This window comes from Cibotium barometz, chromosome 5, assembly GCF_041138505.1.
Source record: "Cibotium barometz isolate CiBa-2024 chromosome 5, ASM4113850v1, whole genome shotgun sequence".
Classification (NCBI taxonomy): domain Eukaryota; kingdom Viridiplantae; phylum Streptophyta; class Polypodiopsida; order Cyatheales; family Cibotiaceae; genus Cibotium; species Cibotium barometz.
Window position 1 is genome coordinate 49927142 of NC_141050.1, and position 144179 is coordinate 50071320.

Sequence of the window (144179 nt, forward strand, 5' to 3'; positions counted from 1 at the left end):
GCTCAATTGGAGCAACTTTTATTCGAGCTCAAGTGTGGACCCCAACTCGAGCAAATCATAGCATGACCACTGAGAAAAAGGTGGACTGCTTGATGGTGGGCATGGCCACTGACCTCCCAAACCAAGCCATCCCTCCCCAACCCCCCTTAGGCCTTCTCGACCTTCAACATTGCACCCTTCAACTCAACCTTCTTCAGCATAACATTTTTCTTGACTAGGAGATCCCCACCACCACTTTCTCCACCATCCTCTCCACCAAGGTCCCTTACACCTCCCACACCACCCTTGTCATGCTCTTCTTCCAAAACTCCATCTCCCTCACTGAGCCCTCTGCCATCTTTTGCTTCCCTCGCCATGTCCTTTGCCTCAACCTACAATCCTAGTGCCTCACCCTCAACTTCTTCGACTACATGGATGAAGGAGATTTCATAGAGCTCTTTGTCCCTCAAGGGTTATGCCCATACCTATGCTCCACCGATATCATCAACCGGGTGCTCCTTGGATGCACACACACGGCTAGCATGCCGTTGATGATGCCTATCACCATCTCATTACCGAAGTAAGCACTGCTACCTCCTCGAAATCCTTGTACTATACCATTGCATCTAGAAGTCTGCAACCAACTGCTGGCTACTAATGTGCACCACCAAATGCCACCTATTCGACATAGTCCATGTGGTGTACTCGCAAGACATCTTTGACGAGGAATCCTGAGAGGCCCTCAAATTCTTTCGATCCATGAAGCCTGCACTTGAGGTACATTAAGCAGGTGGTCCTAGAATCCCTTCCTAGGGCCCTTCACCATCATGCGGCCCCTCTTCCTTTGCACCTACTTCGGGCCCCTCTACCAAAGGCAAAGAGAAGGTACAAGCCTTGGTGGCACCCTTCCCCCTTCTCGACTAACTCTCTACCTCCGCTACACCTCTCCTCACCTTCACTTCACCTTTTTGAAGCAAGAGTTGAAGAAGAATCCAAAACTATAGTTCAACTTTCCATGGATCTCTCTGCCTTGACCACCCCTTGTCCTCACTTTGCACTATCTCAAGTTCATCCAGGATTTCAAAGCTGTGTTGGACCTAGATATGGTGGCCACCATCAGTTTTTCCAATCTCATCATTGTACTTTTGGCATAATTCCTAGAATGGCATGCATTTGATGAAGGTCAACAGGGCATGTCCTTCGACATCAACAAGGGCCCCACACTTCACCAAATACTCAGCTACTACTATAAGCGAGTACAATGGATGCAAGGTCGGCACATGCTCACTTTCGAGAATATGTTTGCGAGAATATGTTTGAGATCGCCTTTTGGACATCCTACAAAGCCTTCCATCGAACCACCCCGTTCATGAAGTCTCACTTTCACTTCTACTAGAACTTCAGTGGCTTACCACCACTAGCCTCCCATAGAACTTCACTTCACCGATTTTGAGGATGGAGCTATTATGATTAGGAAGTGGGTATGCTAACCACATTGGCTACACATTACTCCACATGCGCAACTTTTTCAAGCCATATTTTTATGGGAAATCTCTGAGCTTAGGACTTGTGTAATGCCGAAAGATAGTCAAACACCGAGCTTACGACTTGTGTAATGCCGGTGATGTACATTTAGGCTAGGAAATTAGCCTGATTAGCTTATTGGGCCCTTGAACATTAGGTGGACGGTCGAGAATTATACAAATGAGTATTATATATAAGACATTTTGACTAATGAGAAAACACATAATCCCATTTCCACAATTGAGTTGAGTCTTCTAGCTCTTGTGATTGAGTTGCTTGTATGCTTTTCTCTTCTTCTTATTGTATGCATGCTTAGGGATTGTGCGGGTGAGTGATGGTGTTGTTGTGTGTTCCCTTCTCCCTCTCTCCTTCTTTTACCTACATTATCATGCTTTCACTCACCGTGGCATAGAAGTAGTGATTGAGCCTTCCATAGCTCTCTCTCTCTTTGCCTCCCGCCCATTTGCAAACCTCCCTTGTGGTGACAACAAGGGAGTGAAGGTTGAGGACCCTAGCTCTCCACAAGAGAGAGTTACTTTACCAAGTGTGGCTTGAGATGCAAACCAGTATGACCCTTGCAAACCTCCCTTGTGGTGACAACAAGGGAGTGAAGGTTGAGGACCCTAGCTCTCCACAAGAGAGAGTTACTTTACCAAGTGTGGCTTGAGATGCAAACCAGTATGACCCTTGCAAACCTCCCTTGTGGTGACAACAAGGGAGTGAAGGTTGAGGACCCTAGCTCTCCACAAGAGAGAGTTACTTTACCAAGTGTGGCTTGAGATTCAAACCAGTATGACCCTTGCATTCTCCTCTCCTTCTCTCTATCTTGAGGTGAAAACCAGTATGACCCTTGCATTCTCCTCTCCTTACCAAGTGTGGCTTGAGGTGCAAACCAGTATGACCCTTGCATTCTCCTCTCCTTCTCTCTATCTTGCAAGGCTTGAGTGTTCTCTCCTATGAATAGTATACCTACCCTTGTATAAAACTTCAAGCCCTAAGCTAACATTGTAGTGTATGAGGCAACTTTGATAGATTACTCTAGCAAATGACTAACAAATGACTAAGATTGCAGATTCAATGTATGTATGGTGGTAGGAGTTCATTACTCAAGGGGGAGTGTTGAAAAAAACAAGTGATGTTGGGTGAATGTTAGGAGCAAGGGGGGTGCTATGTGATCCTTAAATGATGTAAGAATCATAGGACTAAGGTTCAAAGGCTTAAAGGAGGCCCCAATGTGAAGGAGTATGTGGAATGTCTAGCCCAAAGGGTGGCAAACAGAAGGCGCCTAAAAGTAGATGAGAATAGACCCAAGTGGATGCTCACTTCAAGGGAGGTGGTCCTGCAAGATTAGGGATAACTTAATCAAGATTATAAACCACAATTAGTGGCTAATGAAGATGTACTCAAGCCTATATAAAGACCCTCTATCTAATGGAATGTCATATGAGCTTTTTGCTAATTCTCTCGTCTTGTCATTATGCCATAGTTTTGTCATCAGCCCTAATTACTTTCTCACATTCTTACTATGTCAAAATGTTGATGTTAATCCATTTCTACACACCCTCTCCCTAGTTATGAAATTCAACTTTCACACTCAATGATGGTAACCCTAACATCATTCTAGTGCTAGCTTTAATCACAAAATGGGCATTTTGAAGTGGTTAGAGCTTTTGTCTCTTTTTGGGTCATGGCCACCATTTGTAGTTGTGTATTGACCTCTTGTGAGTTGGCCAACGCTCGTTCAACTCCTTGAGGTTGGAATCTTTTTGGACGTGTGGACATCTACGACATGGGTTTTCAACAAATCGCACGTTGGCAACTCACTCACACACCTTTTTTCGTTGCCCTCATCTCATTCATGCTTCCCACAAGCACAGTTTGCTGTGTTGTGAAACTTGGCCAAACTTGGCTTTTGTCTCCCTAAAATTTTGGAATAATATGGAGCGAATGGGCTGGCAAGAATTTTCAAGGAATATGCCGATAAAAAATGCTGACGTTGCCCTTTTTGTGGCCACAGTTAAATGGGCCGTGGGAATCTGGCCTGAGACATTTGTGAACCGTGGCCCCCAATATTACCAAGAAAGTATGCAAAGAAGCTAGGAGTTCCCATGGAAAAAGAGAGAGCATCCTCCGGCAGCAGTAGTAGCGGTGGTGATGATTGCTCATCTTCCTCTTCATCATCGTCGTCGTCGTCATCATCATCATCATCATCATCATACTCTTCAAGCAGCAGCAGCAGCAGCAGCAGTGGACGCGATTGCCGCTCCACCAGGGTTAGCAGGCATAATAGACGCCATAGTAGATCGCGAACCGGCAAGACCGGCAGTAGCTACCGAAGGTTGGTCCGCATTTCTTTGTTTGCAAAACATCAAGATAGACTCCTTTATTGCAGCAGCTTAGAAGGTTGCATATCGAAGGTTATCCATCTAGCAGAATACTGTTTGCACCTTGGATTTAGTCTCAGCCCAATCAAACATCATTGCTCCTGCGTGTCTCCTGCACCTTGCACCTGACCTCCAATGCAATCTTTAGCAATCTTGCTGAGGGAACACCTTGGATTTAGACAGCCCTTTCCATTCCGAGAGCCTCAATGGGTTAGGCGCCTGACTCAAGGAGGAGGAGCTAGTAGGGGTTTTATTGAAGAAATTTTATAAATTTTTTCTCATGAATCTTTCCAACATCCATCCAAGTACACGCTGAAATGCTGTTACCCACCATATAGTACCATAGGTGTGACCAAAGTATCAATTGGGTACTGCCAACTTTGGATCTCAGCCTGATTACACGTGTTTTCAAATACATGGTATGCGTTTTTACCGCCCTATAGCCAAGGCATCACATATTGATAATTGAATAGTACTATTCTACTGAGGTTTCACTGGTGAAACGTCTCAGCCTAGGAGGAGAGCATAGTCAAGCACCACAGCTTCGATTCTCAGCCTAGGTGGAGAGGGTATGCTTTCCATATATATATCTATCAGAGCAAAGGCTAAACAATGGATTTTTAAGGACTAATTTTTTCTGTGTCATCATAGAGAACTTTTTGTGTTGTTTGAATGCGTGTATGGTTGAGTTGTGTTTTGAGAAAATTACCACCATGGACATCCACAACCTGACTTCTTTGTATGAGGAGGATGAGACCTCCCCACTACTTGAGGGCGAGGGGACAAGGTGGTCACCACAGGGTTCCTACCCATTGTTTTGATCCTGGTCATGACAGCCTCTCTAATTGCTGGCCTGGCTGAACTTTTGCACATGGTGCCGGCCATGGTGGCTTCGTGAGGAACTGTCTTTGTCTTCGGCCAGAGCCATTCTTGAAGCGGTGCTAAAGGATTTGTTCTTGAACCATCACTTCAGCTTCGTTAACTATATCTGGTTATGCTTCGTCTTTCACTTATGAAGGGACTGGACTTGCATGCGGTTTTAGCCAACTGATATGGAACGCATCATGCATAGTCCAGTTCAGAGGTAGCTTCAACTTCATTGAAACCTTGTTAATCTTTCTTTGGATGGAAAAAGGTCAAAAGCTTCCGAATGATAGCTTTGGGCATCGCTTCCCCACTTGTTTCAGTCTTTGCTTCATGATTTGAAGATAAACCCAATCTCCTTGCGAGAACTTCACATCCCTTCGGTCTTTGTTGGTCTATCGAGTGTAGGCCTTCTTTGCTTTAGCCAACCTGTCTTTCACTGACTCCAAAATTTCCTGGTAAGACTCCGTCATTCTATTCGTTTCAGGTACTGAAGATGAGGTTCTGGTCAATAGTGACTTGAATGGTCTTCCAAACGCTGCTTTATGGAGTCCTGCCAATAGTTGGAGAAAAGAAATCATTCAAAATAGCTTGAACTAAAAGCAAATATGATTCCCACTAACTTTGTTGATCTTAGATTTTTGTCTAGCCATCAGTCAGTGGGTGAAATGCACTGGAAAAATTCAATTTAGTACCAAAGTTATCAAACAATGTCCTCCAAAAATGATTGGTAAACTTGGCATCTTGGTCTGACACTATGGTCCTAGGGATCCCGCCATTCGGGTACCAATGCCGAATGAACAAATGGGCAACATCTTCGGCAGTCACATTGGCCCTGCCAGGGATAAGCATAACAAAATTGGTAAATCTATCAACAATAGTTAAGCACTGAGTATTACGCTTGCCCGAATTGGGAGGCAGGTTCGTGACAAAGTCCATCGATATATCTTGGAAAGGTTCTTCGGGAATTAGTAAAGGCTGTAACAACTCTAGCTTCTTTCGACGAGGAGCTTTCACTTTTTGACAAATGTCACGTTGTTGCACATGTGCAAACACATCTCGTCTCATTCTTGGCCAATAATATTGCCTTTCTAACTTCTCCAGAGTCAAATTCATGCCCTGATGACCATAGTGATGGTGTCATGGCGTCATGGAGAAGAGCTGCCTGAACGACTTCATGACACAAATTCGGCCTTTGTAGAAAAGCCAACCATCGCGTATCAAAAAGTGGCATGGTCTTGTGGCATCCAATGCCTGTTCCCACTGTGTACTGAATTCCTTGAAATTCGCGAATGTGTGCTTCATGTCATCTAGTCCCGTACCAGTGGTCCGAATCAATGTCATAGTTCTCTTCCTGCTCAAAGCATCGACCACTGGGTTGGCCTTTCTTGGAAGGTACTCAATCATACCATCAAATTGGTGGAAGATCTGGCTCCAACGGTGCTGACGGTCGCTCCACTGTGCACTTAGCATTGTCTGAATCCAGTGTAATGCTTGACGGTCAATGAGAACCTCAAATTCACGGCCATAAAGGAAATGTTTCTAATGTTTCAGGGCCTGAATAACTGCGAGGATTTTTCAATCGTAGACCGAGTAATTCTTTTCTGCGGATAGTAACTTACGAGACATGTAAGTTATTGGATGGCCATTCTGTTGTAAAACACCTCCAATTGCGATGTCACTCGCATCGGTGATTACTTGGAACGGCTTGTCCCACGAGGCTGTTAGCACTTTCATCCCCAGTTTTTGTCCTTTATGGTGCCCATTTGGTCCCCTTTTGTATGGCCCTTGCTTGTGGGCTGGCCACCCCTTTTTTTTACTATTTTTCTGGGATTTTTCCCAGCCGTTCTGGCATTTTTCCAGTCGGCCATGTCCAGCAGCTCCAGTCGGCCTGTTTATGAGCTCCAGTCGGCCAGCACTTCCCCACTATAAATAGTGGGTGTTGGCCTCTCATTTCTCATTCAGTCTTGTACATATTTGCTCCCTCACAACACTGTCTCTTGCTTGGGATTGTTTTGGTTCAGTATATTCAGCATAGTTTGCTCCATATCTCTCTCTCTCTTGCACTCTCTGTTCAGCACATTCTAGTGCCACTCTGCTTCCGCTCTGTGCACTCTTTCATGGTATCATCGCGACTTTTCATCACTTCTGTGATTGGAAAGCCGAGGTGGAAAAAGAGACCGGTCACTCGATCAAGGCTCTCAGGACCGATGGAGGGGGTGAGTTCACATCCCAGGAGTTTCAGCAATATTGCAAGACACATGGCATTCGGAGACAGCTTACTATAGCATATACTCCATCACAGAATGGAGTTGCCGAGAGGAAGAACAGGACCATTATGGAGATGGCCCGTGCTGTGCTTGAGCATTCTTCATTACCTCGACGTTTCTGGGCTGAGGCGGCTTCCACTGCTGTCTACATTCAGAATAGGTCTCCTACTGCTGCTCTTTCCGACAAAACTCCATATGAGGCTTTCCATGGTGAGAAGCCCTCCGTTGTTCATTTCCGAATATTTGGATGTACGGCGTATGTTCATGTGCCTAAGGAGCACCGCTCCAAGTTGGACTCGAAGTCTCAGCGCATGACTTTTCTCGGATACGGCACTGTGTCCAAGGCATATCGTCTTTATGATCCTCAAGCCGGTAAAGTTGTTGTGAGCCGTGATGTGGTGTTTAACGAGACTCCTACATCTTCAGAGGGGGGGTGGTGAGCTGCTTCTTCCTGCACCTCCTCCTCCTTCTCCTCCTCCTCCTCCCCCGCTGTTACTGTTACACCTCCAGTTGAGGATTCTCAGTCAGATGATGATGACCCTGCTCCTCCTCCGGCGAGTCGAACAGATCTGTACCTGGTTGGTATTATCAGACAGTTCGTGACTCTGGGTTACGTGAGCTTCCTTTTGCTCCTTCGCCTGGTTCTCTTCGGCGTTCTTCCAGAGTTACAGGGAAACAAATTCATGAGGGCAACATGTTTGTTAATTATGCTCTTATGTCTACAATCATTAATGGTCCTTCTGATCCCACTTCTGTAGATGAGGCTCTTTCACATGAGTCTTGGCGTCATGCTATGCAGACAGAGCTGGATGCTATCGAACGGAATGGCACTTGGATTTTGGTGCCTCGGCCTCTGCAGCGTAAGGTGATTGGTGTGCGTTGGATTTTCAAATCAAAGTTCCCAGCTGATGGCAGCTTGGACAAGCACAAGGTGAGGTTGGTTGCCAAGGGTTATGCTCGGCGCCCTGGTGTCGACTTCGATGAGACCTTCGCTCCGACGGCCCGGATGACTACGATTCGCACCGTTCTTGCACTTGCAGGACATCATAGATGGCCCGTTTTCCAGATGGACGTCAAGTCGGCTTTCTTGAATGGAGAGTTTACACAGGAGGTTTATATTGATCAGCCGCCAGGATTTGTTGTTTCGGGCAAACAGGATCATGTGTACCGGCTGAAGAAGGCTTTATATGGTCTAAAGCAGGCTCCGCGGGCTTGGTTATAGTGGATTGATGAGTTCTTTCAGAAGCTTGGCCTGCGCCGTTCTCATGCAGATTCGAACCTTTATATCCTCCTTGAGAGGGGGTTGATTGTTATCATTGTGGTCTATGTTGATGACCTCATCTTTACAGGTTCTTATTCTGTGCGGATCCGTTCTCTTATGGATGCTTTGGAGACAGAGTTTGAGATGACGGATCTGGGTCTCTTGCATTATTTTCTTGGCTTTGAGATTTGGCAGATCTCTAAGGGCATTTTCTTCTCTCAGTAGAAGTACACTCCGGAGATTCTCGACAGATTTCAGATGACTGGGTGCAAACCAGTATCTTCTCCTTTGGATATTGGTGAGAAGCTTTCTTCACTTGATGCTTCTCCAGGGACTGATCAGGGACAGTATTGGGTTCTCGTCGGTTGTTTGGTATGGTTGACCTACTCCCGATTGGACATATGCTTCGGAGTCAGTTTATTGAGTTCCTTCTCATCCAAACCCCGTCAGCAGCATTGGCGGTGTGCTCTCAGAGTTCTTTGGTACTTGCGTGGCACTCTGGATTTTGGCATCTTTTATGGCCAAGGATGCACTCTTGTTGGATGGTCTGACTCAGACTGGGCTGGAGATCCAGATACACGGCGTTCGACCACTGGTTGTGTTTTTTCACTTGGGTCTGGAGCCATTTCTTGGAGCAGTAAAAAGCAGCCTACTGCGGCGCTTTCCTCTACCGAGGCGGAGTACCGTGTAGTTTGTTATGCTGCATGTGAAGCGATATGGTTGCGGAGATTATTGGAGGAGCTCGGCTGTCCTCCTATCGGATCTACTCTTCTTTGGTGTGACAATCAAAGTTGCATCGCCTTTGCCAAGAACCTTGTGTTTCATGCTCGTACGAAACACATTGAGATTCAGTATCTATGTTCGTGAACGGGTTCTTGCTGGAGATTTGCGTTTGGAGTACTGTCCTTCCGTGGAGAATGCTGCAGATTTGTTCACCAAGCCGGTTTCTCAGGCTTCCTTGGTTCCTCATCTTCGGATTCTCGGAGTTTGTTCAGCATTTGGTGCTGAGAGGGGGTGTTAGCACTTTCATCCCCAGTTTCTGCCCTTTATGGTGCCCATTTGGTCCCCTTTTGTATGGCCCTTGCTTATGGGCTGGCCACCCCTTTTTTACTATTTTTCTGGGTTTTTTCCCAGCCATTCTGGCATTTTTCCAGTCGGCGTTCAACAGCTCCAGTCGGCCTGTTTATGAGCTCCAGTCGGTTAGCACTTCCCCACTATAAATAGTGGGTGCTGGCCTCTCATTTCTCATTCAGTCTTGTACATATTTGCTCCCTCACTTATGAGACTAACACTGTCTCTTGCTTGGTACTGTTTTGGTTCAGTATATTCAGCATAGTTTGCTCCATATCTCTCTCTCTCTCTCTCTCTCTCTCTCTCTCTCTTGCACTCTCTTCAGCACATTCTAGTGCCACTCTGCTTCCGCTCTGTGCACTCTTTCAGAGGCAAGCGCTAGACAAGGCGCTTCTGACAAAGCCACCTTGAGGTTCTTGAATGCCTCCAACGCTCGTGGAGTCATTCGAATCCGCTGTCTTCTAGTCTTAACACTCTTGAGCAGATCGGTGAGATCCGTCGACAGGTCAAAAAACTTGTCTATGTGGGTGGAGTATGCTTAGTATATACCCACAAAGGATTTGATGTCATAAGTAGTCTGTGGTACTTTCCAATTGACAATCTTGACCACCTTGGCCGTGTCAAGTTGGATTCACTCGGCACTGATAATATATCCAAGGTAGTGAACCTCGAACAAATAAAACTCCGACTTCTTCTTATTGATGTAGAGCTCGTTGCTTTCTAGCAACTTCAGGACTTTCTCCACATCAATGTCATGCTGCTCAACAATAGTTGAAAATACCAGTATGTCGTCCAGAAATATGAATGCACACTTTCCTATTAAGTCCCTGAAAACACGCATCATCATGCGGTTGAATGTGGCTGGGACGTTCATCAAGCCAAAAGGCATGACCACAAATTCATAGTGAGCCCGTTCCGTACGGAAGGCTGTCTTGGGGATGTCCCTCTCAACAATCCTCACTTTGTGGTACCTACACTTCAAGTCCAGTTTCGAGAACACTGTCACATGCACTTTGCACTCAGTGTGCATGGTGACAAAATGGCTCATCATCAGCAGTGCAACATTTGTACATTATTAGAACCCAGTAGGATGATATTTGTCGTACGTCGTGACCCCATTGTACATCCTCAGTGCAGGATAAGCCAGGCACGAGCTACGTAGGTCATTCCTCAGCCTTAGCGGGTCAGTCAAGTCAGTCAAGTCCCTTAACCCACTTGGGGAGAATCATTCATGCATGTAGAGTCAGTAGAAGCCTTAGGGTTTGCATCAGAAATTTCTCTGCATCCTGCATAATATGCATTCATATGCCTGTGCATCATTTAGAACATCCCAGAAGCCTTAGGGAATTTACTAGGATTTATTTGGTATTTTTTCCATATTTTATGGTATTTATTTAGCATTTTATGTCATTTATAAATATAAAGTTTATTAAATTATGACCAGCCAACTTGACCAACCCCTATCTAGTATAAATAGGCTTGCATAGGGCTTAGTTCTTCATTCAGTCTTCAGTGAGCTAGGCACCCTTCATCCTCAGCCTTAGGAGCATCCCCGCCTTCAGCCCTAGACTAATCCAACACCATTGGAGCTTCTGCGTTTGCTTCTCCAGCCTTGAGAACCTGCGTTTTGCTTCAATCAGCCGCACAACAGTACTTGTACATCAACGCAGTAGTCCAGCAGCTCAGCAGTCGTTGCAGATCATAGGCGCAGCCATTCAGCACTTCCACAGGTCCCAAAACAGCATATATCTCTGCGTTTTTGCATACATCACAGCCGCCTGCAGTTCAGTTCAGTCCAGCCCTGCGTTTACAGTTCCACAGCAGTCATACAGCCTGCGTTTCAGTCCAGCATCAGTCCTACAACAGTATTCAGCTCTATAGACGTGTGTTTGCAGATTCCCAGTAGTTTCAGCCTTGATTCATCAGTCTACATCAGTATCCAGCATTAAGTGCATCATCCAGGCATACACCAGTCATCTAGTAAAGGTATTCTATCATTCATAAGCATTTACAGCATTCTAACATAGCTTAGAATAGTCCATCGTCTTCTTTTCTCAGCCTCTGGTGTGCAGCCCTTCCTCATGCCCTTGGGAAGAGTGCATAGGCTCGAGATCAGTTCATTGAGGTGTTTCTACAGCCGTGTACAGTTTAGCCAGGCTTTTGATCCTCCGAGATCTTGCGTTTGGCTTATCTACAGTCCACACTCATTCTCTCTAAAGTAATAAAGCAACTACTATCTCATTATCGGGATAGGGGGCCCTTAAGTGGGTAATTCGGGACCCAATCTGGTGTATAGTTCTCATATCTCTCTCTCTCTCATATCTCTTTAAAGTTTGAAGTATTAAAGTGGATTGCTAAACTCACGAAACTCAGGATACAGAAGACGGTGTGAGCATTTGTCTGACAGCTTCCTTCCCATACAAAGACTCCCGCTGCATATCACAAACATGTTGGTCCCATTCAGCCTCTCAAGGATATAATCTATTCGAGGTATCGGGAATTTACTCTTGATAGTTAGCTTATTGAGTGCACGATAATCGACACACAATTGAGAAGACCCATCCTTCTTCTTGACAAACAGGATCGGTGCTGCAAATGACAACACACTAGGCCGTATGAAGCCAGATTGCAACAGTTCTTGGAGTTGGTGGTCCAACTCTCATTCCATTGCCTTGGACAAGCGGTATGGAAACTTGCTCGGGGGATCCGAGCATCGGAGGATGTCACATGCACTTTGCACTGTAGTGCATGGTGACGAACTGACTCATCATCTTCAGTGCAACATTGTATCAGTATTAGTACCTTTCAGGATGATATTTGTCGTACGTCGTGACCCCATTGTAATCCTCAGTCCAGGACAAGCCGGGCACGAGTTACATAGGTCATTTTGAGTCATAGCAAGTCAATTAGTTAGTCTAAGTCCCTTAACCCACTTAAAGAGATGCATTCATGCATATATAGTCAGTAGAAACCTTAGGGTTTGCATCAGAAAGCATTTTGCACACTGCACATCATTCATTCATTGCATCTAGACCATGGCAAACACCCCATATATCATCTAGTATTTATCAAGATATTTACTAGGATTTTTTTGGGTATTTTTTCCATCATTTTCAGCATTTTACACATCATTCAGGCATTTATGGTGGACATGAACAATTGGCCAACTCAGTAGCCAGCCGATTGGCTCATGGTGTCCATATAAATAGAGTACTTCCTAGTGTCCAACTGAATGAGGTCTTATCTGATGACTACTAATCTCAGAATGTGTCAAGGTGAGAGAGGATGCCTCTAGAGAGTACTGGAAGGGTGGAAGTCTGTCTAAGCTGAACCCGTGGAGCTCAAACCAAGATGCTATCTGCGCATACCAACATGAAGTGTCTCCCTCCATGGCTAGCTGATGAGAGGACTCTAAAGCAAGTCGTGCATACCGGTGTCGGGGAAGCTCCCAGGTGCTATGAATGAAGGACACTGATCTGGCAAGAGCCTCGACTACGATCGGTGGTGCTCCCATCTCGGCTCGGATAATCTCATGGGGTACCGAAGCCTTAGCCCGAATCATCCTGGAGATCATGGACACAAGTGGTCTCTCCATCGATCTCCATCCATCGTATGTGCGTCCTGATCGACTGTGACGATCTAGGCTAGGCCCCGAGATCTGTACTCCATATAGCATAGCCGATGTGACCAGCGTGTCAAAAAGCCACAGCTTAGTGCGTGGCTCCTGAAACTATACCTGTGAGCACATCCTCTCTAGACCTCCTAGTGCTGCATATCCTCTAGTCAATCTGGCCTGTGCTGCCCCCCTCATGGAAAATGTGGGCCTAGTGAACACCACTCCAAGATATGTGTATGAGTCAACATACTCCACTGTCTCTTGCCCATATCCTGTGCATAAGCATGTAAAGTATCCAAGTGCCTCTGCATACCCTCTGGTGAGTCTGCTATAAGCACAATATCATCAGTATCTAAGAGCAGACTCCAGAGGTATCCAAGTGCCAGCCAACTCGGCTCCTGCCCTGAGGGTAAAGATATGATCCAAAGTAGAGAATCTCCTCCTGAAACCGGCCTGTCCCTGAGCTCGGACCCCTTGTCCCTCTGCCCATCTGCTCAACTCCTAAGTAGAGAATCTCCTTCTGAAACCGGCTTGTCCCTAAGCTCGGATCCCTTGTCTCTCTGCCCATCTGCTCAACTCCTACTCAAGAATAGAGGCATATAGCTTGGCCAGCGAGTGACCAATCATAATGGTGCGGTAGTTAGTCGGCAGGCTCGGATCTCCAGACTTGAGTACCGGCACAATCATGGAAGTACTCCAAGTCTCAGGAAACCCCACACATGGCTCTATTAAACATGAGAGCTAGCAAGTCTACAATCATATCTCTAGCATGTATGAAATGCTCGGCTACAATGCCCTCATGATCTTGTGCCCTCCCTGTATGCAATCTGTTGATGGCCCTCCTCACCATCTCTGCTGTGAAGAAGGTAGAAGTGGGTGGACAAGGCTCTGGAGGGTTCGGTAGTGGTGGCTGCTCTGGTACTGTGTAGAGGGAGGCTGCATACTGGCCCCATGTATTTGGAGAGGTAATGGCCGGAGGCGGGGGGTGCTCTCTAAGCGATCTCCAGGCCTCCCCAGAATCCTGACTCAAAAACAACTGATAGATTTCTCTCTCCAGCCGAGCTAAGAATGCTCTCTTCTTCCGCCGAATGAGGGATCGGAAGATGTTGCGTGACTGTCTATATGTAGTAACACCTGTGGCCACCTCTCTCTGTAGTCGGGCTCTGAGCTCCCTACAGTCATCATCATAGCAACTATTTTGGCGCTTGCTCCCAGGACGTGGTCGTACTGTGGGCTGCGTGTGTGGGAAGGCCGTCGTTGCAGCTGTATGTAAAGCCTCTGTCAGGATCTGTGTGAGCTCTACTAATGGCCTCTGTGGATCCTCTGCACTCAACAAGCTGTAGATCTCTGCGGTGTATACTCCTGTTGGAGATAAGTGCACACTAGGTGTACTATTTCCCTAGTCTACATTTGTCTAGTCTGAGTTGAGTCTTTGTGTCTTGAGTGTGTGCCATGTGGCACCTCTATAATTATCCCATAAGCACTCTTGCTCTATGTCTTGTACTTTGGCCCATATATTCATGGGTCACATCATTGCAATCTATCTAGCTTGTGTCTTGTCTACACTCATCTCAAGGTAACTCTTTGTCTTTCAGTCTTGTTTTATTTCACTTCTAGTTTTCAGTTTCTAGCTCTTGCTTCTATATTTTAACATGGTATAAGAGCAGGCTGCTCCTGCCCTGTGTTGCCCGCCATAGCTTCAGGCCACCATCTCCCTAGCTGCGCTCAGCTTTTAGGACCAGCCTATTCACATTCTAAACAGGCCCACCGGCCTGAACTTTCTGTCCGCCCACTTTCTTGCTGTCCGCCCTGTTCCGGCCTGTTTTCCAGTAGCTGCTGCTGCCCGTCATATTGGAACTGCTACAGCCCGCTGTACTGTTGCAGCTCTCCTTTGGCTGCCTTCTTCATCGACTCAAGGGTGCGCATCATCTAGAGGCAGCTGCAGATCGACTTTCCTCCTGTTAACGAGCTATTTGCTGCATTCAGTTCTGCCATCGCTTCCTCTTGAAGAGTCTACAAGGTACTGTGCATTGTCTCCTTCAGTTTGCTGGTCAGTCCTTTTCTTATCCTCATATCTGCAAACTGCTAGTTCCTCATGCTTCGTGGGCTGTCACATGCTATGGCCTTCACAAGTGGTGAGAGAGCCGGCTTCTAAAAACAGTTTGGATCTCTTCTTTCATTCATTTCTGCAATCTTGTAAGGGAATAGACACTGCCCTTGCATTTTAGCAAGAGGTAAGACCTTCCCACATGGCCTCTTCTACTCATTCTCTCATGTCTATCGACAAATTCAATGGGTCCAACTTTCATACTTGGCAAATCAAAATCAAGTGCCATCTTATGAAAGAAAGTCTTTGGGACGTTGTTCACCATGCTGCTCCCGAAGATTCCGACATTGAGCAAGTTATTACTTATGCTCCCACTGCCAAGAATGACAAAGCCTATGCTATCATCTTGCTCGGTCTTGGAGATGATTACATTCATCACATCTCCGACATACAGTCTGCTTCTCGAGCATGGATCACTTTGGATACCCTTTTTGGACCCCGCTCTAAAAACTCTAAGATTGCACTTATGATCTCATTCTTTGATCTACATATGCAGGAGGGAGCTACTATAGCCTCTCATGTCAATTATTTTCGCAGTCTTATGGTTCAGCTTGCATCAGTGAAGTCCCCCATCTTCGAAGATATTGCTATTGCTGTGCTTCTCAAAAGCTTACCTGACACCTATGCTACTCTTGTCACTACCTTCAAGTATCACAATAATCCTACTCTTGAAGGTATCATCAATGCTCTCCAAGAAGAGGAAAGAACTCAACAACAAAAGGTAACTGACACTGCATTTTTAGCAAAGAAAGGAAGTTCTAAGGTAAGAAAGCCTTGCATCCATTGTGGAAAAACTAATCATATGGAGAAGGAATGCTTCAAGGCTCATCCATGCACTATTTGTGGCCGTGATAATCACCGGGAGAAGGACTGTTACTCTAAAACCTCTACATCAGCCCCTGCATCTATCTCAGCCCATGTTGCTGCAGCATCTCCATCAGCAAATCTTATTGTTCATTCCTCATATGATGAGGAGTGGGCTTTCTGATTACTTCATCTTTCTTGTCTACCACTTTGACCACCGATGATGTAGGTCAAGGGGTTCTATGTCTTACTCATTCTGCTTTAGGACCTCTCTCTTGTCCCTACCCGAGAGGCAGAGATTGCCCTTGAGGAGGGGATGTCTTCAAGGTCCATCTGTTTGTCTACAGTCAGTCTTCTGTCTATCTAGTCTTGTCTGTCTGTCTATTTGTCTATCAATCTGACTGTGTCTTGTTTTAGATCCATCTTGTCCCTATCCTTGTGGACCCATATGAGGATATCACTTGAGGAGGGGTGTCTCAGGATCTTTGTCTGTCATGTCTTCTGTCTTGTCTCTCAGTCTATCGGTCTTTATGTCTGTCTTCTAGTCTTGTCTTTCTGTCTTTCTCCTAGTGTCCACTTAAGGAGGGTGTTGGAGATAAGTGCACACTAGGTGTACTATTTCCCTAGTCTACATTTGTCTAGTCTCAGTTGAGTCTTTGTGTCTTGAGTGTGTGCCATGTGGCACCTCTATAATTATCCCATAAGCACTCTTGCTCTATGTCTTGTACTTTGGTCCATATATTCATGGGTCACATCATTGCAATCTATCTAGCTTGTGTCTTGTCTACACTCATCTCAAGGTAACTCTTTGTCTTTCAGTCTTGTTTTATTTCACTTCTAGTTTTCAGTTTCTAGCTCTTGCTTCTATATTTTAACAACTCCATCAGTCTCTCTACAGAAGGTATTATCTCTGGTGATAGGAGGACTTCCCAACCTGGCGGGTACTGTAGTGGAAATCCATCGTAAAGGAGAGAAGTGCATGATCCACCGTAACTCCGATGGGCCTGGGGCCAATCGCAAAATCCTGGATACTCGGGATGAAGGTTGGCGAGGCTAAAACATAATCCACTGTGCTGGCCCCATGTCTGTGTGGAAAGCAAGTAAAGCCACTGGCACGTGGATACCTCTCTAGGCCATTTAAAATGGCCAGCCCATGTGCAGTCTCCATCTCCAAGAGGTATCTCCCATACTCAGTACTCTCCACCTCATCCTGTGATCTCCGGGTCAAACACGTCTCCTCCACATCTAGCCCTCTCAACATCTCTCCGAAGTGTCAAAGAAGGAGGTCTGGTACTGAGCCGTTCGAGCATTAAAGTCCCCAAGTATGATAATATCTCCCTCCCTCGAGAACTCCCATATGTCCTCATCTAGAATCATATATGGAGATTGCCCCCTGACTCTGACCCACATGTACCTCGTGCTCTCATCACGGCGCATAACATGGATGAGTGGCTGAAGCTCCTCTCTAAAAAGAACTGCAACTCCTCTAGATCCGCGACCACCATGCTTCGAACGGGCCTCCTGTCTACAAGTCGTCTCCCATCTGTATCCCGCCACTCTCGGTAATGTGTTGCCTGGGGCTTGATGTGTCTCCGAGTAGAAGATGATGTCCCTATCTCTGAAGCTGTCCTCAAAGGCAACCACATCCAGTCTCAATGCTCCGTTGCAGTTCCATACTTCAAGTCTCAGACTGGTCCCATAGGTCTCGCACCATCGGGTGGTGCGTCTCTCTAGTATCACCACTCTGCCTCCTCTGTAAAATGCTAGCTTCCCTTTTTCTCTGGCTGCCTTAATCTCTGGCATGCACTCCCTCATATGTGCTAGCTGTGCCAAGGTAAGGTTATCTCCTAAAAAGATGCCCATTTTCTTAAGGGCGGAGCGCTTGACCAAGAAATCCTTCTTGGCCTCCAAGGTGGGAAAGCGTAAAATGAGAGCTTTGTCCTTCGAGCTCTCTCCTCCATTCTTGTCTTTCTTGCCCACTCTCCAAGCCCCTGTGTGTGTAGGCCTCGAAATGCCCATGCGTGTGTATAAATCTTTGGCTTCCTCCTCTACATTGTCACCGTCCTTAAGACCCGTGATCCGCACATGAAGTTCCCTTGTCTTTCTTCTTTGTTCCTCCTCAATGGTTAGGTTGATAATCTTTGAGGTAGATGTGCTTTCGACCTCCTTGTTCTTACCTTTCTTGACCACTTCTATCCATTTCTCCGTTTCATCTACTTGCTTTTGCGTCTTCGTGAGGTCTCCCGGGCCTTCTTTTCTTCTCCCTCTTGAAGTGTTCTCACTTGGGCCTTGATGGTGTTCAGCTCCTCCATCATGACGGGCTGAATTTCACCTTCCTCGAGCTTATGTTGAGCACGTGCTTCTGCTATCTCCTTCTTGAGATTTGCGATCTCTGCATCTTGGGCTGCTATCCGCGCTTCAAGCTTCTTGACTTTGTCAAGAAGGCTCCGTTTGACCATATTAATTGCATTGTCCGTCTCTTTCTTGTGTTGTTGGATGGCTGCCTTGATCAGGTCTTCAATGTCGATCCTCTCCATCTTGTCTTGGGCTGAAAAAGGCTGGTTTTGGTTAAAAATTAATTAACCCTTGGCCATAGGAAGAGCTCTGTGCGTGTCTGCAGCGCTTCCCAGAGAGAGAGAGAGGCCAGAGGGGGCTGTTGCGAAGAGAGAGAAAGATAGGCAGTAGGCGGGGGAGAGAGAGAGAGAGAGAGAGAGAGAGTGGCGGGAGGGGGCTACGAGGAGAGAGAGAGATGGCTGAGTCCTTTTGGGGCGAGCAGAGAGAAGCGAAGAGCATGTGGGGGCGGAGTTAGAGGAGCGAAGCGAACAGAGAGAAGCGGGCGAACAGAGAGAAGCGAAGAGAGATGGCTGAGTCCTTTTGGGGCGAGCAGAGAGAAGCGAAGAGCATGTGGGGGGGGAGTGAGAGGAGCGAAGCGGGCGAACAGAGAGAAGAGAGAGAGAGATGGAGAGGACACAGTATTGGGTCCCAAATACCCTCTGTAGGGCCCCCACCACGGATGGTGTATTTGCTTTATTAGAATGATGTAAATCTGAAAGAAAATACAAAAATCCTTGACCTTTCTTGCCACTTGGCTAGAAAATACCAATGTTACACGCGGAAGCTCTGGGAGTCTTCTTTCAGCCCTAAACACTCCTGGAAACATGCTGATGCAAAACGCAGATATGGAGAGAGAGTAGAGAGAGAGAGAGAGTTGGAAAATCAGTATATTAATATAGTACAAAAAGGTACTCTTCTACAGCCCTAGGCTGTCTTCATAAAAAGGGTAATAAACACCAAAATTCTCGTCCCTACTTGGACCCTGAGATCCAATCCCTAAAGGACTGAATGACTCACTCTATGAGCACACTTTGCCTTTTATAGGGTTCTTGGAGACTTGTATACTAGCCGACTGCTGGGCGGCCAATCATAAATGCCTTAAATGTTCCTCAGCGCTGCCCCGACTGGATCTCTTCCTTGATCATGATGCGCCTGCTGCCGCCCTATCCTCTAGTTCAGTCGACCAGCTCTGTGAGCAGCCGACAGCCTGTCTTTGCTTCTAACGCATTGTCAGGACACCCTCTTCATACCCTCCAGCCTTGCTCTGAGTCCACACTTGTCCTCTTCTGTATCTTGTGCTCAAAATCCTAACTCTATCTGGTTCATACTCTTTATTTGGCTGCCTCTTCTAGACCAGCACCTGAGAATGTCCATGGCATCTTTACAGAGCATTTGTGTGACAGGATCCTCCAATACGAATACTTCTGCTGCATGTTACATTGGTATCAGATTCAGCCTGTCCATACACACCGTATCCTAGCGTGAGGGCATCCTTGGATGGTCAAATTGCGTTCCGGCACGACCACCGACTTCAGCATCATGTCTACAGAGGAGAGTACCCATCAGTCGGAAGAAGTTGCTAGAAGTCATCTCCTGGCCTTTGTTGTGGGTGTGCCCACCCTTTGTAGGTGTTTTCTCATTTTTCCTCACTCCCCATATTTTTTCCCCATTTTTCCCTATTTTACCAGGTGTGGGAGGCAGTTTTCTGCACCCCGGCTGATCCAGATGCTGGTCGACTACCCCTTCTGGTCCCCGACCTCTCCTGCTTGCTGGCCGACTGTGCGCAGCTGGCCGATTGTTGGATTAGGCTGGTCGTGGACATGTAGGCCCAATCGGCTGCCTCTCCACAGGCCGACTGCATGTATGGGGCCATATAAAATGGCTCCATTGCCCCCACATCATTGTATCTTGTTTTCGTATTCGAGATCTTGTGTATAGAGAAGAGTTACACGCCTGTCTCTCTCCTTCTCTTGTGCTATCTATTTTCTGCACTCTACTTGCTCTTGTGGTCTCAGATTTGGTTATCATCTCCGTTGCGTATTTTGACATGGTATCAGAGCCCTAGGCTCTTGAAAGATCTTGGGAGTTTTCTGAGCAAGAGGGGGATTGTTGCGTTGCTGATTGGTGGACTGTTAGGGACTGTTCGAGAAGAGAAGAAGCAAGAGGAAGGCGGGCTGAGTTGCTGGACAGCCACTTGCAGGTTTAAAGTTTTTTCGTTATCGGGGTTCCATGGCCGGAAGTAGAGAAGGGGAGTTACTGTCAACAACGAGGAAGGACCGCGAGGCACAGGCACAGATGTGGGATTGTGTCAATGCCAGGGTCCGGTCATTTATCTTCCTCAACTGCACACTGCAAGTAATCAATCACGTAAAGCATATGACGCTGGCCAGAGGCATATGGCAGCACTTGGCTTCTCTTTATAACAAGGTATCGCCCATGAAGAGGATTTCCTTGGAAGTACAGATGCGGGTTATGAACCCTGTAAAGTCGTCGACGATGCGGGAGCACATTAACAAGCTACAGGCCCTTCAGCAAGAAGTCCTCCAGGCTGGGAAGGAGATATCATCAGAAGATATGGCCACTACTTTGCTGTCCCACTTGCCTGCTCAATATTCCGCTTTCTACTCCTCTTTGATTACTAGTGGCAGGCTCAGCACCATTACCTGAGAGGAGCTTGTGCCCATGGTCTTGGACTAGGAGGAACGATTCACGAACCTTCCTCACAGCGGAGGTTCGGAGGCCTTAACTGGCCAATGGCCGAACGGCCAGAATAACAACATGGGCAAAGGGAAGGCTTCACCGGAGAAGTCTTCTGAGAAGAAGCCTGACACAGAACGAGAAACTGAAGGCCGAACGGTCCTGCAATGATTGTGGCCAGAAAGGCCACTATTGGAGGAAGTGTCCTAAGCGGACTGGGAAGAGTTCTGATTCTTCAGCCTCAGTTGCAAAGACTCCTGCATTTGTGCACTTAGAGATGATGGACTGCGATGCTTCAACGTCTTTGAGCGAGGAGGCAGTTGGCTTCACCGCAAAGGATACCCGGGAATGGATTCTTGACAGTGGTGCTTCCAGGCACATGACTCTGGAGTCCGTCCTGTGACTTCTTTTTGGATCTGAAACGGCAGTCAGGTCGCATTTTCATTGGCGACAACTCCACCATTCCGATACACAGTGAGGGCCGGATGGAGATTATTCCCGATGGCGAGGGCGGCAAGCATGCCTCCCGTGTTCTTTACGTCCTTGCTCTTGGTTGCAATTCTTGCATACGTGGTAAGCAGCACAGGGAATCCTTTCCGAAGCAGGCTTCTAGGTGGCTTCAAAACCATTGGTGTTGATTCACACTGACTTGTGTGGACCTCAGCAGACACCATCATTGGGAGGATCTCTCTATTTTATGTTGCTTGTTGATGACTGTACCAGATTCACGTGGGTCTACTTTCTTTCACAGAAGGACCAAGCTTTTGCACGGTTCAAGGATTGGCACGTGATGGTGGAAAAAGAGTCTGGATTGCAGGTAAAGACTCTCAAGGCTGACAAAGGGGGTGAATTCTCCTCGAATGTATTTCTCAGATTTTGTGCAGATCATGGCATCAAGAGGGAAGTGGCCAATACAGGATCGCCTTCAGAGAATGGAGTTGTAGAACGCAAAAACAGGACTGTGGTGGAGATGGCGAGGACCATGCTGGAGCATCGTGATCTTCCTCGTCCACTTTGGGGAGAGGCTGTGGCAACGACTGTCCATACCCTCAACTGGTCTCCAACGACTTCAGTACCTAATATGACTCCGTTTGAGGCATACTTTGGCAGGAAACCTGATGTCTCCCACTCCCGTGTTTTTGGGAGTGATGCGTATGTACATATTCCGAAGAAGCAGAGGGGGAAGCTTGACTCCAAATCCCGCAAGCTTATATTTGTGGGGTATAATTCTCTTTCCAAGAGATATAGATTGTATGATCCAGAGAGGAATGAGATTGTTGTCAGTCGGGATGTGGTCTTTGATGAGCATGTTCCAGTATCCACTCTCGAGGAGCCGCCACTTCTTGGAGATCCAGAAGAGTCTGATGATGATTCCTTGACAATTGTTCCAGTTGATCGACCTCAGTCAGTACAGGAGGTTGAACCCGCAACAGCTGGAGTAGAGCCCCTGCAACGGCAGGAGGCTCCACGATCTGTTCGAGTACCCAAGTGGTTGATTGACACCCTTCGGGAGTGGGGTGTCACGGAGCTACCCTCTGAGTGGACCACAGAGGACGGCCCTTGAAGATCGCACAAAGTCCGCGACAAAAGCAATACAGTGGAGCTTCTTCAAGTAAACTATGCTTTGATGTCTCGTATTATGCGGGACAAGGAGCCCACTTCCATTGAGGAAGCCCTTTCACAGGATACTTGGAGGAAAGCCATGCAGGTGGAACTTGATGCCATCGAGAAGAACAACACATGGGAGTTGGTACCGAGGCCGTCGAAACGGTCAGTCATTGGTGTCAAATGGATCTTCAAGAGAATATGCGACAGATGGGTCGCTGGACAAACACAAAGCGAGACTTGTGGCTAAAGGTTATGCTCAGCGGCCAGGCATCGACTACGAGGATACCTTTGCACCGACAGCACGGATGACCACGATTCAGACCGTTCTTGCCCTTGCTTCTTCTCAGAGATGGCCCGTGTATCAAATGGATGTAAAATCTGCGTTCCTTAATGGTGACTTGCAGGAGGAGGTGTATGTTGAGCAGCCTCCAGGCTTTGTTGTTCCAGGATCCGAAGGGATGGTTTACAGGTTACGTAAGGCCTTGTATGGTCTTAAGTAGGCTCCCAGGGCTTGGAATCAAAAGATTGATTCCTTCTTTGTTCGGACTGGTTTTCAGAGATCGGTTGCAGATCCCAACCTGTATCTCTTTCGGGAACGCGGCATGGTTACGATTATCATCCTTTATGTGGATGATCTGATTCTCACCGACGGTCATGTGGAGCACATTGGCGTGACGAAGGCTGCCTTGTCAAAGGAGTTTGAGATGACCGACCTAGGCTTACTCCACTTCTTTTTGGGATTGGAGATCTGGCAGACCCAGAGAGGGTTTTTTGTCTCTCTGCTGCAGCGGTATGTTCATGAGTTGCTTGAGGCCTTTGGGATGGAGAACTGCAAGCCTATTACTTCGCCGATGGACCCAAATACAAAGTTAACTGTTAATGATCCTTGTGAGCCAGTTGATGCCTCGCAGTATCAGAAGTTGGTTGGTTCATTGATCTGGTTGCGGTTGCTGAAGACCAGATTGGACTTGAGCTTCTCCGTGTTTGGTGCTTGCCTTTTTAGGGTTTGGGATCATATGTTTTGGGTATCTTTGCTTGATCAAGAGAACATTAGGGTTTGGGAAAGTTAGTTTTGGGTATCTTGAATCTTCATTGATCCACAATTCTAAGCTGTGTTCATTAGGGACACAAAAATGTTGATGGTTGCTTTTGATTACCTACTAGATGAGCGGATGGAGCTCATGGAAACCCACATGGACATGTTTTGGTAGGAATTGCAAACTCTTTGTCCACTAGCCACACTGGACTCTGGAGTGGCCAGTTGACTACATTGCAATCTTGAAAAAGGTGGCCAGACAAGATCACGGGACGTACACAAATTGCAATGCATGGAGAGAGGAGCTAGCTGTATGAACAGAAAAGAGGACTTTGTGTCATGTCAAAGCTTGTCTGCAAACGAAGCGTGTGTCAGCAGAGAGAATACTCTTGAGCTCTTTTATGCAGATGCCATTGAAGTCTCATTGAGACGCATGATTGCGGATCTTGCAGTATCTGCAGAGTACGAAGGATCTAGGGGTCTTTTACACAGGAGGGGATGCAGTCAGACTCCAAGGCCGGAGTGACCCAGATTGGGGAGGAGATCCAGACACGAGGAGATCTACTTCAGGATACAGTTTTACCCTCGGCTCAGGAGCAGTAAGAGGCAGCCAACTATTGTCCTATCTTCGACAGAAGCAGAGTACCGGGCTGCTTGTGGTGCTGCTTGCGAGGTTGCTAGGCTGTGGAGGTTGCTAGGCAAGATTGGGTTTCCACAGAAGGAGCCCACAGTCATCCAGTGTGATAACCAGAGTTGTATAGCTATTGCTCGGAACCCGGTCTTCCATGCCCGGTGTCACGTGCATCCCGCACTTGGATGCCACGTAGACATATCTGTACAGAAGGTGCAGGACTTGGGATGGTGAACTGGTCCCATGTGAGCCCAGTCCGGGACGAGTCAGCGAGGGATCCATCTCAGTTGTCCGAGGTCAGGTGTGCATTGTCCTGCACAGAAGTCTAAGGTCAGCTGTGCACTCTCCTGCACATGAAACAGTGCCAGTCCATGCTGTGAGTCTCCCTCTGGAATGATGTCAGTGATTTTGTGTATCTGGTATGGTACCGAATGCCAGATCACTGAGTAGTTAGTTAGGGTTTGCATTTAGAACAAGGGGCCAGCCCATAGGGTTACCCCGGGTCTTTGTGTGGGCATGGGGATGGTGTGGAACCACCCCCATGAGGGCCAGGAAGGCCCTGGCTGAACCCACCAGCCATGGAGGGGCTGTAGGACAGCCCTAGGGGCAGGCTAAAGGCAGATTTCAGGAGATGCAGCCTTTGCATGGCTGTAGGGCAGGTATGGGGCAGCCCAGCCCTCAAGATATTTGCAAAAGCATTGTCCAGCCATCCAGAGTCAGGCGCATGATGCCCAGCCAGTTAGGGAAAAAAACGCAGCATTTTATGTGATTTATTTCAGCATTAAATGCTGGAAATTCAGTCGTGGGAACATTTTATGTTGGTCGCCTGGTTTAGAACTGGCCGACTGCTATTGTTGGAGTAGTATAAAAGGGTGAGCCGACAATCCCATTATCTCATCTGCAGGTCAAGGGCAGGGATTTTCCAGCCAAGAAAGGTCAAGGATTTCTGTTTTTTTTTTTCAGATTTACATCATTCTAATAAAGCAAATACACCATCCGTGGTGGGGGCCCTACAGAGGGTATTTGGGACCCAATACTGTGTCCTCTCCATCTCCCTCTCTCGAAAGCACATCTACCTAGAAGATTATCAACCTAACCATTGAGGGGGAACAAAGAAGAAAGACAAGGGAACTTCATGTGCGGATCACGGGGCTTAAGGACGGTGACAATTTAGAGGAGGAAGCCAAAGATTTATACACACGCATGGGCATTTCGAGGCCTACACACACGGGGGCTTGGAGAGTGGGCAAGAAAGACAAGAATGGAGGAGAGAGCTCTCATTTTACACTTTTCCACCTTGGAGGCCAAGAAGGATTTCTTGGCCAAGCGCTCCGCCCCTAAGAAAACGGGCATGTTTTTAGGAGATGACCTCACCTCGGCACAGCTAGCACATATGAGGGAGTGCATGCCGGAGATTAGGGCAGCCAGAGAAAAAGGGAAGCTAGCATTTTACAGAGGAGGCAAAGTGGTGATACTAGAGAGACGCACCACCTGACGGTGCGAGACCCATGGGACCAGTGTGAGACTTGCAGTATGGAACTGCAATGGAGCATTGAGACTGGATGTGGGGGCCTTTGAGGACAGCTTCAGAGATAGGGACATCATCTTCTACTCGGAGACACATCAGGCCCCAGGCAACACATTACCGAGAGTGGCGGGGTACAGATGGGAGACGACTTGTAGACAGGAGGCCCGTTCGAAGCATGGTGGTTGTGGATCTGGAGGAGTTGCAGTTCTTTTTAGAGAGGAGCTTCAGCCACTCATCCTTGCGCCGTGATGAGAGCGCGAGGTACATGTGGGCCAGAGTGAGGGCAGATGAGGATAGACCCCTATACATTGCTATATGTTACTTTCCACCGAGCACATCTCATTATGCAGCGCCCAAGGGTCAATCTCCATATATGATTCTAGATGAGGACATATGGGAGTTCTCCAGGGAGGGAGATGTTATCATACTTGGGGACTTTAATGCTCGAACGGCTCAGTACTAGCCCTCCTTCTTTGACATTTCGGAGGAGATGTTGAGAGAGAGAGATGTGGAGGAGATGTGTCTGACCCGGAGATCAGAGGATGAGGTGGAGTGTACTGAGCATGGGAGATACCTCTTGGAGATGGGGACTGCACATGGGCTGGCCATTTTAAATGGCCTATAGAGGTATCCACTTGCTAGTGGCTTTACTTGCTTTCCACACAGACATGGGGCCAGCACAGTGGATTATGTTTTAGCCTCGCCAACCTTCATCCCGAGTATCCAGGATTTTGCGATTGGCCCCAGGCCCATCGGAGTTACGGTGGATCATGCACTTCTCTCCTTTACGATGGATTTCCACTACAGTACCCGCCAGGTTGGGCAGTCCTCCTATCACCAGAGATATACCTTCTGTAGAGAGATTGATGGAGTATACACCGCAGAGATCTACAGCTTGTTGAGTGCAGAGGATCCACAGAGGCCATTAGTAGAGCTCACACAGATCCTGACAGGGGCTTTACATACAGCTGCAACGACGGCCTTCCCACACACGCAGCCCACAGTACGACCACGTCCTGGGAGCAAGCGCCAAAATAGTTGCTATGATGATGACTGTAGGGAGCTCAGAGCCCGACTACAGAGAGAGGTGGCCACAGGTGTTACTACATATAGACAGTCACGCAACATCTTCCGATCCCTCATTCGGCGGAAGAAGAGAGCATTCTTAGCTTGGCTGGAGAGAGAAATCTATCAGTTGTTTTTGAGTCAGGATTCTGGGGAGGCCTGGAGATCGCTTAGAGAGCACCCCCCGCCTCCGGCCATTACCTCTCTAGATACATGGGGCGAGTATGCAGCCTCCCTCTACACAGTACCAGAGCAGCCACCACTACCGAACCCTCCAGAGCCTTGTCCACCCACTTCTACCTTCTTCACAGCAGAGATGGTGAGGAGGATGATCAACAGATTGCATACAGGGAGGGCACAGGATCATGAGGGCATTGTAGCCGAGCATTTCATACATGCTAGAGATATGATTGCAGACTTGCTAGCTCTCATGTTTAATAGAGCCATGTGTGAGGGGTTTCCTGGGACTTGGAGTACTTCCACGATTGTGCCGGTACTCAAGTCTGGAGATCCGAGCCTGTCGACTAACTACCGCACCATTATGATTGGTCACTCGCTGGCGAAGCTATATACCTCTACTCTTGAGTTGAGCAGATGGGTAGAGAGACAAGAGGTCCGAGCTTAGGGACAGGCCAGTTTCAGGAGGAGATTCTCTACTTTGGATCATATCTTTACCCTCAAGGCTATCATTGAGGAGGGCAGAGCACATGGAAGGAGGATCTACTGTGGCTTTGTGGATTTCCGCAATGCCTGTGACTCAGTGGCCAGAGCTAGACTGATGCGCAGGCTGCAAGACTTGGGGGTTCCATGTGAGCTCATTTGGGATATTATGGCATTTTATGAGACAGTAGTTGGGCAAGTGCGGACTTCAGAGGGTCTCTCCCAGCCAGTACACTCCACTATAGGGGTGAAACAGGGCTGCCCGCTCTCTCCGACTCTATTTGGACTATACATTGATGAGATCTCTGATTATATTGGGACACGAGGGGACAGAGGAGCCCAGTTGGCTGGCACTTGGATACCTCTGCTCTTATATGCTGATGATATTGTGCTTATAGCAGACTCACCAGAGGGTATGCAAAGGCACTTGGATACTTTACATGCTTATGCACAGGACAGCGGGCTCTCAGTTAACCTTGGTAAGACCAAGGTTATGGTGCTTAACACTGCAGCTCAGTGGGTCTGGAGATCAGCGCCTATTTTCATATATGGGCAGGAGACAGTGGAGTATGTTGACTCATACACATATCTTGGAGTGGTGTTCACTGGGCCCACATTTTCCATGAGGGGGGCAGCAGAGGCCAGAATGACTAGAGGATATGCAGCACTAGGAGGTCTAGAGAGGATGTGCTCACAGGTACAGTTTCAGGAGTCATGCACTAAGTTGTGGCTTTTTGACACGTTGGTCACATCGGCTATGCTATATGGAGTACAGATCTCGGGGCCTAGCCTAGATTGTCACAGTCGATTAGGACGCACATACGATCGATGGAGATCGATGGAGAGACCACTTGTGTCCATGATCTCCACGATGATTCGGGCTAAGGCCTTGGTATCCCATGAGATTATCCGAGCGGAGATGAGAGCACCACCGATCGTAGTCGAGGCTCTTGCCAGATCAGTGTCCTTCATTCATAGCACCTGGGAGCTTCCCCGACACCAGTATGCACGACTTGCTTTAGAGTCCTCTCATCAGCTAGCCATGGAGGGAGACACTTCATGTTGGTATGCGCAGATAGCATCCTGGTTTGAGCTCCACGGGTTCAGCTTAGACAGACTTCCACCCTTACAGTACTCTCTAGAGGCACCCTCTCTCACCTTGACACATTCTGAGATTAGTAGAGTCATCAGATAGGACCTCATTCAGTTGGACACTAGGAGGACATGGCTAGAGCCCTCACAGGAGTTAGGGACGAAGATGGCTTCCTATAGAGACCATCTTCTCCGCACCACTGAGGATGGCTTTATACTTAGACCGAGCTACATGGATACCCGTTTGTCTCATGGATTGAGGTGCGCCATTGGGCAGATCCGCACCTCTTCACATCAGTTAGAGATAGAGACAGGCAGATTTAGAGGCATACCTCCAGGGGACAGGATATATCAGATTTGTTGGATAGAGCCAGAGACGGAGGAGCACTACATCTGTCGCTCCATAGCATATTATGAGATTCGAGGGCGCTACCATTGCCTTTTCAGAGAGGGATTTGGACCACTGTCTAGAGTCATGGACTATTGGGATCAGCGATGCTTGGGTTTTTATCTCCTGGAGATCCGTAGGCTCAGAGAGTTCATTATGAGGAGCAGACGCCCGACTGGCAGGGAGTCTACACAGAGGCAGATTACTGACGAGACAGATTAGTGACTTCTTTAGAGGGACTACCCGGAAGGACACACAGCCGACAGCCCAATAGTGGGCACCCCGTGGGACTCTAGTTGAGAGAGCTATCCAGTTCGGTAGATCCAGACGCCCGAGGGTTCGTGGATCCTTACATCAGAGACGGTGCCTACACCGGAGGATTCAGAGCATCATTGCGAGGCATCGGGCTGGTCCGACCAGGCATCTCACTATGGCAGATATCCAGGCCATCCGGCAGAGACCCATGCTAGAGCTCCTAGGATGATTACCACTCCAGCCATATACTGTTGTACTCACTGTCACTTTTGTACTCCCCCATATTCATGTATTCATGTATCCATGTACTCATGTACCCCATTTTGACTAGTAGCATTAGCTTCCCACTCTCCCTAGTTGCTGCTTCCGGATGCTCCCTACTGATGTATTGTAGGGCTAGATACTTACCTTCAGTCCTTTCTTTTCTTTTCCAGATAGTGTATCAGATGTCCTATGGTTGTAACTTTGGTCTCATAGGTCACTTTGGCCTTTTGAAGACGTTAATATAACATTTCATTTCATTTCTCTCTCTCTCTCTCTCTCTCTCTCTCTCTCTCTCTCTCTCTTGCACATCTTCATTCAGTTTGTGCGTTAATTCCGTCGCGAAAAGAGTGCTGATTTCTGAGCATTGAAGTTATCGATTCTTCTCGGAAGCTTCCACATGTTACAGTGGTATCAGAGTCAACTTCAAGTGCAAAGATTCAGCAAAGAAACCATAATTTTTTGTGACTCGTGTGGTTGGTTTTCAGATGCAGGTGGACTACCCCTTTTGGAGTGACTCCTGTCCCTCGAAGGATGGTTGGTTTTCAGTCTCCGGAAGCCTCTGGACGTCTTCCACACAAATAGTGGATGGTTAGATTGCGTTCCGGAAAGGAAGTGCATTTTCCTGCTATGGCGAGCTTCGATGACGAGAGAGACCAAGAACCATGGGACCTGAGTGCACCAGGCAGCTCAGCTAGGGCACTAGGCTTGAGTGTTACAGACATGTTCCAGCAGATGATGCGAGCAATCGCAGAACAGACAACCAAGTTGGACGAGTAGAAGGCGCAGATCTTTGCTCTGGAAGAGCGTACCCGTTCTCCAGCGTCGCGTTTTTCCATCTCCTCCTCTCTCTCCTTCTGTATCCTAGATTACAGATCCTCGACACAGGGACCCTCTCGCGGGGTCACAGCCGCAGCCAAGCTCTTTGCTTGAGTTGCAGATGCGTGCATTGGAGATCCGACAACGAGAAGACGAAGCCATGCGACGTGTGGAACACGAGCGTTACCTCAGAGCTTTGGACGCCAGATTGACACCGGCGGCACCCTCCAATCATTTTCCTGAGAAAATGAACTTCGGTAAACTTGATCCCACAACTCTTTATTTATGGTTGCATCAGTTTGAAGCTTACTTTGCCGCGGTTAGAAAGACAGATACTGACAGAGTGATCTTAGCCAGTTGGTACTTGGAAGGTGAGGCTATTCCTTGGTGGACTCAGTGGGCTTATGCCCACACCAGAGTAGGTATGGCAGCTTATGTGGGGGACGAGTTTGTCCGCGATCTTAAGCAGCGGTTTCTACCGCCCCACTACCTTGAGCGACTCGAAGACGAGTTCAGAGGAGCGCGTCAGAACGCGCAACCAGTCCTTCAGTTTGCCAATAGAATTTTGACTTTATGTCTGCAATTAGGCTTATCTGATACGGACAAGAAAGGGCAGTTTTTGTATGGCCTTGACACGCAAATCCAATGGGAAGTGCGTATGTTTAGGCCAGCCACCTTTGAAGACGCACTCTCGCTTGCATATAGTGTAGAAATGAAACATAATGGTGGCAAGCCCAAGACTTCCCAGCTGGCTTCTCCCAGGTCTACCGCCTCGGGGGGCAAAGGCTAGAACCAGACGGGGTATTCCCTAGGATAGAGCCCGGGAGCCTCTGGCTCCAAGAACTCAAACAATGTGTCTAAGCTTACTCCAGACCAGAAAGCGGAGGCAGGCAAGACATGTGGCAAGTTGAGTGCTGAGGAGCTTTCTCAATACAAGGAGGGTAGATGTTTCTTTTGTCATACAAAAGGACATACTTCTCGGGATTGTCCGAAGAAGCCTCTAAAGCCCGCCGCCGCCGCCGCCGCCGCCGCAGCTTCCGTGGTGAGCTCAGCTCCAACACAGACCCTAGTGGCTACCCCTAGTTCTTCAAACCCCAGTGCTTCAGTCGGAGCAATTATTAGCCGGGAGCTTTTGGATAAGCAAAAGGGCGCCCATGACCAGGAGTATGAGCGCAACGAATTGCTCAAGTTCTTTGGCTACATAGGTGGCCAGAGAGTCGTCGTCTTGTTTGACAACGACAGCACGGAGGATGTGGTTACGGAACAGGCCGCTAGGCGTGCCCGTTTCGATCTGAGTTCGGTGGACAAACAGGTTGAGGGTTTTAGCACAGGCATGACAACGAGCATCAAGTATGAAGCTCTATGTGCTAAGTTAGTTATTCAGGGCATCGAATTTGTGCGTGATTTTATGGTTGCCTCTCTTGTAGGAGCAGATATAATTTTGGGTATTCAGTGGTTTCACAAGTTTCTTCCAGATGTCAAGTGGGACAAGCACACGTTCCAGATCAATCGGAATGTGTCAAACGCCCCAGTGACCATGAAGTGTGAGCCAGGAATTCCGAACTTAGTGACATCCCGCACTTGGATGCCATGTAGACATATCTGTACAGAAGGTGCAGGACCTGGGATGGTGAACTGGTCCCATGTGAGCCCAGTCCGGGACGAGTCAACTAGGGATCCATCTCAGTTGTCTGAGGTCAGGTGTGCATTGTCCTGCATAGGAGTCTAAGGTTAGGTGTGCACTGTCCTGCACATGAAACAGTGCCAGTCCGCGTTGTGAGTCTCCCTCTGGAATGATGTGAGTGATTTTGTGTATCTGGTATGGTACCGAATGCCATATCATTGAGTAGTTAGTTAGGGTTTGCGTTTAGAACAAGGGGCCAGCCCATAGGGCTACCCCGGGTCTTTGTGTGGGCATGGGGATAGTGTGGAACCACCCCCAGTAGGGCCAGGAAGGCCCTGGCTGAACCCACCAGCCATGGAGGGGCTGTAGGACAGCCCTAGGGGCAGGCTAAAGGCAGATTTCAGGAGATGCAGCCTTTGCATGGCTGTAGGGCAGGTATGGGGCAGCCCAGCCCTCAAGATATTATTTGCAAAAGCATTGTCCAGCTATTCAGAGTCAGGCGCATGATGCCCAGCCAGTTAGGGAAAAAAGCGCAACATTTTATGTGATTTATTTCAGCATTAAATGCTGGAAATTCAGTCGTGGGAACATTTTATGTTGGCCGCCTGGTTTAGAACTGGCCGACTGCTATTGTTGGAGTAGTATAAAAGGGTGAGCCGACAATCCCATTATCTCATCTCATTTCTCACCAAGAGCTCAAGCATAAAGAGGCTAGACAAGCCAAGAAGGTGCTAAGCAAAGGGGTGAAGGACTGGAGGTCAAGGGCAGGGATTTTCCAGCCAAGAAAGGTCAAGGATTTCTGTATTTTCTTTCAGATTTACATCATTCTAATAAAGCAAATACACCATCCGTGGTGGGGGCCCTACAGAGGGTATTTGGGACCCAATACTGTGTCCTCTCCATCTCCCTCCCTCCTCTCTCTCTCTCTCTCTCTCTCTCTCTCTCTCTCTCTCTCTCTCTGCCCGCTTGCTTGCCTGCGCCCCCCCCTCCCGCTGCGCCCACCCCCCCCCCCCCCCCGCTTCGTTGCCCGCTTGCACCCCTCCTGATTCGCTCTGCACCCACCCCTCCCGCTGCTAGCCTGCGCCCCCCCCCCCCTTCCTGCTTCACTGCCCGCTGCTTGCCTGCGCCCCCCCCCTCCCGCTGCGCCCACCCCTCCCGCTTCGCTGCTCGCTTGCACCCCTCCTGCTGCTTGCCTGCGCCCACCCCTCCCGCTGCCTGCCTGCGCCTCTCTGTCACTGTTTGCCTGCATTCGCCCCCCTTTGTGTGCAGCCCGTCTCTTTCGTCAGGCCTCTCTGTCACTTTTCGCCTGCAGTCGCCCCCTCTCAGCCCGTTTCTTTCGCTAGGCCTCTCTGTCACTGTTCGCCTGCATCTGTCTGCGCCCTTTTCCCACCCACCCTTGCTCAGGCCCCCAAGGCAGCAACATAATGGGGACTTGAATTTCATCCATTTCTTCTCTCTCTCTCACATATTTACCTGCTCCTTTCAAACATTCCCTCCCTCTACAATGGGAGGGTCTGTAGATGACAAAATCAGCTAGCTTGATCATATCCTTAGGGATCTTATTAAGGACCAGAAGAAGACACTGGACAGCACCATCACCGCCATCAAGGACTTATTGACGCGCATGGGGAAGCTGGAGGCCGAAGCCGAAATATGGAAGGAAGAGAAGCTTACCATGCGAGAGGAGTGGGAGAAGGAAAAGCTCGCCATGCAGGAGGAAATCAACCTTTTGAAGGGCGAAGTGGCATCCTTACGCGATCGTTCACAGGAGGAAGGAGAGACTCTTGAGGTGGACAAAGAGGCACTCAAAGAAGAGATCACCAAAACCCTCACCCACACAATCGAGGGGAAAATGGAGGCGGCCCGCGAAGGATGGGTAGAAGTGATGAAGAAGAACATCAAAAAGGAGGTGCAAGAAGATGTACAAGTGATGAAGAAGAATATCAAGAAGGAGGTACAAGAAGATGTACACATGATGCAGTCCACTCTTGATGAAGAGAAGATGCGACGGATCCGGCGCCTCAACATCCGAGTCACAGGGATACTAGAGAGCACTACCTCCACGCCCGAGATTGACAGGCGGAACCTATGTACCAAGGTAGGACTAAAGGAGGATGAGCCGCTCCCATTCACTAGAGTATGGAGGACAACCCCAAAGGACTCCACCAAAGGCAAGGCCTTAGTGCTACAGTTCCCGGAAGAGGAGAGTAGGATGAGCTTTATGAGAAGACGGGCTATCTTGAGGAGCTTGCCAGGGGACCCCATCTACTTCGATGATGACCTCACATGGATGCAACTGGAGCACAGAAGATTATGCATGCCGAAGATCAAGGTGGCACGCAAAGAAGGGAAGAAGGCACATTATAGGGATGGTCACATCTACATTGATGGGAAGAGGGTTGAATAGCGCCATCTGGCCTATGAGACACGGAGGAAACAACATGAAGACAAAGAGATACACATAGCAATCTGGAACTGTAATGGAGTCCTATGGACACATCCAGGGAGACTTGAGGAGGTGATGGAGGGCCGGGATATCATCTTGATGACAGAGACACATGAGAGCCCGGAGAGGGGCTTACCACGGGTTGAGGGTTATCAGTGGGAGTCAGCTCACCGACAGGGGATGAGACAGGCCACCTCTCGAGGTTCAGGAGGTATTGCAGTGCTTTTCAGGCATGGGTTACATGAGCATGTTCGAGTCGTAGCACGAGACTCAGAGGCAAGATACATGTGGATTAGCTTACGCCTCTCGGAGACCAGATGGATTTATATCGCCCTTTGCTACTTTCCTCCGAAGGGGTCACGGTTTGCCACCACCGAGGAGCCGAGTGGAGGAGAGGCTAGTGAGTCTCCATACTCTGTCTTATCTGAGGAGATCTTACACTATTCGACACTGGGAGAAGTCTTCTTGATGGGGGACTTCAATGCACGGACTCAGGCAGACAGTGCGAGATCTATGACTTTGAGGATCCCCTGAGACTAGAGCCGCTAGCTACAGAGGATACAGGGACCACTCGGATCTCCGCTGATGGAGGAGCTGACAGCACTGGATATGGGCAACATTTGCTGGAGCTTGGGGCCCGACACCATCTCGTTATTTATAACGGGATGACTCAGTGGCCAGATTCAGCTGGGTTGACTTGCTTTCCAGTGGGAGGCGATAGTAGTACAGTGGATTATGTGATGGGATCCCGGGAGGCAGCAGATATGGTGTCTCACTTCACCGTACCACCATGCCCCATTGGGGCGGATCATACATACCTATCCCTCACTTTCAGGAGCTTACTGGAGACCCACCCACCCATCATACAGCCACCACGCACTATTTTTCACTTCACTCAGGACCTAGCCGAGGTGTACGACTATCATGTTCATGATCAGCTATTTGCATTAGATCCATCGGCACCCATGGCCATGCTCACCTCCCAGCTTTTGTTTGTATATGGGCTCCACCAATCCATGATGATTCACAGTTGTATCCAGACACATGCACACTTTTTCTTTTGTTTCTTTTCTTCCAATGACCGGAAGAACACAGTTGTATTATTTTTTGTCTCATAGGCCGACTTTGGCCTCTCGTAGACGTTAATATATCTTTCTTTCTTTCTTTCTTTTTTTCTCTCTCTATTTTCTGCACATCTTCATTCAGTTTGTGTTAATTCCGTCGCGAAAAGAGTGCTGATTTCTGAGCATTGAAGTTATCGATTCTTCGGCGAAGCTTCCGTATGTTACACCCGGACCAAGCACATAGAGATACAGTATCACTTTGTACGTGAGAAGATCTTGGCTGGTGACATCTTGCTACTTTATTGTTCGACGGAGGACAATGTGGCGGACCTCTTCACGAAGTCTCTACTTCAGGCTACGCTCAGGCGGCACTCCAGCTCCCTAGGGTTGATTTCACAGCCAGGAGCTGAGAGGGGGTGTTAGAAGTCATCTCTTTGTGCCTGCCTGTTGTAGGTGTTTTCTCATTTTTCCTCACTCCCCGTATTTTTTTCCCATTTTTTCCTATTTTACCAGGTGTGGGAGGCAGTATTCTGTACCCCGGCTGATCCAGATGCTGGCCGACTGCTGGTTAGAGGATCTGGATGCTGGCCGACTACCCCTTCTGGTCCTCGACCTCTCTTGCTTGCTGGCCGACTGCTGCCAAAGGGAAAAGTAGGCCATTGATCTTAAATACCAGCACCTCTCTTCAGCATCCCCCGCCTCAGGTGGCACCAGCCAGCAGTCTGTAGCATCAACTACCGTCATTCGTAGTCAGCCAAACTTCAGTAATAAGTATGATGGTAAGTGTGATCATTTAGCAGTTAATCAGTTCATTCATCGAACAGGCCGCCAAAGCAACTTCTGCCACAATTGCCATAGCATCCCCAGCTCCTCCAACCCCGTCTACTACCACCAATGCGGTTGAACTTTTACCTTCTATGCATTCTATGCCATATGTGGTATTTGATGCTAAGCAGGAGGGTGAGAGCGATGCTACACAGAAAAGCCTCATCCGAGCTTATGGCTCTGCCAAGGGCCGACAATTTGTAGTTCTTTTCGATATGGGCAGTTCTGAAGACGCCATCTATCCCCAGTTGGCTAACAAAATGAGCTGCGCATTAGTCCCGTATCATCTGGATGTGGACGGGTTTACACCTGGTCTCTGCACCCACATTTCTCAAAAGGCACAGCAATTTGCCTTTGATGTTCAGAAGGTCTCATTCCAACGAGATTTCATTGTCTCGCCTCTATTGGGGTGTGACATGATCTTAGGAAATCAGTGGTTTCGTTAGTATGAGCCTATTTCCCATTGGGGGCAGGACACTTTTACTATCTGTAAAGGTTTTCTTGAGCCTGTCATGATTCGTGGGGATAGAAGCATTCTTGGTATCCCATTGATTTTGCATCTCGAGGCCCAACGAGCTATCCGCAAGGGAGCAGAAGGAGCACTACTTTATGTTCGTGCTCAAACAGCCTCTACCTCAGCGGTAGCATCTATCTCATCCTCAGTCCCTCAGTTAGCAGACCTCCTGTCTAGGACATTATATTTATTTGGTCCTTGTATCGGATCCTCCTAGCAAGTTTCCCTATTGTCTTTCCAAGACTTTAGAGGGCGAGTTAGCAAAACAGTTATCTGAGCTCCTCTAAGCCGGATTCATTCGGCCTTCTTCCTCACCATTTGCTGCACCCATTCTATTTGTCCAAAAGGACGAGTCTGCACGCCTTTGTGTAGACTACAGGGCATTAAATAAACTCACCATTAAGAATAAGTTTTCTATGCCAAGGATTGAGTACATTTTGGAGCGTTTAGACGGTGCTAAATTTTTTTACTAAGATCGACCTCAAAAGTGGTTACCATCAGGTCCACATTTTTGAAGCTGACATTCCAAAAACAACTTTCCAGACAGAGCATGGTCACTACGAGTTCGTAGTCATGCCTTTTGGGCTTACAAATGCACCCACAACCTTCAATAAAATGATGCCTAGGATTTTCGCAGTCCACATTGGAAAGTGTGTTTTCATATTCCTTGATGACATACTAGTCTTCTCAGCCACTGTGGAGCAACATGAGAAAGATGTGGAGAAAGTCTTGCAACTTTTGCGAGATAATGAGCTCTACATAAACGCCAAAAAGTCTGTCTTTGGTGTTAAAGAAGTTCAATATTTGGGCTATATCATCGCTTCCGATGGGATTAGCCTAGACCCATCAAAGGTTCAAGAAATCTTAGATTGGGACATTTCTAAGACCGCCCAAGAAATCCACTCATTTGTAGGTCTTTGTCAGGTCTATAGTACCCATGTGCACCAGTTTTCCAACCGTGCAGCACCTCTTACCGACTTGCTTAAGGGGGTGAAGACTCGCAAGCAAAAAGTCTCAGTTTATAGGCAAGGCGCTTGATGCATCTCGTGCACCCCAGGAAGCCGCCTCAAAAGCGCCTGTATTAAAGTTAGCATCTTGGGATGAACCTTTCGAGGTCATTATCGATGCAAGCAATGTAGCCATAAGTGCAGTTCTCCAGCAGGACAATAGACCCGTGGCATACTACAGTAGAAAGTTGGATGTCGCTGAAAAGAATTATTCGCTATATGACAAAGAGCTTTTGGGTGTGATCACAGCGCTCAAACATTGGAAGCCTTTTCTTTATGGACAGGTTTTCACAGTCAAAACAGACCACCAAGCACTCAAGTGGCTTCAAACCATGCCAAGTGTCCAGTGGAATGATCGACAGGCCAGGTGGAGTCAACTCTTCCAACCGTTTGGAGGAATGATTGAATACATCCCTGGTAAGCATAACCCAGTAGCAGATGCTCTTAGTCGAAAGGCCAGCATCTAGGCAGTCCAAGAATCTACCATTCTCGAAATTGCGGGGAAGGACTTAGATAGCATGAAAGACCAATATGTCGACTCCCCTGAGTTTCGTACTCAACCCAGTCTGGCCCTCAATTATGAGCCTGGCCATTATTTAGTTCATAGACAGGCAAGTAAGTTTAGTCGAGATATCCACTTCAAGAAAGGGGATAAGGTCTATTCGCGTATCATGAAACAAAGATTGAAACAAGTGGGCAAACGTTGTCCCAAGCTTTCAATCCGTAGTTTTGGAGCTTTTCCAATAGTTAAAAAGTTAAGTGATGTCTCCATGAAGTTAAAGTTGCCTAATAGTTGGACGATGCATGATGTTTTCCATGTTTCTTGGCTAAAACCATATGTTGGACTAGAAGTTTTTGATGTTTCAGATGAACAGTAGCCAGACGTGGTAGACGAAGCCGAAGTCATCGAGCCCGGGTGGATCCTTCTATACAAAGCATGGTTCCGGTCGATGGATACGTCAGTTCTATACGAAGTTCCGAGATCGAGGTACCCACGAAGCCATATGGCTAGACGAGGAATTCTTTCAAGAGTACCCCCAGTTGTTGGCGGACTACTTAGAAGCCATGAACCTGCCGCCAAGCTAAGCAGAAGGGAATGTCACATGCACTCTGCACTGTAGTGCATGGTGACAAACTGGCTCATCATCATCAATGCAACATTGTATCAGTATTAGTACCTTTCAGGATGATATTTGTTGTACGCCGTGACCCCATTGTAATCCTCAGTCCAGGATAAGTCAGGCACGAGCTACGTAGGTCATTCTCAGCCATAGCAAGTTAGTCAGTCAGTTTAAGTCCCTTAACCCACTTAAAGAGACGCATTCATGCATATATATAGTCAGTAGAAACCTTAGGGTTTGCATCAGAAAGCATTCTGCACATTGCACATCATTTATCCATTGCATCTAGACCATGGCAAACACCCCATATATCATCTAGTATTTATCACTAGGATTTTTTTGGTATTTTTTCCATCATTTTCAGCATTTTACACATCATTTAGGCATTTATGGTGGACATGAATAGTCGGCCAGCTTAGTAGCCAGCCGATTGGCTCGTGGTGTCCATATAAATAGAGTACTTGCATATTCAGCCATTCATTCATCATATTCAGCAAAGGAGCATTCAAGCGCTTGTCATCCTCAGCACTAGGAGCATAAGTGATTGCAGTTTCAGCCATCTTCTCTCAGCGTTTTCCTCCTACAGCAATAGGCGCATCAACGCATAAGCATTCAGCCATCTTGCATCAGCAAAACGCATCAGTTCAACATTCAGCCTACAGTCCACCTTGCGTTTTCTGCATCCATACAGTTTTCAGCATTCATCTATTCATCGTTTTGCTCGAGCCACTTGGTGAAGGTAAAACACAGCATTCATAAGCATTTACAGCATTCATATTCAGTCTAGGACAGTCCCAAACAGCCCCTCTCTCATCCTCAGCTTTGCATCCCCTTCTCATTCCATTGGGAAGAGTGCATAAGCTCGAGATTGGACATCTTTGGTGCTTCTACAGTAGTGTACAGTTCAGTCCAACACTTGGTCTTCAGAGGTCTTGCGTTTGGTTTATCATCAGTCACACCGTCAGTCTCTTTAAAGATAATAAAGGAAATACTATCTCGGTAACGGGATAGGAGACCCTTCAGCGGGTAATTCGGGATCCCATACGGTGTACATTTCTCATCTCTCTCTCTCTCTCTCTCAAATCTCTTAAAAGTTTGAAGTCGTAAAGTGGATTGCTAAACTCGCGAAACTCAGGATATAGAAGACGGTGTGAGCATTTGTGTGACAGGATCCTCCAATACGAATACTTCTACTGCATGTTATAGAGGAGGTCTATTCTGTGGTCCTCCGGTCTAGAACCGCGGGGGAGGGAGGGGGGGCGGGCGCTGGGAAGGGAGATTGTCTCGAAGAAAAATCTTCTGGAACTTGTCATGGAGAGCCTAGTACTCCTCGGAAGCACTGGCCACCGTTTAGGCAGTGATGTATATCATTGCACAATGTGCGCCTTTCCTGATTTCTCGTTTAGCCTGTAAACTGGCTTATGAGAGAAAAGTTCTGGATTCTTGGCTCACACTTAATGGTCACTGGGGCTTTGGACACATTCTGGCTAATCTCGAAAGTGTGCTTGTTCCAATTGATATTTGGCTAGAACTTGTGAAACCATTGAATTTCCAAACAAGACAACGACTCTCTAGCCACCTATGTAGCCAAAGGTCTCGAGCAATTTGTTGCGTTCATACTCCTGGGCATGTGTGTCCTTCTGCTTATCTTCGAGCTCTCGGCTAATGATTGCACCAACCGAAGAACTAGGGACAACCGTTGGGGTTTGTGTGGGAGCTGGGCTCACCACGGAAGCCATGGATGTTGGGGTGGTTGTCTGTGGAGTGGTAGTCTTCTTAGGGCACTCCCTAGAAGTGTGTACTTTTGTATGACAAAAGAAACACCTACCCTCCTCCTTGTACTGAGCTGTCTCCTCAGCACTCAATTTGCCATGGCCCATTGGTCTTGCTTGCCTGAGCTTTTTGGTTTGGAGTAAGCTTGGGTGCATTGGTCGAGTTCTTGGAGCCAGAGGCTCCCGTGCTCTGTCCTTGGGAAGACCTCATTTGGTTTTGGCCTTTTCCTCCCGAGGCAGTTTCCTTGGGAGTGGTAGGCTGGGAAGTCTTGGGCTTTCGGCCATTGTGCTTCATTTTGGCACCCTGCGTAAGTGAGAGTGCATCTTCAAAGGTGGCTGGCCTAAACATGCTGACCTTCCAGTGGATTTGTGTGTCAAGGCCATAAAGGAACCGCCCTTTCTTGTCCTTGTCAGATAAGCCCAACTGCAAACATAAGATTGGCAAACTGAAGGACTGGTTGCGTGTTTTGACGCGCTTCCCTATACTTGTCTTCGAGTCGCTCAAGGTAATGGGGCGGTAGAAACCGTCGCTTAAGGTTGAGGACAAACTCGTCCCAAACATAAGCTACCATTGTCACGTGCACCCTGCAGTGGGTTACACAATGACACACTGGCATGATTATCAGTGTAGCATTTGTATAGAAAGAGCACCTTTTTTAGGAATATTTGTCGTACGCCGTGACCCCATTGTGAGCCCTCAGTCCAGGGACAGTTAGGCACGAGTTACGTAGGTCAGTCTCTGAGCCTTAGAGGTCAGTCAAGTGTCAATCCTCTTAACCCACTTGGAGGATTCATCATACAGGTGCATGTAGTTGTCTGCCATATCCATAGATGCATGAGTAGGCACTTTAGGATCATTGCATTTAGAAGGGGCCAGCCCCAAGGCTGCCCAATGTGGGCTAGCCTTGCAATAGGTAGCAAAACCCTAGCCATACAAGAAGGCCAATCGGCAGCCCCTTTGTTGGGCTTGGCACCAGTCGGCTAGCAGCCGACCAGCCCTACAGCAGCCGACTGGGCATTTACAGCAGCCGACCGGGACATAACAGCAGCCAGCAGTGATTCCAGCAGGCCGACTGTGCATTTAATGCAGTTGTGGGAAAATTCAGTAGGCGGACAGCCTTCTCAGGCAGCTGACCAGCAGTAGGAGGCCATACAAATACATGGGCCTCGGTTCCACACAATTCATTCAGGTAATTCAGAAAAGTGCAGAAGCATACAGCATCCAGTCGACTCTAGGCATCAAGGGAGCTCCTCTTCACATTCAGCCAGCATATGTGCAGTCCTATAGCTATCTAGACTTGCATCAGTGGCCAGAAGAGCCTTCAATAGAGCCTCGGATTAGGTGGATACTTAGCCGACGTACGGTCTTCCTCGTCCTTGCGTTGGGCATTCATATCGCTTGTTTACTCAAGCATTGTACATCATTCTCCAAAGAATAATATAAGCAAATACTCGTGCTTGCATGGGGGCCATTCAGTGGGTATTTGGGACCCAATATTGTGTCGTCTTCTAGTATGATGGTAAGTGTGATCATGCTGTTGTTACTCAATTTATTCGTCAATTTGAAAAGCACATTTTCCTGCAGCTAAAATTACAGATCCACAAGACAAAGTCCATGTAGTAGCATCCCAACTGACTGGGGAAGCTGTGACTTGGTGGCATCATTGGTCACAGCTTCACATAGACCCCATCACAGGCCAATTTCGTTTTCATTGGAACACCTTCGTGGTTGACCTTAAAACCCGTTTTCTTCCACCATTGCACATGACCAATCTTGAGGATGAGTTTTACAAACTCACTCAGGGTACAAGGTCATTACAATGGGCATATCGGAAGACGATAAGCTCAAGCAGTTCATTCGAGGTTTAGACACCACCATTAGGTACCTAGTGAGGAATTTGAGCTACATGGGCATTGACCCTCGCTCAGAATCATAATCTGATGCTGAACGGAGGTAAGCCTAAGTAGGTATAGTCTTTCCCAAAGTCCCAACAGCAGTCATCTACCTAGCAGCCATCTATCTAGGGTAAGGGGCTCAGAACAACAAAGACCAAAAGGACCAAAAGACAAATTCTCTGGGTCAATTGGGCAATAGAAAAGATTCTACGCCCAAGAAGACCCGTGAGGAAAATGCTAAGGAGGGCATCACTGGAGGCTATCTCCAGCCAGATGAATAGACACGGTACAAGATAGAGAACCGTTGTTCCTTTTGTCACATTGTGGGACACGGGAAGAAAGATTGCACTAAGTTCCAGGCTGAAAAGTTTGCTAAGGCATCCACTTCCATAGTAGCAACAGTAGCATCCTCATCCACACCTCTACCATCATCCTCGAATGCCGTTCAGCTTTTACTCTCTTTGAATTCAGTGCCACGAGTGGTATTTGATGATAAGTAGGAGGGTGAGGCTGAGGGAAAGACAAAGGCTCTCATCCGTGCCTATGGCACTGCAAAGAGAGATCAATTCATTGTCCTCTTTGACATGGGTAGTTCTGAGGATGCCATCTCTCCGCAGTTGGCCACCAAGATGAGCTGTACCTTGCTTCCTGAATCCTTATCATCTAGATGTGGATGGGTTTACCCCTGGTCTATGTACGCACATCACTCAAAAAGCTCAGCAATAGCACCCGCAGGGAAGCAACGGCGGATGGCTGTTCTTTTGTCTCAATACAGCAACATCATGCTGCGAGACGGTCTCCCATCCAATCTCCCACCCAGTAGACATGAGGACCATTGCATAGAGTTGGTTCCTCGCTCTCCAACCGCCTTTCTAAGGCAATGGAGAGCGAGCTGGAGCAGCAATTAGCTCAACTACTTTGGTCCGGATTTCTCTGACCATCTTTCTCACCTTTTGCCACTCCCATTCTGTTTGTCCAAAAGAAAGATAAGTCCGCACGCCTATGTATGGATTATAGGGCACTCAATAAGCTAACAGTGAAGAATAGATTCCCCATGCCCAGAATAGAGTATATCCTAGAACGACTCAATGGTGCATTTTTTTCTAAGATAGATCTTAAGAGTGGCTACCATCAGGTTCGGATCTTCGAGGCCGACTTTTCAAAAATTGCCTTTAGGACCGAGCGTGGCCACTACGAATTTGTGGTGATGTCCTTTGGCCTCACCAGCGCACCAACGACGTTCAACAAAATGATGTCTCGGGTTTTTCGGGATCTCATTGGCAAATGCTCTTCATCTTCTTAGATGACATTCTTATCTTCTCAGGGACTGTAGAGCACATGATCGAGATGTGGCACATGTTTTGCAACTCTTGCAGGACAATGAGTTGTTTATCAATGCCAAGAAGAGTGATTTTGGAGTACAGGAAATCCATTACCTAGGTTACATCATCAGTTTATTAGGTATTAGCCTCCACTCTGAAAAGGTACAGGCCATTCTTAGTGGGGATGTTCCCACTACAACTCAAGAAATCCGCTCATTTGTGGGTCTTTGTCAAGCCTACAACACCCACATGGACAAGTTTTCTGACCTTGCAACACCTTTTATTGACTTGCTCCAGGGCATGAAGACTCGTCGTCAAAAAGTGTCCGTTACGGGCAAGGCCCTAGAAGCATTCCAGGCAATGAAGAAAGTTGCCTCTGAGTCACCATTTTTGAAGTTGGCATCATGGAATGATTCTCTCGAGGTGATTACGATGCCAGAATCCTTGCCATTGGAGCTGTTTTACAACAAGATGGTAGGCGAGTAGCTTACTATAGTTGCAAATTGAATAACGCTGAAAAGAATTATTCGGTGTATGACAAAGAGCTTGTGGGGGTGATGACCGCCCTTAAGCATTGGAAGCACTTTCTTTACGGGAGAGACTTCACAGTTAAGACAGATCACTAGGCACTAAATGGTTGCAAACCATGCCTAGTGCCCAATGGAGTGAGAGGCAGTCTAGGTGGAGTCAATTGTTCCAATAATTTGGGGAAATGATTGAATATGTCTCGGGCAACCCCGTTGCCATTGCTCTTAGTCGAAAGGACACTATTCAAACATTGCAGGAGTCCACTGTGCTAGAAATTCAGGGCAAAGACTTAGATAGTATGAAGGCGCAGTATCCGGGTTCGGAAGAGTTCGGGACTCAATATCAGTTGGTCCTCCAATCAGAACCAGGCCATTACAGTATACAAGATGGTTGGTTGTTTTTCAAGAATCATCTGTGTACTCAAAGAAAAGTGCCAAGTCCTTCTCTACGATGCCCATGATTCTCTTGTTGGGGGTCATAGGGGTATCAACAGTACCTTGGAGAAGTTAGAGAGGTCATTCTATTGAACTAAGATGTGATGGGATGTCTACCAACATGTCCAATCATGCCAGATATGTGTAGTTCCTCATACCAAACAGGCAAGGTTACTTCAGCCTTTGCCTATTCATGAGGGACCCTTTCATGATATCAGTATGGATTTCGTATGCCCGCTTCTCGCCTCGGTTGGATCTAGAAACACATAGTGTATGACAATTGTTGACAGATTCAGTAAGTTTTGCATGCTCATTCCATGCAAGCAGATAGCCACAGGTGAGGACATAGCTCTCTTGTTCATTCGGTTTTGGTACCCCATTAGTGGTTTGCCACGGACTATCACATCGGATAGAGATCCAAAATTTACGTCCCATTTTTGGAGAGCATTGTTTGACAATTTTGAGACTAAGTTGCAGTTGTCCAGCGCATTTCATCCTCAAACAGATGGCCAAATAGAAATATACAATCAATTGGTCTTTAATGTTATCAAATCATACTGCCATGACCAGCAGTCGAAATGGGAACAACATTTTCCTTTGGTACAGGCAATCCTCAACGATACACACTCATCGAGTATTGGCTAGATGTTGTATGAGGCAACATTTGGTTGCCGGTTCTCATCTCTTTTGATGAGATAGGTATCACCATCTCTTGAGGCCAATAAAACCACCGATACATTCTTGGAAATCATGGAGTCAGTTACGGAGCGCCTTGCCAAAGCTCAAGAAGCATATACCAGGCAAGCCAACAAATCCAGGCGAGATGTCAACTTTAAGAAAGGGTATTGGGTATATCTCCGCATCATGAAACAACGGTTAAAGCAAGTGGGCAAGCGTTGTCCCAAACTATCATTCTGAAGTTTCTGCCCATTTCCAGTCATTCAAAAGTTAAGTGATGTCTCTTTAAAGTTAAAGTTGCTGGAAAGTTGGACTATGCACAATGTCTTTCATGTTTCTTGGTTGAAGCCATACGTAGGTCTAGCATTGGAGGATATATCCGAAGAGGAACAACCAGATATGATAGACGAAGCTGAAGTCTTAGAGCCAAAGCAAATTCTCCTCCACAGATGGAAGCATGGATCTGGTCGAAGAATACGACAGTTTTACATGAAGTTTAAAGACCATGGAACCCATGAAGCAGTTTGGCTGGATGAAGAGTTCTTTTAGGAGTATCCCCAATTGTTGGTGGACTACTTGGAAGCCCTGAACTTGCCGCCAAGTTAAGTAGCAGGGAATGTCACGTGCACCCTGCACTGGGGTACACAATGACACACTGGCATGATCATCAATGCAGCATTGTACAGAAGTAGCACCATTTTTAGGAATGTTTGTTGTATGCCGTGACCCCATTGTGAGCCCCCAGTCCAGGGACAGTCAGGTACGAGCTACATAGGTGAGTCTTTGAGCCTTAGAGGTTAGTCAAGTGCCAGTCCTCTTAACCCACTTGGAGAATTCATCATACAGGTGCATGTAGTTGTCTGGCATAGCCATAGATGCGTGAGAGTGCATTTTAGGATCATTGCATTTAGAAGGGGCCAGCCCCAAGGCTGCCCAATGTAGGCTAGCCTTGCAATGGGTAGCAAAACCCTAGCCATACAAGAAGGCTAGTCGGCAGCCCCTTTGGTGGGCTTGGCACCAGTCGACTAGCAGCCGACCAGCCCTTTAACAGCCGACTGGGCATTTATGCCAGTCGTGGGCATTTACAGCAGTCGACTGGGAAATAATAGCGGCCGATAGTGATTCCAGCAGGCCGACTGTGCATTTAATGCAGTCATGGGAAAATTTAGTAGGCCGACAACCTTCTCAGGCAGTCGACCAGCAGCAGTAGGAGGCCATATGAATACATGGGCCTTAGTTCCACACAATTCATTCAGGTAATTCAGAAAAGTTCAGAAGCATACAGCATCCAGTTGACTCGAGGAAGCCGCTTGTGTCATTCTTGCGTCTAAAGCCGCAAGGTATCTTTCATGTTCCATGCGTCACCTAGCATCTTCTTGTGCAGCAACATGGGATGTTGCCGCACGGTCTTCCAGCTGTCGAATCTCCATTGCTTGCATCTGCAACTTGAGGAAATCGGCTACGGGCGTACCCCTTCAAAAGGGTCGTGTTGTAGATGATTTGGAAACTGGGAAATGGATGGAGAGGGAGGAGGGGACGAAAAAAGAGGGCCTGGAGAACGGATGCGCTCTTCCAGGGCCAAGATCTAGGCCTTTTGCTCTTCCAATTGTTAGAAGTCATCTACTGTCTATACATATACACCAGGGCCTCTGTTGTGGGTGTGCCCGCCCTTATTAGGTGTTTTCTCATTTTTTCCCACTCTTCATATTTTTTTCCCATTTTTCTCTATTTTTCCATGGCTTGGGTAGTCGGCTGCCCTGTGATGGTAGGATGTCCCAGTAGCTGGCCGACTGCATGTGTTCACATTCTGGAGCAGGCCGACTGTTGTGATCTGATTGTGGACCTCTCAGATTTTGGCCGACTCTTTTTCTGCTGGCCGACTGATGACATATGCTGGTCGTGGGCTTTTGTGTCCTGTCGGCTGTCCCTGATGCAGGCCGAGTGTTCTCTTGGGGCCATATAAAATGGCCCCATAGCCCCCATGCCATTGTATCATGTTTTCGGGATTTTCCTTGTGTATCTAGAGCAGAGTTAAACGCCTCTCTCTCTCTCTCTCTCCATTGTTGTATTTTTTCTGCACTTGCTCTCGTGTTCTCAGATTTTGTCTTCATCTCTGTTGCATATTCTGACACCAATTTGGTACCGTGTTCTGCGATTGCTCGCATCATTTGTTGGAACATCTGCTGTACACTCATGTTTGCTGCCCTCGAGGGACTGCCTGGTGCACTTTGTTCCCAAGGTTGTCGTTCTCTCTTTTTGTCGTGGCTCGCTATAGCAGGAAAATGCACTATACGTGTGGGAGACTTCCGGAGGCTGAAAACCCCTCGTCTTTCAAGGGATAGGAGTCACACCGAAAGGGGTGGTCCACCGGAGTCTAGAAACCAACCACATAAGCAAGACAAATTTTATCTTTTTTTTTTGGGTTTTTCTGTTTGAATCTTCACACTTGACGAAGGCTCTGATACCAATGTAACATGCGGAAGCTTCGTGGTTGAATCAGTAACTTCAATGCTCAGAATTCAGCAATCTTTCACGACAAATATAATGCACAAAACTGAAGTAGATGTGCAGAAGAGAGAGAGAGAGAGAGAGAGAGAGAGAGAGAGGGGAGAAGAGGACACAATATTGGGTCCCAAATACCATCTGTAGGGACCCCACCACGGATGGTGTATTTGCTTTATTAGAATGATGTAAATGAGAAAATAAAGACGGAATCTTGACTTGCACTTTTCACCTTGGTTGAAGCTTTCCCCTTGGCTGTCGTGGCCCTTGGAACGCAGCAACCCGTCGTGAATTATGAGATAACAAATCTGAAATCTGGCTGGGCTTTTTATACCCTCTCATGCTTCAAGTCAGTCAGCTTATAGAAGTTGGCCTGCTGATTAAATCCTCACGACTTGCAAAAATAGCATTAAATGCTAGTTAAACTAGTCGTTTCACACCTATGCAAGGGCTGGCCACCCTAGCACACATGTTGGGCTGTTAGGCAGCCCATGTGCTGGTTGTGTGGGCTGCCCCACACCTGGCTGACAGGCTGTCCAGAGCTTGGGGCCCTCTTGGCTTTTTGTCCAGAGCCCCTAGGGCTGGCCGACAGCCCTCCCAGCCCAAGCCATGGGTGGTGAGCACAGCTGGGGGCCCTCCTGGCCCCTTGGGGGTGGTTCTACACCCCCCCCATGCCCACAACAAGAGCCTTAGGCTTTGCTCTGGGGTAGCCCTATGGGCTGGCCCCTTCTCTACATGCAACCCTACATGCATCTTCAGATGTCCGGCACCTGGTCACAGACCAGATACTCAGATTACCTGACATCATTCCAGAGGGAGACTCACAGTATAGACTGGCGCTGCTTCATGTGCAGGACAATGCACACTTGACCTCGGACGCATAGAGTGGAACCCTAGTTTACTTGTCCCGGGCTGGGCTCACACGGGACCAGTTTCCACTCCAGGTCCTGCACTTTCTTTTTCAGATATGTCTACGTGGCATCCAAGTGCGGGATGCACGTGACACTTGGTTAGGTGTTACATGTGGAAGCTTTGGGAGTCTTCTTTCAGCCCCAAACACATCGTGGAACATGCTGATGCGAAAATGCAAGCAGAAGAGAGAGAAGAGATAGCTGAGAATTCAGTATATCATATAGTACAAAAAGGAGGTACAAATCCCACAGCCATAGGTTGCCTTGAAAATCCACATTATTTAATCCACATCCATTTCATATGTATTCTCATTCTCATCTAATCACATCATTTTCATCTTTCCTGGTGTGCCCCAAGTGGCACCCGACTCACAGGATTGCCATCCCCTTGGGCTTTGTGGAACACCACCAACCAACCTCTTGGGAGTTCTTCCCTGTCTTGTGTTCCTTGCCTTGGGCCTCTTACTTGTGCACTTTCCTAGGCCTTGGGACTTGTGCACCTTCATTTGGGGCTGAATCAGTGTTTAGCCTTGCTCAGCTTGATGCTTTGACACCAATGTTACATGAGGAATCTCTAGGAGTCTTTTTTCAGCCCTAAACACATCGTGGAACATGCTGATGCAAAAATGCAAGCAGAAGAGAGAGAGAGAGAGAGATAGCTGAGAATTCAGTATATCGTATAGTACAAAAAGGAGGTGCAAATCCCACAGCCATAGGCTGCCTTGAAAAGGTAGTAAATTACCTAATCTAATCCTAGTTCTAGGACCCAGCCCCAAGCTAGGGCTGAATGGTCTAAATCAATGAGCATAGATGCTCTTTATAGGCTGGAAATACCGTGATGGACTGGACGACTGCTGGTCGGCCAGGTCCTGGACACTTTTCCCCCCTTGTGCTGCAGTCAACAGGGTTCTTCTTCATGCATAACTGGTGGACAGCAACCCTAGGAAAACTCCATCAAATATCCCCTGCCAATTCAGCATCACATGCTCCAAATCTATGGTTCTGATCTGTTTTTATCATGTTGCCTCTTCAAGATTAGATTTGGGATTAGCTAGTGCATGTCTTGCTCATGACATGAGGTGTGCATTGTCCTGCACATGAAGCAGTGCCAGTCCGTACTGTTAGTCTCCCTCTCGAATGATCTCAAGTGTTCTGAGTGGTTGGTTTGCAACCAGATGCTAGGCATCTGTCTAGAAGCATGTAGTTGCATGTAGAAGGGGGGCAGCCCTTAGGGCTACCCCAGAAAGGGAGTGGAATCCCTTGAACATGGGCATGCAGTAGGCCTTAGGCCACCCACGGGGGCCACGATGGCCCATGGCCTTTGCCCTCTAGCCAGGAAGGCTAGGGCATGTGTTGGCCAGCCTTAGGAGGCTGTGGCCCAGTTGGCCAGCCCAAGGATGGGCTTTGGCAAGCTGTCGGCCAGCCCATGGGGCTTGGCCAGCCAGTCGACCTGCCTTAGAGGCTAGCCCAGCTTGGCGATCAAGGCATACGGGCTGCCCAGCAGCGAGTGCAGGCCATAGTGGCTGCCTTCAACCAGTCAGGGCAGCGCACAGGGTGGCCAGAAGGGCATGGTGTGAAAGCGCCTATTAAAAAGGGGCTAATACTCAAAAGGTGGTAATCTATTTATTTGGATCCCTCTAGAGGAGAGCCGCATACTCGTCTACTAGTTTTATAGAGAGCAAGCATTGTAGGACAAAAGTAATATAGGAGTTATGTTTTTAAATGGTCAATTGTGGTACAAAAGCCTGTTCTATGCAAATTGCTGAACACTTAAGTACCTCAAATCACTTCACAGTAACACTACACATCCTACAACTTTGGTGCTCCTGAGAGAATCCCCAAATTCCTTTACACAACTTCATGCAAATTTGTCTGGAATTAATGTGTTTGGCATGATCTCTGGAATGGCTCTGCGTAGCTCTTTCTATGTAGCGGAAGCTTTCTTTACTTTTCTGGGTGATAAATTTCTTTTTTGTGTTCAGAGAGTTGGTGAGAAAGCATTCCAAGAATGGGCATTCTAGTAGCAGAAGTGATAGGTCAAGCAAGAAGAGGAGGAAGCTTCGGTCTGATACAGAGGCATGTGCAAAATCTGACCAAGGAAGGTCTAGGAAAAGTTCAAAAAAGAGGAAGGCAGGAAAGCAGTTTGAAGGTGTGGAAAGACGGTCTTCCGTTAAAAAGAAAGAGACTTCCAAATTGCCTGACTCTGGTGGTGATTCACATTCAAAAGAGAGGGCCAACAGCTCTCTTCAGGTATTTGATTTATCTAAAGGGATTCCATATTACCCTAGCTAGCTGATGCATAAGATGTTTGTGATGCATTGGGTCTTTTTTTTTCCTCTCCTACCCCCCTACCCCCCCCTACCCCCCCCCCCTCTTTTCCCCTCTTCTTCTCATATACTCGGATAGAAATATGTTACAGTTGGATTATATATATTTGGAAATAGGAAATAATAACACAGAAGGAAGTACATTTGCTCTGAGAAACAGCATTAAATGCTACCAATATGGCCAAGCAACCCAAGATACATGACTACTCATGACAAGTTGCCATCAAATGAAGAGGCGTAGAGCTGGAGTAGGAAGCAAACTCCGGTGTGAGGAGGGCACATGGACCAAGTTTCAGCTTAGATTAAAGATTAAATTGAAAAGACCAATCAGAATCCAAGACCTGTCTTAATGAGCAGCGCATTGTCCATTATATAGATTTAGGGATTGGTAGTTTCTAGAAACTTCTAGTTGATCTCAGGCAAACATGCTTGGGAATTCTTAAGTTATTAATAACTCAAGAGAGGCCCACCTTCAATAAATTGAATGGTAATAAGCTCTTAAGCAGTTAATACTCTTCTACATTCATAGCTTACTCTCTGTAGACCTGGATGACATGTATGAGTGATGAATTTTTGATTAATTGATGTCATTTTGGGGCTTGGACCATGGATTATGGGACATCATCATTCATATCTGGACACCTTTTTATTATTATTTGATATATATATATATATTTTTTGGCCTAGTGTCTTCATTGAAGTTTTATTGTGTTTTTGCTTCAAGCTTGCATAAATGGTCATTGAACTTTGATTCCTAATGGCGGTTACAGCTAGTTCACTAAACTGTTCAAATATAAATGATTGTATTAAAGATCTCCCCGTTTCCCAAAATGTTACAGGTGGCAATGAATGTTCAAGAACAGCAGAAGGCTATGATACGCCGCAATGCAGAGATAGCCAAGGTATGTTTTACTGGTCTCTACCCTTATTCCAAGATTATGATAGTGAAATTGTTTGCTATGCCACAATACAGTAAAACCTTAGTCCAACTTGTCGGTAACTATGGGAGGATCTTGAGCCAAAGGTCAGTTGGGAAGGGGAGGGGGGGAAGGGGGGGGGAGGACTGTCACGTATGGATCCGTACAGTATGGTACAGTACCATACTGTACACTAAATCGTACCTTATAATAAGGTACGTACGTACTGATGCAACCTTGCATCAAACAACTTCTTAGTATCACCATTGCTAGAAACAGAAGAAATGGTACCTGAACCCATGGCTGGGCATTTGGTGTCATTCTGGACCGCTACTATGAAGTACTCACCCACAGGCTTGAGGGAGGTATACTAGCCCTTTTGGCTAGTCATATGCTCCATTGTCGATGATCCATGAACCATCGGATGCTGAGGAATGTTTTGCTTTTGCACATATTTCTTCTATTGCCACAAACAGCTCCAATTCTGCTTCAGCACTATTTTCGGACTCCTTCCAAGGCTTCAAAGTGCCATTCTTCTCATCTGCTTCATTCACTCTACATGCTTTGACCACGTGACCATGCTTGTCGTAGTAGAAAAACTTTGCCTTAGACCAGAGCCCTCCCCTTGCCTTTCTTTGCATTTGTGGTGAATGCTGCGTCGCTACCATCTCTGGCTTGTGTCATTTAAGCCCTAGATCACACACAATCAAGTGCTAGTTTACACAACCACCTAGCACCTTTTTATGTACTAACACATTACACATTTTCACTACTGTGAATGTGAATATTCCCAACAACGCATGCATGGAGCCCAATCTCATCTCAGATCTAAACCATTTGGCCTTGGCAAGCCACCATGGGGTGTTCAAACTTCATATAGGTTGTCTTGGTTTGTTCATATTTTTATTGAATGCTTGTTCATGTTTTGTTTTAAACCCCTTGTAAGACCTTTCCTGTAGCCCTGTATTTTCAGCATTGGAAAACTAGAGTTCATGCTTTTGTAGGGAAGGGTACAACAAAGATTTTGCACTGGAAAACCCTAAAGAATGTTGCATGGGTAGAACAAGAGAATCTTGAGTTATACTAGTTTGTGTAGGATTCTGGCTATTTTTGTGTATCGATTCTTGAAGCAAATATGCAGGCAGTTTTTAAAAGCACTGCTGGCTTTTGACAGGCCAGGCTGGCAAGTGGAGAGCTTCAAAGGGCACGGGATGAACAAGCCAAGATGCATCAGCTTTATGGCACTGTTGATTGGAGGTTTAGCCTTTTTCTCAAGCTCAACCTGCATGTAAATTTTAGCTAGAAATGCTAGAAGGGTATGTCTTATCCTTACATGACACATAAGTTAACAGTGCAAGGTTTGCTGGTTTGCCTTTCTTTTCTAATGGAAAGTTCAAATTTTAGCAGCAGCGTGACATCAAATTGTGCTAAATACAAATTGTAGACAGTTGGGTGGAGGGGAAGGCAATATATGTGGTCTGTCTCAATCTCACCAACAGCACGTGATAACCTGACCATGACCTTCCTTTCATGAACTAATCTTTGGGTCCTGCTAAGAGTCTAGTTTTGAGATCCCCACCTCGTGGAAATTGGAAGGATAGAAAGCAGATTTCTTTTTCTCTTTGTGTAAGAGAGGCATAACCCCTCGCTAGTTGGTTAGTGGCAGTGGTGGTCATGCGACTGGGGACCTCTGAAAGTGACTCCAAGGTATACATACTTCTGCACAATCTCCACTGAGGCCTGTCTACATATGTTTCCCGAGAGTCCATTGGGTGTCTGTTGCACATACTCGGCCAAGTACTGCCTCATATAGTGCCATGACACCCCATATCATATCATGTGAGAATTGGAGGTCCTGCAAGCGTTCTATGAAACGGGATCAGGGCTATGCCCATAAAGTAAAGATATGGTCCAAAGTAGAGAAGTTTCTCTTGAAGCATGCCTGGTCTAATGCTCTGTTTCCCATCCTCTCCGCCATAGAGCTCATCATGTCCTCTAGTACTGCTCCATAGATCTTTGCCATTGTGTGGCCAATCATGATCTTGTAGTTACTTGGGTCCATGGGGTCTCCTGCTTTGTGGATGGGGACGATGGCGTTGGTCATCCAAGAGGGGGGGAAGCCTTCACACAGTGCTCTGTTAAAAAGATTTGCAAGAATGGTAGTCAATACGTGGAGCCCATGGGCAAAGTGTTTCGCCCGTAGATCCTCATGATCTTTTGCTCGAGTGACATTGAGAGAATCAAAGAGGTAAGATGATGTAGGGAGAGGGATGTGTGACATCTATGGTATAGATTGGTTTGGCACATCATACAATTGTCGTGCATAGGCTTCCCAGAGACGAGGGTTTGTGATAGGTTTGGGCGTTCTTTTTCCCTCAAGAATGCGCCAAGCTTTTGAGTTATCCTCGCTCAAAAAGAGTTAGTACAACTCCTATTCTCTGATGGCGAGAAATGCACGCTTCTTTCAACGAGTGAGTACACAAAAGATGCGTTGCATCTCACGTGCTGAAATCAGCCCATGTTCTCTCTCACATAAGAGGTGAAGTCTGATGGTTTTGCACTCTTCATCATACTACCCATTTTGGGTTTGGGAGCCGACTGGCAAACTTACCGAGGAGCATGTGGTATATGGGAAGCTGGTGTGGGTGGGGTCGTGGATGATAAAGGAGAGTTTGGATGTAATGGTGGAGATAGGGAGAGATAAGTGTAGGGTTGAAATGTGGCGGGAGAGGTGGTCCTCATAGACGTGGTCAAGATTGCGATAGAAATGGATGTGGGTGAAGGTGTTGGCAAGGGGTGTGGGTGTGGGCGGTAAAGTGGGGCATGAGATCATGAAAGAAAGGTGTGTGGTCGGTTGGTATGGGTGGAGGAAGGATGGTGAAGTTCAAGATGTGTGGTATGAGAGTAGGAATTGTCTACCATATGCTGTTGCATTCTCCATATCTTGGTTGGCCCTCTGGAGGCCCATCTCAATCAAGTCGATCTCTGACAACTAGCTTGCATGAAAAGTTTCCGGTTCGGAAACATTAAACCCCAAGAAACAGGAGGAAACGCCGAAACGGCAAACTCAACTTCAAGGAAACGTCGGGGGTAGGCTGACATAATACTTGAAAAAATACAAATTCATATGCACACCAAAGTAGATTGAGGCAAAACATGAGAGGTTTTCATTAATCAATCATTGATCATAATACAAAACAGTTACATGGTTGATACGTCTTCGTCATCAATCACATCCTCCCTCCACTCTTCTAAAGCATCCTCCTTAATAACATCCCACTGCTGGCATGGCCCTGAGATGTAGGAAGGCTCTTTCCTAGAAATCAACCGGAGATTACTATGCACATACACTAAGTCCTTAGTCTTCTTGTGCCCTAGGCGGTTGCGGTTGATAGAGTGAATGAATCCATATGTAGACCAATTGCGCTCACATGCTGAGGCACTGAACACCTGTGACAAGAGCCTGATGGCTAGCCTCTGCAACTCGAGAGTACTTGTATAATAGTTCTCCCAGCATGCAACAGGAGAGAGATTAAGCATGTCATCCGCCACACCATCCTCGCCAAAATCCCCCTTTTGTCCAATGTAATCCGAGAGTTGTGCCTTGTACTTTGTCTTCTCTGCACCATCTTTGGCTACTCGGTCCAATGTTTGCCTCTACCCCTTCATCACATCCATGCCCTTATGTGCGTTCTTTGAAAACAATCTAGGGTTAAGAAGAAAAGCTGTGGCGTGAAGCATTTCCCACCTTGCCTGTGCAAGTCCATCTATCTCCTCGTACATCGTATCCCCTTCGACTTTTGCTGACAAGATCTCTTTGACCTTCTCTAGCATTTGATCAATGCCTTCATAGACAACACCCATGCACGGCTCATCTTTGTCAACCATGCGCAACGTTGCCTTCATAGACAACACCCATGCACGGCTCATCTTTGTCAACCATGCGCAACGTTGCCATGATTGGCCACAAGACCTTGACATACCTAGTGTCATCCCAAAATGCAGCAGACAAGATTCTCTCCTCAATCTCCTTTGTTGAGCCATTGTGTACCTTCCATTGATCCCACTCTTCACTCGTGACAAGATGCTTCAATGGAGTCTTTACCTTTGCTAAACGATGGAGCATAAGGAAGTTGGAAGTGAAGTGAGTGTCCCTCGGCTTGATAAGCTTTAGCTTGGAGTGCTTGCTGAACATAGCCCTCGTGGCGTCATGGTTTGGAATGAACTGTTGCAACTCTTTGCCTTTGGCGATTGCCCTATCCATCCATGCTATCGAAGCCAAATCTTTAAACAAAAGATTCAAGTAATGAGTTGCGCATGGTGTCCAAAATATGTGCTTGTACTCCAGTTCCACTAGCTGATCTGCAAGCTTGCAGTTTGCTGCATTGTCTGTGCATACTTGGACCGCATTATGAACTCCAACTTCCGTGATTATCTCCTTGATAGCCTCTACAATAAATTGCCCCGTCTTCTGGCTGCCGCTGGTGTCTATTGACTTCTTGAAGACCACACCTTGAGGACATGATACCATGAAATTAATCAATGGTCTCTTCGCGGTATCTGTCCATCCATTAGGCACTATGGAGCATCCATAGTGAGACCATGTCGACTCAATCACAGTGAGACGACTACATATTCTGCTTGTGCCCCTGTCAAGAAGTGTGGTTTGTAACTTCTCATAGTTGGGCGGTTTGTATCCCTTGCCAAAAGAGGCAATTGCTGCTACCATAGCATGAAAATAAGGGGAGCGAGCCAATGAGAAGGCCACACCACATGCATAAAAAAAATCTACCAACTGCATCATCGACCTCATCCTTGCTTGCATTCTTGAACATACTTGCCACTGAGGGTTGAGCCTTCTGCTTTTGAAAATCATTGGTCTTCTGCTTCTTATTGGAACTCTCATTATCTTTGCACATCATGTTGCCTTTGTTTTCTGGAGTCACTTTGCAGCAAAGTTGAACACCTTGGTTCCTGATACCAAGCAAGTGGCCCCGGACTCGAGGATATGAGCATGAGAACTCCAAGCTGCAGAAAGAGCACCTCCATTTCTTGCTGCTCCCACTACCAAATGCGCCAATTGCAGTAACATACTTCCAAAGAGGCTCAGGGGCAACCGGTGGTTTGGGCTTGAAAGGGTTGATTAAGGGGTTACCGAATCTGAAGGAGAAGAAAACATGATTGAATTTATCTAAATACTGGGCCTTTTTTTGTTTGAGGCGGGCAGTTTTGCTCGGATTGAAGAGTCTTTGAGCAAAGCCACTGAGGAGTCAACACAAAGTGAATGCATTTGCACCTAAGATCTCATTCTCTGATAGCATGGGCTAGTGTGAGAGAGTTTTTGAGATTAAGAGGGCAAGTACAAGGCTCAAAAATCATAGAGCGAGGGACACAGTTGAAGCAAAAGCAAGGCGGCTGGTTATTTTCTCCCTCTTCTTGCATGAAAAAAACTGATGTGCAGAGAGGTATGCAGGCGAGGTTACTGAGGTGAGTCTCTGTGTGGGATGTGTGCAGGTGTATGAAGTGAGTCTCTGTGTGTGTGTTCACAGAGAAGGGCGTTGATTAATGTATTTGTTAAACTACGTTATCTTCAAACGTCCCTTTTTCTTTAAAAAAAAAAAACGGGACCCAAGTTTACGTTGCCCACTTATCGCTTATTAAAATGGGACCCAACTTTATAATAAAAAATGCTGCCCAGCTTGTAAAAAGGGGCACGACCAGTTGTAAGGTTCACGAAAATAAAGGTTTACGCTGCCCAGCTTTGGAAACCTCCCCTCACGTTTCCAAGGTGGGAAACGTGCACACCAACCAAGAAACAGGGAAACGGCGTTTCCCCGCCTCCAACGCACGTTTCCTGCAACCCAGTCTGACAACATAATGGCATCTCCGGGAAGTATAATGTCCATACCTGCTCCCGTGTTGTTCATGCATTAAAGTTTCCCAACAAGATGTTTTCACCTTGTTGGGAGAACTCTGCAGTATTTGCAAATAATGACACATATGGTGTTTCCCCTTATCTGTCACGTTATGTGCAAATTCTGATTTCTCTGGTGTGAAGTTACTGCAATATGCATTAATGTCAAGCCAGGCCTAGCTAGTAACGACTCACATTCACATAAAGCGGGCCTTCTCATCCCATCTGACCACTGTGAGCAACAACTAAACAACTAACTGAAATTGAAACAACAACTATGAGGAAAAGTAAGGTACTAGGAGCTCCTAATGGATAACATCTAGGAAGGAAACTCCAGCAACAAAGGTAAGCATCATATACATCACTATCCAAAGATGTCTCTCATCGGTCGATGGCGGATAGTGATGTATATGATGTATAGAGACGGGGAGAGAGAGAGAGCAAAGAGACGGAGAGAGAGAGAGAGAGAGAGAGAGAGAGAGAGAGAGAGAGAGAGAGAGAGAGAGAGAGTTGTATTAATGTCTTCAAAAGGCTAAAATGACCTATGAGACCAAAAGGTTACATAATCTCCATGAAATACATCATCCTGAGTACTAAAAATAAAAATCAAAGAAAGTAATAAGAGTTGAAATATGAGATCTAATCCCAAAACATAAAGTGTGCAGCTCTCATATCACCCTAAAATATCCCACATAGGATGTTGCAACATGGGCGCAGGTCTAGGCCGCAAAAGGGACTCCTTGTGTTTGTGAAGCTCCAAGAGGAAAGGTCCCAAGCATCTCTGGTCTGGGAAATCCATGATCATGGAAAGTGGTCCAAATCCATCTCGGAAGAGGCAGTGCAACCTCCCCCTAATCTCATAGTATACTGGGCATCTGCATACATAGTGGGCCTCTATCTCAGCCTCTCTGTGACAAAGCTGACATATCCTGTCCTGTGGTGCAGTTGCCTTCGGCCCATATCTGGCTGTCTCCACTCTCAACTGATGGGATGAGGTGCAGATCTGTCCAATCGCAGATCGCACCCCAAATGACAGATGTGTGTCCATTTAGTGCGGGCGTGTGATGAAGCTGTCTTCTGTCATGCAAAGAAAAAGGTCCCTGTAAAGTCCATCTTCGTCCCAAGGGGCTAGACGGTGGGTGCCAAGTCCTCTGAGTATCTAGTCTCACGATGCCCTTCCTGATGACCCTATTGAGCTCTGTGCGGCTGAGAGCAAAGGAGGGCACCTCTATGCTATACTAGAACGGAGGGAGTGCCTCCATCTGCATGCCATGCATACCAAACAAAGTGCTCACCTGGGCATACCAACACCAGCTATCTCGAGGACTCTAGGGCGAGCCTGGGGTATCTGTCTAGTGGGAGCTCCTATAATCTGTGCCAGTATGTCACTGTTTGGAAAATAGCCTCTGTCTCACAATCGGTGCAGCCCCTATCTCCGCCCGCACAATCTCGTGTGGCACTGATGGCTTACTTCTAATCATGCGTGAGATCATAATCACTAGTGGCCTCTCCATCAGCTTCCACCCATCATACACATCCTTCATGTCTGTCTCAACTGGCTCCTCCCTCAGTCTCCTCCTGTGGTATAAACTTGGACCCCAGATGGGAGCTCCATATAGTAGTGCGGGTGTGACTAGTGTGTCAAATAGCCAAAGCTTCGTCCTCAGCTCCTGAAACTGTATTTGTGAGCATTGCCTCTCAAGTGAGCCCAAGGCTGCATAGCTGCGCATCAATCTGATTTTGGCTGCCATCCACATAGAGAAACACGGTCCAGTAAAAGTGATCCCAAGGAATGCATAAGAGGTCACATGCTCCACTGGCTCCCCACTATATGTAAACTGTTGTGTGTAGATCTACGTGTCCACTATGAGGAGGTGTTAAAGATCATAACCTTGGTCTTCCCAAGGTTTACTTTTTGAGAGAGAGAGAGAGAGAGAGAGAGAGAGAGAGAGAGAGAGATTAATTGATTGTTTTTTACTTTGTTTTTTAGAGCAAAAAAGAAACTTCGAACTGAGAAGAAGGTAAAATTTGAAACTTACAATGCTCCACATGTGTTTAGTCTTGTCTTTTTGTTGTGATTGGGTGTGAAGCAACATGTTTATCTATGACATGCCACATATGTATTGCTGGATGAATAGCATTGCAAATTTTTATGTGTTGAACTATGGACTATAGCCTTTGGATCATAGAAATGTTGAAATGAATTCTTGCCCTCCAGCTCCTCACACTACCATGTGGCAATGTATTATCCCACATAGTGGGTTGGGGTCAACTTGACCCCTCTATATGTAGGGCTAAATGCCCATTGGTCTCCCCTTCTCCCCCACCTTTATGGTGGTTCACGGGCACCGAGCTGTAGCCGCCGCTGACACCTCCATGGCTATGAGATCTTGCACGCTCTGTAGTAGCCACATACCACTATGTGGCTCTTTGGTCTCGTGTCTAATAAGTGACCCCAAGGTTACTTATATAGTAATAACCCCGCTATAAGTGGCATGGTTTTATTTATAAAGCTTTTTTGCTTTATTCCTAAGCTTTTAGCCATAAATAGCTCCTAGTTATTACTATTATTTACAAGTCCATAGCCAATCAAGCTCTCTTCTTGCTAGCGCCCTTAGTGGCTAGCCTACGTGGGAACCCTCCAAGTCCCCACACCCTTTGCTAAGCCTTAACCCTAATCATGGGTTAACCCTAACCTTGATCTTGGGTTAGCACACACGTCCCTAGCCTTGACACTTGGCCGGTCGAGACGTAACATTCTTTCTTTGTTAATTTAATTCGTGTCCTCGCAAATGCATAAGGAGAACACCCATAAGCACAAACTTGGATTTGGACATCTGTCTATAGCATATACTCAAGTCCACTGGCATATACTTTTGCCAAAGCAAGAATTCAGCTTTACAAAGATCTACCTTGCTTAATGACAGTTCTAGTACTCCATAAGGAACATTCAATTGCAAGCAAATAGTTTCACCAGAACAACCCAAGCACAGACCCATAGCTCAAGACGTTTGTCATACGAAATGGATCTTGCAATGGTTATTGATAAACACTGATCTGCATAACCAATTTCCACACTTGTTTCGAGTATGCACACATTCTCCCCTAATCCAATCCATGACTAGGACTGAATGGAGATAGTGTTTTCACACATAACTAGTAGATACTCACGTCTACTTTAGGGCAAGCATAAAACTCTGCATTAACTTTTGTGTACGTCCCATGTCCCCTTGAATAGTCCGAAGACAGCATACGGCTATCGGCCAATTTCACCCTGCCAAACTGGGATGAACCAAAAGTCCACGTAATCACATTAACAATGATCCTGAAGACGAAGGTTATAGCATATTCCACCTCTAACATGTCTGGGTTACACCCCATTGAACAAGTGGAAATCCACATGACTCCCAAGTCTTGGAATCAAAATAACCTTGTGGAACCACGTCCACCTTGGAGTATCAAATAGTCCAACCGTCATTTGGTGTTAGTCTAAGACCAAGAAGCATAACTTCTCATCTCTCATGTACAATTTCAATGCATCAATTTTATTTGGCCATCACGAGAGGGCGTGTGAGGAATCACCCTACGGGTAACATGCCATGCTCACAGAACCAAGAAAGTTGGCTTGGTTGGCCCATAATGCACAAGTCCCATGATAGATCACACCAGGCTTTACCATGAACCCTTGGTGTTATTTGGATAGCCGCTGGGTGGCAAACAACACGGGCAATCATGTTGGGTGTTGACTTAACCCAAGACAGGATTGCAAGTTAGGCAATCTTGTGGTGATGATCACTCTAGGATGCCTGGGCTGAGGTTTCCGGATGGATACAGACCTTTGATAAGTATTAATAGTGATTAATGTAAGAATAAGTAAGTGCGAGTTGGTTGTGGAAACTAGCATTGTATGTAGGCTTTAAATAAAGCGGTTCCAATGTGTGTGAATGACCGCTAGTGTGTATGAGTCTTTGTGTGGGAACAACCTCTTAGAAGGATATTATTTAAAGTAGTGGTGTGGCAAAGTGACACCTATTAGGGACACTTGGCATCATATTTGGCATAAGGCATATGTGGTGGCAGCAGATTCTTTAGAATATGTAAAGGGGTTCTCTGACCTATGTCTATAATGAATTTATGCTTTCCACTGCTCTTGTACTCCCTCAATCCCTTTCGCCCTTGTGCTGATTATCTTGTTGGTCATCATCTCTCTCTCTTCTCCCCACTAGCTGTGATCTTGCTCTCTGCACTAGGCAAACCTCACCCCATCTTGCATACAATTGGCACCAAAGCTGTTGGCTCTCCTTGCCAAGCTGCAATCTGTGGAGCGCCACTATTTAGAGCCCGCCGCAGCCAGCCACAGGGTGGACGTTAGTGCCCAGCCAACCACCGCCGCTGGTCGGCGCTACTGCAACGTGCACCACCTCAACCAGTGGCAGTTCTACTCCGCCTCTGCGGGCGCCTGCGTCCACTTTCTGCCACCTCAGTTGGCCTGCACCCATTGTCCCCCGTCTCACCCGACTCTAAGACCAACACCACCCACTGTCGTCCTCTGAGATCATCACCGTTGCCACTACCTCGCCCACATCTATTCCTCCAGCTTTAGCTCAGCTCATAGCTGAACCTCAGTTGAGTCCACAGCCTTGTTGTGTGTTTTCTTTTGAGAGAAAGAGAGAAGAAGAACAACTCACACCATCTTGTTCACAGAGGTACATATATTTTGGGGTTTTCCTTTTCATACACATTTTATTGACAAATTCAAAGCCTTTGTGCTACATATTTGGAGATTCTTATTCATAAGGGGAAGATTTGTGAAGTGGAAGCATCCATAGACACACTTGTACTTGTGCATATCATCTAGGCACAGTCATGTTCCTGTGCAACACTCATGGAGTCTTGTGTTAACTCTTCAGGTATACACCCTGTTTTTGGTATATGTCGATGACGATCGCACCTTCAATCCCGACATATCCCAGTGCCTTGTGTGCACAATCCCGTACCTCTCTCTTTCTCTTACTTTTGTAAGAGCTTAGTCTCCTAATAACCAGGGGGCTATGGGAGATTATCACGGGGCAAGAGCGTCGTCTTGTAGCACCAACTCTTGGCACCTCCCCGGGAACTCAAACTGTGGCACAAGTTGTGTCAGGCATTTCAGCATTGCCTCCTAGACTCATTGAAGATCAGAGACGGTGGGATGCCCGTGATCCTCAAGCAATGGCCATGATTGCTCTGTCAGTCCATACTATGCATAATGGAGTTGATAGTTATATAGTCTTGTGGGTTGACTACCATGAATATGCAATGGCCATGATTGCTCTTTCAGTCGAGCGATGCATTAATGGAGTTGATAGTTATATAGTCTGGTGGGTTGACTACCATGAGTATATAACATGCACGTTCCTAAAAGGTGAATTTGGGCATGTTCCTAGATTCATCTAGGTATAGCTCTTTCAGCCGAGCGATAAATTGTTCCTCACATCTGATCGTGCAAGTTTACAAGGGTTGCATGGGTGGCCCTTGAGACCATGTTCAAGTCTCGTAATGAAGCATGAGTCATGTACCTGACGTGGAAACTGAACAACTTGACCATGAACGAGGGTGATTCCATCGCAAATCATCTTTTGTTTTTCTTTTTTCTTTTTCCAACTGGCCTTAGGCCCAAGATCCTCCCGTAGTTACTGATTTTTCACCGCCCGTATAGGCGATGTTGTCGAGGAAGCACCAAGGGGGGTTTTGAACCTAGGACCTCTTGGTCCTAGGCAAACACCTTCACCACTTGAGCTATCAGCTCATTGGCTCCATCGCATATCATCTTACTAAGGTTACAGACAAGGAACAACTGTTGAATATAGATGAGGTAGTTGATAACATAAAGTTGGTCTCCACTATTCTTAACTCCTTACTTGAGTTCTATCAGAGTTTCCATACTTCTCTAAATCTCTCTATGAGAGGAGGAGGCAATCCTATATCCTTTGAGGAGTTGGTTGGATTACTTCTCCATGAGGAGCAGACAAGGAAAAACAGATCTAGGGGTCATGAGGAGACCAGGCCTACTTCTCTAGGAACAAAGGCAAAGTGGATTCGTCATACCAAGAAGAAGAAAGGAAAGTGTCATTACTACCACAAGCTAGGACACTACATCGGAAGAGGCTTGAAAGCTGATGAAGACTCTGCAAACTCCGCTTCTTCTACCTCCGACGACAAGAAGCAACATCGAAAAGAAAAAGTAAACCTAGTCGAGGATGACTGGGCTTTCCAGCCACATTATGACTATGGGGGGGGGAATGTTGAATATTAATAGTGATTAATGTGGGAATAAAGAAGTGCTAGGTGGTTTTGTAAACTAGCACTGTATGTAGGCTTTAAATAAAGCGGTGCCAATGTGTGTAAACAACCGCTAGTGTGTATAAGTCTTTTGTGTGGAAACAACCTCTTAGAAGGATATTATGTAAAGTAGTGATGTGTGGCAAAGTGACACCTATTGGGGATACTTGGCATCATATTTGGCATAAGACATAAGTGGTGGCAGCATATGCTTTAGAATATGTAAAGGGGTTCTCTCCTATAAAAAGGACCGTCTATAATGAATTTATGCTTTCCACCACTATTGTACTCCCTCAATCCCTTTTGCCCTTGTGCTGATTATCTTGTTGGTCATCATCTCTCTCTCTCTCTTCTCCCCACCAGCTGTGATCTTACTCTCTTGCACTAGGCAAACCTCACCCCATCTTGCATATAACAGCGAGTGGAGCTGTCTGCAGGAGCTAGGGACATGGATTGGAGTGTGAACATGGTGGTATCTTCGATTCTTGACTTTGCATTGGATTGATCCTCTTAGGTTTGACCTTGGTGTTCAGAGGAAAATTTGGTTGCACGATAAAGGGGGGAAAGTTGGCCATTTCACCTATGATCAAATGCTTAACGGATGTTTTATGTGGGGTGTGCTCTGATGGTATGGGATGCCACAGAGTATTCTCTTGAGGCTTCGTGGGTTTCTTGTTTGGGACACTGGATGCTTTGGCATAGTGAACCTATGGTAAACTGTGAGGAATCACCCTACGGCTAACATGCCATGCTCACACAACCAAGAAAGTTCTTGATCTTGTTGTCCCTCACAAACCGACACTGCTCCTCACAGTTACCATAGGTTAACTATGCCAAAGCATAGAGTGTCCCAGTCAAGAAACCCATGAAGCCTCGAGAGATTCCACATGAGAATACACTCTGGCGTCCCATACCATCAAAGTATGTTAAGCATTTGATCATAGATGGATTGGCCCACTTTCCTCCCTATATCGTAGCCTTAAAGCAACCACATTTCTTCTTGAAGACCAAGGTCAAACCTTAGGTCAACTTAGAGGATCAATCCAATCTATGCAAAATCAAGGATCAAAGATACCACCATGTACACACTCCAATCCGTGTCCCTGGCTCCTGCAATCGGTTCCATTGGCTATCTATAATCCATTTTAAAACCTTGGCCTAGGCATCCTAGAGTATGACCATCACCACAAGACTGCCTGACTCCCATCCTGTCTTGGGTTAAGTCACCATCCAACATGATTGTCCAGGCCATCTGCCACTCAGTGGCTTTTCGGATGACACCAAGGATTTATGGTAAAGCCTTGCGCGATCTCTTCACTACTTTAAAAAGAACTATCCACTTCTGTGGAAAAGTAAGAGCATGCAACAAATTAGATTCCATCACTTTTTGGCAAAGACATCGATTTTTTTAAAAAAATGACGTAATTAGGGGTTTTACATGAGTCATGACATTGATGATCGATCATTGCATGTATCAATTTGCATAGCAAAGAGAGTTGCAATCGCATACCTGTCCCTCAACAAAGCTTTACATGTCATCATGGATTGCCTAAGGCGCTGCATGTAGTGGTACAATAAGCTCATGGTGCATCCCTTATGATCAAAGAATCGTAAGATGAAAAAGAGGGGTGCAACGACTTGCTTAGTAGCCTTAGCCTCATCCCAAAAGTCCATGCTCAAGATGTATTCTACAATGAGATGAGCATCAAGCTTCCGACTATCAGCCCACATTCCCCACTCCTCGCTACAAACAAGTCGATGTAGGGAGTCTTAGGTTTGCACCATCTTGAAGTGGATTATGTGAGAGGCTAGAGTGATAAATTACAAATTCAAATTCATATCAAGAGTCTAGTAGAGAGAAAGAGAACGTTCATGAATCATGATTTAAATTGTAAATTTCATACCTTTGAAGTACAAGAAAGAGATAGACGAAGCAAGTCTTTGCTGGCCTCACAAGATCATAATGGAAAATCCCTCTAAAAAGTGTCAAAAGCTTGTGTCTTGCGAGTGATAAACCTTATGATCTGCAAAGCTGTCTCCAAGATGGGCTCTACACAACTAATCGAAGCCATATCCTCCATCATCAAATCTAGAGAATGAGAAGCACATGGAGTCCACACAATGATTGAATAATCCCTTTCCACAAACTCCCATCTTTGTGCAATTTGAACCATTGTCTGTGAAGACTTGGACCACATGCTATGGTCCAATCTCCTCAATAGCTTGCCTAATGTTCTCATAAATCCACTCTCCAGTAATGCACTAGCCGGGCGTGGAGGCATCAATGATACACAATAATGTTGTGCCAGCACAACAAGACACCAAGATGTTGATTATGTGTTGTTGCCTCTAGAAATTTCATACCATAAAAAGAAACAAGTCATAAGAGTCAAGAGTCAAGACACTCACAAGTCAATGAGTTATAACTTATGAGTTTTCAAGTCTCAAGCGTCAACATTCAAGTCATTGCAATGTAACTTGTTACTTGTAAGATAATAAAATAGGGAAAAGGAGTCACTGACCATGTCACTCCATCCATCAGAGACAATGGAGCATCCATACCGATGCCAACATGCTTTCAATCCCGTCAACTCACTCTGGATTTGATTGACTTGACTTGTCAAGTGTGTGGTTCTCAAAGACTCAGAATTGATAGGATGCAAGCCGCTAGCTCCTGCTGCGACTGCGGCTACGAATGCATAGTAGAACTTATGATAGGCGGGAACGCGATCAATGTTATTGGGCAATCTCTTAATGTGCATGCCAATCTCTAGGACCATTCTCTACTCCCTTATGTCAACTGACCCCTCTTTTTTCTATAGACTTTGAAGGGCTGATTACTTGAAGGCATGGAAACATGTGGTTCATCCATGGGTAAATCTGACAATGTCTCACCCATGAGAGGAGATTCTACCGTAGCCGGACATAATGGTGCTCCACCAATAGCTGTAGAGAGTGAAGCCGAAGGACCACCAACTCCCACGTGTGATGTTGTATGACTACCACCGCCAGATGCATGAGTACCCTCTTTTGATATGCTTCACGGTTGTGAGACCAGTGCTTCCTCTCCCAAACGATTTTTTGAAGCCTCAAGTTGCCTTGCCTATTCAGTCATCTCTTCAATTTTCTCTCGGGGTAATGAAGTGTGCGAAAGTGGCCACACTTCATTAAACTTTTGCTCCGAGCCACCATCTGAATAAAATATCCCCTCATTCACACAATAGCAACCATGTGAACCTTACTTTCCTTCCCATGTGAAATGAGCCCTCACCCACGTGCTACTAGCTCGCAAGGTATCACCACAATACTTGCAAACAACACACTTGGTACCGGAAGTCCCGTACCTATGTACTGGAAGTCCTATACGTATGAAGGAAAATGGTGTCTTCCCATACATCGGAGGTGTCATCCTTCGTGTTTCGGCGAGGCATTATGTGCAAATCACTTGATTAGATGCCAAATTAGCTTTGATTAAGGATGAATTTTGCAAAATTGAAGAAAAGAAAGGAGAAATTGGGCAAGAATCAAGACATTGGAGAATGAGGAAAGAAGCTAAAGAGAGAAGAAAAGAGGAGAATAAGAGAAGAGCAAGGAGAGAAGAAGAGAAGGAGAGAAGAAGAGGAGAGAAGGGGAGAACGAGAGAAGAAGAGTGGGAGACGGGGAGACTCGAGAAGAAGACGAGAGAAGAAAAGGAGAAGAGGAGAGAAGAGAGAAGGAGAGAAGAAGAAGAAGAGGAGAAAGGGAGAAGAAGGGAGAGCAAGGTGGCGGGCTGTGGGAAAGGGAGGCGTGGGCGGTGGGCGGTGGGCCACATAGGCTGCTCCGCACACGTCAACGAAGGGCGGGAGAAAAAAACGCACAGATCTGGCCGACGGGTGAAAATGTGCAAAGAAAAGTGAGGAAAAAAATCTCTGAATTTGGGCGGAACACCACATTTGTAGAGGTTTGGAATTTGTTTCGAAAGGTTTTGGGGTAGAAACGTTTCACATGTTTCGTTTCTTTGAAACATGTTTTTTTGTGACTATGATCCAGACATCTGTACACCCCATCAAATTGGAATGAACTTAAAGTTACCAAAGGTCATCACAATCTCATTAACAAAGTTCTGGAATCAAAATAACCTTGTGGAACTCAGTCCACCCTCAAGTATGTGTGACCATTGTGGCCCGCATAGTAGTCAGGAGGTTGTTTGAAACGTGTTTCCTGAATGTTTCAAACGCGTTTCAAACAGGCTTGTAAAATCAGGCCAAAGTTTCCCACAAGTTTCCTACCTACAAGTTTTTTTCATGTAAATGTTTAAAATATGTAAAAAGATAAGTGATTAAAAAAAAAGCCTACATAATTCATGAAAACATCAATTTAGAATGTAACTAGTTACTCTTGCTCGGGCGCTACCTGCCTACATGTAACATAGTACACAATGATACACTTGTCATCACTAACATGTAGTAATTCGATGTTGATACTGAAGAAGAGCCACGAACGAAAACATGGAAATGCTTATCAAAAAGCGTGCACATATTTCATTCATTGAAATTCGTGACAAAGATATGATTTTTAAAATAAGCTTTGAAAGAAACGTGTTTCTGAAATGTTTCTTTCATGAAAGAAACACGTTTCAGTGCTACTATGGATGTGGGATCCAACCACATTGTGAAGCTCCCATAAGATCACTTGATACACAAGCTAAACACACAAGGTTAGAACACATAGAAGAATGCAGGGAAACACGCCTCCCAACCGTAGATTCCATTAGGAATCTCCCCTAAGCCATGGGCTAAGGTTCCACTCGCCATAGGCCAAGCGAGTCACCCCGGGTGTCCCATACCACCAGAGCCTATCCTAAGGGACCCTTGGCAAGACCGCCTGTGAAGCGCCATGTCCATGGCAAGAGTAAGACTACTCATTGTCAAGTGAGATAGTCTAAAAACTACTCACTATCAAGTGAGACAGTCTATCAACACAATAACCCATAAGTCACTTATATAGTGACTATTGCCGTTGTAAATAACCATCTAGTCATAAATAGCATGTAACCATGGACTATCAATAATAATGAACCCCAACCATCTGTAACTTGCCTACAGCCTTTCCCCTAATCTCAGGGTTCCCCAACCCTAGAGGGTGAGACTGCAAAATCACCCTTAAGACAAATCAAAAGACCCTCCATATCGAAGAACAAAGTATGACTCTTCTAGTCGACATGAACATCATGGCTAAAAAACCATTCCTGTCCTAGAATAATATCAACTCAATCTAGATTCATAATCAAAAAATCCAGGGGCTCTATGTAATCTTGGATAGAGATTAGCAAATTGAGAAACTTGCTAGTCCCAAATTTGTCCATGCCCTGCCGCCAAGTTTACAGGTAAACATGATCACCTGGCTGAGCCTCACTTTCAACTTGTGCACAAGTTTGGTATTAACGAAGTTGTGAGTACTACCAGAGTCAAAAAGAATGTGCAGAGTCGTCCCCATTACTGATCCATACATCCGTATAAGATCATTGGGATCGAAGACCGACATGTTGAAGTTACATACCATGCAAGCACTATAATCTAGAACTGTAGTATCAATGGAGGAGATTTTAGGGCTACCTTTTACTTGAGTCACATGAGCTACCTTGGGCAGTTTCTTTGCTGGTGGACTTTTTTGGCCACAAATGAAACACTCCCCATCTTAGAAAGTTCGGAGACCTTGGTGGGTTTTCTTGTGAGGACTTCTTAGTCTATTAGTATTTTATAAGACATGATTAGAGACATAACACTAAAAGTAAAGATGCTTAGAGGGGAGAGTTGTGTTGTTTGCATTGAGACACAAGGCCTTATTAAATAGGGCTTGAAGAGGTACAAGTGAAGAGTCATATCCCGAATGTAGGGGTGTGGCTCTTGATCAAAGAGTTATGTCTTTAGACGAATAGTAGTGTCTTTAGGGCAAAGAGTCATATCCTTTGGATAGGACATGTCTCTTCATAATAACCCTTGCGATGGGACACAACCCTTGAACTTACTAAAAATCAAGATTAGGTTGTAATTAGCGAGATTAAGAGAGATTAGTCAGAAATCGTGACATTCCCTCCCACTTAAAATAAGATCTAGGGTTATATAAGTGATTGATGTTGACGAAAGAACTCTTGAAGTAATTCTGAGCACTATTGTAGATATTCATCACTTTGCGAAGTCAAATCTAAATCATCCAAATCGTACACAATCCGAGGCACGGGCTAGTACTAGTGTGACACGAGTAGATCATGAGGATGAGGCATTTGAGGAGAACTTAACCAGTGGTAGTGAGAGTGAGGATGAGCGTGATGGAGAGGATGATGAGGATGATGGGCAAGAGGATGAGGATGATTGGCAAGAGGATGAGTCTTGAAGTCTCGTGAGCCTTGAGTCATTTATGTATGTACTTTTTTGAATTTGGTGGGTCATTGTGTGATTGTCATGACTCTTGGCAGTCATCATGATTTATCTTTATTAAGATGGTTTTTATCTTTGTGTTAAGTACCAGACTCTTGGCTGCCCAGTATCGTGTATGGAATGTGGATTCTAGAGAGATGAATATGGAATGTGGATTCTAGAGAGATGAATATGGGTGTTTTCTACAGTTGAATCACTGATTACATTGAATAATAATGTGTTTTCTCATGAGTCATGTTTTTCAAGTATTCTGCTTACAGAAATAGGCTAAGGCCTAAACACTTATTTCTTGTACTATTGTACATTCTATATTCTTTTATATATATATATATATATATATATTGCATTTTTGTCTGAAACTTTTTTTTTTGTCTTTTCAAAAAATACGAAACTTCTGAAATGTATCTGAAACCCGTTTCAAATGAGGCGTTTCTGAAATTCCTGGTAACTACGGGTCAAAGGAATACCCATCTTGTTAGTGAGGCTTCTGGAAAGATTGCGGCTGAGAATGGGGTCGAGGTTGAGAACCGCCAAAGGATGGTTTTGGGGCCATCACAAACTGATTTCTTACCAGTACTAGAGTTCGAAGATCTTGGGCACCCTTGTGACGAAGATTTGCGAGGTGTGAATGTGACATCAGCTATGTGTTCAGCATAGCGAATTGCAGCTGACAAATTGACTAGATCATATTTGTGAAGATCCGTGCACAACATGGGTGTAAGTCCCTCGACAAAAGCATGTAACTTGTCTTCTAGGGACAATGTAAGAATATCCAATACCAGGTTGGTAAACTGCGAGCATCTGTGAACTCATTTAATATCTCTTAATGCATGAGATTCATTTGACTCTATGATGTTATCATCCATGTAACAAAACATGTCACATTTATAAGAGCCCACCCCCGTGAATCCGGAATCACTTAAAGAGATATTACACTTAAATAGACTTAAATGACACATATATACATCATACTGAGAAGATGTTAATTGTTCATTCATATCAATAGCTGATATTGGTAGAATTGCTTCAAGGTTCAGGATTAGAAGTTGATGTACATGTATATCTACACATGTCACATACACTTGTATGCTCTTGTAGTTAGCACATTTGTTATTACTCAAGAAACATGGATGGCCATGTCATTATTTTAGTATAAGTGATAAGTGACCAATTAGAATGTGAGATGATTTATAGCACATCAAGGAAAGGAAAACTTGCCTGATAAAGAAGAATGTACAGCACAACTAAGGCTACTTAGAGACAGTAACATGGTGAGATCGAAAGGCTAGGATAGTGCTGAAATCTTTTCATGAATCATGTGGGAAGCATGGGAGTCCTATGCGTTTGTTCGCATCCATTGTTTATTGTGTGGTTCATTAGGCTGTGCATTCTAGTTCAAAAGCCAAGAGTTTAAAGCCTCAAGATTGGCATGGATTAGGGCATCATTTCAAAATCTTTTGGCAAGCCACAATGTGCCACAATGTAATCTGCTTTGTCCAAGTGTGAAAGCCTTAGTGTTTATTCTGGCTGGGATAATGTAATTGGATTTAACCTCCACATTGATGCACATTTCTTAAGGATTTTAGTAAAATGTTCCATTTAACTATGTGTTCTATGACCACCCCATTTATCCATAGTCACAGGGGACGGAAGGGACGGACAGTTGGAACGGAGGGACGTTGGGTCGGGACGGTTCAGCAACGGGGACGGCAGGGGACGGTCGGATGCCCCCCTGGAGGCGTCCCTCACAAGGGACGGTGAAGGGGACGGCAGTAGGAACGGGGACGGCTGCCGTTGCGCGCAGTCAGACTGGGTTTTTTTGGCCGTTTCTAGCCGTTTGCCTTGGCCGTTTCTAGCCGTTTGGCAAGGTCTTGAGCCTTTGAGGCTTGGGCCTTGAGGCTTGGGCCTTGGGCCTTGGGCCTTGGCCCTTAGGCTTGAGCCTTGGGGCCTTGAGGCTTGGCCTTTAGGCTTGAGCCTTGGGGCCTTGAGGCTTGGCCCTTGCCTCTCTCTCTCTCGAGTCTTGCCCTTGCTCTCTCTTTCCTATCTAATATCTATATAAGAACAAGGCTACAAGGCTACAAGCACACACACACCCACACACACACCCCTTCAAGTTTTCAAAGTTCAAGCAACTCTCTCTCTCTCAACTTTCAAGCCTCAAGCCTCAAGCTACACTCTATGAGTGTATCTACTCTCTCTAGTCTCTCTCCCTCAAGCTTCTTCTAACTTAGTAACTTCCAACTTCCAAGCCTCTCACACAAGGCTCTACTCTCTACTATCTAGACTCTCTCTCTCTCTCTCTCTCTCTCTCTCAATGAGAGGAACAGAGTGATGAATACAGGAGACATGGACAGCACCAGAGAGCCCACTACCACCGAAGATGCTGTATTACAGAGACCACTTTATGAGCATCTCAGGGGATGGGTTTATACATCGACCGCGGTACATGGATGTATACATGCCACACAGCTCTCGCGTTGCTATTGGACAGCTACGAGTCTCATCACATGAGCTAGAGATAGAGGCTGGGAGAGTGGCACGAGTTCCCAGAGCTGAGCGGATATGCAGATTGTGCCGCGAGGAGGTGGAGACTGAGGATCACTTTGTATGTAGATGTAGAGCCCACCAGGGGGTCAGAGATAGATATGCAGGATTGTTTGAGGAGCACTCTTCACTACATCAGTTGATGGAGGCCTCGGACCAGCGACAGCTTGGCAGACTACTACTAGAGCTTCATAGTTCTCGAGAGAGACTCCTCCAGACACCCGCTCCCACTAGGGCTGGGAGACAGTCCTAGCTCACAGATTTCTTCCAGAGAGCTATGCCAGTGCCAGCTGATGTACCACGTGGGGTGACCGCACAGAGAGCAGAGGAATTGAGAGCCAGGAGGAGACCTAGACAGACCGGACATAGAGCACCCCGACTCCGTCACCGAGAGATAGCAGCTATCCGAATGAGACACCAGATGGAGACACAGGAGAGGCTAGCTCGCTTTCATTCAGACTCAGGGTACATGTTCATGCCATTCACAGCCTCAGCATCGGCGATGTATGATATCTTATATCCCTCTTATGGCACTGGATGGAGTTAGACATAGATCTGCATAGCATGCTTGTACTACCCCTTCAGCATATAGAGATGCATCTTGCCTTAGCACTCCATCCACATCCCCACCCCCTTATATTGTTTGTATATGGGCTCCACCGATCCATGATGATTCACAGTTGTATCCAGACACATGCACACTTTTTCTTTTGTTTCTTTTCTTCCGATGACTGGAAGAACATAGTTGTATTATTTTTTGTCTCATAGGCCGACTTTGGCCTCTCGTAGACGTTAATATATCTTTCTTTCTTTCTTTCTTTCTCTCTCTCTCTCTCTCTCTCTCATTGCTCAAGGCTCAAGCCATCTTCAACCATAGCATCCTCCTCAACCGTCAATGCCTTCACTCTTTGATTGGCGTATTTTGTTAATATGACTCAAAAGCTTACCATTTTAGTGTAAATTTGTGCTCATTTTGATGTGCTTCCAAAGTAGAATAAGTGTGGAGTAGAAAAACTTTTTTAAAAAAGTATTTTTTGAGTGCCGTTCCCTCCCCTGTCCCTGTTCCCTACTTATGGCCGTCCCCCGTCCCGTCCCCGTCCCCCGTCCCTTGTGACTATGCATTTATCTCTTTGTTACCTCTTGGTATCATGTGTTTGCCTTTTAGACATGTTTGCCTTATAAACATCTAGTATTAGTTTTGAGAAAGAGGGTGGCTATTTTGGTAAATATAGTCAAATTTAAACATGTGAGATGCTTTTAAAAGATGCACGCCTGTTTGGAAGTGCCCAATGAGTTTGTTTTAGACTGTCAGCTTTTGAAACCGCAAATGACTGTAGAATCCGTGTCTCGACAAGTTTTGAGTTTTTTATTAAATATTTTTTTTATCTTAGCAGATACTGGAAAGGACTGTCGCTGCGGGAAAGAAGCTTGCATCTTTGGAAGAACGGGAGCATGCTCGGATGGATGCGTTTCGTGTGGCTGTACTGAATCTTAGCCATCGGTTATTCCATTTTTTATGAATTCTTTGTCTTTCATGTGCTATTTCTCTTTGAAATAATGTATATGTACCACTCGTGAAGGTAATGACCTTACGTTGTATTTGTCTACAATTAACAAGACCTTTATGTAGGTGTACCATCTCTGTCCATAACTAATAGGTCTAAAAACAAAGATGTACATTAACATAAATTGAAAGCGTATTTACACCTCAAAAAAGTGTTAAAATAACACACATCTCCTTGCTAATATGGAAAGAAGAGTGCATGTTTGTTTGTTTGTTTTTGTGTATGTGTGTGTGTGTGTGTGTGTCCAGCATTACCTTACTTGGCTCGGTCACTTGGTAAAGTGGTATGTCCGCCCCTCTTATGGCAATGTCCATAAATTGTGCATTTTATCGGACACGGTAGACCTACTCCAGAATGTGTGGCTTTGGATATTCATATGGAAGGGATGCCAACCCAAGAGGGTTTTTTCCATCTTAAATGGGGCAAGTTTACTGGCTCATGTTTTACATGAATTTGGACATATGCAATCTGAGTGTCCCTCAGTTTTATACCAAATCCGTATGGCAGCTATGCCTTCGCAATCACCTCAACCAGCTATGAATGCACAATAGAACCAAAGGGGAAAACTATAGTCGAGCAACATACTGCTTTAGCTAAATAAGTGTATCTTATATACAATGTCTTTTGTCTTTTCTTTACAATGAGAGAGAGAAAGAGAGATATACCTACACGTTATCATGAAGCTCACCCTTCTAAGAAGGCCCCTATTTTTTCTCTAATTTCAAAAATTGAAATGACATGAGATGAGAAAATTCAAATTTGAGAAAGGGGCTCCCCCTTTCCTCCTTGGCTTGAGTTATTTTTTTTTCAGTTTTATGCCTCTTTGGCATTGATACCCAGAGTGGAATGTAAATGGATGTACCTGATCTGTCCCATAGGTCGGATTCGGCCTCCCGTGGACGTTAATATAACTTTCTTTCTTTCTTTCTTTCTCCCTCCTCTCCTTTGACCACGTGGAAGGGGAGATGGCTAGAGAGAGTGACATGTGGTAAGGGGAGAAGCTTGTGCTTAATAGAATAGATTGTTGTCATCACCCAAAGGATAGACATTTGAAAAAAATCTTCGTAACCCTAGTCTCCCCCAACCCTCATGAATACGATGATAATAGTAACCACAAACCGCATATGCTTGTTTTTGAAATACGTCAATGGCATGCTACACTTCAATATATGGGAGCATGTGATTTGTGGAAACACTTAATGCCTACCACGCAAGGGTATACTCTCCATCATAATGCTATTACTAAATATTGGGCTCGTCTAGACAGATGGTACATGTTGAATGCAAATCAATACATGCAAAATGTCCATAGACTACTCGATGTGTCTTTCAGATCATTACCCATTGCGGATGATGTTGTATGTCAATAATGGATGTTCCACTCCCACAAAAGAGGCTATTGCTACTATCTTAAACATCAACTTTTTGTTGATTTGGTGGCTCATGCAATGCAGCCCTTGAAGATGCATATGTTTGTTGACATTGACATGGCTTGGCACAGGTTCGCCCCTTGCATGCAGAGTCTTATTTTTGATTATGGTAAATGGTTCTTGGGAGAAGAAAGAGGTAGAGTGAAGGATGCAAAACTCATGGCTTAACGACTCACTAAATGTAGTTATCAAAGAAGTCTTGATGATTCAAAGTAAGAGGCATTGATACAAGCAAGCATTTGTCTTAAGAGACACGATGAAAGAAAGCTACAAAATTGGTGGTTTAGGTCGAGACAAAAACCACTAAAAGACAGGTTGCTCGTCTAAAGGATTTTTCAAGGGCTTAATGCTTCGAGGACTTTGTAATGCATTCATAGAGTTAAGAATTAGGATGGTTGTTGGATTAACAGTAGGCAACAATTAGAAAGGGAAGTTTATGGCTACTTCAGTGACCTTTTTGCAGTCCCGAACGAACCTACTTAGAGAATTATTGATGCATGGCACCTGCTGTGTCACAATGTTAATAGAATTGTGTCCCAGTAGCAGCAGCAGCAAGCATTTGATTTGGAGGTTGAATTCACCATGGAAGAACTACAACATGCACTACACAATTTGGGTAAATGGAAATCCCTTGGCTGGGATGGCCTGATGGTAGAATTTTTCTGGCATTCTGGAATATGCTGAAATCTAAGCTTCTTTTTATGATTACTTGTTGTTGGCATTCGGGGCTACTCCCTTCTTCTTGGAAAGAGGGATTGGTTCATTTATTTTCCAAAAAACATCTTTGTGAAAAGCTATCGGATTTGAGACCAATAACTCTCATGTCTATGTTTTACAAACTGGTTGCAAAAATGCTGGTAACCATTTGAAGAACATCTTATATGAGGGTCTACACCGTGCACAATATGGTTTTGTGTCTAGAAGGCAAATAATGGATAACATTGCCAATGCTTATATTGGCATTGAAATATTCTCAGCAAGATGTACTCATAATGCAGACACACAGAAAAAGCATTTGATACAATACAATGGGAGTTTATTGCCAGTGTCATGGAAAATATGGAGTTTGGGCCTAAGATGAGAAATATTATTTATTGGCTTTATGAAGGAGGCAGCACTTCATGTATATTACATAAGAGTCTTTCAGATATTTAGTCTCTAGGCAAATTAGTGCACAAGGAATGCATTACTCTATGCAATAGCCACTCATCCCATGCTCTTATTAATGGACAAAACACTCGTAGAGAACAAGCTACATGGCATACAGAGTTCGGATGTAAATCACTCTATTAGCCAAGCTTGCGGATGACTCATTTTTCTTTTCAAGGAATACTCAAGATGATGTTAAAATAATCATGGTTGCTCTGGCTTGAAAATTAATTTTGCTAAGTCCAAGGTTCTACCACTTAAGCATTGTGATTTGGTAGATAATATCATGAGAACATATGGTCAGACATCTTGGGTATCCTCTAGGTTGGAATGTCTCTCTGGAGTCTGAAGTGAGAATGACAGTGGGTGTTGGACAAGCTGAATTTCAAACTTCAATATTGGAAATTATCTACCTGGCCGTTGCATGTTAGATTGAGAATAGTGCAATCCGTTAACAAGCCTTCTGGCTAGAGGAGGGTACCTCTCTCGAAGATCTGGAAGAGTAAATTACCCCTTAAACAGAAAGTCTTCTTTTGGAGATGCCTCATTGGTGCTTTACCGGTTGGCAGTTTTTTGGCCGAAAGACGTGTTGCTCCCGCATCTTGTAGAAGGTGTTCACATCCACGTGAAACAGTCTTATATCTTTTATGATCTTGCTCCTATTCCCATGCTCTTCTAGACAAATTGTCAAGACATCTTCGTGTGAGATTTGTGGGCAGATCTTTTGGCAATTGTTTTAGGCTATTTGGCAGCGTTTCCCCTACTTTGCTAGAATTTAATACTTTCATTGCATGGACTTTCTTCAAGAGATCCCTTTTTTTTTATCTCTTCAGGATTCTTTTGACCTTGGAGATCTTCCCTCGCACCAAGCTTGTAAGATACGTCATGTTTTCTGAATTTTGATTGTGGGTTTTCTCCTCCACTTGGACATTTCCCACTAGTAATATAATGTATTACAAAAAAAAAGTGTGTACGCGTGCGTGTACGTGCTCTAAAGTGCTAGCCATCATGGCTGAGTTTGTCCTTGACGTCCATAGAAGTGATAGAAACTCAGTTCCATGGTTTATCTATGAAGGTTGGTTTATCAAGGTGGTGTATCTTTATGCATGAATGTGCACCCACTCTTGGGATTTGAAGATGTGAGTGGGGATGTCATAGCATGTGGTCTTTGCTATGCATGATGAAGTTGGTGATTTAAAGCTTTGTGAGCAAACACTCGTGAACGCAGGATGCACTGGTTCTTTTTAAAACCAAAACTTTCCATTGGTATATCGATTGGATAGAAAAACTGTGGATGACAAATACTATGTAGTTAAAGTAAATCTCATATATATGTGTACGAGTTACTTCTCAAAACCAGGTGAATGATGGCTCTTATAGGTTGTGAAGTTAGAATGGAGATGTCTTGTTCTTTTCTTAGTGTTTTTGCTTACAAGACATTAAAACAAATTGAAATAGTTGATGTCATCCCAAGGTCATCGTGAAACTGCTGAAACGATTTATTTTGGAATGAAATGTTTCAACGCTAGTAGGTGGACAAATGAAACAATAGAGCGAAACGATTATATACATAAAATCTGAAGGCTTGGGGGCCAAATTTGAAATTTCACATTTGGACCTTCAATTGGAGAAGGAAAGTGCAAATTTTCCTCAAATTTAGAATATCTATGCACCTAACGTGAGAGGTGAAAGGGTGGCCTTTTGGGACACCATTACAAATGTTATTCCCCAGGTTGATCATTGGATAGTGGGAGGAGATTTTAATATGGTTGAGCAACCTTCTGACAAGAAGGGTGGACGCGAAGGGGGTTTACACCCTTTGGAGCGAGCCTCATGGGAGGTTCACGCTTTCCTTTTTTGGCAGGGATTGTTGGACTGAGGATGACTTCCAGAGAAGGCCAAATTCCTTATCTTTCTCTTGGCATAACCGCAGGAGCGGGGATGAGAGCATCTTTGCACATCTGGACAGGTTTTATGTGGATGATTGGTCCTTGGACAGAAGAGGCACCATTGCTATTATGCGTGGCACCACCAAATCCGATCATTGCCCCGTCGTTTTGTGTCTCAGGGAGCCTGGGACTTGCTCGACCTCTCCCCGTATCCGTATCCCTGACTCTCTTTATCTAGATGCTGACATTTCCCTTGAGATCAGAGAGATGGAGATCTTGTGACGGTCCTAATCCTCGTCATAATATTGCGCTAGCTCTTGAGAGGACCAGCCATCATTATCATAGCATTGCCTTGTCTAAGAAGCAGGAGGCTCTGGACAAGGAGAGAGCTATTAGGTGTAGGATTGCTTCTCTTCAGAGGGAACATGAAAAGTATCCACATGCGACTTGGGTTACAGACCTCTTGACCACAGTTAGAGCAGAGCTGCAATTGGCCATGGACAGGAGGGCTGAGTTTGCCTTTCATGCGAATGAGGCCTTTTGGACAAATGCAACAAAGAGTTTTTTTCAGCACACTGGCCTTCCCATAGCAGGGACTCTGTGAGGTACTTGCAGGATTCACAGGGTGAGGTTCAGATTGAGCCTGATAAGGTGAGGGATATTGCTTCAGAATTTTATCGGTCTTTGTTGACTGCAGAGGTGCCCTCCCCTCAGAGAGATGTGGTAGGGCAGAAAGTTTGGGAGTGCATGCCCAGGCTCATTACAGATGCTGTGTGTGCTTCCCTGGATGCCCCTTTCTCGAAGGATGAATTCCTTCACGCTCTGCATGCTCTTTCGAGTGGCTCATGCCCCGGGGATGATGGTCTTTCTCCTGCCTTCTTTATTCTTTTTTGGGATCATATTGGAGATGCTATCACTGTTGCCCTTCAAGAAATGTGGGTGTCGGGTATGATGCCTCCATACCTCACGCAGGGGCTGATTCACCTTATCCCCAAGAGTGGGGACAAGATTGACATCAAGCAATGGAGGCCCATCACCTTCCTTTGATCTGCATATAAAATCTTAGCTAAAGCCTTGAGTATAAGGTTGCATCCGATTCTCCAAAGGACTATCCATGATACCCAGAATGGGTTCCTCCAAGGAAGGAGTATATTTGATAACATCTTTTCTTTCTGGGAAGCTGTCGAGTGGGCAAAGGTTGCCCCTTGCCATTCTTTTGCTTGATTTTGAAAAAGCTTGACAGAGTGAATTGGGATTTTTTGGAGGGCACTATGTCACACATGGTTTTTTCCCAAAACTGGATCAGAGGTGTGTCTTGCCTATACAGGGAGGCTCATAGCACTGTTTGAGCCTGTGGGGGGCATGGTAAGCGTTTTCAGATTTCCCGTTCAGTGAGGCAGGGCTATCCCCTCGCCCCTTTACTGTACCTCATTGTAGCTGAGGCTATGAGCAGGTTTCTTCGGGCTGCCCGTGGTGTTGTGGATCTCAGGCTGCCTTTATGTACGGAGGAAGAGTTATTGGACTCTGAGTTAGCAGATGACACGGCGTTGTTCCTTGAGGCTTCACATGCTTGTTTATGTGCTTTCCGGACAGCCTTGGAGGCCTTTTGTTTGGCAGCAGGAGCTGCTATCAATTGGCATAAGTCAGTTGGTTTTTGGATCAGTGATTCTCCTCTTGCAGATTGGGGTACAGATGTTGGTTTTACTTGGATTGAGAGAGGATGCTTTGCTAGATACCTTGGTTGTCTGGTGGGTGTTGACATCTCCCCTGCACAATAGTTTGCTCTAGTGCTCTTAAGCATTAAAAGCAAACTTCATCACTAGAGTAGGAGGAAGCTCGACTTGGCCTCTAGAGCTTTGGTGGTTAACCAAGTTTTGCTAGCCACGACTTGGTTTATCGCTTTGTGTTGGATCTTTTATAAGGGCTGCATTGGACAGCTTTGTCGCCTTATTCGGAACTTTCTTTGGTCAGGGCTTGATGGAAATGCACACACCAGGGCTAGAGTTGCTTGGGAAACCATTATTAGGCCCAAGCAAGAAGGGGGATTGAATATCATTGACCATGAGGTGCAATGTAAGGCTTTGCTGTGTAAGCTCGTTGTTAGGGGCTTTCTTCCAGGCTCTGAGCTGTGGAAGGACTTTCTCATGCAGCAGATCATGAAGTGTGTCCCTGTTCGCGGAGGTGACTGGACTCTCAGCTCACGCTTTATTGTTTCAGATGCAGTTCACCGCTCCCCTTCATCCCCCCTGGTTAGGTCCCTCCTACGGCCTGCCTGAGGAGTTTTTTTGTACACATCCCCCCGCGTTCAGCGGAGGAAGTTAACCGGCAGCCCATTCTGTGGAATGATTTGATCTTAGATGTGCATGGTAGGCCTCTTTGGGCAGCTATGCATATTCTTTGGGCTGGCTGGGAGACGCTTTGCCCCACAGTGTTGGCTTGGAAGAGGTTTCAGAGCCTCATCGAGATACAGAGATTCGATCTCACATAGCATTTGAGAGGCTGTAGTCGGAGGATTGCACAGATTGACGCAGCCATTCCCAAACCACTGGATTACTGAATCTTTCTTGGAAGACCGTCATCATTCTTGGTTTGGGGTTTTTTCTGGGAGAGAGGTTCCTCTTCAGGTTATGGGTCTCCCCAGGATGATGTACCGGTCTTTTTTTCTATACAGGATGGATGGCAGTTGGAGAGATGTGACGTGCAGGACCTTATTGAGGGCCCCCAGATTTGTCCTGTCAGAGTTGTTGGTAAGTTAGGGAAGCACGTCTTTGTTGACCCTCTCCCGGGATGATCACAGAGAGTGTTAGCCTTTGGTTGTATGGTGGCTGCCCTATCAGACATTTGCATTGGGACCCCGGTGAGTGGGTGTGGAAGGATGCTTGTAATCCCTTGAAGAGCATGCCTTTTTTCAGTTATACGGTACGGAATGCCAGACATCTTATCTTGGGACACATTCAGAATGTCCCTACTCTTAGACCCCATTGGGAATCTTACAGCATTTCGACTGACATTCAGAGGGTTTTTTGGCAGAGATTGTGGAATTCTTATAGGAAGCCACAGATTTCCTCCTTTATCTGGGTTTCTCTTCATGGTGGTCTGGCCATCAATCAGTGGAGGTCAGTTACTGGTGCTTGCCCAGCATGCCCTAGATGTGTAGGAGTTTCAGAGTCAGTTTACCATTGTTTATGGGGATGCAGGGAAGCACAGAGGGTTTGGTCTGCGATTGCACACCTCTTTGGTAGGATTAAGAGGGATGCTATCATTTCTTTTGGTTCTATCATTTGGTTGACACAGTCTGGGCCACAGCTGAGATTCGAGAGGACTAACAGGAGCTTGGCCATTATGGTTAGGCAAGGAGTTGCTCGGCAGTGTTGTCTTCAGGATTTGCCACTTTCACACACTGTCCTTCTGGCACAGAGGTTAGACAGTTCTTGGTAGATTATTGCTAGCATCTCAGCTTGGAATATCTGGAAGGTTAGATGCACCGAGGCTATTGAGGGCACTCCCGTTCTTGTTTCTCAGTGTCTTTGCAGGATTTGGAGTGATATTATTCACACCATCATGGCTACCTGGGCCCGAATCCAGGGATCTTGGAGGGCTGCGGAGAGGAAGCGTGGCCAGTTTATGAGAGAGTGGGACATTGGTATCTTTTTCACGTCCTCTCATTCGGGACCCTTTGGCAGCACAGGGCTCCTGATTGGTTGAGATCTCCACCTTTCTTGGTGTGAAATCTCCATTTTGTAAAAATTTTTCATACTTAATAGAAGTCTCCTTTCTGAAAAAAAAAAGAAAAAGCCCTAATGGGTGGGGCTGGGATGGTGCACTTATGGATGTGTTGGCACAGGGAAGGAGACCCCATTAGATAATCAAGTGTGCTCGAGCCGCCACCATGTGGGAAGCAGGTCAGGCTGTCCGATGATCAACGGGTCATCCATGGTCCCCAACTCTAGGAAGCTCCGTCCATAGCTAGTGGATGCGACGTGTCTGTTGAGGCCCTTTGTATCCCTCACATTGTTGGATCCAACTTTGGAAGCATCACTGGTCTGCATGAAAGTCATAGATGTGTACCTGTGTCCCGGCTGTCAGCACATTAAATTCATTCAGTAGGAGGATGTCTCCTTGCTGGTCAAACTCTAGAATATCTGCAAATAGAGAAGCATATGGTGACCGTTTATCCAGCAGTAAGCTCTGTGCAAAAGCTGGGGTCTCCAATGGGAAGTAACACACCGCAATGTGTAAAATCTGAAACCCTGGCCAGGCTTGGCGTATCTACATGAATCAGGCATCCTCATCCCGTGTGACCACCACTGTGAGCATCTTATGTAAATGAGACATAAACAAGATTGTCACACCTCGTGAATGCTGTTCTCTCCCACAAGTGTCTGCTACATGCGGACTCCCATGTACATCCTGACACTTTGGGCTAGCCTTCCTTCAGGGCTTTGATGTGTGTCTGTAAAACACATCGTGTCTTCCTGTGTATGTTTCTGTACACAGCCTCCCGGGTCCAACCATATCGTTCCATTATAGTTGTGGCCATGCTCATGCATTTGTGGTCCTGTAGACCCCGTATCCTTATCTAGGGTAGTTGTCTATGATGATGATCTTGCCATCATGATAGACAGCCCATTTTTCTGCATTGCTGGCCTCATGTTCCTTCACTATGGCAATCTTCCTTTGCTCTACTTGCAAAGGTGTGAGATTATCTCCCACGTAGATTTTAGTGTCCTGTAGTGCCTCTCTTTTGCCCAGGAAAGCGTGGCGGGAGGGAGCATCTCTGAACTTGAGAAGGAGAGACCTCTCCTTCATCATGTCTTTTCCGGTGATCCATGCATCAAGGAGATGGGTGTCATTTATTCCCATTTTCCTGAATAGTTTCATAACATCCTCCCTCAGGGCTGTTGCTGAATGGGAGACATGTCACCCTGTCATTTAGAGGCCCGGCTTGTCTATGCTTATCTTCTTCAAGTGTGGCTACCATGATTTCATTTGATGAATGTGTGTTTCTGTTTCTTTACCACTCCTATCCATTTAGAGGCTTCATCCACCTCATGTTCTTTGGCAATAGTGTAAGGTCTTTCCGCATCACAGCTTTATAGCCATTTATATGGTAGTGATGTGTGGACGTAGGCTAATGATGGACCGGGGCACTTTTTTCCTCCTTAGGACCCCCCCCCCCCCCCCCCCTTCCCCTCCTCGAGCGTGTACGCACGCTTATGAGTGATTGTGTAAGTGACCTTATCATGTCACTTCACTTTTACTTCACTCATTCTCATCAATCTACTTTGAGTGTTGTGCTTCTTTGTATCTCTCCTTGCTTGCTCCATGTGTGTGTGTGTGTGTGTTGCGGCCTTCGTCTCCACTCCAACAATTGGTATTAGAGTTCCTCGAGCGTGTGTACACACTCTTATGAGTGATTGTGTAAGTGACCTTCACATATTCTCATCAATCTACTTTGAGTGTTGTGCTTGTTTGTATCTCTATTTGCTTGCTCTATATGTGTGTGTTGCAACCTTTGTCTCCACTCCATTAATTGGTATCAAAGTAGGTTCTCTTGGCTCTCGCCTCCGTCGTTTTCTCTCGTCATCACCTCTTGGAGGCTAGTGCTGCTCTTTCAATTGTCTCAGATTGAGCTATCCTTTTAGATAGAGAAGGTATACCCGCTTCGCATAAGTGATCTGGTGGCAGCCATCTTGGTTGTGTTTAGTGGACATCAAGAGTTACTTGTAGGTCGTTGGGATATTTGCATTTTTGTGTATTTGCAAGTTGAAATGGCAAGCAATGATGCATTTAGGATGCTTTCCACTATGGATAAGCTTGACCGAACCAACTACATGTTGTGGTCCTATGTGATGTGTCATGTATTGGTTGCCAAAGGTCTTTGAAATGTTGTTATTGGCATTGAGGCACACCGTGTCTCACCAATGCATGATAGTATAGGTACTTCAGATAGTGCTGCTGATCTAGACGTAACTATGGCATCCATCTCCGCACCCTTCATAGCGAAACAAGCTAGGTGGGATGCACATGCACTTGTTTTGGTGGTGCTTTCTATGAAAAGGAGCATTGTGCCTCATATACGCTCATGAAAAACTGCGATGTAGGCTTGGGATGATGCTCTTGATGTGCTTTACAAGGTGTGTAACGAGACACGTGTGGCCTACTTGCACAAGTAGGTAGATTCTGAGCATATGAATGAGGGAGACTCAATAGATGAGTCTCTCACAAAGATCTCAGAGAGCAGCTTGCATATATTGATGAGGCCTATGCATACGGACAGTTTATCGGCGCCTACTATTTTCATAGCTTTGCCGAATTCATACCAAGGGTTTGCATCCACACTTCAGCTTATGATGAAGGGTAAACCCAATGCCTTTACATTTGATGAGTTGGTTACAATGCTCTTGTAGGAAGAGCAATCTTGGCAAAACCGAACTATATGTGTGTGGGAGAACAAATATTCGCTGCCAGTCAAAAAGGTAAAAGCAAAGCCTTCTCTCATGGCAGCTATAAGCCAAAGGCAGAATCAATTGAGTCTTCTGGTAAGGATGCCGAGAAGGGGAGTGAGAAGTCAAAGAAGAAAGGCAAATGCAACTATTGTCGGAAGCCAAGCCATTATATCAATGAATGCAGAAAAAGGCTCGAGAAGGAGATGATGCATCAGCACAACGTGTTAAAAAGGAGTTGTCAATAAACTATGGCATATGCATATGATGATTGGGTATTCATTGTGCACTATAGTCATGACTGTTCTATCCATGATATATGCATGTCAATGACAGATCAATATATATAATATTTTGATCATGGTGCTAACAAGCATATTACTTCTTAGCGTGGTTTGTTTTTCTCCCTTGAGTCTGCTCCTCAAGGAGGTAGAGTCACATGTGTAAACAACTCCATATATCCTATAAAAGAAGTTGGCAAGGTTATGCTCACTGCTATAAATGGCGGGACAATTACTCTGTCAGATGTCTTGTTTGTACCTAGCATCAAAAAGAACTTACTATCAGTTTTTGCTATTGCTAGAGTAGACCTAGTGGTCAGTTTTGTTGATGATAGGTGTACAATTCATAACCGGAGTGATGGAGACATCACTACAATATCCGGTACTATTAGCCATGGACTTTACAAGTTGGACATGTTTGAGAGATTGGCAAATAATGCTTGCCACATGTGCTACGAGTGATGCGGAGCTATATCATACTCGTTTCGGTTACTTGAATTTTGGCAATTTGTTGCACTTTAAAAGGAAAATGATGGTGTTAGAGTTGCCATAGCTTAAGGCTCTTGTCAAACATGTATATAAGGGGTGCATTTTGGGCTAGATGCAGCGGACATCATTTCCGAAAGATGGATCAATAAGGACTGTCTGGAAATACACCTTATATATAGTGATGTATGTGGTCTTATGAGAACACCATCAATCGAGAGATTTCTCTACTTTGTGACTTTTATTGATGACTACTCCAGGCACTCCTGGGTGTATCTATTGAAAGCAAAGTCGGAGGTTTTTACATGCTTTAGACACTTTGTTTCTATGGTTGAAAATGTGTCTACATGTGAATCAGCACTCTTCATATAGATCAAGGAGGGGAGTATATGTCAAAGGAGTTTTATGCATATATGGTTGAAAAAGGCATAAAACATCAAATGCATACTTAGTTGCAAATGGTTTTTTCAACCATCCAATTGAGAGTACCGTATTTGTAAAGAGGAGTAAGAATTATTTATTGGTGGTCATGGTTTTATATGTTGATGACTCGTTGCATTATTATTTGAGTATACAATTTATGCAGCATGATGATGGTCCTGTGATTTTGCAGTCAAAGTACATACAGAGACTGCTTACACGGTTTAGTCTTAACGACTGTAAGCTTGTTGCTACACTAGTAGAGAGAGATGCTAGGCTTAGCCTCCAGGATATAAGAACCATTTGATGCATCACTTTATTAGTAGCTTGTTGGGTACCTCTCTATGCAATACGAGGCCAATCATTCAGTTTGGGGTCGCTCAATTGAGGAGGATTATGTACATTCCTAGAAGTAAGCATTGGCAGATTGCTAAGCGAGTATTTCGAAATAGGGCATTTAGTCCCTTAGGCTTTTCTATGCTAAGGGAGGAGATATTCAGCTGTGATTAGGCTAGATATTATGACATGCGAGTATCCACTAGTGGCTTTTTCTTTCGTCTTGGTGATTCATGCCTATCATGGCTTAGTAAGAAGTAATCGGCGGTGTGCTCACTTTGAGTTGTGAAGCTGAGTATAGGGTAGCTTTTACGAGGACTGTGGATTGTGTATGGCTTAGATGCCATAGTTGTCAGGTACAAAATAAAGGTACGAAACGTAGGTATGAAAAAAAACGGTACTGGTACGGAACTTTTAATTTTCAAAAAATAAGTTCGATTGAGGTACGGTCCACTTTAAAACACACTTGAAAAATAGATATTTTTATACATTTAGAGATGCAAAGTCTAGAGAAGTTGTCATAAACTGGAAACAAGTTAAAACACTAGTACAAAGAGTCATGAATGGTGAACATATGCGTGCGGCATGCCATAAATAAGAGCCATGGTCCACACCCTGCAATAGTAAATACAAAAAAGTATGTAGTGACTAGTCACAACACAAAGTATAAAAATGTCTAGACTCTAGTCTTTCTGAGAGAAATCACTAGGGGAAGAAATACCCTCGCTAAAGGTACTCCCACCATCAGAGGCCAACTTAAAACTGTTCTCGCTAAGGACATTGCTCTCATCATCGTACTCGGGCTTTCTAATGTCTACAATAGGAGCATCCTTTTCTTCGGCAACAGTTGCTAAAGAGCTCCTCGAAGTTGAGCCACACCTCACATATGTAGCCATCGGGCTGGTCGAAGTAGAGGGCCGAACAGTGCATTTGTAAGGCCATAGAGACCATGAGGGGTGCACATATAGACCATGAGGGAAAAACCTATACGTAAGAATATGCAATAGAGTCCATATGTAAGTCTATGCAATGGACTCTATGCATAATACTATGCAAAAGACTCTCATGCATAAGGGTTATCGCATAACTAGAGCTTGAGAGAGAGCATGAGAGAGGGAGAGAGCTTGAGAGGCGTTATATAAGAGAGCCAAGGCCCACGCTCAAACGGCTAGAAAAAATAGTCCAAAAAATGGACCAAAAAAAACTCTCAGTTTTTTTTCAACAAAAACGCTTCAAAAATGTACGGTACCATGCGGTATGAAATGTCTGTACCGCATACCATTTCATACGGTGGTGCGAAACGACCTTGAAAAAAGAAAAAAAACGTTTGGGTCTCGTCTCGTGCTCCTCATTTCGCTTTGTGTCGTTTGTTACGTGCTTGTGGTGTGGTATGCATCCCACAGACAAATATGTTAGATGCCTTTTGGTAGATCTTGGTGTTGAATAGCAGTCCCTTCCGCCCTCAGGCACAGCAGATCTGGCTGCGGATGCTGCGTATTCTAGCCCCCCTCTCTCCAGAGGGTATGTTTACGTGGGGTGCCGCTGCTTGGTCGACTTCGTCAGGGCCTGCTATGGGCTATGAGATGGAGCAGGGCAGTCAGGCCATCAGATTTATTAGGGGCCAGCCTCGCCTGGTTCCGGCACCGGATTTCTCGTCCGACAGCTGGACACAGGAGAGGGATTTACGATGGGAGCTCCTCAGCAGCCTCACCATCTGGTTCACCTGGAGGGCCCGGTGCTTCACGGCCTTTGAGGGGAGATTAGAGCCACCAGCAGAGACTGTTCGGGGGATTTGGCAGGAGTTGATCCACACCCTGCGAGGACAGTACGACCGCATCCGGGGAGACTCGGATGAGGCGATTTTACAGCGCCAGGCCTTTCATACCACTTGGCGCTGCGGCCCGTTCTACACCCTACACACGGGATCCCCCCGTTGGCACTACAGGCCACCTGTTTGGCTCTTCCCCCCCCCCCCATTGTATGATTTAGCCGCTCAGTCCTTTAGACTGATGCTTGTATTTTGCAGCACCTAGGGAGAGTCTCCCGGGCTGTCATGATGTATTCACTGCTCTTCTCTCTGTTAGGAGCAGGAGAGATCTCTTTTGTAGCCCTACGGGCGTTTTTTACATAACTAATGAAAGGATCTTTTCTCGGAAAAAAAAAAAATAGCAGTCCCTTCCTCCATCTTCACTCATAGTGTTGGATAGAGTGAAGTATGCGAGAAACCCATTGTTTCATGCTTGCACAAAGCACATTGAGGTGCATCAGCATTATGTTAGGGACCTGGGAGAGGCTCATTGTAGAAGATATTAGCCTGGCTAATGTTTTTACACACGACAATGTGGCAGATATGTTCAAGAAGGCTCTCTCACAAGAGAAGTTCGAAGCTTTTTGCAAAGCTTTGGACTTATTGCCATTTGGGGAATGATAAGCCACATGATTCTTGTACATATTCACATCATCACTACAAAGATGATTTGTAGCCATTTATATGGTAGTAATGTGTGAACGTAGGCTAATAATGGGCCGGGGCACTTTTTTCCGCCTTGGGAGGTTTTTGCCCTGAGCATGTGTATGGTATTGATGTGTGAACGTATGCTAATAATGGGACCAGTTTCCCTCCTTGGAATGTTTTTTCCCCCGAGTGTGTACACTCTTATGAGTGAGTGTGTAAGTGAGTGACCTTATCATGTCACTTCACTTGTACTTCATGCATTCTCATCAATCTACTTTGAGTGTTGTGCTTCTTTGTATCTCTGCTTGCTTGCTGCATCTTTGTGTGTTGCTATATTTGTCTCCACTCCAACAAGCTTTGGCCTCCTTGGTTTCTCTTTGAGCTTTTCCAATTCTTGCTCCATTGTGGTCTCTTCTTTTGTTTTTGCTTGTGTGGTGAACTTGAGCTTTGTTCTGTGTGTGTTGCTACATTTGTCTCCACTCCAACAAGCTTTGGCCTCCTTGGTTTCTCTTTTAGCTTTTCCAATTCTAGCTGCATTGTGGTCTCTTCCTTCATTTTTGATTGTGGTGTGGACTTGAGCTGTGTTATCTCCTTAAAACAGGATGCCAAACATTTCAGATGTGTACTTGATGAAATGCTAATTTTTATTAATGTGCTCTGGAAATTGTCAATTTCTTGAAGCATGCTCGTCAAACTTCTCTTTCTCCAAAGCAGCCGGTTAATTCTGGCTAGGCTAAAAGAATATTGATTTTGTCTCGGGGATTCAAGTATTAAACCTTAATTTCCTGCATTTCAAAACTGTTGAGTAGCTTCATCATAGTTGGAACAGGATTCAAAAATTAATGTGTGCTCTGAGTAGACGTACGCTTTTGATAGACAGCATGGTAAGCTGGCAAAGTTTTTTAACTGTTCCTTCCCTTGTCTTTCTAGCTGGGATTACCAACAGCAGAGGCACAGCGACAGGCAGAATGGAGGGCAGAAGCAACCCAGGCACTACTCGAATTAGAGACTGGCTCTAAACACGCCGCCCCTGCTGGGAATAACAGAGTAAAAGGCTCGAAACATGGACTCATTGGACCAACTTTGCCTCCTTGAACAGGTCAAATCTGGGTCTTCATAAATGGTCTCTTGTGTTTTTATAGCCTTCAATAAAGAGGAAAATTTAATGAAGTAAAGGTGAAGTCATAAAAAGGCCCACTACAATTCTGGCCAGGCAATGAGGTTGGGCAAATTGGGTGTGAGTGAACTTTGGGTGGCAGCAACTGCATGAAAGCATTTCAATTTTGAACTTGTTTTCTACTGATCGTTTTTAACATGCTTTTCCTGGAGAGGATAGGCAATGCGCAGCTAATCCATGGTCTTGTCTGAATTTCATGGCTTTCACCACCACCACCACCACCACCACCACCATCACAGGGTGTCATGGTGGAGCTTAGGTCCTGTGAGAGCTGCATTACACATTCAAGATATCTCCAAGGATAGCATCAGTATACAGATTTCAAGGTAATCGTCTCAATAATTATTCTTTTTTATATCCTAGCATGACTGGATCCACCAGTAAAATAGGTTTTTTTTGTCATGAAAATGGAGAGTTCCGACCAATGTAAATACTCTTACTGCCAGTATACGAGATGATATTGACTGGACTTGGTGAGCCCTCCTTGTTGCTTTCTTATTGTTATGCGAACGGACGGTATGCTGTTTCTGAGGTGATAATAATGTCAAATCTTTAAAGGATATGATAGAGGTGGACATTCAATGGGGTGCAAATACACAGCTCTAAACTTTGCCCAGTGCGTTATCTATGTAATGATAAGGATGTTGGGATGGATAGGTTCAGTTGTCATCATATCACTTGTGATTTAGTAACAGATTTTCTCACGTTACCTCCAGTCATTTCACTTGATGCGTTTATACAATGAGTAATGTACCAAAAGCAGTCGGAGTCCAAAAAGTTCTTTTCTGATGAAGTTGATTGATTAAAACTATAAGAAGTTCGATGTTTGCAACATCTAGATGTTTTTATTGATATTTGAAGTAACACCGTCTGCAGATTCATAAAGATGATGGATAAACAAAAGCTCCGATGCTATGCTAATTATGGTCCTCTAGGTACTTTGTTTGGCCACCATGATTGCCACATGGACACACTCTTAATTCTTCACAATGGCACATCACCTACCAATCAAGAAAGATACTAGTAACTTGAAATTACAAGTTGAAATGAGTAGTTTTTTTCTTTCCCCCAATATGAAAAGGCATTGAATTAGCAAGCATTGCCCTCTTACTGAAAATAAATTGACAAAAAGAGACTGGACAAAACCATGTGTTCCTATTGGAGGCCTTTCTTTCATGTTAGTAACTTCAAAGCTCAATAGGCTATTGTTGGTCACCCTTAACATTGAAATATTGCCAATGACTCGTGTTGACATTGTATAGAGTATGGTAATTTCTTCAATCAAACATTGAAATTGATTATAAAAGACATGTTCATTTGAGTGGTTCTATGATACCTTGGTTCATTGAGGGTTGTGTGGAATAAAAGAATGAAATGTGACTAGAAGCCTCATGGAGCACCAATAACAATGGCCCATGGAGAGTTAATGTTATAACATAATCCTATGAACTATATATAATTCAAAAGCAATTACTTGGCATTGAACACTCATTTCTACGGAAATTCAATGAGGCAAGTCTAACTTGTGATGACATGTGGAGATGAAAAGTGGGGAGCAGACTCTCTAGTAATAAATAGGCTTGAATCACCCTAAGGTGGATTTAGTAATGCTTGGGAGCAAGCGAAAGATGAGGGGTACTTGTGTAGCGTTTTGAGGAAACCTTGTGTTGATTGTTGCTTGCATTAGTAGCTTGAAGGGTGGATTGCATTGGTCGATATGTGCCTTGTTCATTTGAGTGGTCAAGTTGTACTAGTTGGAGAGGAGGTGGGTTACTGTTTTGAGAAACTTGCACTAGGCATTAAAGAAGCCTAGGTTTCAAGATCAATAGTTGGAGCAATTAGGCACAAGGAGTTTGAATGGTAGTACATAGATTTGCTTCAACTTGCAAAACATCGGGAGCTACATAGGGTAGGAGAACCAATAGGTTGAGTTAGTCGATAGGTCGAGTTGGAGTTGGCAAATTGAGTTGGAGTCACACAAGTGTTGAGGGAGACTACAAGAGTTGGTATTTCTTGGAAACTGCTAGGAAACATGTTGGGTCTTGGCAATTAAACCCATTACTAATTACCATAATGATTGGGCTTGAAGATTATCTTTAATCAATAATAATGGACCTATGCCACATTGTTCTCACATTGGGAATCATCTTTCTTCTCTTCTTTACATGGAGAGAGAGAGAGAGAGAGAGAGAGAGAGAGATTCTTAAAAAGACCTAATGGGCTTACGAGACACAAGTAGTACAAGCCCATGGATAATGAACCATGGTGTTAACCACTATGCTGGTTAACATAGATTCTCTTGCCCATGCAAGCTAAAGGCACTTTTGCCATCTTACTTGCTCAAGCATGCACTTAACATGCAAAATATCACAAGCTACGTAGGGTTGGATATTTAGTAGATTGAGTTGGAATCACGCGAGTGTTGAGGGAGGCTACATGAGTTGGTATTTCTTGGAAACTAGTAAGAAACATGTTGGGTCTTGGCAATTAAACCCACTACTAATTAATATAATGATTGGGCTTGAAGATAATCTTTAATCAGCAATGGACATATGCCACATTATTCTCACATTAAGAAACATCTTCCTTCTCTCTTCTCTACATGGAGAGAGAGAGAGAGAGAGAGAGAGAGAGAGAGATTAACCTCTTCAAAAGACCCAATGGGTTTACGAGACAAAAGTTATACAAGTCCATGGTAATGAACCATGATGTTAACCGCTATGTTGGTTAGCATGGTTTCGCTCTCCCAACTGAATATGAGACGCTTTGGCATCTTACTCGCTCAAATGTGCACTTAACTTTTATAAGACGACGACGGAACATATAAAGTGGCCTTACCTTGCAATTAATGTCAACTTACTGTACATAGTTGCTTATGACTAGTATAGAGAACATACCATTTTTAAAGTTTGCCCTGTCTAGTGTGAAAACTAGTCATTTGTATATAAATCATTTTCGACAATAAGCAAGACAATCATTTCCTTGCAATAGTTTTCATGTGAGCTCTCCTCCTTCCCTCTTCTTGCTTTCTTGCATGCTATTGAATCTTGCTTCCTGGATGCATGTTAGATAGGTTTGATTGTAGGTTTTCTTCTTACATTAGCTTCTTCTTCTTCCCTCGCCTTTTGTGAGAAACAATGACTACGAAGAGGAAATTCTTCTTGCCTCCATCAAGTCATAGAGAGCTCTCCCTTACCCCTTTGGTAAGGAGCATTCCAATGTGATAACGGAGTGAGGACGGAACGAACAAGATAGTGCACCCACAATGGGAAGTTACATTTGTAGCTTGAAGGCAAGAGCCAACGACATTTCGGTAATGCTAAGGTAAGATCTTGACTAGCCTAGGGCTTAGCTCCATTTTTTCATCCATTCCAAGTTATTGGGATTATCCAATATTACCCAGTGTTGATTAGGAGGTCATGCTTCTTTCTAAAAACATGCGGTTTTGGAGCCTTGGTTGTGTTTGTTTATTGCTTTTGATTCTTCTTTGAAGCTCGTTTACAGTAAAACATTATATTTTCATCTATTGGTAGAAAAAAAACCTTGATTCTTTGGTGATTTGCATGCAATTAAAGCTTAACAAGCTTAGATTTCATTGCTTTGAGCTAAGGATTAGCTTAGCAATTGTGATTAAGAGCAGAATCCACTTCAAAAACATGAACATTGAGCTCCATTAGATTGAATTAGAGTGGGATGGCCAATTTTTATTCATGCATTTCATATTTTTTTATAATTAGTAGATTAGAAGCATGCTAAATCACCAAAAAATAATTAAAATAATTTAATTAGTTACATAAAAACCATTAATTAATATTATGACTATTAATCATATGCCATCAAGTTTAAAAGAAACTTAAAAACTATTAAAAATCAAGCCAAATCAACTCTCAAGTACAAGGACATGCGCGTAAAAAGACGTGAGCCTGGGAGCCTAGCCACGTGACTTATGAGTCTAGACACGTGAGCCGTGAGTCTGGATACGTGAACTTGAGTCTAAAGGTAAGTATATCAAATATAGTATAGACCAAGTATTACTGTCATAAAGACTCAAAGAGACACCTACCCATGTCCTTGGAAGATTTTCTTGTCATACAATCTATCCTTCGTAATTATTGAAAAATTAAGTACACTTATTACCCACCAACCTTGTCATAGACCTAGTTCCTACGCATTTCATAAGAAAGTATGTGAGCCAAGTTCATACAAAGAAAGGCGTAAGCTTGTGGACGCAAGTCTAGAGGCATGAACCTAAATATGTGAATGAGCCTAGAGATGTAGTACAGAGACGTGAACTTGGACACGCGAGCCATGAGACGCGAGTGTAGATGAGCCTCTAGGATTTATATTTGTGGCAACCTCTCTTTCCATTTCAAACTCCATCCTCATTATGTCTTCCATATATTTCCCTGGTCTAGTAGAACGCAAGGAGGTGGTTGTGTGAAACCCTATAATTCAGGATACATGATCTCTTGCCCTATGGGATTGGCTTATACGGTTTTCAATGGAACTTGTTCTTGCATGAAGCCCTCTGTTTCAGGATATGAGATCTCTTGCCCTATGGGTTGGGTTATGTGGTTTCCAATGACCCTTGTCCTTTGTCGACATGGCTTTGAGGCTGCTAGCTCACTCTACAACTGAGAACACATTACAAGATTTCTCTCATAAATCCCTTTGTGATGAGGTACATTGGCTTCTTACCCCTCCCTCGTGTTCCTTGTTCCTCATCCAAACGGAGAATAAATGAAACCATGTTCTATGGTAAAGACGCTTTTATAGTAGGCTCTTGTGGAGAGCGTAATAAAACAAAGCTAATCCACATCTGAAGGATGATGACCAAATTTGATGGAATTGGAGATCCTATTTAGTATCTAGAGAAGTTTGATGAAATTTGCGAGGCGATTGGACGAATTGATGACCCCACCAAGATCTGCTCATTTGGAATTTGCCTTGAAGTCAATAGCAATGAGTCTAGTAGAGGATTAAGCTAAGAAACACAAGATTTGACCAAATAATGAAAGCTTAATCTCTGTTTTACCAAAGTCACCTGCAGATTTGATGAAGAGCTTTGATCTCAATGTAGACTTGATGAAACTGAATTCTGTCTTCACCAGCTTGTAGAGCATGCTTGATTACCCCTTGGGCTAGGAGGAATTGAAGCAATTTGACTGGAGCAAGGAGTAATGTCAAAAATAGCTCAGAAAAACGACGCCCAGCAAAACAGCGATTTCTCCCTCTTCGCTTGACGGTTTACGCTTTTGTTTGGATAGGATTGAAGAGCTTTGAAGTGGCTACCATATGCTAGAAGGACTTGCCCTAATTTGATGTGTGCAAGGTGCTAGAGACCCTCCACTGGCTGGGGTTGAAGGGGAAGATGAAAAACTCACTAAAAACCTGATTTTTTGCTAATTATCTTACTAATCCTCATTAATTAACTAATGGGCTCATAAATCTGGTTGATTCTAGGCATGGCTCTGATACCATGTTAAAATTTGAGCATAATGATGAGCTAGGGTGGATCATACACTAGAATCAACATGATTAACAAAGTGATTAAGAAATGATTAAGATGTAATTAGTGAATAATTAGCAGGTAGATTAATGTAGGCATGGATACTCAAAAACCAGCAAATTCTCATTAGGGCTATGCCTCAATTTATAGAGTTTACATCAAGCATCAAATCCCTTTGATTTCTCCATGATTCACTCCCTGAATATCTCCACCTCTTGCCTGATTCTCTCCACCTCTTCTCTTTTCCCTGAATATCTCCCAGAATAACTCCACACTCCTGAATTCCCTCATGCTACCCATTATTCTCTCCCAGTAGATTCTCCTAACCTTTTCACAGGTTTTTTCACAATTACATCTCCTCTTTTACAGCCTCTATCCAAGAGCTTGTTCCCACACACACCCTATTCACTTGTATATTTCAACAAAGTTGGCAGAGAATCTGCCTAGCCGTTTTAGGCCTAGCAGGCGGGGATAGTCCTAGCCAGCATGTCAAGTAGGACATCTATTCCCACGAAGCACAAAAAAGGAGTGTCCAATGTTGTGGCCCAGACTACAACAATTTTGTGAGTGTGCGAAATTACACCTCTCAAAGGATCCACACGCATGGAAACACTTAATGGTGTGAAGATGAAAAGATTTTAAACTTAGATTCCTCAACACTAAATAACCATTCTCCCAGCAAAGAAGTGCCAGAGCCAATCAAGTCCCCAAAACAGGAACCCATACTTCGACCATGCCACTCAAAAAGAGGCTTACCCTTTATTTGGTCATAGGGGAAAGTAACTAAGTTCCATCAAAAGCCTTGCCCATGCCATATCAACCCTTGCCATCAAGTGCCCTCCTGGCACAACTAGCCTCTCCAACAACTAACCAAACTAACACCCATACTGCTAACATTTCTAACCATGCAAAATCAGAACCGTAGACGCCTAAGCCCACCAGTTCTCAGCACTAAGTTTCCTTAATGGGGGTGACAAATGGTGGGTGCCAAAAGGAATACTCAAGGCACAAGGTTACTATGAAGAGTAAAAGAAAATCTGGATGCTTAAAAGAAAGGTCCATACTACGCATGCTACAAAAAGGACCATAATGCGCAAGGTAGCGAAATCCAACCCTAAACCAAAAACATGAATCATCTGGAAGGAGTTGTTAGAATCCCAAAGATATTATGCAGGTCACACATAACTCTAGACCCAAGGCAACCGTAATTAAAACCAATCCATCATACAAGGCAACCCCAAGGAGTGCTACCAAAAGATGGTGGGTTCATGATGCTCTTCGAGTGGCCCAAGGCTATTATGAAGGTAAAAAAAGCATTTGGGTACCTAAAGTCACACCAACATTACCCCCAACTTCTTGAGCTACCCACATAAGGTACCAAGGCAAGGTGGCAATGGAAACCCAAAGCTACCAACAATACTAGAACCCCATGCTCATACCTAGCAAAGGGTAAGGGAAATAATGAAGAGTTCATGGAGCCCCATGACCATTGCCAAACACACCATGAACATGATGTTCCTTCCCCATCGACCTTAGAAGCCTATGCTATAGCTAAAAGATAGGAAACATGAATTCCCCTACTATACTTGGCATTAATCTCAAGCCTAGCTAAATGGGCCAAACACAAGTACCTCACTCTTATCAAAGAAGAAGGCTTACAAAATGAAAAACTGATTAAAAAATGTCAAAGAATGTAGTAAAAAGAGTCGAGAAAAGCAAAAGTGAAGGAGACTTTTGAAGGAGAGTCCCCAAGAAACCAATACTAATTATGTAAGTGGTTCTCTAATCACTAGCTCTCTAATCACTAGCTTTCTGGGTACATCTTAGGATGGGGGGCCATGGCGGGTGCAAACTTGGTCCATGGTATGGCCCATCATTGGGATCACTAGTGACCATAATACCACTAATTAAGGCACCCACACACGCATGGCCCAACACTAGACCTGTATATTCACTAAGGGACTTTTTGAATGCAAAATCTCTAAAAACATTGCATGTATACGCTATGCATGTGCGTTCTCATCTACACATGCACGTTCCCTGCATATTCACTAAGGGACTTTTTGAATGCAAAATCTCTTAAAACATTGCATGTATAAGCTATGCATGTGCGTTCTCATCTACACATGCACGTTCCTTGTGCATGCACGTTCCTTGTGCATGCACATTCCTTGTGCATGCACATTCCCATCTGTGCACACACATTTCCACGTTTCATCCGCACATGCACGTTCCCATCTATGCATGCACATTCTCTTCAATGCATGCATGCACATTCAGGGTTATGAATGCACGTATGCCACTCTGCGTACGCATGTTCCCAAGAATAATGAATTGTGAACATACGTACTAACGTACGTTCCTAGGCAAAAGCTATATAAGCTGGACCCTCTCCTCGTGCACATACGCATGTTCCCAAGAATAATGGATTGTGAACATACGTACTAATGTACGTTCCTAGGTAAAAGCTATATAAGTTGGATCCTCTCCTCATTTTACAATATTCACACTATAGCTAGCTAGACTCTTGTAAATTTTATATAGAAATCCTTCACAACCTCACACAGAGGAACGTGGCAAATCACACCGACCAGCTGTAAGTGTAGGCTCTCGAGGTCAACTCCAACATCCATTGCCTATAGGGAGAGCTTGATGTTATTCACATAGAGGTGGAGGGAGCTCAAGTAGCATGGGCACAAACTCAAGAGGAGCTTACACAAGCTACCATTGCACTGTAAAGGGCCAAGACAATGGCACAAAATAGGCAAAATCTCGTGGGATAAAGTCCGCAACAACATGTCTAAGCAAAAATAAGGGCTTTAGGAGGGCCATAGAAGCAAAAGATAAAACAATTTCTTAGCTGGAACAACAAATTACAGATATGAAAGCTAGGCCATAACAGAAGCAAGCCGTACCTGACACAAAGAAGAAGTTTGACATCCTAATGGATGCAGTCACCAACCTTCTAAACCTCACCATCCCTCCCCAACCTCCCTCTAGCCTACTTGAGTTGCAACACCACAGACTCCAACTCAACCTACTTCAGCATAACATCTACATCGACGAGGACATTCCCACATCTACTTTCTCAACCATTCTCTCTAAGGTACCATGGGCCTCCCAACCCATCTTAACCATGTTGTCCTTTTAGAATACCATCTCCTTTATAGAGCCTTCCACCATCTTCCAAGTCGCCACTGTGTCCTCTGCCTCAACTTCCAGTCTTAGTGCTGAATCCTCACCTTCTCTGACCAGCTAGAAGAGGGCGTTTTTATTGAACTATTCATTCTCAATTACGTAGGTGTTCGCTTCTTATTAACTTGCTTGGTAAGTAGTTCTTGAGCTCATGTGTGCACCCACGGCTTTGGCAAGAGGCCGATGATATACATAGGTACCTCACATCACAGGGCAACAAATGTTACATGCCAATTAGCATCTTGGTGTTGTATCATAGGATCTGGAAGCAGCTCATGGAGACTAGACCACACCATCTCTTTGACACGTCCATGTGGCCTACCCCCAAGAAGTTTGATGATGAATACGGGGAGGCCCATGAATTCTATAGATCCATGAAACCAACACACACGATGAAAGAAGAGGAGGAGGACACCAGTGACATTGCCAAGGATAAGGATGATAATGATGTGTCATGCAGCAATACAGATTGGTTAGGGGAGGACAACCCAATAGGATCAGATGTTGGTGGCCCAAGTGAGGCTCCTCCCATGGCCCTTCCCCATTTGGCCCCTCTTTAGGTGTATCCACTCTAGATGCTTCCGCCAAAGAGCAACCCTCAGCATGAGCTTCCCTTCTTGTCGCCTCCACCTTGCCACTTGCTCTGGCACTCCCCCCAGGATTATGCCCCTTGCCTCTCTAATGCTACTATCCCCCCTTTTGTCTCCCAAACCACCCCCACCACTTACACCTTTACGGGACGTCCTAAATGGACTCACCAAGGTCTCAACTTTACCCCACAGAGCCCACATCCAACAGCCTTATCTCTGGGAGTCTTAGAAAAAGGTGAAATCCTGGCACCACCCCATCGATGGTAGTAACAAATGTTCCCTCCAACCACCCATTCAACTGGCAAGATCCACTCGACATGACTTTGACATTGACAGAGCCATCAAGATTCTCAAATAGGGGCAACACTCTAACCCCACACCAGATATCAACATGATCATTGATCGAGCTGGACACATCAACCTAATCAAAGTCTTCAGTTAGTGGTTAATAGCACATTGCAAGAGGGATCGAGGGGGATACAAGCGACCACAAGCCAGTGCTGCACACGAACTCATGGGTAAATAATGTATGGTGATGACCTTACCTTCTCCAGGCCAAGTATGGAAAGAGTACTGCTATGCTCCTAGGTACTTTAGAGTCAGCCCAAAATCTATTTTCCAATAGAACGAAGATGGGCTTGGAACCTCTTTGCGCGCAAAGAACCTGAAATTGTAGTTCAATTTTCCCTAGATACCTCCATCTTGACCACCCCTCCTGCTCCACGAAGATCGGATGATTTGCACAATGCGCAAGTTCATCCAAGATTATGATGATGTGCCTGATCATGGTCATCACTATTCGTTTTTTTTGGTTCATCATTGTCTTGCTAGTGGAGTTTGTATATTGGCATGCTTTTGATGTAGGTCTCTAGGGCATGGTCATTGACATCAACAAAGGCTCTCCTTTACAACAAAGGCTCTCCTTTACAACATTTACTCAGCTACTATAAGTGAGTACAAGGCTTGAGGATGCTCATATTCAAAAATATGTTTGAAACCACCTTTTGGACATCCTACGAGCCCTTTCACTGTACCACCTAGTATACGAAAGTCCTATTTCGACTTCTACTAGAACTTCTGCAGATTTTACCATTGACTCCCACGAAGCTTCACTACTACTGATTTCAAGGACATAACTATGATTAGGGAGGGATGTATGTTAACCACATTGACTAACATTACTCCGAAAGCACGATAGCATTTTTGAGCCCTATTTTTTGTACTGTGCAATGCATGCTTCATGTAAATGATTATGGATGGAAAATCTCCGAGTTTATGATTTTTGTAATGTCAGAAGATAGTCAAAATCAAGCTTACGACTTGTGTAATGTCGATAGTGTATACATAGACGAGGAAATTAGCCTAGACTAGCTTTTGGAGGCCTCCGACCATTACTTAGGTGGCTGGGTATTGTACTTATGAGAGTCTTGTATATAAGACATTTTGACTAGTTAGAAAAGACATAATTACACTCACAATTGAGTTTGAGTCTCTTGCTCTTGTGATTGAAGCTTGCCTATATGCTTCCTTTCCTTTGTTACATACATGTATGCTTGAAGGTTGTGTGAGTGTGTGATGGAATGTCGTTGCACGTTCTTTTCTCCCTCTCTCTTTCTTTTCTTTTCTCTCCCATGCTCTCATGCATAGGGGCATTGAAGTTGAGATTGAGCTTTTCATTTTAAAGCTCCTTTGAGTGGCTAGAGGTGCAAACTAGTAAGACCCTTACATTCTTCCTCTTCTTCTCTCTATCTTGCAAGGCTCAAGTGTTCTAAAATGGATGTGACACCCACCCCAACTACCAATTGATTCAAACTCCAAAACACCCACCTACCCCAACTACCAATTGATTCAAACTCCAAACAAAATTAAACTATGAAGACTAGCCATATCACAAAGGAATGCGATAAGATGTGCACTTTACAAAACCCCATCTAACTCAATATTGATATATAAAAAGACAAAATAACTTGGCCCTAGAAAGATTACAAGGAAATGTAGCATTTCACCTTGAAACACAATCTTAGAAGATTGAAATTATTCGTTGGCCTCTCTTAAAGTAATTTACATTTACATTTTCCTCTTTCTTTTCGTACTTGACTTACCCAATTTGTCAATAAATTGTGACTCCTTGATATAGTTTTGCAGGTAGGGCCCTTTAACCTAGTGGTTAAGCCATTTAGCTTGCAATTTCTTTCATTAAACATTAAAATAGGTGCCCACACTTAACCCAACCTCTAAGCAAGCATTGCTTATGCACGATTGTTTCCAAGCACTTCACATAGCGAGCAAAAACACCTAACCTCGACGCCGACTAGCATCACCACGGCGCGGTAGAGGCTGTGCAAGATTCATTCAATGAGAGAGTGCAGCGCAGCTGAAAAAGTAAATGAGGCCTAGGAAGTGAAAAGGCCTTAGAATCAAGCTTTCTCATTTTTGTTTAAGATAGAAGATTAGGGGGTTCTTAATGGTTACATATGCAAGGTTCCCAATCAATAGAATGTACGGCAGTTAACGTGGGCTCTCATGGTAGAACCGACCAACAATTACACTATCGGGAGATTTCAACTGTTAAAAATGAAACACGTGACCATTATTTGGCTGTCGTGGTTTAAAAAATTTTATTTTTTTTTAAAAAGCAAGAGTGTGATTTCGATGGATGGCCAGGCCGTTTTGGCTTATATGCCGTGTAAAAAAGCAAGAGTGATTTCGATGGATGGCCGTTTTGGCTTATATGCCGATGTGAGTGAAAAAACAATTAAAAAAATGTGTAGCGCGCGTTAAAAACCCTCTAATGATCTTCTAATCATGTGCACCAACGACCAGATTTGCTGTGCAATCTCCAAGCATTACCCCGCTAATCATGGCTCATCCTCTAATTGGATCGTTCGTTATTGACTACTCAAGTCCATGGAAACAATCACACGGATTTTTTATTTTTTATTTTGATTTTCAAGCAGGTTGGTTCATTTATCCCCTGTGCAATTCTTCTGCGCAAAAAGGTGGTGGAATAACTGTGTCTCCATAGTGAGGTAACGTGTAGCACACATAGTATACTAACGGTGATTTGCTTTTATCTCTTATAAACTTTTAGCCTAAAATGTGTTAAAATCCTGGTTGTATACAAGCGGACAACATCGAATTGCACCTCAGTATGTTGGCATTGCCCGCCATCGAGAGTAACGAAAAACACACACGCACACACACACACACACACACACACAACAAGAGACCTCAATGTCCATCACCTCAGAGTTTGCAAGCAAATTGAAACACAGCGCCGAAGGAAATTTGCAGCCAAAAGAGGGAACAAGCTCTGGCCCCATGGCCCATCAGAGTGTACCAATAAACGTTGGAACTTGGTATTATTAAAATCAGCCTCCCATTATCCCATAGTTGAATAAAAAATTGCTCAGAGCTCTGGCTTTAAAGTTAAAAAAAGGTCACATGCCCCCAAGTAGGCTACTAGGCCTCGCGAGAGACGCTCCACCACTGCTCCACAGCCCCATCACAATCAAGCCACACCCCTTCACAAAAACACACATCCGCAGTTGGGAATTCTGGTTATGGCCATCGTTTACAACATGACCGTTGTTATAACGGCTTGCAGAGCAAAAATTCCAATTAAATTTGGAGGACGAACTCCCAATTCGAAAAAGAAGTGGGCATCACTTCCCTTGATTTGATTAAAAGAATGAACTTTTAGGCTATGAATGAACTTTAGGCTAAGGGGTCAAGATCTGAATGAAGACTTGTAGGTCCACCATGTCACGGAGCCCATCTTGTAAACCTGTCATAGCAATAGATAGATGATCATTAATGCACTAAGGTTAGCGTAAAGTTGGGCTTAACTGAGCTTAATCAGCTGTAGTAATTAAGGTCAAGGAGTATAAACAAGTGTAATTCATCTGAGGTTTAGAGTGAGATTAAGCTTAGTGTAATTCAACTGAAACATTAAGATTTGTAAGTTCAAAAAAGCTTGCGGAATTGAGATTCGTTTAATTCACCTGTGAGAGTTGAGCTGCTAAGATTTGTAAGTTCAAAAAAGCTTGCGGAATTGAGATTCGTTTAATTCACCTGTGAGAGTTGAGCTGCTAAGATTTTGAGGAGGTAAGCGAGGCGGCTAGACAGCGGATGACTCCGAGGAGGTAGTCTGCCTGCCTTGCTCTGGCTTGTTTAGCGATTCTTCTAGCTGGCGAGCAACTTCCTCCATGGCAGGGCGGCTGCCAGCAGAGGGTGTAACACAGTTCATGGCTAGTTGAAGCGTGTTGATCAGCTCGTCTTCTGAAGGGGCAGCCCCTTTCATGAGCTCCAAGTCGAAGATCTCATTTGTCCACTCTTCCTTCACGATGGAAGCCACCCATTCCGGCAGATCCATGCCGGCCGTTTGATCCGCCGACGCCGTCTCTCCGGGCGACTTTCCGGTAAGAAGCTCGAGGAGGACAATGCCGAAACTGTACACGTCGGATTTGGTGGTGGCCTTGCGGAGCTTGGTGAGCTCGGGCGCACGGTAGCCGAGAGCACTGGCAGTGGCGATAACGTTGGCGTTGGCCGCTGTGGTCATGAGGCGGGAGAGGCCGAAGTCAGAAAGCTTGGCATTCATGCGGGTGTCTAATAGGATGTTGCTGGAGGTGAGGTTGCCATGGATGATACGTTCGGTGTTGTGGATGTGGGCGAGGCCACGAGCAGCGCCGGCGGCGATGTTGAGGCGGGTATGCCAATTGAGAGGCGTTTCAGGCCCCCTAGCTGCACAGGGACAACAAAGCATGAGAGCAGGACGGCAGCCATTGCATAAACGCGAAGCGAAGCGTTGGGCCGCAACACATACCGTGCAGGAACGCCGCTAGACTCCCTCCAGCCATGAAGTCGTAGATGAGCAGCTTCTCGTCCTTGGGCCCCCAGTAGTACCCCCTCAGGGCAAGCAGATTCGGATGCCTAATCTTCCCCAGCATGTTCACCTCCGTCTCGAAGTCCCTCTGGCTCTTAACTATCCCCTCCCTCAGCCGCTTCACTGCAACCTGATTGCCATCCTCAAACGTAGCTTTGTACACGGTCCCATACGTGCTCTTGCCCAGAACTTCTGCTGTCGCACACAGTAACCCGTCCGCCGTGAAAGTAAACGCCCCATCGAAATGCACTAGCTTCCCTCCTCCCACCTCCGCCCCGTCTTTGCCACCACCACCTGATGACTGGCTGCTCGACTTTTCTACAGAGGCCGCGCCGCTCGCTTTCCCCTCATCTGGCTTCCCCCTGCAGACGATGCAGAGCAGAGCCAAAACAAGGCAGAGCAAAAGAATGCCTGCCACCACGCTGCCTATGACTATGATGAGGAATGTCGCCGTGCTGAAGCGGTGCTTCCTTCCTCCACCAGCCAGATTAGGAATGCTGCTAGGCGAGCTTGGAACTACCTGGCTTGGAGGTGGAGATGGAAACGCGCACGCCACAGATGCGTTGTACCCACACAGCCCTGCATTGCCTTCGAAAGAGCTCGCATTGAATTTGTGGACGAACTCCGGGACGGCGCCGGTTAGCCTGTTGAAAGAGCAGTTGAAAGAAGTGAGGTTCCTCAAGCGTGCTAGAGAAGAAGGCAGGCTGCCATTGAAACCGTTCTCCGAGAGGTCCAGGGTTTGGAGGCCACTGATGTTGCCGAGCTGAGGGGGGATGATAGAGGAGAAACGATTGTTGCTCAGATCCAAGAGCTTTAGCTGGGTGAGGTTGCCTATTTGAGGGGGAAGGGGTCCTGTGAGCTGGTTGAAGGAGAAGTCAAGGGAGGAGATATTAGAGGAGGAGGGGCTGGCGAGCTGTAGCGGAAAGCTACTGTTGAGCTGATTGTGAGAAAGGTCAAGGCGGTTAAGGGAAGGGAGCTGGCCGAACTGAGCAGGGATGGGACCTTGGAGAGAGTTATGGCTGAGGTGAAGCTCACGAAGAGCGGTGAGAGAGGAGAAAGAGGAGGCAGGGATGGGCATAGAGAGGTTGTTGTAGCTAAGGTCGATGAAGTAGAGCTTGGAGAGGAAAGGAGAGGTGGAAGTATCTGTGAGAGGTGGTATGGAGCCAGAGAGCTGGTTATGGCTGAGGTCTAGCGATTGCAAAAGGCGAGAGTTGGCGAGGCCGGGCGGAATAGATCCCGAGAAGCTGTTGCGGTTGAGATACAAGCCCCTTAGAGTCGAAAGAGTGGAGAGAGAAGAGGGTATGGCGCCCTGTATGCTGTTGGAGTGGAGGTTGAGCTTGCGAAGAGCGACGAGCTGCCCCACCTGTGCCGCCAGGCCGCCACCCAACCCCTTCCCCACGAGCTGCAGCACTATGACTTGCCCTTGCGCGCATTTCACACCTTCCCACCTGCCCAGGCAGGCGCCCAGGCTAGAGTTCCAACTGCTGAGAGCGCCGTTGGGGTCCTGGAGCGCCTGTTTGATGGCAACCAGCGCTTGGAGGTCCGCCTCTGTTATAATCAAGTCGTCCGCCACAACGCGGGCGACTGGCCAAGACAAAACCACAGCAGCCACCACCACAACCGCCATTAAAGTGTGCCAACCCATAAGCAGAGGAGATGGAGGAAACGAGCTCGCACTCATCTGGAACAGAAACAGGTAGGGGCGGAGACGAGCAAGCTAATCATCTAGCAGGACACAATGAAGGCGCTAGCTGAAGGCGCCTGTGAAAGCAGCAGATAGGAAAGTAGCAGTGAGAGCGATGAGTAGAGCTAGCGACAACAAATTTCAGAAGCTCTCGAAGGCTGCTACAGCAAACAAAGCGGAAGAAAAGAAGAGGACGAAATGAGTGACGGTTGACCCACCCAGAGTGTGCAGAGAGAGGCGAGTGGGTGGTGTGAGTGGTGAGCTGTGGACTGTAGCTGAGCTGGTGTCGAAGTTGGAAGTGAAGAGGGTAGTGCAGGACCGCGCAGAAGACGTTGAATGCGCCTTTGAATGCTCTCCGGTGATTAATGGGGTGAATCGACCAACCTCGGTGAAAACCCGATCTCTAGGCCACGTCCGCTTCGCCCTGCCTGCGCTCTTGGAAAGGCACGACGTGATTAGAAAAAGCTACCTCCTCCTCCTTGGCCAGCCCACCGCCCCATGCTGCCTCTCTCAAACGGCTCTCATCTCTTCCGCCCAGCCCCACGTACAAACGGTCAACAATGCCCTTTTTTGTATTATCTTTTATGACGACCTTTTTGTCAACCTTCACCTCATCACATGACTTGTACCCAAGTTTCGTTACTCCTCCTCTTACAGCAGGGGGGGGCTTCAATGTTCAAATGCAGACATTGCCTACTTGCAGTAACTCCCCTGCCCTCCCTCCCAAGTCCCAAGCTCCCAACCACATGTCCACAAGAGCTCAATCCCTAGCACATGATTGGACACCTCTCTCTTCACTTTCTTATGCTGAATTTGATGAGTCAATTCTTTGGGGGACCCACTAGCCATACCTTCTTATGCGTCTCTGAGGGGTTGGTTGTGCCTACCACCAAGAGGGGTAGGATTTCTTGTCTAAAGCTAGCATGTGAGTTGTGGACCCAAAGGATATCGATGTGTCAAATGTAATTAGCATCCGTTCAGTGTGGAAAAAACCATACTTCAGTGTAATTTCCATGACTCAAACTGAGAAAAACTGGTTGTCTCAAGAATCTAACAATTCAACTTATTGAAATTTCAGTTATAAATCCGGTTAACCTCTGCATTTGTTCAATAGAAACCGGTTGAGCATGAAGGTTATCCTTCTTTTCACTAGTTATGCTCTACCTCTACCTTGGCTCAGGCCCAAAACCACACACACTCTATGGTGCTCTCTGATCGTCCCTCGTAGGGTCTCACAAATGGAGATGCATGGAGGACACATATTCCAACATCCCCTCTCATCTACATACTTTAAGGGAAAGTACTCTCCTACCATAACTTACAAAGGTCGGTCTACAGTGTGAACTTGATTATATGAGTTGGCACTATAACTATGCCATGCACTCCAAAGTGGCTGTCACACAACCTGTCATCCACTAGCAGCATATCAACCAACCATAAGCTCACCAATCGTGCCAGTGACATAAGTGCGGATGCTATCACACCGATGTACTAGTTGAGCTCGATATCTCAACACTCCTCCTTGAGCTCAACTCTACACATTGTACTCCAAGTAAGCTCCTAAACTTGCGAATTACCTTCATAAAGATGTTAGCAAAACCACATGTTCCTCTGTGTTGACATATATCAAATCTACATCACCCGCTATAACCTTCTTTCTCACAAAGTGATAATGCACCTCAATGTTCTTCATCCTGACATGGTATACTAGGATACTGGCCAACTGCATACTACTCATGTTATCACAATAACTGACAACTAACCTATCCATGGGCTCACCCATATCACCAAGGAGCTTCTGAAACCAAGCTATGTCACAAGTTGCCACCATAGCAGCGCCCCTATACTCTACCTCTATACTTAACAAGACAATTGTCAGGGATGTTTCCTGTTGCTCCAACTCACATTAGCAGCATCACTATATACTTAACAAGGCAATTGTCGAGGATGTTTCCTGTTGCTCCAACTCACATCACATCATCACTCTTAAAAGAAAACATAAAGTCCCTAGTAGATCTCCTATCTACGACACTACCAACCTAATCAGTATTTGTGTACCCATGTAGTTGTATGTATGTGCTAGCCTAATAGAAAAGTCCATAATCAACTAAAGACTTTATGTACCTGAGAATCCGTCTAGCCACATCCAAGTGTGGCTTCCTGGGGAGGCTTAAAAATTGACTCATTAGTCCAACAACATAACTTAAGTCTGGCCTAGTAATGGTCATGTAGATCAAGCTACCCACCATGTGCTTGTACATACTGGGGTCCTCCAATATCTGTTGGAAAGCTTTGTGTTCTACTCTAATGGCATTGAAATAGGCTAACAACCTGTCATACCATACTTGGACAACATGTCCAAGTCACACTGTCTCTATAATAACAAAATGCTATGAGGTGATCTCACCACCTCTATATACCTAAGAAATACCACAGCTCACCCAAATCTTTCATCTCAAACTTCTGCTTCAAAAGCATTCTAATATCATGTATGTCAGCATCACTATGACTAGTGATAATCAAGTCATCCACATACATGACTAATCTCTGTCTGTCTTTTTTACATAAAAATAAAAAATATGCATTGGATATCTGAAATCTAATATAACAAGATACTCCTTGATCTTATTTGACCATGCTCTAGATGCCTGCTTCAAGCCATGTAAGGCTTTGTGTAACTTGCATACAAAATCTAGGTATGTATCACTCTCATAACCCGATGGTTGCATCATGTATATTTCTTCTTGTAAATCACTATGCAAGAAAGCTTTTGTTACATCAATCTAATGTAAAGACCAAACCTTTGCTTGCAGCTATAGCTTGCCATTCTTGCAACCAAACTAAAAGTTTCCTCACAGTCAATGCCAACCTTCTACTTTCCTTTGCTGCCATTGACCTGAGGGGCCTGGAGTCCTAGGTTGGTAGCCGCCTAGCAACATCAAAGAGTTTTGTTCCCCTGGTTGAGTCTCCAGTGCTTGGCTTGGGTATGCGGGACTTTCAAAGAGATTTTCCTTGGATGAATATGATGCATATTCCTCCTCCACATAGCCTGGGTTTACCAAGTCTCTACACATATTTGAATTGTCGTAGTCAACAACCCTCACAGGAGCAGTCCCAGGAGCAGGAGGTTGAGCACCAAGAACAGGTCGTGCTTGCTCTTGTGACATCGGTGGCTTACGTTCAAAATTAGTATACTGTTGATACATTTGTGGAGCCACTCCACCCCTTGGCTGCTCACATTCCTGTCTCATTCTTGCAATGCGAGTACATTCCTGTGTGGTGTGGGTAAAGTTCCAAGCACAGGCTTGGCACCACTTCTTTGTGGGTTGGTTTGTGACTAGAGGAGAAAAGGTATTACATTCTTCAATTTTATGGTTACCGCCACATGCTCCACAAAGATGAGGACCTGTAGGTAGTACACTCCTCATTCTCTGCTGCTGTTGTTGTGGCTGCATGGGTGGGCGATAGGTTTGTCCCAATCTCCTTAGTACTAGGTTAGCTATCTGGTCTGGATTTACTAGCGCGCTAGACCCTGAACTTTGGTCATCACCCCACTGATCTCTAGGTTTCACCTCAGGGCCAGAACCATCTTGGAATTTGAAGTTATCTGTGAAATCCATAGCATCATGGCAACACTCATTGAAATTTGTATGCTTCTTTGCATAGAGATGTGTATGCAGTGTTGAATTTTTGAGTCCTTTTAAGAAGAGAGAAATTAATCGACTCTGGGCGGGCTTCTCATCTTCTGGGCAACGATTAATGTACTGCTTCATTCTATTTACACAGTCTCTAACACTCTCATTCTCACCTTGCTTGAAAGAGTAGATATTTGCTACTGTGTCATGCTGAATCCCCATCAAGGAAAAAGCAGCAATGAATCTCTCTTCCAAAACTCGTAAAGAAGATTTGTCTAAAGCCTCTAGTGCCTGAAACCAGCAAGGGCCTTTCCCTCAAGAGTGAGCCCAAATCCTTCAATTTGAGTATGCTTGTCAGCCACTTGCTCAGCTCGAACTGCTTGCCTAAATGCTGCTACATGGTCATATGGATCTCCCGACCCTTCATACTTCTTTACCAGTTTCTGAAGAGTTGATGGCCTTACTTGTCTTGAATATTCATCATAGGGCCTACGGCCTCTCACTCTCAGTGGGAATTGTTCCTCTCTTTGGTAAGATGGTCCACATGCATCCCAAATTGGTGTGGGTCTCCTATTACCAACCTCACCAAACCCCTCCAAAGATCTTGTCACCCGCATTTCAGGAGGTGCATTTATGGGAGGCCGAGTTGGCTCACCTATCCTCCGATTGTCATAGTGAGAGAAATGTTGTTGTGGTGTGACCTGTGGTCGCACTTTTGGTGTAGGACAATATCTTGGTGCTAGAGTTGGGCTACTAGCAGTGGTCCACTTTGATTTTGAGGGTCCCTCTGTAGTGAACTCTTGTAGGGGAGGAGCAACAGTTTCTCCAAGAAAGGCTGTCCCTCCTAGTTTAGCTGTATTTGTTGAGAACACTTCCATGAATAATGGTTGTCCTTTCCACGTGAGCTCCCGAATCTCCTTCCAATCTAAGGTTCGGTATTCATTGGCCCATTTATCAACTATTCGGTTCATGTGTCCTGCAAGCTTCTCAACTACCACCACAAGTGCTAGAGGAAGATCTAGCTCTGGCAATTTAGTTATGGCATAATATCCCTCTAAAGAGTCCTTATAGACCTCTTGAAGTGGGTCATCCTGTAAGACCTTTGTCACTGGAATTTGTCGTACAAACTCCCATTGGTTCTCAGCCCCCTGATCCATTTTGCTCTTGCCTTTCCTATCCCTTTCCAAATTTAGATCTACAAGAAGTAAATCATCTATGGATGGCTTTGAGAACTGGGCATTGGAGGGTCCAGGCATGTCCGGCTCAATGAGCCAATCATCTCTAGACTCCCTTGCTCTGGAAAGTTTTGATAAGTCTAAGAACTCGGTTTTAGAGAGCTCCCCTAATTTGTCTACATTCTCTGGATGATAGGTGACTTCGTAGCGAACACCATCTCCACCCATGTACATGTTACCCTGGTCATTGACTAGAGGTGCTCTATCAAGTTCTGAGAAAATGTCTGCGATCTTAACAAGATATCGTTGTTGTGGATCCCTAAAGATCACAGCTCCTTGAGCATTCGTGTAGACATATTGGAGTCTCACATTGAGTGTTAACCCCATGGTGTCGGCTTCAAATGGATTAAAAGATCTTGTGGGTGTCCTATTTGGGGCTAAGGGATGACTATTTGACGGCCCTAGATTGTCCATGGACAATGAACTAGTTGTTGTGGAGGAAAGGGTGTCGGATTGGGATTCGGAAAGGGTTTCAGCAATATCTGCCAAATTTCCTACCGATTGGGTCCCACTTTCCTGCGTAGGTACTCTAGAAGGTGCCCTAGGCCCTATGGCAGAGTCTATAAGATGTCCCGACCGCAAGTTCATAAGTTCAAATTTTTTTGGTTTTTTTATGTTTTTTTTTCTTTTTTTGTTTTGTTTTTGTTTTTTTGTTTAAACTAATAAATGTCGTACTAATTACATAAAAATATGAATTACGCAAAAAAAAATACTAATTATGCACCAAATTATAAAAATTTTAAAACAATGCAAATTAATCTAATTATGCAAAATTTTACAGAAATTTAAAAAAATGAAAAATGGACTCCTAAAAAAACACATAATTTATAGAATTTTTTTCTATTTCTATTTCTATTTCTTTTCTTTTCTTTTCTTTTCTTTTCTTTTGTTTTCTTCTCCTTTTGTTTTTGTTTTTGTTTTTTTTTAAACTAATAAATGTCGTACTAATTACATAAAAATATAAATTACGCAAAAAAATACTAATTATGCACCAAATTACAAAAATTTAAAACAATGCAAATTACTCTAATTATGCAAAATTTTACAAAAATTTAAAAAATAAAAAATGGACTCAAAATACAAACACTAAAATTATTATTTTTTGTTTAAATTTTTTTTAATTCTTTTCTCTCCTTTTTTTTGCTTTTCTCTTCTTTTTTTTTCTTTTTTTCTTTTTTTTAAAAAAATTATATTTTTTATTATTTTGTTGTTGTTTTTTTTATTATTACTATATTTTTTTTTTAAAAAAGTACAAAAACATAAAAAATTAATAAAAAATAATTTTAAAAAAAAACAAAAAAAAGAACTAACCTTATCAGCTCCGCGCGCCGTTCCGGATTTCTCGCTGCTGCACCCACGCGCCTGTCTTCAATGTTTGCCAGCTCTGCTGCAGCTCTCCACCACCTTCACAACTCCACGCAGCCGTCCCAAGCCAGCCACGCCACCTTCTCTTCGACGGCCTCCTTCTCTGCTGCTTCTCCTCCGCCTCTGCTCGCCTTCTGCAACTCCTTCAGCCGCCTCTAGCTTCTTCGCACCACACAGCCTGCCTTCACACTCCACGTAGCGTGGAGCCTCCTCTGCCGGCCTGCCTTCGCTCGGCCACCTGGCCTCTTTCTTGCCCGCCACCTCCAACTGCTACTGCGCCTCCACCTTTTCGACGCTACAGCCTCCGACCGCTGCTGCTGCTTCGACTGCCTTTTGCTTGCGCCCGCCTTCCTCTGAGTCGCCAGCCGCCGCCAGTCAACTTACCTCACTTCCACGCAGCCTCCACCACCATCACTTCGACGGCCCCAGCTGCACTACACACCTCCCACAGCCCTTCGCCGGCTGCTGCAACGCCTTCACTTTCTACCTCCCACAGCCCGCCTGCAACTGCTGGTGCTTGGTCGCCTACAGCAACGCCTTCACCCTGCTGCTGCTTGGTCGCCTACAGCAACGCCTTCACACTGATGTAGGCACTAATCTTCTTGCAGGATGATGGAAGGAAAGATGAGGGCCGTGTCACAAAGCCCTCCCAACCGTAACACAAAAAACACAAATGTTAGTGTGTTAGTTGATTAGTGACAAAAGGTATGCCAAAAAATACAAAAACAGAAAGCACTTAAACCTAATTAATGGTGGGATTACTCTACCACAATGGGGTTTTAATTTTTTTGCTTCTAATCAAAAAACAGAAAACACACAAGGCGCCCTTGAGATCACACACTCAATGCCCTTGCAAACTCTACTCTAATCTACCCTAATCCACGATTTTGCAATCAATAGAGCACTTAGTAAGAAGTACTGGTTAACACCCTTCACTAACTTAGGTGTGCGTCCCCGGCAGCGGCGCCATTGTTTGGGACATCATAGCATAGCGGAGGCTACACTCCAACCCACACAGATTGTCAATCCGTGAATGCAACGCATAGAGGCTATCCCGAATGGGAGAAGATTAGTTAACCACACACTAATGACTTCTAATCCTACTCAATCCTTCTTCAACAATCAAGCAATCAATCGTTGATTCCTTCTCAATCTAACATAATCAACGCATCAAGATTAGGCTACACTTAAGCACAAAAATGCAACTTATGCAAAGAATCTAAAGAGCTATCACACAAGCCTCAACTACACATCATTTCATGCACAAGCTTCATCACATGCACTCTACAATTCACAAATCAGATTTTAGCATCAAAACATCATTACGAAATCAGCCATTATCACTAATTGCTGAAAACAGAATTAGGACAAATAATACAAAAATGCAAAAACGCCTAATCCACCTAGATTAGCAAGTGTGTAGACCGCAACCTCATATCATTGAATACGTAGAGAATAGAGAGTACGAGATTGAAGCAAGAATGGAGATGGAGAGCCTTGGGAGAGCACATGAGAAGGAGCTATGGAGCAAGCTCTCTCTATGAGCCTCTCAACCAAATGACCCAAAAAGTCCCCCCATTTGTCTCCACACACCCTCTTATAGAAGACCTAGTAGCCCTTCCACACTTGGCCCTAAATGACCAAAACGTGACCAAAAACCCTAAATGCCCTACCATACAAGTTGGAACTCTTAAGAGCCCACATAAATCTACTCCCATGTGTATCAACGTTTGCGTAGTGCATACGGCAAACACCCACCACATCTATTTTGGTTGGCCTTCCATCCTTAGGGGAGCATCCCATACCCACCTCCATAATACCCTCAAGGATGCTATAGATTGGTCTCTCATTGACCATGTTATTCCACTAGAATGGACCCATGATTTTGTTTTCCTCTGAGTACTTTCAATGTTGACACTCATTGGTGGGCCGAGCTTATCGGCCATGTCACCAAAACTTCCAAGCATCACATCCTTTGACAACAAAACAAGAGTCCATAAAGCCAGTATGCATATATTTGGGAAGAGGGACAAAAGCTTAGCCATTCCTAATAATTGCTTCATGTAACCTATGAGAAGAATGTAAAGCTTAAAGCCAAACTCAAGAAAGATACACGTGAAATCTATCGGCGGCTTTAGAATGAGCTCATGGCAACTGAAGCCACCTAGGAGGATCTAGTGAGAAGAATGTCGATGAGAGGGCGAGCTTGAGATCCTTATAAGAAAAAACACGCACATAAGAGTAGACAAGCACACAAGAGACATGGATTGATTTTTTTAAATTCTCTTCTCTTCTCTATAACAATAACATGGATGATTTAATTTTCTTTTATTCTCTTTTCTGCTCTACAACCATAACATGGATGATTGAATTTTCTTTTATTCTATTCTCTTCTCTATAACCATCACGTAAAGATAAGAGTATATACTACAAGTACACAAGAGACAGGGATGATTGAATTTTATTTTATTCTCTTCTCTTCAACCATAGCATAAGATAAGAGTACATACTACTATAAGGGAAAGTACTCTCTACATACTATAAGGGAAAGTACTCTCCTACTAAAACATACAAAGGTTGGTCCATAGTGTAAACCCGAGTACACAAGTTGGCACTATAACTATGCCATAACTCTAGTAAACTAAAGTGCTTAAAAAGTACTAGCGACATATCATTCATAATCTCACCAGCCATGCCAGTGGTATAAGTGCGGAGTTGTCATCATGGTGGCGTGTCACCCATATCTACTACACTAGTTGAGCTTGATATCTCAACCTCCTCCTCAAGATTAGCTTCATCCGCTACACTCCAAATAAGCTCATGAATTTACAGAGATTCTCTTACCTTTGTGAAGATTTCAACTGCATGATCCTCAGTGATATATACTAAATCCACATTACCTATTTGTAGCTTCTCCCTCACAAAGTGATAATGCATCTCAAAGTCCTTGTCCTAGCATGATATACTGAGTTATTTGCTAGTTATATATGCTATTTATGTTATCACAATGAATGTCAACATCACTTATACATGGGTTGACCTATATCTACAAGTAGCTTCTATAACCAAGCTACCTCACATGCTATCACATAGCATGTGAGACAAAGCAACCGTTGGTTACTTCTTACTACTCCAGCTATAAAGAAAACATAAAGTCGCTAGTAGATCTTCTATCTGAGACATTACCATCCCAATCTACATCTATAAATCTATGTACATATACCTATTCTCTAGCCTCATAGAAAATTCCATAGTGTATTGTGGACTTTATGTACCTAAGCATCCTCCTAGCTACATCCAAGTGTGGCTTCCTTGGGGCTTGCATAAACTAACTCATTAATCTGATAACATAGCTCAAATTTGGCCTGGTGATAGTCATGTGGATCAAACTCCCTATAATGCACATGTACATAGTAGAATCCTCCAAAAAATCACATGTATCTTTAACCATATTTGTGTTCTGGACACCATCCCACTTCATTTGAGCTAGGCACCTAATTTTAGTGATTTTGGGCTAGTAATTGCACATTTTATATGCTATTCATTCAACTTTAGACCTTACGTACAAGCTTTTATTTTATTTCCATTATTTGCTAAAGTTCACCATGCTCCCCCTTGTTGTATAGGTATGCTTCATCAGTTGTATTTTTAACATATCTAGGCATGTTCCTTCACTTGTGCACATAGTGTTCCTTTAAACACGCTCTATTCCTACATGCTCATATGTCTACATATGCACGTTCGCATAATATCTATAGTCACCCACCCATTGAATTTGTAGTAGGTATGCATGTTCCTAAACTAAGAGTAATAATGTCACTAGAGTCGACAACCTTTCAAGCTAGCTCTATGGGTTGAAACTAGAGAATGGAGGATCATCTATGTCACACATCACTCAAGTGAAGAATAAGTTGGTAGCAATTGGTTCCAAGATTAATTCTACATAGATGGTTGTTATGTTGTTGAAGTAATTGCCCAAGGCATATCATAGCTTCATTACATCTCTTTCTATGGGTGCGAGGAATAAGGCATATCATAGCTTCATTACATCTCTTTCTATGGGTGCGAAGAATAAGGCATTGAATTTTGAGGATGTCAATGCATTACTCTTCTTAGAAGAGGAAATGAAGCAGTTTGAGGGTGATAATTATGACAAGAAGGCTTTGAAAGTGGAAAATACCTTGAATATATAGAAGGGTGAAGTTAGAAAGAAGAAGAAGATTAAGCATCAATATTATGATAAGAAATTGGCCAAGAACTATGAGGAGAAGAAGCATAAGGAAAAGAAGAAGAAGATTAAGCATCAATATTATGATAAGAAATTGGCCAAGAACTATGAGGAGAAGAAGCATAAGGAAAAGAAGAAGAAGATTAAGCATCAATATTATGATAAGAAATTGGCCAAGAACTATGAGGAGAAGAAGCATAAGGAAAAGAAGAAAAAGTGAGGTGATTCTTTAGATAGAGACTGCTTTCGAAAAGTTGTTGACAATTCCCTTTTTTAGTCTTGCTGGTGACTTTTTTGAGATATTGAGCTCAACTAGTGCTGTGGACATTTTGCACTTATGTCACTGGAACGGTTGGTGAGGTTATGGTGAATATGCTACCTGTGGGCATGTGCTAGCTCATGTACTCAGGTTCACACTATCGATTGACCTTTGTAAGTTATGGTAGGAGAGTACTTTTCCTTAAAGTATGTACTCGTATCTCTTTATGTTAATGGTTGTACAGAAGAGAAGAAGCTAGAAGAAGATTCAACTATCCATCTCTCTCTAATGTCTTGCTCTCTCTTGCATGTGTATTTGCTTGCCAAAGAACTCAATCTCTCTCTTGCGTGTGTATTTGCTTGCCACAGAACTCAAGCTCTCCCTCTCCCCCACATTCTCTTTATCATATCGGAACCTCGGTTTGTGTGAATGGAAGAGGTACACGATAAGGGTATTTCCATCTCTTTCTCTCTTTGATTTTGAAGCAACACCTTTAGTAGCTATGAGAGCTTCAGGCCAAACAAGGAAGTCATTATGTTAGATTAAGGCATCCTCCTGGTGAAGGAAGAAGACCAAGAAAAAGTGAGTTGATTCTTTAGATTGTGAGATGAGAGTTCTTTGGAAAAGTTGTTAACAAGTTTCTTTTTTAGTCTTGATGGTGACTTTGTTGAGATATCGAGCTTAACTAGTGTTGTGCCTGGGGCATAGCATCTGCACATATGTCACTCTGGCACAAATGGTGAGGTTATGGTTGATATACTACTAGTGGATGACGTTGATGACGTTATGCTCTTGTAAAACGATGGAGGGAGGAGAGCTTTGGATCGCCACCCATGGATCGCCACCCAACCATAGAAGGAATGAGGATAGGGATCCTCACCCCGCTGAACATATGTAGTGGCCTACTTGCCCACACATGTATGGCTGCCCATGGGACTACACTCAAGCGCCCTCTCCCCTGAAACCTGGCTCACTCATCGCCCATGCTCCGATGGGCAGTCTTGGAGGCCAGTCGAGATCCTCGTAGCTACTATGAGCTACGTAACATTACTCCCCCTTAAGAAGAGTTTTTTTCCACAACAAAAACAAACTCCAAAAAGTTCATGGTTAGTGTACTCAAGAACTCCCACGAGGATGCCTCATCCTCGCGATCTTTCCACTTAACAAGTGCCTCTCGGTACACAGTGTGCCTCATGTTCTGATGTCTAAATTTGAGAATCCTCTTGGGTTCATGTGGAATAGATGGTGGCTCTATCAACTCCACCAAAACGCTTGGAGAAACTACATTCTCCTTATGATCAAGGATTTTCCACTATCTATACTGACATGAAAAACAAGATGAACTCAAGAGCTCTTCGACAACTCAAGTTTGTACACTAATCCACCAACCTTCTTAAGGATTTTAAAGAGATCGTACTATCTAGGTGAAAGCTTTTCACACTTTCCCGTCTTTAAAGTCTCCGACTTCGTAGGGACTTTCACACTTTCCCATCTTTAAAGTCTCCGACTTCGCAAGGACTTTCAAATATACGAAGTCACCTTCTTTAAATGTTACTTCTCTATGACCCTTGTCGACATATGTCTTCGCACGATCATGTGCACTATGTATGCTATGTTTTGCTGCTTACGGCTTCTTTAAATGTTACTTCTCTATGACCCTTGTCGACATATGTCTTCGCACAATCATCTTGCATGTCTTCAAGGAACTCCTTAACAAACTACAACTTCTCCTTCTCTAGCCCTACAGCTATAGGAGATCTCGGCTCGAAGCCATACATCAACATGAATGGACTAAATCCAGTTATGGAATGTTTCAAACTATTATAAGCAAACTCTAAATGTGGCAAGCATTCCTCCCAATTGGATTGCTTTTTATTGACATACACACGAAGCATATCTTCTAACACTTGGTTGACTCTTTCTATCTGACCATCAGACTACGGATGACCAGTGGTACTCATACTCAAAGTAGTGTCCAACTTTTTGAAGACTTCCCTACAAAAGTGACTATCGAACTTCTTATCTCTATCAGAGACTATATTTGTAGGTAGGCCATATAGTTTGTACAGATGTTCGATGAATAACCTAGTTAACTCAGGTGTTTTCATCATCTTTTTAGTAAGTATAAAATTGACCATCTTGGTCAAGATATTAGCCACTACCCAAACCAAATTATTCCCTTGATTCGTTCTAGATAGGCTAGTGGTGAAATCCATGGAAATACTTTCATGTTTCCCTTTGGGAATATCCAACGGATGAAGCAAACCTCAACCTTGAGGCACTCATGTTTATTGACCTGACACTTCTTGCATTTCAGCACAAACTCCTAGACATCCTTAAGCAAACTAGGCCAATAAAATTATCTTTTGACTAGTGCATAGGTGTTTTGTATCCCGAGATGACTAGCACTTGGACTATCGTGACTTTCTATAAGAATTTGGTCCTAAAAATCACCAATAGCTGGTTCACAAAATCTATCTTTGTAGAGTAGGTACTTGTCATCAATGAAATAGTGTCTATACTTTTCCTCCCGCCGACGAACTTTATCACCCCCAAATGAACCAATGTCAAGTGGTTATGAAGGGTCTACACCCAAGCTCTCCGTCTTGGTACATAACCCAAGAGACTCGTTTACTCGCTCTGGACTAGCACTTGCTTCTCTTCCCGTAGAAACCTCAACTAATCTCTTTGGACTAGTACTCTTTTTTCTAACGAGGGAGGTGGTTAATGTTATCTATAAGTGTGGCGGCATACAACATGCTATACCTCTGAAAATGATGAATCACCCAAGAGATCACCCTTGAAGGTGGTGAAACTTAACTCGTGCACCATAGGCATGCGACTAAGTGCATCTACTGTTACATTAAATTCACCTTTCTGGTAATGGAGTTTAAGGTTATACTCTTGTAGAAGCTCCACCCAGCGAGGTTTTCTACCTTTCAACTCACCTTGACTAGAAAGCCGTTTCAGACTCATGGTCCATCCAGACCTCAAAAGTAGCTCCATACAAGTAATGTCGCCACTTTTTAAGAGCATGAACAATTGTAAGTGACTCTTGCTCACATAAGTGACTCTTGCTCACATAAGTCTAGTTACATTGGGCATAGTCATGCCTTTTCTTTTTATTTTAAATGAAAAAGGGCATCCCCTTTGCAATAAAACCACCCCAATGGCCTCCCCACTATCGTCTATCTCCAAAAAACAAATAGCTCATTAGGGTTCACAAATATACACTTGGATTCCTTCCTAAATAGCTTATTTTCCTTAAGGAGTTTGAACATTGAGCGCGCAAATACTATAAGTGTTCTTCTTTCAACTTACCATATATAAGTATATCTTCAAGGAAAACTAATGCAAATTTTTTCCAAATATGGACATAAAACCTTGTCCACATCAGCATCATAAATGCCATTAGAGCATTTGTCAAGCAGCCGAATGGCATGACTAGGAACTCATAATTTCTAAAAACGAATCCTAAAAGCTGTCTTGGGAACATCCTGTTCCCTTATCTTAACTTGGTGATACTCCAATCTAAGATCAATCTTAGAAAAGTATTTCGCACCATTAAGTTAGTCAAATAACTTGCATCAATGCATGTCATTAGGTATTTATTCTTAATCATAATCTAATTAAGAGCACAATAGTCTATGCACATCCACATAGACCAGTCTTTCTTTTTTACCAAAAGAATGGGTTATGTCCATGGTGAAGAACTTGAGTGTATAAACCATTTCTTCATATGCTTGGTTAACTTCTATTCCACTCTCTTTATCTCAGAGTGGCTTAACCTGTAAGTTGGTTTGCTTATAGTTGTTGACCCAGGTAACACATCAATGCCATGGTCAAGCTCACTAGACGGTGGAACATCCTCTAGGAGATCATCGGCGGGAAACACATCCCTAAACTCTCACATAATAAATCACGCAAAGAAACTATGTACTTTTGTTTTACTATCTCATTTTTAGCCTTGGTATTTATGTTTTGTTCTCACAAGAAAAAACAAGTTTTGCAAAATAGTGGTCTTGACCAAGACCATTTAAGTTATCACAACTTAAATTAGTTTCAACTATGGGAACTCTTTATAAATCACATTTATTTCACCTACAAAAATAAATTGATACAAGAGAGTACAAATATATACCTATTGTATTATCGATGTCGATAGCCTGTCACAATAAGGAAAAAATCATGGGTGCAGCTAGAACCTCCTACTCAACCTGTAGCCTCACTACTCTCCCCTCATGCATAAACTATAGGCTATTATCCTGGTAGCTATGACTCAAGGTAGGGCCGAGATTATACAATCACTCCTTGCCTAGATAAATATCGGCTCTAGCCAAGTGCATGACCTGAAAATCCAAATAGGCCTTATTGCCATGCATAGCTAAAGGTACCCATAAGACCACTGTGTCCCAAACAATTTTATCATGACCATTAGCCAATGATATAGTGTACTTATGGTCGCTCTTGGACTCTGGCAATCGTAACTTCTTAACTAACGCGTAGTTAAGGAAGTTGTGAGTGGCTCCATCATCAATCATGTGGTGACTCTATTGCCACCTAACCTACCATACAAGCAAACCAAATCATGTGGTCTCACTAATGGCTGCCAAAGCGTGGATACTATCCATGTGTCCTACAGTAGTCACCTCTCTGAACTTTGTGAAACTAAGAGGTAATCGTTAGATAATATGTAGCTGTCAAGAGGATTTACCATCCTTATTGGCATCGCTAAAACTACATCCAACTCCCAGCTTTGGACTTGCTGCCTTGCTATGTCCAGCCTCGAAACAGTTAAAGCATAAATTTTTCATTAGGAAAAATTTAGACTCACAAACTGACCCTCTAAGGGCTTTCTCTCTCTTCCATGAATCAAGGAAAAGTGTAAAAATAATGTTATAATATTGCTCCTCTCTCTTCTCTTTTTGAAGTTTTATAATAGATTCACTTATTATTCTATTAATTGTCCACACCAAGAACTGTACCAGACCTGCTCAGAACTCGAATATCTCAAAAACTTTTTTTATTTGAGCTGGTTTCAAATATCTCAAAAGATATAACATTCTTAAATGCCTAGATTCATTTATGACTGAAGAAACAATCATTTTGTGATTCTAGAAGGATTTTATCTTAAAAATGGAATATCTTGATTTGTACTTTGTATTTCATAATTTCTTTTTACAAGTATGTAGATCCGTGCTTTATCTACATTCTGGTGCGTTTTTATGTTTTTTTATAGAGATTTTAAGAGAATAGACATTTTTTAAGATTTTAAGAATGTGTTTAGATTTATTATTTTAGAGAATAGTGCATTATGAATTTTCCTTTTTTTGTGATAGAGCATCTTCTTCTCTTTAGGTCATTTCTTCTTTCCATAGCTCATTTCTTCTTCTACTTTCAAATTTGCATCTCCAAACAGTTTGTATTTCCCTCCATCTCCAAACAGTTTGTATTTCCCTCCTGTTCTATTGCACTTGTTCACTACTACAAAGCTAGAGAATGAAGAGTGATTTGATTTTTTGGTGCCATTTTCTTGGAGTCAACAAACCATTTCCCTCTTCATTAATCTTGCTATCAAGGAAAGAAGCAATAAAGAGACAACACATAGCCAACACAGAGAAGCAACAGAGAACAAAAATGGAGGTTAGTAATGTTTTGATGTTGGTTATGTTCAATTGAGTTCTATAAGTTATGTTTTTATGTTGGTTATGTGCATTACTATTCGTAAATAATAAAGTTAATAGTAATATATGTTTTACTATTAGTTAATAATAATAATATGTGCATTACTATTGGTTAATAACAATATGTATTAAAGTTTGTGTTAAGTTACACATATGTGTTAATAATTGTGAGACCCTCTCCGTGCGGCCTTCTCCGGGGGGCTGGCAGCGAAAGTAGCAGCCTCACGTGCGGGGCAGGGTTTCCCACTCGGTGCCTCACCCATGAATGTCCGAACAAGAGAACAAGAGACTAATCCGGCGGTTCCTCCGAAATCGAGACCGGAAAAGCTTCCCTCGCCCAGAAAGCACTGTCGATTCCACTAGGAAAATCATCTAACAAGTCAAGGCCTTAACTAGCTTTTCTATTCCGACTGAACCCGTAGGTCACATGGCTAGATCAAGGAAGGGACTTGTACTTGGTTCATAGAAATCACTGCTTTTTTTCCCTTAAGCGAGGCACAACCCTGATTCTTTCCCACACAACAAGAATCTTCTTGGGACTTATTCTAATTAATGTAACTTGAACGTATCTAACTATATTGCCGAAATCCACCGATCCAGCCTAACCCCAACTAGCCCATGGGTTAGCCAACCACCCAACCACTATATTGGTGGGATCCCTTTATATAAAAATTCGGTTGAGTTTTGTCCCGGGTACTGAATAAATGGGAATAGTCACAAGGTTTTGCTTAATTTCTGATTCGAGAGATGGGCAAGCATCTTACTAGCCCACTATTCTCACATGGTCATGGTCTAACCATAAATTACTCGGATTAAATCCTAGTTTTGATACCTAAGAATTTTTCTTCTATTTATCTGATAAATTAACGGTGATTTCCAATCGTAAGGAAAAAATTATGAAAATTTATTCTTTCCTGGTCACAATAGAATTGTAAATAGTTCTATTCAAGAATGATGGAATTTTATAAAGATAACTCTTTTTTTAATAATCCATTTGTGAATATGCATACGTCATTTTATTGATTTATTCACATAGAAATATCTTAAAATACTCTTTTCTCCATTTTGATCCTCAACATTAATATACCATAATTTTCTACATCAAATTATGGTGAAACCTTCTCTTTTAACACCGAAATTAATTTATGCATTTTCTAATTAAAGTACGATGAAAATTCCTCTTTTAAATAAATAAAAATACCCATATTTGAAATATGCCAAAAATTCCTCTTTTAATATTTAAAATATTTGTATCTAGAATATTGTGGGAATTCCTCTTTTTGCATCTAAATCTTTATGCATGTACATATATAAAAATAAATATAACAAAAATTTCTCTTTTCTCTATTTAAACAATTATGCATAAATACTATAAAAGTATTTTCAATAAATATGACAAAAATCATTCTTTTAGCATAAAAAGATCTATGCCTAGAATATGATGGGAATTTCTCTTTTCTCTATTTAAACAAATATGCATAAATACTATAAAAGTATTTTTTATAAATGTAACAAAAATCATTCTTTTAGCATAAAAATGTTTATGCCTACTAGAATACGATGGGAATTCCTCTTTTTGTATTAACAAAATTATGCATAAAATTAAATTTATTTTTTTAAAAAATTTTACCATAGTTTTGCTGCATTTTTTGAGAATTCTCAAAATTCTACTTTTAAATAAATACCCATAATTATGAAATGTAATAGGAACTCCTCTTTTAAACTAAAATTTTATTATGCATACATAGCATAATTATAAGTATAATTACGATTAAATCTCTTGATTATTCTTAAATATCCATTCCTCATTTCCAAAAATGTTAGCATAACTCTCTTTCAACTTAAAATGAATTAATATGATTTTTCTTAATCATAAACATGCTTAAAGATTAAAATCATAAAAATACCTTATCTTTTTCTCTAGCTTATCAAGCCTAGAGTTTTGTTTAAGATAATGAGTTTATCATTAAGAACCATCCTTCTAACAAGGATCTAGCCATAAAGATGATTAATCTTTCCAAAAAGAGAGATTTACTAATAAAAATATTATAATTAAGCATAAAGATTAGCATTAAACCATTTAAACATTATGAATCATTAGAAAGCTTGATTTCAAGAAAAAACTATTTGATTGAAAGCTTCCCAAGCATTAGAGGGGTTGGGAAGGAGATAACCATTGAGAAAGATAGAAAAACCATTGGATTAAGGCTTATCTTTGATTTTGGCTTGATTCTTTAAAGAAAGAAGTGAAGCCCACAGAGCAAGCTTTGGCCACCAAGTTGGGGAGGGTAATCTCCAAGAGAGGAAGGAGAATTGTGAAGCTCTAAAGCTTTCAAAAGTAGAGGCAAAATAGAGAGATAATAGAATTACACTAAAATAATAGAGAGATAATAGAATTACACTAAAATAAAGATAATACTGGCATGTAATTACTCAAAGATGAAAATAAAAAGGAATGAGGGTCTATTTACAGGTGAGGGAGGCCATTAACCAAGTCCAACTGGGATCTAGAGGCTTCCAACTTCAGTTTGATCCATTTTGGACAAGTTTTGGACCAGTTTGGCTCACTTTTTGATCCAGTTTGAAGGAGGAGAGAGGAGATAAAATATCCCAAATTTTTTGAATTAAAAATACAAGGTAATGATGAAATAAAGGTGCCTCCTTCACGAGCCCTTTCCATCCTTATTTACTGAGGTGTCAAAATTTAATTTTTTAACTAATAAACCTTAATTTTTTACTAATAAACTCAGTACTTGGTCAACTCTTCATCTTATGTGAGCATTTACTCATTTTTGGGAGATTTTCTTTTATTCTTTGCATTTTTTTATTGAAACACTTGGATTAATCCTATTGGCCCTTTAGAACCTTATTTGGACCTTAGTAAAAAATTTCTGAAAATGTGGACCCTTAGGCTAAGGTCTCTAATTCACATATTCAGTTAATTTCTAATGCACATTAGAGAATTCTTTTTGAACTTTTGTTTCAGGAGAATTTATATTAAATATAAGGAAAAAATTTATATCTAAAAATATCTCAAATTTGAATTATCTCTCTCTAGAATATTTTCTCTCTCTAGGCCAAAAACAAAGGAAAATACTATTTTCTTGCATTCTGAAATAGGAGATGATTACAGGGGACGGACATGTGAGCTTATACATCTTTTAGGAGCTGAGAAGAAGGAACCTTACAATAATTATGAGATAGTGATGTATCTAAGTGTCTAGTTCTTTGATGTTTTAGAGGAAGCAAGAAGCTCTAAGAAGAGAAGTATACACTTCCAGCTAGATGAAGAGTATGCCCTATTGTACAAGAGAATTGAGGTTTCAATGATGAATCCATCGGTGATGCAACTACACAGAATAGCAGGGAAAAAACATATAGATCTTTGGGTTGATGGGTCTATATATCCACCTGATCCTATTACACAACAATCTCCCCAATTCTCAGGACTAACATAATTTGTCAAGTTTGTTTGTGAGGGTAATGCAGGGTTATAGGGTTATACTTGGAGACTTGCAACCCAAGCCCATGTTTTTGCACGACAGATCATGAAACTTAATAGATCATTGTTGGCAAAATAAGAATAGAATAATGTTTTGCAAGATGCTATGCATGACATGGTAATGCAAAATGCCAGTTTGATTAACCAGGTTAATGATTTACAGGCTAGCAATAAGAAGATGAAGACAATGCTAGAGAAGACTGTCACTTATGGGCCTACAATGACACACGGGAGGTACGTGAATGCCAAAGGTCATATAAACACCTATGCACATGTTGGCAAAGACAGGTGGAAAATACAGGCGAAGGATCTATGCACAACGTGATAACATGCAAAAGATGTTTAGCAATCTAGAAAATTAAGTGAATCAAGGAATTGAAAAGGTACTCATTAAAGAGATATGGTGAAGTCCGCGCTTCAATGCCCAAAGTTTAAGTCAGTTGGTGTGATGAAGTTATCATACAATGCTTACAAGAGGTAAGTGATTCCTTCACATCAAATGATATGCAGGGAATATGTAATAAGGTAGGAATAAGTTCTCAGTCTTATGGCATGATATACAAACATTTAGATACAAGGTTTAAAAAAGTGTTGCAAAAGAAAAGGGTATTGCCTCTTCCTAAACCATTTCATGTGGTGCAAGCACGACAATCATTAAACAGTAAGGTGGAACAATTAATTGGTGAGCCAATACACTTATGTCACAGACATGTATGCAAGTATGGGTCAAAGGAAGTGTCGTTTGTCTTGCACACAAATAACAATTTTGTATTAGATGTATGCAAGTTACAATCTCTAATGGTAAAATTTTATAGTATATCTGTGTTTTAGAATGTGGAGGCAAGCTAAAATTTGTTTTGAAGCTTGATGAAAGTGAGGTTATCAAAGGTCAGAAGTTAGAATATGTTAGTCTAACTCTCATGAATAGAGCACTGGATCCTAACATCTTACCTGGTCATCCTGATTACTTTAGTGTACAGTCTGAGAATGAAATTTGGTGGCTTGCTGCATTTGAAGTACCAAAGGAAGATTATGAGATTTTAAAGATTTTCTTTAACTTGATAGAGATACCTAATACAGTGCAATGTCAAAATCATGGTGAAAGTTTGCACGTGGAAGGTTATGGTGAGTATCAAGTGGAATGGCACCTTGCTGGAGATCTCAAAACTTTGAAGTGCATGTTTGATGTGTCAAATGCAACAAATGCAAAGTTTCCTTGCATATATTGTATGCGGTCTAGAAAGAAAGGTAAGAATGGGAAGAAATAGGCAGAGAAGGATGTCCTACATGTGATCAATTTGTTTGCCGTGGGGGCCAAATGGTATGAGTAGATTCTAAGTGGGATCCTATTCTTGACACCCCCTTGACAAGAGTACACTTTTGCACCCCCTTGACAAGAGTACACTTTGCACTTTGCAAACTAATGATGATCATAGACAAATTGGTTTATGAATATGTGTGTTTTGCTTATAAAATGCAGCTAGCTTCTGATGCCCAAGAAACATGTAAAAGGGTGGAAGAAGTATTATCTGGGATGGGTTTACATCAGGCCATGTAGAAATAAAGAAGGATGAAAAAATGTCTAGAGCAAGCGGCAATGTACCATGCAAGCCTTGCTTTGGCAGCTCAAAAGCAAGGAAATTCCTCTCTATACTACGAAATGAAAATGGAGAACTACTAGTATAACAACTAGAGAAATATGAAGCATGAAAAAAGTTACATATGGCCGTTCCTGATTGAAGCAATGAAAAAAGTTACATATGGCCGTTCCTGATTGAAGCAATGGAGGAAAGACTGAGTAGCAAAAGCAAATGTGTGGATTGCTCTTGACAAATTGGCAGTGCTTTTGCAGAAGATGACATTTGGAGTAGATGATTTCAAGGAGTTTAAGGAGGTGATTGGTATATTCTGTACATCAATTGTTGAAGCCTGGACTTCAAGTAGTATACATGGTACGTGTAACACATTACATGGTACGTGTGACAGTACAATAAGTGTGACATTACAATTAATTTATATGATTTTAGAGACTAACTATGATTACGTTATTTATTGATGTAGCATATATTGCATGCTCATGGTCCTTACTTTGCAAATGAAGGAAGTTTAGCGATATGGTCTACATAGGGCATGGAGCGATCTCATTTTGACAAGCACGATGTGCTTTCCAAAAGACAACTGCTCATGGAGGTAGAATCTATGATGTCAATCCAATGAAACAATTACTTCTATAGTGGTATAGAAAGATAGAAAGACAACTGCTCATGGAGGTAGAATCTATGATGTCAATCCAATGAAACAATTACTTCTATAGTGGTATAGAAAGATAGAAAGACAACTGCTCATGGAGGTAGAATCTATGATGTCAATCCAATGAAACAATTACTTCTATAGTGGTATAGAAAGATAGTAATGAGGTTAGAGGAGAAGAACCTATGTCCAATGGATCACATGCAATACACAGAGTCATATGTGAGGTTAGAAAGGTACGATTTGAGAATTCATCAGGTAGAGAGAAACATGCTGAATGGTTGAGAACTCAAGAAAGAGAGGGAAGCAAGTGGAAAACCCGAGAGTCAAGTGTTTCAAATGAGCAAATGCAAGTTCAAACTCTGTAATTTTTTGTTGATGCAAGTATTACTCTACTAAACCAAAATGGCTTTCACATAGAGCTTGTAAACCAATGTGATATATCACCCATAATCTCACTAACCATAACCATAATATTAAATGATTTTATGTGTGAGAGTATATGCATACTTGTGTGTGAGAATATATGCATACTTGTGTGTGAACAGTTGTGTTATTTTTAAAGTTGACTAAAGTTGACTAAACTATTACTTATAAGTGGCGACACATTTACATTTTATAGTCTTTTAGCTTTCAAGGCATGGCATGCACCCAGAAAAGTGCTAAGAGGAACCCTACTAAGACTCGCCCAACACAACCCCAGGTCAATATACCAATGGAGACTGATAGTGAGCACACTCAATTTGACAATCCACGAGGCACTACTACAGGTACAACGCATCCGCATCCGCCATGTCACAACAAGAAGCGTAGATGGAGATGAGGCGCACTGCTTCTCTTCGAGAAATAAGAAAGTATCAGAAAAGTACAAACTTAATCATACCAAGGGCGCCATTTGCAAGAATGGTGAGAGAGATATTGCAAGATCTCCAGCGAATGTCTCATAAATAGGTTCTATGCAAGACTGAGTTCTATAAATGTGCAGCGATGGTTAGCCCAAGCATTGCTAGCTCTTGAAGAAGCAGTTGAGGCATATTCGGTGGACCTCATGCATGATGGTCAGTTGGCATCTATTCATGCGAAGTGCATCACTCTTATGGACAAGGATTTGAGACTTGTAGAAGGATTCGTAATAATGGCGATGCCTTTAGTTTGAATATGGATCATATGATTTGAGTAAATCATATGATGCGTTGTAAACCTGTGTTTCAATGTACTTGTAATATATGAGAAGTGTTTTTAATACAAGTACAATTTGATGTTTCTTTCTCAATATCTTGTGTGTTATTATCTTTTTCTCTCGTATAGTTTTTCAAGTTTATCGAAAGCATTATTTTTTTGTTCACAGGCCTCATATGGATTTAGGATTTTTTACACAACATGTATGCATGAAAAACTATAAGTGTATAAAATTTCAATGAATTTAAAATTTTAAAATTTTTTGTCTTTACTAAAAAAATATAATAAAAATTACTCTAAAAATTATATTACTTTAAACATGGAATGAAGTTCTAGAAACTCTAAGGAGTGTGTGGAATGTTGCATTAGAGGGGCTCTTATAAATAAGAAAATTACTAAATATAATAAAAATTACTAAAAATTTGAAGAGTTATTTTCATTCTATAAAAATATAAATATAAGTTATATTTCAGTTTTTGAAGTTATAAATATAAGTTTAGAGTCTTTCGTTTTCATTCTATTCTTATTTTATCTTCTTCAAGAACATGCTCGCACCAAGCAGACTGCCAAGAGGGTTGATCTTGTGAAGATCAAGCCCCCACCACCGCCCACACATTTATATTTTCATTCTATAAAAATATAAATATAAGTTATATTTCAGTTTTTGAAGTTATAAATATAAGTTTAGAGTCTTTCGTTTTCATTCTATTCTTATTTTATCTTCTTCAAGAACATGCTCGCACCAAGCAGACTGCCAAGAGGGTTGATCTTGTGAAGATCAAGCCCCCACCACCACCCACACATCGCAAATGTCGGTGGAGACCCGGCACCGTCGCTCTTCGAGAAATCAAAAAGTATTAGAAGACGACAGACCTTTTGATCCCGAGGAGGCCTTTTCATCGCCTCAGTAGGGAGATTATGGATGATTTGAATGCGAGCTGGCTATCTTGATGGCATCGTCGGGTCGGCAATAGTGAGGCTCCCACACGATGTACAGCAGTAGCTTTGGAAGCTCTTCGAGAGGCTGCTGAAGCATTTTTGGTGGACATATATGGAGACATAGTGTACGCAGCAGTCCATGCCAAGAGAGTCACCATCACTGTGACAAAGATATGCAGCTAGTTCTACGCATGCAGAAGTGGAGGGAAGATTATGGTGAGATGAGCCGCAGTTTAGGGTTTAGGATAATCTCATGTATATTTCACAATGTAATCTCATGTGATCATGATGTAAATGCTTTACTTAATGAAAATATATTTTTTTGATCCTTGCCAAGTGTCTACTTGATTATATTTGGAAATCATAATTGTATTGTGATTTCAATTTCAAATTAATGATTAAATATTATTTGTTGATCACACAAATACAACAAAACTTCAAAAATATATTTTTATTAATATAGAAACTCTTACATCATGACATAGAAGCAAGTACAAAAACCTTAAACTCTGCGCCTCTTAGCACTAGGCTCAGCAGAGTCAGTAGGAGGTTTAAGCGAAGGAATTACAACAAAATTTCCTTCAAGCTCGAGCTGGATAGCATGAAGATCAATCTTCCTAGTAGCAAGGCGGCCTAGGCCAACTAGTGAATGAATCTTCCCTCCATGCTGAGCTTTGAACAAATATAGGAGCTTGCAGCGCTTCACAAGCACCACCTTCTCTAAGCTTGACTTCACAGGCATGGACTTAAATGCAGCACCCTTTGTTAAAGCCTTGATCTTCATGAGAGAGACTTGTCCATCAGGGGAGCATACTTTATGAAAGACAATGATGTCCTGGAAGATTTTGCCAATCTACTTCAAAGCTACATCCTGGACTCTTTCTCTGCCACCCCTTGTTCCACCAGCCCTTGATGCAAACTCATCGACATAGACAATTTCCTGAAGAAAATATTTGCATGCAAAAATAAAATATAAAAAATTATTCCAAAATACAATTGCATGAAAAAAAATATTTTCAAATGAGATGAAATTGTCTGTGCGAGACCTCAGGGGCCTGGGGACCCCACACATGTAATATGGGATGCATTGGGGTGGCCCTCTAGACATGCCAGCCAAAGGCTGGCGAGGATGGCCCTGAATCTGCAAAAAACAGGACTCTGAGCCCCGATGCATCCCAGATGACATGTGTGGGGTCCCCAAGCCCCTGAGGCCTTGCACCAAATTTTTAGAAAGATTTAAAAAAAAATTATGTACCTTCTCAGCCTCATCATTCTGTTTCCCGTCCGGTGCATCTAGGTCTACCCTAGGGATCGCTTTATCACCATGTACAAGGTCCGATAGGTCAATATGTGGTCAAGGTCCAAAGAGCTCCTCCTGCAACCTCTCAAATCCTGCATCTAAGATATCATACTCAAGGGCAGCTTCTGCATCACTTCTTTGGATGTGGATGATTGCAGAGACATCATCCATGCTTGTGCCATCGTATCGGCCAATCTTAGTTACTTGTGGAGGGACATCCACAAGTGTCAAAGTCAATGAGGTCTTCATCAACATCTCGGACAAGGTGGCAGTAGAGCTCTTCCTCCCTCAAATCCAAGACCTCAAGGACGTCCTGCATGAGCAAGTACTCAACACCATCTATAGTGATGGCACTCAATTTGCATTGGTGGATAGTCGACAAGTCCAAAGACAAGCTACGTGCCTCCTTTTCTTGCTTATCCACGATTGTCTCCTCTGGCTCCTTCTCTTCATAGTAGGTGAGAAGAGGCACCACTGGCTCCTCATCATTATCCTCTTCAAAATTAGAGCATAATATATAAATAGCAAAGGTAATATCCCGCTCAATGAGATCGATCGGGTTTGCCTCCTCAAAAGTGAGGGGCACAGAAGTAGATCGAAGGGGGGGGGGGGGGGACATGTGCAAGTGCTCTTTACACAACCTTTCTATGGTTGTCACCACTCTTTATGGAGAAGAGGAACTCTAGGGGTATCCACTGAGCAGTGGAGTCAGGGATAAAAAATGTGATATCATCACATTCCACGCAAAAAATGCAAGCACCGAGCTATCGGGCTCTAGAGTCCTAAATATATTCTCTAGCTCAACACTATAACAAAACCTATGGTAAATGTGGTCCCATATCTGACTGTAAACGGGTTTCACTCACCCACCCACTGTACGAACGCATCATGATGAGAAGCCATGGGGTGAAGGCATAAAAAGGGAGCAACAAGCAAGGTGGATAGAAAGTGAGAGATAGAGAATGCAATAGAAGTGAATGCAAATAACCCCTACTTATACTCATAAATATAAATTTATATATTATTTCATTAAAACTTTAATAAAGTAATAATGGAGTAATATTTATTTCATTAAAACTCCAAGAGCTCCCACACATCCTGCATGAGGAGGTACTCCACCCCTTCAATGGTAATGGCACTCAATGAAGCTAGTGGTGGGTCATGACTTTAGGTTTCTTGAGGCTGGATGGATGCAATTTATACTTATGTTTATTATTGTACTTAAAATATCTATAAACTTATATTTATTTTAATACCTTATGTTTATACTTTAGTAAATAAAGGACACTTCAATAAAATATAATAAATAATAAATCATACTTCTATTTCTTGTTACATATTATTATTATTATATTATATTATTTACAAAGTTACTTATATTATTATTTGCACTTAAATATATACTTAAAGTTATATTTATTTTTATACTTATATCCATAGACTTAAAATTAATGACACTTCATTAAAATATAAGAAATCATAAATCATATTTATATTTCTAGGATAATTAATTATATTATTATTTACACTTAAATATATACTTATACTTATATTTACAATTGTACTTACGTATACTTATCTTTATTTTCTTACATATTAATAGGTTTGAAACACAATAGACTTAAAAAAACCACTACAATTTATGAAAATGAAATAAAATTAAATTTACAACACTTTTAGAGAAACAGTTTTTAATATTCACTTGGAAGAATAAGAATTACATGGACTCTGTAATTTCAAGGATGTGTGGAGCAACACACTGCTTGCATGTTTTGCAATGTTCACTTTGACTCCCAACCTTCCTACCATCCAACTTGAAATAAAAATTACAAGGGGGATCATTGGACATGAGTTGGATTTCCTTCCTCAAAAAACTAAGGGGCCAATGACTTTCTACATTAACGCTAAAAGGGTCATAACCCTCCCAAAGAATATTCACATCAATGAGTGTTGAATGTGTGCCATCTCACATGTCTTGGTCTAAGCTGAGCCACTCCCCTCGTAGAAGTCGCCACCTCCTATACTTGAAGCGAATGCACAAAGTTTGTCTTGCAATGAAGTACCTGTCATAAAAAATAAACAACCAACATAAAAACATAAAAACATAAAAACATAAAAACAACAATCAACAATCAACAATCAACAACAAACATAAAAACATAAAAACAATAACAACAATCAACGATCGGTGTCTTGCAAGAAGTACTTATGAATAAAATCTATAAACAATCAACAGCACTGTATTCTTACCTAAAGGTAACATCTGACATAGTGATTTTGCACTCAATGATATCATCATGGTGAGTTCTCTTGAGATGCCATGACTCACCTAGTAACTGAGTCATCCAATCCTTAGATGGGCACTTGCATTGATACGTAATCTTAGTTTTCTTTACTACTTCATAAGATCCAAACAAATGTGCCCAAACCAACTGGAACAAACCAACTTAGATGCACATCGCTAGAGCCCATGGAGGGTTTCATGGCAACATGAAAATAAGTTTTTATCATTACTCTACATGCTTCAAACATGTCTAAGGTAGGATTATACCATTCATGGCTAGACAACGGTGGTAGTGGAATGTACTCCAAACTATGTCTCTCCACAACATATGTGGAATCATGAAAGTAAACATTCTAGGATGCCAATTCGCTTGCACTCTTGTTGTCATAGATCAAGGCACCTATCTAACATTTAGCTTTCCACTTAAGCACTCCACATTTTGCCATTCATGCAGAGTTGATGGATATAAAGCTGCAAGCAACAAACATGCTTGGACTCAAAGCACAAGAACACAAAGAACATAGATATAAACTTATTGTTAGGCTTATGTCTCGCACTGCATTTGTCATGATGCACTCGAATCTCTTTGTGCATATAAACATGTTGAATGTGAAAGCCTTTGTTATCGTACCATTGGTGCGTCTCTTGAACTCTATGATTCTACCTTTCCATTGTTTGTTGGGCTCTGTTACATCTTTGAGCTTGACCTTGAAACTCCCACAAATACTTGGTCTCATTAAAATCCAATTTAACTTACTGTATTGATCAGGGATCCAATTACCTTTATCATCTCTCCTATTAAACACCTCCACTATGTGAATATTACTGATATTCCTCCTCCTTGAAGACATCTACAATAAAAAACATTATCTCTCCTATTAAAATCCAATTTAACTTACTGTATTGATCAAGGATCCAATTACCTTCATCATCTCTCCTATTAAACACCTCCACTATGTGAATCAAAGCACCAAATTAACAAAGTTAGACTGCATGATTAATAAATATCCATGTTAAGATTGTAAGCAACAAATAAACATTATAACAACAAGAAATAAATAGCAACCTATTGCTTTGATTCACATAACCTTGTTGCTTACAACCTATGAAAATGAACATAAACACATCAAGACAAAACATAAACAAACCCTAAAGCTATGATCATTACTCATCACAAGTATTTTATACCACTTAAAATCAAGATAGTTATCTGTGGTGTTGAGAAGATTATAAGCAACAAATAAAGATTAAAATAACACGAAATAAACAACAACTTACTGCTTTGATTTATACAATCTTGTTGCTCACAACCTTGCTCCTGTGAAAATAAATAACAACACATCACGACAAAACATAAACAAACCTATCTTACATCAAGAAAAAACATAGACAAATCCTAAACATATGATTATCATTACTCATAAGAATTTGATGCCACTTCAGATCAAGATAGCTATTTGTGCTGCAAAGAAGAGAAAGTTCATGTGAGAAAGCGTACATAACTCATAGAGGTTTTGTCGAAATGAGATGAAATTTTATGAGGAGAGAGCTATGGTGGAGAACAACATGCTTGTAAAATTTCGTGAAGAAAGAACTAGAGTTGCAGAAGATATGGCAAAATTAAATTCTGCTAAAAAAAGGGGAGAAATGAAAAGGTAGTGAAATGCAAAAAAGAGAGAAAGTAAAAAGTTAAACATAAAAAAAGGAAAAAAATGAAATTCGGTTTTCAAACTTCCATGTGCTGACCACCCACAAGGTACATCTGACATAAAATATATGGAATCTGACATAAAATCTGACATTTCTCTATATTTTTAAGATATGGGCTTTATTATTTTATTATCTTAAGAGATTTGGGCAAAGATATGACAAAAAGATCCGTGTTACATGGATCTAGAATCCCAGCTCTCTCATTGGTCGGGCCAATCTTTTTTTATTCACTCCTTAAAAGGGGCAAAATGGAAAGTCCATATTTTTCCTAATGCTTTCTAGCTTTCTCGTATTGTTCCTTCTTAGTGGATTTAGATTGGCTTTTCTCTCGAAAATGGTGCGGTTTCTTCACCAAGTGTCCTTTCTACCCCCTCTCTACTGCTCACTTTAGCCCCCTTACCCCCTATTGCCCCGAGAGAATTTCCTCTTAAAGGTGGAGCCCTCTTTACCCTCAGTTGTCTTCATAAGATTGGATTTAGAGTGACATGAAATGTCATCATAAATTTGCACATACTTTATGGCCTCACCGAAATCTGTCGGTTGCTTAGGCTACTACAAAAGCCTCATAGTCTGGATGTAAACATCTCATGAATCAGCGTAAAGTATGGAACTCATCGATTCCCTTTAACTTTAACACAATCTTGTGGTAGTTGGAGATGTACTGTGTGAGGGAGATGTCCTGCATCGAGCATTTATCCCAATCATGCTAGGACCTCTGCAACTCACTCAAAGGAAAAAACTCTTTCCAAAACATCGTTTTGAACTCTACTTATAGGTACTTGAAAGTCTGGCGCTCTCGGCCAAACTCATCCACCATTTGTACGTCTTGCCTCTTAGTGATAGGCAGCCTCTACAGGCCTCGCATTCTCTAGTGTCTGCCTGAGGTTGTGGATATCTGACCACTTCTACAGAAAGATGTTTTCCAAGTCCTTTTGTTGCGTTCTTTCTTCTCCCCCCCAAAGCTCGACGGCTTGAGGTCCTTGAGGAGATTAGCACTGTAGACTACCCGGCCTGTGGTCCTACTCAAGGTAGTACGTCCTTGATAGGAGGACCCGACCTGCGGTCCTACTCGAGGCACTACATCCTCGACAGGAGGAAAATGCACCCTCCTCTCTGTGCCGATCTCAATGCAACAACACTCCCTACAAGAGTAACAAGAGTAGCATCAAAACAGACATGAATACTCCCAATCACGGATAAAATCTCGATCTGATTTCTCTCTAATGCCCTGGTCCTTGCAAACAATTGTGCTATGGACCCCTCAAGACCTTGGTCTCTAACTCCACATCCGTGGGTCGAGTTTCATCTCCATAGGAATCCTCATCATCGAGAAGATCGTCCTCAAGGTAATCCTCCTTAATGCCAGTAGCCTACTCATCCACTAACTCCATGATGTCCATCACTAGTACATGAACCTAAGGTAGGGTCATCTACGGACAAGAAAACATCAGTAGCTACATCAATAGGAATATCCCCGGTCCCCCACGAGCCCGAAAGAGATCACGTCATCTCAATCTAGCAAGCGACGAATACCTGAACACGGAGGACAACATATGAGAAAACCCCCCTAATCCATCTAAAGGATGAACTACCACAATAATTAGCTCAGGAAAATCATCAACCATAACAACTACACATACCACAAAGAAAATGAACAAGCTTGCCCTCAAACCTTCTCTCTATGTTCTGCTACACTACATCTCTATGTTCTTCAATTTAACATTGGCATTGTTGTTGATGACTTAACAACTTATGATATTGTAAGATCCCTCTAAAGAACATATAAATAATCTTACTTTTTTGACCCCAAAAAGCTAGAGAGAAAAAATTATCCTATGGGGAGAAATTTCAATTTTAAAATTCTTTGAATAAAAATGTTCCTTTTAGTCGTAGAAGAAACTCACGTGTGACCTTAAACAAGACTTTTTTAAAATACAAGTTGGGACGAAAATCATCAAGCTAGTCGATGGGAAATTTTTCAAAATGGTCATTCACGATCAAAAAGTACACATTACCCTATCAAATCCAAGATATGGTTATGGTTCTTTTGCTTCCTCTCCACCACATACACAGTCTTGATCTGCTGCCTGTGTTTGTTGCTGCATATACCAAAAAAGAGAGAGAGAGAGATTCGACGGACCTCCAGCTTTTTCCTTGCTTGCTTCTGCACCTAGTTGGAAGAGAGAGAGAGAGCGTATGGCTGTTGTGACTGTGACTATGATGCAGGGCGAATTGTGGGTCGCATATAGAGAGAGAGAGTGTGATAAAACTTGCTACGCACACATTGGAAGATCGCGAGAGCCTGTTTTTGCTGCTACTATCCACGCACGAGTGAGAGAGAGAGAGAGAGAGAGAGAGAGAGAGTAGGTGGGTGCTGGGTTGTTGCACAAGCCGCGAGAGAGAGAGAGAGAGAGAGAGAGAGAGAGAGATAGCTGTGCCTCCTTACTACTGCGCTTATGCTATGGCGGCCTCTCCTCTCCACATGACCCAGTCCACTTTACTTCCTGGGCGGCTGCTGCCAACCCGATGGGAGAGAGAGAGAGAGAGAGCGCGCGCTACGTTTTGGCTATGGCGATGAGAGACAGTATCCTCGCTGCTACCCATGAAGATTGTTTTCTCTATTTGCAGCTATGGCGGCTCCTTCCCCTCCACAGTCGTGCTCAGAGATCAAATTGGATAAGATTTTTTTAGAAATTTTGAATGGTTTAAAAAAGAACCTTTGAGAGGGCCTAACCTTTGGTCATGCGCGAACCCCGAAGAACGGAATGCCGGCTTTGATACTAATGTTATGCTCCTATAATGAGGTGGAGGGAGGAAAGCTATGGATCACCAAGGGATCCTCATCGCCGAACATATGTAGTGGCTTGCCTACCCAAACATATCCGGTCGCCCCTGCAAGACTACGCTCGAGCACCCTCTCCCCTGAACCTTGGCTCACTCGTTGCCCATGCTCCAGTGGGCTGTCTCGAAGGCCAATCGTGAGCTCCCCATAGCTGCTATGAGCTACGCAACAATGAGTGGCTGTGTGATAAAAGGTGACAGAGGCATAGTTATAGTGCCATCTCAGGTGGTCAAGTTTACACTATGGACCGACCTTTGTAAGTTATGGTAGGAGAGTACTTTCCCTTATAGTATGCACTCCTATCTCTTGAGAAGAAGATAGAAGAAAATTCAGCCATCCACCATCTCTCTCGTGTCTTACTCTCTCTTATGTGTGTGTTTTCTTACAAGGAACTCAATCTCTCCCTCTTCTCCATTCTTTTTATGGTATTAGAGCTCCAGTTTGTGTCAAAGCTAAGGAGGCAAGCAAGAGACAAGAACAAGGTAAGCAAGGAAGCGTTACACGAGTAAGGGTATTTTTATCTCTTTCCCTCTTTGGTTTTGAAGTAATACCTTCGAAAGCTCTGAGAGGTACAAGTAGACAGGGAAGTCATTGTCTCAGATTGAGGCACCCCCTTGGGCGAAGAAAGAAGGCTTTGCTAACTACGTTTTGGCATGTTTAGGCACAATTTAGGTGCATTTCAAGCCTCGTTATTTTGGCTCTATAAGTTTTTCGTAAACACTGTGACTAGAAATTTCGGTTCGAAAATTGTTTGAGAGAGATCAATCACGCGGTGGAGTAAATGCCAAGTGTTGATTTTGACTGTATATGCCTAATTTTTTATTTAGTTTAAGGTTACAGTAGAAATTTGGCTATCGGATAGTCTCTATAAAGAATCTAAGTGGTACATGTGTTGGCGAATGTATACATATGTGATTGGTTCACATATAATAGCATTGTAACAGGTTTACCAAACCGTAGTGTTGGAGATTACAAATTTGCTCTAGAAGTGCAGAAGTTTTTGAAAAGCACCATTTGGTAAGTTGTTGAGGTAATCATATCTGACAAACTATCTCAGGCTGTGAGTGAGAAGCTGGACAAGAATAACTTCCAAGCATAGAAGTTCAGGATGACTAATTTTCTTATGGGAAAAGGATCTTGAAGTTTATCATAGGTGATGAAAAGGAGACAAAGATTGTTGAAGAAAATCTAACGCCACACAATAGGTACAGGAATATAAAGCATGGCATAAAAAGGCTAGAAAGGTGATGTATTGGTTGTTTGTTAATGTAATAGATTATGTGATTGTGCATATACAAGATGCACAAATGCCTAAGGAGACTTGGGACACCTTGGTGATATATAGCACAAACACCCAAGCTTGAAAGATGTAGCTAAAGCATGAGCTGCATAATGTGACAAAAGGAAAACTAAGTATAAATGATTACTTAATGTAGGTTAAAGGGCTTGCAGATGCCCTTGCTTCTATTAGATCTCCAATAGATGATGATAATATGGTCTCAGTGGCTTTAAATGGTCTTGGCAAGGAATGTAGCTAATTTCAAATCTCCATTAGAGTTCGAGAGAACTTTCTTGATTTTCAGGAAGTGGTTTCTCTTTTCATCCATGAGGAGATGAATATTGGGGGAGGTTCATCCTTTGGAAATTCAAATGAGTAGGCCTTTTACTCAAATACAGGTAGAGACAAAGGAAGATCATCATCTAGAGACCGAGGTGCAGGCCATTTTGGAAATAGAAATCATCGGCAACCAACAACAACTGGAACCAAATATATAAATAGGTGGAAGAGGTCACTCTAGAGATAGAGGTAGGGTGAGCAAGACGCCACGGTAATTGGCAAAGAAATCAGAGTACAAATAGCATAGAGAGTGCTATCATTGTGGCACACCAAGGCACATGACTATAAAAGTAGAATGATGTCAAAAGTGGAAAGTTATAGCAAGGCAACTATGCATCAAGTAAACGGGGTGGTGAAGTGAGCAGCTATTTGTAATTAAGCACACATGCTCATCAACTCCATGATAGGAGATGTGTCAGGATTAGTAGATGTTTGATATATGGATTATGGCACCTCTAACCATATGATCAGTCATGGTGAGTGGTTTAGAGGCATACAAAAAATGAAAAAACCAGGTTATGTAAAAACATGTGATGATAGTATGTATCCCATTATGCATGTTGGTAAAGTGTCATTGTCTATATATACAGGATGGCAAAATGAAGTACCTGGCATATGTACTTCATGTTTCAAATATTTCAAAGAACCTAGTTTCTAAGCACATATGGTTGAAAAGGGTCTACAAGTGAGGTCTAGAGTTTTGTGATAAACTTCAAAAATCAATATTGTTTGGTTATAAAGGGTAATAGAAATGACAAGATGTTTACTTTGGTTGACATAAGCACAAGCACATCAGTCATGTGAATATACTGTGGGCTAAAGTCTATGTAAGCCCAAAATATTATTGTAGGTTTTTCGAAGCTTAAGATTGATGGTATGCATAAAGTATGTGAAATATGCCAGCTTGGTAAGTAGGCCAAACATGCTTTCTTACATAAAAAGCATGTTTGTACAAGGCCATTGGATGTTATACATTTAGATTTATGGGAACTGACCAAGACTCCAATAATTGTAGGTTACATGTATTATGTCAGATTCATTTATGTGATCACACTAGGAAAGTGTGGGTTTATTTTATGAAAGAGAAAAGTGAGATTTAAAGCCTTGGTCGAGAAGGAAAAAGGTATGTAGATCAAATGCCAAATATCACATGGTGGGGAAGAGTATTTCTCCAAGGAGTTCAATGATTTCTTGAGAAAGCAAGGAATCAAGGGATAGTTCACATGCAAGTACACTCCGCAACGGAATGGTGTTAATAGAAAGGAAAAATAGGCACATTGTAAAAGTGGCACGTGTCTTGATGTCTGAAAAGAATATGCCAGATTACTTATAAGTAGAAGCAGTAATCAAAATGCTATTTACATTATGAACAAGATCCCCACTACCACTATTCATGGTATGATGCCTAAATAAAAGTTTACAGGTATAAAACCAAATGTGTCTTACTTGAAAGTGTTTGGGTGTATTACATATGTGCATGTTCTTGATGAAGTGAGAACAAAGTTGGATCCATCGACCGAGAAACGCATCTTCATTGGTTATGTTGAAAAGATGGCATGGATAAGAAGATGGTAGCATTGGATACAAATGTAACATGAGAGTAAGAAGACAACTGGATGTTTACAAGTGGGTGTATAAGGTCAAGCATAACTCGGATGAATCAATGGAAGAGGTATAAGGTCAAGAGCTGCAGGTATAAGGCAAGATTGTCACATTGCAGCTTTATCTGAGCTACCCAAGAAGCTTCAAGAATACCCAAACCCTCGTGGGTGAGGAGAAGATCAATCTAGCTGTACATCAGCAACTCATTAGGGAAGCTCAGTCAATACTTGAGGGACCACCACCACCTATTCCTTGGGGCCCAACCTCTCTTAAGCCAACATTAGAAACCATACCAGAAGTGTCATCAAGTCGGGAAATGAGAAGTGAGCTCATCTCACAAGCTCATAGCGAGAGGTCTGCACCAATTGACACCCCATTGAAAGAAGAAATTCTTCCACCACCTAGCCTTGTCTTCCCATGCAATGATGAAGTTATTGATGCTAACGAGGACATGGCAAATGAGATGTGGGCAGCAGTTCACGAGAAAGTTAATGAGAACATGTCCTCTATTATTTCACCTCCATTCTCTGAGGTGGATTTTACCAGGGACACAGAAAACAATTCTAGATGCCCAAGCATCCAGGAGGAAGTTCAAACAATTGTTTCTCCTAGAAGTAAGCATACAATGAAAACCTTACCATCATATCTGGGAGAATATGAGAACTGTTCTCAAACCTTGAGGATACCCTCCATGCATAAAAGGTTGACAAAGGAGAAGGATATGAGTATCGTGCAAGCTATTTTGTCAGCACCAGTGGCTTGTACCTTACCTTTGCTTGATTTGATAAAGCTTCGACCTGAGTTGTGGAATGATATTGCCACATGTTTGTCAGAGCAAGTATTGCTACAAAAGGGTCACCATCATTGTACTATACACCCTGAGACAAAGCATGTTATGCCAGTTCCTATCAACAAAGTAGGAAAATTTTGTGAGGACGATCAGGGAAATGCTACCCTCCCATTAGAAGTGCAAAAAGTAGCTTCAATTGCAATACTTGATAGTGGTGCAGGAGTGGGCATTGTAACAAGGTCCATTTGGGAAAAGTGGGGCAAACCAGCTATTAGAAGTACCAGGATGCACTTGCAGCTAGCAGATGGAAGCTTAGAACATCCCCTTGGGCTGCTTGAGAACATATTGGTCACCACATGTGGGATTGAATATGAGCACACCTTTGCAGTAGTGGATTTTGGAAAACGTCCAAACTATGAAGTGATATTGGGTAGACCATTCATGCGACAATTTCAAATGATTCAAGATTGGGGATACAATTATTTGTACCTCCGACATGATTCTGTCATCACAAGGGTCAACCTAAAGAATCACTCATATCGCGATGTAACAAGGTCTCCAATAGATGAGTTTGATTCTGCTTCATCTGAGGGCTCAAGAGTTACATTGTCAGACGGGCGAGAAGATCTGTGGATGTGTGGAGCCTCATGTAGGGATTTCAACACTGAGAGACTTAAGGGTAATCGAAGTGTATCAGATGAGGCATACATTCCACAACCCTTCCCCTGAGCACTTAATTGATCCACTAGAATGGAGTCATGTCCTTGCAACATTATCGACCTGTGCTTTACCTAAGCCAATTCAATTTTGTGACTCAGATGGATATGATATTATTCCTATACGAATGGTACAACCACGTGACCTTCTAGATGATTTGTACTATAGGAATGCATCCACAATAGCTCTGCAGGTAGAGGAAGTCT

General features: G+C 43.7%; 3 protein-coding genes and 2 pseudogenes across 10 annotated transcripts; 2 read left to right on the forward strand and 3 right to left on the reverse strand.

The window, feature by feature from the left end:
* Window positions 1–3561: 3561 nt before the first annotated feature.
* On the forward strand, window positions 3562–91670 carry LOC147638599 (uncharacterized). 7 transcript variants are annotated; one of them, XR_015265943.1, is made up of 9 exons: window positions 3562–3841; window positions 50881–51148; window positions 52065–52127; window positions 53317–53399; window positions 60047–60077; window positions 74732–74818; window positions 90725–90893; window positions 91211–91297; window positions 91385–91670. XR_015265943.1 is itself a non-coding variant. In XM_086798518.1 (8 exons), the coding sequence occupies exons 1-7, from the start codon at window positions 3612–3614 to the stop codon at window positions 90887–90889; spliced, it is 927 nt and encodes a 308-aa protein (XP_086654644.1). In that variant the 5' UTR covers window positions 3562–3611; the 3' UTR covers window positions 90890–90893; window positions 91211–91670. The 7 variants fall into 7 exon arrangements, 2 of the variants coding, with proteins under 2 accessions (XP_086654644.1, XP_086654645.1); XR_015265944.1 differs by having other exon boundaries at window positions 91418–91670; XR_015265945.1 differs by having other exon boundaries at window positions 91504–91670.
* On the reverse strand, window positions 11194–18417 carry LOC147638600 (uncharacterized; annotated as a pseudogene).
* LOC147638601 (uncharacterized) lies at window positions 27558–29141 on the forward strand (annotated as a pseudogene).
* On the reverse strand, window positions 54986–59600 carry LOC147638602 (uncharacterized). Its single transcript, XM_086796703.1, has 6 exons — window positions 59472–59600; window positions 59352–59428; window positions 56939–57302; window positions 56194–56841; window positions 55896–56042; window positions 54986–55799 (listed from the first exon to the last, which is right to left on the reverse strand). Exons 1-6 carry the CDS (start codon window positions 59598–59600, stop codon window positions 55344–55346), a joined length of 1821 nt encoding a protein of 606 aa, XP_086652829.1. The 3' UTR covers window positions 54986–55343.
* An 11957-nt stretch (window positions 91671–103627) lies between the features above and the next one.
* LOC147638603 (putative leucine-rich repeat receptor-like protein kinase IMK3) lies at window positions 103628–107281 on the reverse strand. Of its 2 annotated transcripts, none has more exons than XR_015265941.1 (3): window positions 105091–107281; window positions 104270–105008; window positions 103628–104052 (listed from the first exon to the last, which is right to left on the reverse strand). XR_015265941.1 is itself a non-coding variant. In XM_086798517.1 (3 exons), the coding sequence occupies exons 1-2, from the start codon at window positions 106829–106831 to the stop codon at window positions 104386–104388; spliced, it is 2364 nt and encodes a 787-aa protein (XP_086654643.1). In that variant the 5' UTR covers window positions 106832–107281; the 3' UTR covers window positions 103628–104052; window positions 104340–104385. The 2 variants fall into 2 exon arrangements, 1 of the variants encoding a protein (XP_086654643.1); XM_086798517.1 differs by having other exon boundaries at window positions 104340–105008.
* Between the last annotated feature and the right edge of the window lie 36898 nt (window positions 107282–144179).

Coding starts and splice junctions, on each gene's coding strand:
- LOC147638602 (XM_086796703.1), bottom strand. CDS start 59,600: ATGAAGGATGTGTATGATGGGTGGAAGCTGATGGAGAGGCCACTAGTG. Junction 57,303..59,351: donor GCTGGTGTTGGTATGCCCAG/GTGAGCACTTTG, acceptor CTTCTCCTTCAG/ATTCGGTAACCCCTTAATCA. Junction 55,800..55,895: donor AGATAGATGGACTTGCACAG/GCAAGGTGGGAA, acceptor ATGAAGGGGTAG/AGGCAAACATTGGACCGAGT.
- LOC147638603 (XM_086798517.1), bottom strand. CDS start 106,831: ATGAGTGCGAGCTCGTTTCCTCCATCTCCTCTGCTTATGGGTTGGCAC. Junction 105,009..105,090: donor TCTAGCGGCGTTCCTGCACG/GTATGTGTTGCG, acceptor GTCCCTGTGCAG/CTAGGGGGCCTGAAACGCCT.
- LOC147638599 (XM_086798518.1), top strand. CDS start 3,612: ATGGAAAAAGAGAGAGCATCCTCCGGCAGCAGTAGTAGCGGTGGTGAT. Junction 53,400..60,046: donor TATGGCACTGTTGATTGGAG/GTTTAGCCTTTT, acceptor TTTGTTTTTTAG/AGCAAAAAAGAAACTTCGAA. Junction 74,819..90,724: donor TGGATGCGTTTCGTGTGGCT/GTACTGAATCTT, acceptor TTGTCTTTCTAG/CTGGGATTACCAACAGCAGA.